The sequence below is a fragment of the Eptatretus burgeri genome, chromosome 4 (genome assembly GCF_056783735.1).
Source record: "Eptatretus burgeri isolate ZD-2024b chromosome 4, Ebu_testis_v1, whole genome shotgun sequence".
Classification (NCBI taxonomy): domain Eukaryota; kingdom Metazoa; phylum Chordata; class Myxini; order Myxiniformes; family Myxinidae; genus Eptatretus; species Eptatretus burgeri.
The window spans coordinates 131755867-131884820 of record NC_140964.1 but is presented as its reverse complement, the minus strand read 5'-3'; the positions used below and the strand labels follow the sequence as shown (position 1 = coordinate 131884820).

General features: G+C 42.4%; 1 protein-coding gene and 1 long non-coding RNA gene across 4 annotated transcripts; one reads left to right on the top strand and one right to left on the bottom strand.

Annotated features, from left to right (window-relative positions):
* Positions 1-19808: 19808 nt before the first annotated feature.
* On the bottom strand, positions 19809-49371 carry LOC147029137 (uncharacterized). Of its 2 annotated transcripts, none has more exons than XR_015057843.1 (3): positions 49195-49371; positions 48893-49090; positions 19809-22301 (listed from the first exon to the last, which is right to left on the bottom strand). It is a non-coding gene; the product is annotated as an uncharacterized LOC147029137 (long non-coding RNA). The 2 variants fall into 2 exon arrangements; XR_015057844.1 differs by having other exon boundaries at positions 49230-49371.
* Positions 49372-49406: 35 nt separating this feature from the next.
* LOC147029136 (uncharacterized) lies at positions 49407-127154 on the top strand. 2 transcript variants are annotated; one of them, XM_085880086.1, is made up of 5 exons: positions 49407-49565; positions 108766-109198; positions 111071-111205; positions 121680-121793; positions 121909-127154. In XM_085880086.1, exons 2-5 carry the CDS (start codon positions 108778-108780, stop codon positions 122481-122483), a joined length of 1245 nt encoding a protein of 414 aa, XP_085736212.1. In that variant the 5' UTR covers positions 49407-49565; positions 108766-108777; the 3' UTR covers positions 122484-127154. The 2 variants fall into 2 exon arrangements, with proteins under 2 accessions (XP_085736212.1, XP_085736213.1); XM_085880087.1 differs by having other exon boundaries at positions 49411-49565; positions 121680-121763.
* The last annotated feature ends 1800 nt before the right edge of the window (positions 127155-128954 follow it).

Here is a 128954-nt window from a genome sequence, read left to right as displayed (position 1 = left end):
GGGTTTGAATATTATGCAACTGAAAATCGTGAGATTTTTTTTTGTGTGTGTGTGCATTGTCAAGGTGCGAACACACAGAATGTACAAGAATGGGAACAAGAGAGGAGAGGACAAAAGAGTGGGGAACAGAGATATTAGATCTGTGGAAGTGAGAAGGATGGGGCGGGAAACACGGGGTAAACAAGATGGACACGACAGGGACTTTCAGGACCTTACATGACGGGGAACTTTTGGGAAAAAAGCAGGGAATTTGAAGGAGGTGGGTTTGGGGTGGATTAACGGGGGTAGATAATTATCATGGTTTTGGATGGGGGAAGATAAGAGGTGGTGGTGAACAGTTGTTTTGGAGACCTCGAGGGAAGAGTGTGATTGAAGAGTGTGTGTGAGTTTATTCTAAAGGTGGGAAAAAACACAGGAATGATCGAAGGAAGGTGAGCAACGATTCGTGATTTTGGTAATTTTACGAGAAGGGAATGACTGGCAAACCTTGAGCGCCCTGTGCCAATATGGGTGGGGACGGACGGGGGGGGGGGGATATCGCAGGCAGAGCAGGGGAGGCAAAACCAGAGAGTAGATGGTAGAAGAAAGAAAGACCACCAGCATGTCTGCAGTAAAAGAGAGAAACCTGTGCTAAAATATATTTCAATTCAACTCACAATGAGGTAAAATGCTAATTAGCCTTTGCGAATGTATTCAAATTTAATAAATATACACTGAGAAAAGCAAGGAGGGAGGTTTGTTCATGGTGTGCACATTCTTCCCGACTAAATGCCTTTTGCAGACCTCATCTCTGCTCATCATCCGATCGAGTGTAATCGGGCATTTTGCCTCTCGATGGCAGAAATAATCTCCAGTGGTTGCCAGTCCTATTGTAGATCGCGTTGTTCGCTTGAACCGGTCTCACCCCGAAGGCGGAGTGCACTTCATACCGTTCTGCAAGTATATTAGCAGTCGCTAATTCATGCCTCATCTACCCGCTGCCATAGATGATTTTCTGACCTCGAATGGCTCAAATATCCCAGCAAGCTGGTACTCAATTTGCCGACTTCAGAAGGATGACAGGCTGAGTCAACCCCCTGGTGTGTATTAATTCAGTGGCCAAAGGGGCTTGAACTCAGAACCCTTGGATCCCAAGCCGCTACCCGAACCACTGAGCCAACACCAGACTTTTACTTACTTGCAGCATATATACCAATATTATCAATCATATCCTCATATACATCACTTGTCTTAATTTCTAATATAAAACTATCTGGATCCACATATAACAATGACACATTATCCTTATACTTTGATTTTAAATTATTATAGTAACAGTCATACATTAAAGACTTTGGCAAGTCAAGAATTGTTGTTCCTGTATAAATAGGTTTATCCATTTCAATACTCTCTTTTTTTCAAATGAATAGCACAAAAGTTCTCTGAAAACACCTCCGCTTGCTCAAAACTTGGTCTATTAATTAACTTTGAAGCCTGTTTCTAAGATGTCGCAAGTCTTCTGTTTTGTCAATTTCTGACATTTTCCATCGTCTTTCCAAATGCAGCATTAGTCATGAATTTATAAAAGTCCTTCTCAAAATCTGTTTTTGCTTCTGTTCTCCTTTTTTGTATTCAAATCAATATACTTCTTTAACCAATGACTGTTTAAATTTGAAAATCCTATGAATTCTCCTTACTCTCAACCCAGCAGGTAAATATTGTCTCAAGTTCCTTTGATACAAAACATAACTTTCTTTATCATTTAATGAAGTAAGTAATTTTCTGTCGATTTACCTTTTATATTAAATGACTGTTGGTAATCACTTAACCATTCTTTTCTTTGACTTTCTTTATTAGGGGAAAAAGGTAAGTCTTTATGTTTGTGATGAAGTTCTTCTGGATATTTTAAATCAACCTCAAAATAATATTCAACTTCAGCTTCATCCAATTCTTTTTGAGAGGAGATAACAATGTCAAGTAAAACTTTTTCATAATGTTTTTCTTTAACCCATTTTAGTTTTCCACAAGGTAAAGATTGAGACATAGCCCACCCATACAAATTTAGCATCATATTACATCAGGTAAGAGTTGTCTTCATTCTTATTATAATCAGGAAGATATTTGTTATTTGCTTTATCATATCTCTTGCAACATACTTGAGATATTCCTCCTCGTTTAGCCTTCTCTATCATTAAAAGCATGTCTATCCATCCATCCATTCGGACCATACTCTGTGCAGAGCGTTGGTGCCGCCGAAGCAGTCTCCTTGGCTATTGGGAACAATCCTGGACGGGTCGCCACTCCGACACAGTATACCAGCATGCTGGCACTCATTTTGCCGACCTCGGAAGGATGACAGGCAGAGTCAACCCCACCTGGTGTTAATTCAACAGCTGAGCGGGATTTGAACTCAGGACACTAGGATCCCAAGCCCACTACCCTAACCATTAAGCCAACACCAGGCATCACTGATTAATTCCAAATTCTGTTTTGTCATTTTTAACAAAGCACTCCAAGCCAAAACCGGGGCTGTGTAATCGTGAGTGGGGTCTAATCCATAAGAATTTATACGATGAAAGACTTCTTAAAGTTTCAAACACATCAGCCAATAACAATACATCAATTTTAAGATACAAATCATGATATTCTCCAAGATTATTTTCATTAAACTTCTCCCAAACATTTTTAGCTTGTGTATGATCTCTATTGGAAATATGAGTTTTATTCAACTTGCAATAGAAACTTTCCCTTGAATGAAGTTGTGTTTCTTTAAACTTCTCAAATGAATCCATACAGTCATACGGATATATTCCCTTTTGTGAGAAGAGATCAATCTCTTCTTGATTTGAGAAATGTGATTTAAGATTCGGAAAGTTTTTTTTTCATATTTTATGCCAAGTTAGATAATGGACTTGCATAAACTTGTATGTGTCAAGAAATCTGATATGGGTTATGGGGGATGTATGAATTGTTTTTGTGAATGAGATGTATTTTTGATCTGTGTTTGGTACGTGGGCACATGCATACATGGTGCGGACGATGAGCTTAAGGTAGGAATTGAATTTTATGTTAATGAAGAGACTGTCCGATTGGGTGCACGTTTGCATGACCCCTGAATGTGTGTGTGGAGTGCCTGTGAATGAATGCTGTGAGCCCACAGTCCAGACTGCAGCACCGGTGTGTGCTGCCGAGGCTAAAGCGTGTGTGGGTACTCACGTGGCGGTCGGGAATGTAGCCCTGGAGTGCGAGGCGGTTGGTCAGTGCGTAGGCAAGTTCGAAGGTGTGGAATGTCAACACATAACCTTGGAATGTGTGCAGCCTGCTGTGTGTGGGAGTCCTGAGCGTGGCATGAGTGATGACGTAGGGAATAGGTTTGAGGTGCAAGGGGAAATAGAAATGCCACCAGGACAGAACTTGACACAGGGGACAAAAACCATAATGGACAACTCCGCATGGGTTCTTGCAGAGTTGGAGGTGCTGCATCCAGGAGCAGGCTTTAGAAATTGGATGTTAATTTCTCTCTCAGCCTCACAGGAACTTCGAGGTAGATCACTTTGTGCACGGTATCCATTTGAATGAAAAGTACCGAAAATGTGGTTTGAAATCGGAAATCCCCAAAGTTCGAGGGGGTGCTGTGGGTGAACAAAGATCTAAATCGAAAATCCGGCTTGATCGTTTGTGCACAATGTATTCCAGATGATTAATGTGAATTTTCATGACCATCCGACCATAACCCTAGGAGGAGTAGCATTTGGCGCGAAGGCACCTCCATCCAGCTCTCGCATATTATCGATTTTTGTACTAATTGACCTTTGACCCCTGACCTAAGCGAAATCGGTCAATATGTCCTGAGGCAAAATTGTACTCATTGAGTACCATGAACCTGCAAACTTTCATTCGTATCGATGCATTCACCTGGTCGCTAGGGGGCCTTCAATTTTCGCCAATTTTCGCACATACCCTAAATGTCGGGGGCGCTGCGGGTAAAGTATTCCATACATCACAAAAACCGGAATATATTTGATAGAGCATCACCTGTAGATGATTCGTGCCAAATTTCATAACCCCACATGGGATAATGGCTTTCGGAATTGATTTCGCGTAAACGGTACTGATTTTGAAGGTTTTTCGGTTGTTGCTGGGGAACCAAAGTGTCCCTCGCAACCATCACAATTTCCAAAGCACGAGGTCATAAGATGCACCTACCTCCCGAGTTTGGTCAAAATCGGCCCACGTTTACTACCAATTATGCTGATGACAAACGAACAAACATCCCAACAAACATCCCAACAAACATCCAAACAAACAGACAGAATTACTGACAATAAGGGTCACCTATTTCGGCGAACCAATACATACACACACACACACACACACACACACACACACACACACACACACACACACACACACACACACACACACACACACACACACACACACACACACACACACACACACACACACACACACACACACACACACACACTGTTGTAGAATTTTGTAGTTTACGTTTTAACCGACTCGATGTAAATCCTGTTACTCAAATGAAAGCCACAATTAATTCATTGTCCACAACGGAAAGTACATTACATCAGATAATTTTACTTGGTACCAAGGAGTACAACCCACTGAGATGGTATACATCCACAATGATTGCACTAAAACAAGATTACATTTTGTGGCATTTCTATGCTTTTGGGAGAGTGGAGGGGGCTAATAAGCCTTAGGCAAAGAACTCCAACTGCAATACGTGTCTTCAAGGTGAAAAGCGAATGATGTAATCATGGCAAAAGTTGGTGTTATCAACCAGGTCACTTTGTTCCATAGCAAGACATTCCTTTTTATCAACATTTCGGTTAAAAGACTCTTGGGTAAAAGGAAGCACAACTGACATCCAATTTGACTCAGCATAAAAATTAAATTTATAAAACACCAGCAACAATTATAATTGAGAGTACATTAATATAATTATTTTCACACACACACACACACACACACACACACACACACACACACACACACACACACACACACACACACACACGCACACTGTTGATTCAGCGGTGGCGGGATTCTGACGATGGCGTCAATCACTGTCCGTAACCAATTTGGGTTTTCGCACCCTACTCTTGACAGCCAAATGTTACAGATTCGGCACCACCCTAACCACCGCCGTCTCCGGGGTTGTAATGCCGGCTGGTTCGGCACAGGCCTTGGGTCACACGTCTCGAATTGCGATACCAACGTACCCCTGGACCTTACCAGCTGGGAAAATAGACCCCGGTTACAGACTGGTTTTGTCAGATACCGAGCGAATTCTGCCAGTCTGTAACCATTTTCGTTTTTATATCCAAATCAAGTGGATCGATCGTTCCTCGGCATGGCACGAATTAATTCAAAGTGGCAACTTCATACAAATCAGCCAGATTTATTGGGGACATTGGGGAATATGACACAAGCAAAGCATTCACGACAATAATTATGGATTTGAACAGGAGGGAATTCAATTTTACTTTTAACACCAACATTTGCATTGGAGCAGAACATTCAGAGGTTCAAAGTTCTTTCACGTGTTCGCTCCTTCATGCCCCCTCCCGGCAGTATTGTCCATTCACCCCTGAGGGTTTCCTCACTTCGTGGCCTATTGGCCTCTCACCAGGTGAGTTCAGTCGGCCCGGTGGCCTAATCTCACAAAGAGTTTTTCGGCCCACTGAGCCCACAAAATGGCATGAATCTTCGGCCGCAACAGCCCACAAAAGCACTTTGGCCTCAATGGCGCACAAAAATGCTTTGGCCCATATGGCCTACTCATAAGCAGCAGTAGGCAACAAGCCCTGCATTGGACAGCAGGTGACACCGCAATGGTGGCACGGTGATATTGATGGTAAGCAAATGCAGTTTGGAGGCGTTCTCGAGGACGCAAGTGGGTGTGATGACATCAGACCAGGTTAGATGGAGTGTACCCTTAACCTTCCTTGCCTGCCTTGTTTTTTTATGGACTTGTTTTGGTCAAGTTCTCTTTTTTTTTTCTTTCTTTCTTTGTCTTTTTTTTCTTTTACAGACAGGATTATGTGTTTCTTACGCAACATTATCTTCGTGGGTGTGTGCTCATGACATACTGGTGGCCTCTCTGGCACTTGGAGAGGGTGACCTAGCCTGGCCCTTATTAACAAATTTTCCCATCAACATTACTCGTACCAGGTGTCACGCATGAATGGTGCAGAATAGAGTCCATCGAACCTAACGATTCACTTTTAGCTCTCGACAATGCAACAAACCCTGCGATAGCTAGAATGATCCTAATGACCCATTTTTCCTGACCTGACACACTGTTCCATTCTTTTAAACCTGGGCAAGGCCCTTATTTGTCTTTTTCCATTTGGTGGTGCTCAGCATAACTCGCTGGCTGGGGAGTATGACTACTACTAGGCCTCTTTGCCTGCTTCCAATCGGGGGTGGAGGACACCCAGCGACCTCGGGGTTCACCTGAGCGTGCTTCTGGCACTCCTAACTAAGGGGTGGCTCTCTCTAGCCCCCACACTGTGGTCTCATAGCACCTATACCGTGCTCTCCTGGCACTGAACCTACCGTGCTCTCCTGGCACTAAACCCTATCATGGCACATGACCCCGCCACCTTTCCGCCACGGCTCAAAGGAGACGTGTCTCAATTGGGGTTGTGGTCCACCCCCTCCTTTTCTCCAGGGTTCGCGGAAGTCAGGTAAACCCCAATCAGGGGAACGGCCTCCCCCTCTTCTCCAGGGTTCACGGAAATCAGGTAAACCTCAATCGGTGGAATGGCCTCCCCCTCTTCTCCAGGGTTCACAGAAATCATAAACCCCATTCAGCTAGCCAAACCCCTCGTGTGCTCAGAAAGGTTTGAAGACCAAGTGACACACACCAGTGCCACTTGCTACTCATCTGCACTCTACCCCAAAGTTCCTGTGAGGCTGAAAGAGAAATTAAAATCCAATTTCTAAAGCCTGCTCCTGGATGCAGCACCTCTAATTCTGAAAGAACCCATGCAGAGTTGTCAATTATGGTTTTTGTCCCCCGTGTCAAGTTCTGTCCTGGTGGCATTTATATTTCCCCTTGCACCTCAAACCTATTTCCTATGTCACTACTCATTCCACGCTCAGGACTCACACACAGCAGGCTGCACACATTCCAAGGTTATGTGTTGACCTTCCACACATTCAACCTTGCCTGCGTACTGACCAACCGCCTCGCACTCCAGGGCCACATTCCCGAATGCCACGTGAGTACCCACACACGTTTCGACCATGGCAGCACACACCAGTGCTGTAATCTGGAGTGTGGACTCACCGCATTCATTCAAAGGCATTCCACACACACATTCAGGGGTCACGCATATGTGCACCCCATCGGACAGAGTCTCTTCATTAACATAAAATTCAATTTCTACCTTAAGCTCCTCGTCCGCACCATGTATGCATGTGCCCACGTACCTGCTTCTTTCCAGAGTCACCTCTGTCCGGTCGCTTCTCTCCGGCAGGTTGCTCATCATTGGTCTGCCACACTCCTCTGGGGCTGTCAGCTCCACATGCTGGACCTGCTCAAAATGTCTTTCATTCGTCAACAACCCCGTATGCTCCCTCAATGTCTCCATCACCAGGGTTTGCTCGAATTGTGGTTTCATGGGGTGAGTGATGTCAATCAAGTTCCACACCACTAACATTACTCCCTGTGGTGATGTCACACATCCCACATTATTGTGCTGTTCTACTTCCTGCCTCCATTTTCCTTTCCATTTGAGTCGTTCTTCCTCTCCGAGCCTTTTTAGTTGTTCGTTATCTTTCCGGAGTTTTTCCATCTCCGCATATTCCAACCTTGCTCACTCCTTTAGTTGGTCAATTTCAAATTCATGCTCTTTTTGTTTCCTCTCCCACTGTCTCTCTTGTTCCTCATTCTCCAATCTCGTTGTTTCCTTCAATTTATTGATTTCCCTTTCCTGCTTCATTCGTTGTTCTTCCAACATCTCCGCGTACTCCAACCTTGTTCTCTCCTTTAGTTGGTCAATTTCAAATTCATGTAATTTTTGTTTCCTATCCCACTGTCGCTCTTGTTCTTCCTTCTCCAATCGCGTCGTTTCCTTCAATTGATTGATTTCTCTTTCCTGCTTCATTCCTTGTTCTTTCACCATCTTCGCGTACTCCAACCTTGCTCTTTCCTTTAGTCTGTCAATTTCAAACTCATACTCTTTTTGTTTCCTCTCCCACTGTCTCTCATGTTCCTCATTCTCCAATCTCGTCGTTTCCTTCAATTTATTGATCTCCCTTTCCTGCTTCATTCCTTGTTCTTTCACTACTCTTTCTTCCATTTCATTCTTTAATCCTGCCTTGGCTTCGAACTGTTCGATCTGCACAGTGTGGTTCCCTAACATTGCAGTCTCCATTCTCTTTATTTCCTCTCTTAACATCCTCAGCTCGTTTTGTAATTCCCCCTCTGCTTTGATGTTTCTGTAACTCAGAAGCTTTTTTTTCTAATTCCTTTCTCATCTCCACACCTCTTTCGCATTCTTCCTTCCTCGTTTCATCCATTCTCTTGCTCATCTCCTTTAGTTGGTCAATTTCCAATTCGTGTTCTTTTAGTTTCCTTTCCGCTTCTTCCCATAATTCCTCTCTTATCTCCGCACCTCTTTTGCAGTCTTCCTTCCTCATTTCGTCCATTGTCTGACCGTATTCCTTGCTAATTTCTAGTTGAAGTGCCAGTTCATTTCCCCTGCGCTCCGATTTCCAAAGCTGTTCTGACTTTTCCAACAATTCTTCCTTCCTTTCATCCAGATGTTCCTCTCCTCTTTTTATCTTCCATTCTCGGCTTTCTCTTATCCGATTACCTGATCTTACCTCTTACTTCAGTTGTTCCGATTCTGCATCGTGTTCCCGTTTTTCCTCTTCCAACTTTGTTTTTTCCCGTTTGTCCTTTTCCAGCTTTGTTTTCCATTCTTCTTCCAAGTTCTTCCTATCCCGAGAATTACTAATTTGCTCTCCCTCTATTCTTTTGTTCAGTTTGCTCTTTTCTTGTTCCAACTCATGGGTACTCCACTCTACTTCCCTCATTTCTCCCTGTAGTTCTTCAAACTGTCTTGACTTTTACAACAATTCTTCCTTCCTTTGCTCCAGATATTTCTCTCCTCTTTTTATCTTCTGTTCTCGGCTTTCTCTTATCTGATTGCCTGATCTTACCTCTTTCTTCAGATGTTTCAATTCCAAATCGTGTTCACATTTTTCCTTTTCTAGCTTTTTTTCCATTCTTTTTCCAAGTTCTCCCTATCCTGGGAGTTACTAGTTTGCTCTTCCTCTATTATTTTGTTCAGTTTGCTCTACTCGTATTCCAACTGACGGGTAAACAATACTACTTTATTCTTTTCTCCACATAATTCGTCGACTCTGTTGGCGAAGTCCTTTTTCAGCCACCGAATTCATTCCTGTTCATCGGCCAATTGTTGTAACCCCACCGTACATATAATTTTTCTGAACCTCGTCTGTGTGCCATTGTGCCTCGTCTAATTTAATTTGTACCTCCTTTATATAATTCTCATAACGCTTCACCTGATCCAAGGCATCCCCCAGTTGTATCTGAAGCTTGCCAATGTACACATAATCGTCCTGCTTCATCCGCCATGGCGCATGCCGTGACCACGTGGTTTGAACCGGTGGGTGGGAGCCCCCGCCTCGTGTTGTGCCGTTCGTTGCGCTATTAATAGCCCACTCCCGCTTCGTGTCGTGCTGAGGTGGAGCCGCGCCACCATCCCACGACTCCATTTTTCTTTATAATTTCGAAGTTTTACACCCAATTCGCTCAAAATAAAATCAAAGCAAATTTGGACCGTTTTTTTTTCTTCGTGCCTCTCGTAACGAATGTTCGAGGTGCGAAGGACACCAGATGTTGCTGAATCGGTGTCCTGCAAATCTATTGAGGTGGAGGGATTCTCATCCCAATCCTGACTACCAGTGTTGACGGATCGGCGACGGAGGGATTCTCAACCCACTCCAGACACCAATTGTTAATAGCTTTCGCGGTGTCGGGATTCGAAATCCGTCACCAGTTTTTTTTTTTGTTTTTTGTTTTTTTTACGAATCGGGCGGATCTATTGGTGCGACACGAACTAATTCAAAGCGGAAACTTCATGCGAATCAGCCAGATTTTTTGGGTACATCTGGGAACACGACACAAGCAAAGCATTCACGACAATGTTGTAATTAATCTATAACGAGGGAGCTACGGATTATGGGTAGATATATGTATTGAGGGGGAAGGTTGTTTGGGAATATATGTATATATATATATATATATATATATATATATATATATATATATATATATATATATATATATATATATATATATATATATATATATATATATATATATATATGTTGGGGGGAAGAAGTGTGAGTGTCGTATATATATATATATATGTACACATACACACACACACACACACACACACACGCATATACATATATATTGTTGAGGTTTCAGCGGTGGCGGGGCTTCGCACCCGACTCTTGATTGCCAAACGTTACAGATTCGGCACCACCCCCACCACCGCCGTCTCCAGGGTTTATAATGCCGCCTGGCTTGGCACAGGCCTCGGGTCGCGCGTCTTCAATCCCGATACCAACATACCCCTGGACCTTACCAGTTTGGGAAATAGACCCCGGTTATAGACTGGTTTTGTCAGATGCCGAGCGTTTTTTGCCAGTCTGTAACCATTTTCGTTTTATATACCAATCAAATTGATCATTTGATTCACGTTTGATTCAAACAAAACATTCACGACAATGTTTTAATTAATCTATAACCCATTCTTAACTAGGGAACTACGGATTACGGGTTTTGAGGGGGTCCCTACCGAGATATACCTTAAGCAACATGCAGACAAGACATAGACAGCATGCAGACAAGACAGAGTACTTGGTGATGTTTCATGGACGAGAGGAAAGTGTCAAAAGCACGAATGTCGCTCATAACAAGCGGATGTCCACAAATTCGAGCCCCCAAGCTCGAGCACACCGCGTGGCAAAATGGAGCTCGTCCTCCTTTTGACGCAGACCTCACGCACGCACTCTCGCGTGTTCAGACCCCACGAAGACGACTGCACCAGAGCGAAAGATCCACCATGGTATGCTCCAGCTGGCTTTTCACAAGGTCCAGCATACAAGTCCAGGCCTGGCCTGTTCACCAGATAAGGCCAAATCGAAGTGCCAGGCTCCGGCAAGCTGGGTCCATGGGATTCCAAAACGTCGTCGAGCCGTGAGGTGAGTAGGAACACTCAGAGGCTCCGTCGTTTCTCTCTTGCCTTCCCGGCGCACGCTCGCCTCAAAGCCCGACTGCTCAACCAGCAGATCGCGCCTCGACACCCTTCGTTTCTCTCTTGCCTTCCCGGCGCACGCTCGCCTCGAAGACCAAGCACGCCTCAAAACCGACTGCAGACTCACACAGCAGCCAGATCCTCTCGAAGCAGATTGCTGCCTAAACCTCAGGTTCCGTTTTCTCTCCCTGCAGAATCACCACTGGCTTTTCTTTTTCTGCTCGCCTCGAAGCCCGACTGCTGAACTCCGTCCTCTCAGTTTCTTTCCACTTTTTCTTTTCGGGCGCGCCCATTTACGAAGCCGACAAACTCCTCCCCTTAGTTTCACTTCCTCTTTTTGGCCACTCCCCCTCTCAGCGCTGGGCGGGGAATATTGTCCGGAGAGAGGGAGGAAGAAGAAGAAGCTCTCCATCCACCACCATTGCACAAACAAATAACAGCCTGTGACACCTCCCGACACACATGTAACGTCCAATTACCGAACAACCTGGCTAAACATGCATTTAATGGGGGATCTGAGCTAATCCTATATTTAGTAGCATACGAAGGGCCATTTCCAAAACAATATATATATATATATATATATATATATACACACACACACACACATATAAACACATATACACACACAGAGACAGAGGGATAATTTCTCACATTTGACTCGACTCATTCAAGATCAGAGGACGTGAGAGAACTTCTTGCAAGCCGAGAAAAATGCCATTCAATTATTTTCTAAACGAATGAATATCTTCAAGGAAGTCATTCATTTTTAGCCACTCGTGTCATTCAAATAACTCATTTTCAAGATCAGTTTTCAATGATGTTCTTATTGGGGACAACCTGTTAGAAAAAGACAGACAATAATTATTGGTTGTATGGTGATTTAATTCTGTATAAAACAACAAATAATGAATGGGTTCAAGGACCTCACCTCTCATCTTGTGAAAACGATTGATCTGCAAGGTTACAGAAATAATCTGAACGCTCCATATTCGAAATAAAACATATGAAGCCCGAGCACACAAAGCAATAAATATCCTCCTGTTGATGACGTAATGGGAGATTGCACAACAATGGGTTTTTCAGGGTGTGTCCCACATAGGAAATGACCGGAATTTTTTTGACTTGGTTTAGGCAAGGCAGCTTGGCTGACTCCAGACTTACTTATTTTAACACGAAAATGAAACTGCTTGCTTTGAATGATTTTGAGAAAACACGTTTTAAAGCTGTTTAAACTTCCCTTTCTTTCACACTTGAAGAGATAAAGTGAATATACTCGATGGAAATGAATGTTATTCCCGAAAGTAGAACATGGGCAAATATTCGTTGGTTCGCTCTTTGAGTGGAATGAAAATATAAAAGGACTGTGATTATGTTGGGGGGAAGAAGTGCTTTCATCAGTCTCAATCTTTCATCGTCTCAATTTTACATTTGCTTGTATGGGAGGGAAGGGGATAGGTGGGGAGAAAATCAGTCTCCTATTTTGGGCTTTTCGCGCTTGAGTCAGAAAGTTTTTCCCTTTTCCCATTCATTTGAAAGGGAGTCCCAGAAACCCCATTTATCATTTCCTGTGGGTATTTCAGGACATAGTTTCTGGGAGATTGTCGAGGGGGAGCAGTGCTGGGGTCATCAGGGTAAATGGCGAGGGGGGAGGGGGACCCCTGTTCATGAGAGGGGGGCCACCAATACCAACAAGACATCAGTGTGAAAGCCACCACACTGCCTGCACGTCTCTGTTATGGCTGCTGTTCGGCCCCGTCTCCACATACTCTTCTTCATTGTGGTGAACTGGGCTCCAAGCATAATTGATTGTTCACTGGAACCATAGCCTGATGTCGTTATGTGACTTTTATGCTTCGGGTTGGAACACTCATTTGAAACCATTGGGTCAATTTGATCGCATTTATGGCAGATTATGATGGAATGTTTTCACAATTGTGTATTGTTGGCCACACTTTTGGCCATCAGGCGCTGCCAGTAGCTCGCGGGCCGTGCAATGAAGAGCAGGGATGTGGAGGGATGATTTGGGAAAAAATTGCTGCCCATTCAAATGTGAACACAATGATGAGCTTCAAAGCGACTTTCGAGTGAGGTGATAAGCTTTTAAAAGTCATACCTTTTATTCTCGAACATTTTCTGAATTACCAAGACTTAAAAACCCACCAGAATGCATCGCTAAAGTACCACAACGAGAAATCGCTAAAATGCCAATTTGTACTTCTTTTTCTGCTTCTTCTCATCTCAAAGCAATGTAAAACTGCAGCCCAACCTACGTAAATTACTGCTCAAGCTATGATGGTGATTCCAATACAAGGAAGTTACTTTGTCTCTGGGCAAGTGCACAAAACCAAAAATATATGAAAAAATAAGTTTTGAAAAGAAATCCAATGTCAATGTGGGCTCAACCAAACCAGGTCAGGATCATGGGAGGGGGAAAACTGGACAGTGGACAGAACCATTCCAAAAGTGACACACATCCAAACCATTCCGCAAATCAACTGAAAGAAGTTTTAAAATAATTTCACAACAGAGATGGATTTTATCCACATCAAAACTGGAGGGTACTCGGTGGAGCGCATACCAACACCACGTTATGCCGAATCCATGAGAGCATATCGGGCCAATTACATTTTTGAAATATCATGCCATTGAGTACCACATCGTTTTTGGCCCTCTCAGTGGTGAGGAATCACTTCAGAAATTAAATAATTATCGTATCCTGATCCGGATTCAGATCTTCACCAAAATTGAGTCAATTCGTCCTTCCGCTCCCCTCGTGCTGCCTTCGCCTTTTGCTCCCCTCTCGCTGCCTTGGCCTTCCTCTCCCCTTGCACTGCCTTCACCTTCCCTTCCCCTCCCAGAGTGCTGCCTTCGCCTTCCCCTCAGGCTGCCTCCCCATTCCCTCTCCTCACGCTGCCTCCCCATTCCCTCCCCTCACGCTGTCTTCCTTCCTCATGCTCACACTGTCCCTCCCCCACTCACGATGCCTTCCGCTCCCTTGCATTGCCATCCGCTCCACTCGAGTTGCCTTCGCCTTCTGCTCCCCTCACACTGCCTTCACCTTCCACTCCAGTCGCACTGCCTTCACCTTCCTCTCCCCTCGCACAGCCTTCACCATCCCTTCCCCTCCTAGAGTGCTGCTTTCGCCTTCCCCTCTTGTAGTGCTGCCTTTGCCACACCTCACGCTTCCTCGCCATTCCCTCCCCTCATGCTGCCACCTCATTCCCTCTCCTTACGCTGCCTCCTTATTCCCTCCCCTCTCGCTGCCTCTTTATCCCCCCCTCTCGCTGCCTCTTTATTGCCTCCCCTCACGCTGCCTCATTATTCCCTCCGCTCACGCTGCCTCCCCATTCCCTCCCTAACACTTCCTCCCCATTAGCATCCCTCATGCTGCCTCCCCATTCCCTCCCCTCACGCTGCCTCCCCATTCCCTCCCCTCACGCTTCCTCCCCATTCCCTCCCCTCATGCTGCCTCCCCATTCCCTCCCCTCACACTGCCTCCTCATTCCCTCCGCTCACGCTGCCTCCCCATTCCCTCCCCTCATGCTGCCTCCCCATTCCCTCCCCTCGTTTCCTCCCCATTCCCTCCCCTCACGCTGTCTTCCCTCCTTGTGCTCACGCTGCACTCCCCCACTCACACTGCCTTCCGCTCCCTTGCATTGCCATCCACTCCACTCGAGTTGCCTTCACCTTCTGCTCCCCTCGCACTGCCTTCGCCTTCGTCTCCCCTCGCACAGTCTTCACCGTCCCTTCCCCTCCCAGAGTGCTGCCTTCGCCTTACCCTCTTGTAGTGCTGCCTTTGCCACACCTCACGTTTCCTCGCCATTCCCTCCCCTCACGCTGCCACCTCATTCCCTCTCCTTACGCTGCCTCCTTATTCCCTCCCCTCTCGCTGCCTCTTTATTCCCCCCCTCTCGCTGCCTCTTTATTCCCCCCCCTCTCGCTGCCTCTTTATTGCCTCCCCTCACGCTTCCTCATTTTTCCCTCCGCTCATGCTGCCGACCCATTCCCTATCCTCACGCTGCCTCCCCATTCCCTCCCTAACACTTCCTCCCCATTAGCATCCCTCATGCTGCCTCCCCATTCCCTCCCCTCACGCTGCCTCCCCATTCCCTCCCCTCACGCTTCCTCCCCATTCCCTCCCCTCACGCTGCCTCCGCATTCCCTCCCCTCATGCTGCCTCCCCATTCCCTCCCCTCACACTGCCTCCTCATTCCCTCCGCTCACGCTGCCTCCCCATTCCCTCCCCTCATGCTGCCCCCCCATTCCCTCCCCTCATGCTGCCTCCCCATTCCCTCCCCTCATGTTTCCTCCCCATTCCCTCCCCTCACGCTGTCTTCCCTCCTCGTGCTCACGCTGCACTCCCCCACTCACACTGCCTTCCGCTCCCTTGCATTGCCATCCACTCCACTCGAGTTGCCTTCACCTTCTGCTCCCCTCGCACTGCCTTCGCCTTCGTCTCCCCTCGCACAGTCTTCACCGTCCCTTCCCCTCCCAGAGTGCTGCCTTTGCCTTACCCTCTTGTAGTGCTGCCTTTGCCACACCTCACGTTTCCTCGCCATTCCCTCCCCTCACGCTGCCACCTCTTTCCCTCTCCTCACGCTGCCTCCTTATTCCTTCCCCTCTCACTGCCTCTTTATGCCCTCCCCTATCGCTGCCTCTTTATTCCCTCCCCTCACGCTGCCTCATTATTCCCTCTGCTCATGCTGCCGACCCATTCCCTCCCCTCACGCTGCCTCCCCATTCCCACCACTCGCGTTTCCTCCACATTCCCTCCCCTCACACTTTTCCCCATTCCCTCCCCTCACGCTGCCTCCCCATTCCCTCCCCTCACGCTGCCTCCCCATTCCCACCACTCGCGTTTCCTCCACATTCCCTCCTCTCATGCTATCTTCCCTCCTCATGCTCATGCTGCACTCCCCCACTCGCACTGCCTTCCGCTCCCTTGCATTACCATCTTCTCCACTCAAGTTGCCTTCGCCTTCTGCTCCCCTCGCACTGCCTTCAACTTCCGCTCCCCTCGCGCTGCCTCCGCCTTCCGCTCCCCTTGCACTGCCTTTGCCTTACTCTCCACGAGCACAGCCTTCACCTTCCCTTCCCCTCCCAGAGTGTTGCCTTCGCCTTCCCCTCTTGTCGTGCTGTCTTGCCACCCATCACGCTGCCTCGCCATTCCCTCCCTCATGCTGCATCCTTATACCCTCCCCACACACTGCCTCCTTATTCCCTCCCCTCACGCTGCCTCCTTATTCCCTCCCCTCACGCTGCCTACTTATTCCCTCCCCTCACGCTGCCTATTTATTCCCTCCCCTCATGCTGCCACCTCATTTCCTCCCCTCACGATTCCTCAATATTCCCTCCCCTCACGCTGCCTCCCCATTCCCCCTCCTCACACTGCCTCCCCATTCCCTCCCCTCACGCTTCATCCCCATTCCCTCCCTCACGCTGCCGACCCATTTCCTCTCCTCGCGCTGCCTCCCCATTCCCTCCCTAACACTTCATCCCCATTCCCTCCCTCACGCTTCATCCCCATTCCCTCCCTCACGCTGCCGACCCATTTCCTCTCCTCGCACTGCCTCCCCATTCCCTCCCTCACACTGCCTCCCCATTCCCTCCCCTCACGCTGCCTCCCCATTCCCTCCCCTCACGCTGCCTCCCCATTCCCTCCCCTGACGCTGCCTCCACATTCCCTCCCCTCACGGTTTTCCCCATTCCCTCCCCTCACGCTGCCTCCCCATTCCCTCCCCTCATGCTGTCTCCACCTTCCCTCCCCTCCCGTCTCCTCCCCATTCCCTCCCCTCACGCTGTCTTCCCTCCTCATGCTCACACTGTACTCCCCCACTCACACTGCTGTCCGCCCCCTTGCATTGTCATCCACTCCACTCCAGTTGCCTTCGCCTTCTGCTCCCCTCGAACTGCTTTCAACTTCTGCTCCCCTCGCGCTGCCTCCGCCTTCCTCTCCGCTCCCCTCGCACTGCCTTTGCCTTACTCTCCACTCGCACTGCCTTCGCCTTCCTCTCCCCTCGCACAGCCTTCACCTTCCCTTCCCCACCCAGAGTGTTGCCTTCGCCTTCCCCTCTTGTAGTGCTGCATTCGCCATCCCTCACGCTGCCTCGCCATTCCCTCCGCTCATGCTGCCACCTCATTCCATCCCCTCACGCTTCCTCCTTATTTCCTCTTCTGACGCTGCCTCCTCATTCCCTCCCCTCACGCTGCCTCCTTATTCTCTCCGCTCATGCTGCTGACCCATTCCCTCCCTTCACGCTGCCAACCCATTCCTTCTCCTCATGCTCCCTCCCCATTCCCTCCACTCACACTTCATCCCCATTCCCTCCTCTCACGCTGCCTCCCCATTCCCTCCCCTCATGCTGCCTCCCCATTTCCTCGCCTCATGCTGCCTCCCTATTCCCTCCCCTAAAGCTGCCTCCCCATTCCCTCCCCTCAAGATGCCTCCCCATCCCTCCCCTGACGCTGCCTCCCCATTTCCTCCCCTCACGCTGCCTCCCCATTCCCTCCCCTCATGGTCCCTCCCCTCACGCTGCCTCCCCATTCCCTCCCCTTATGCTGCCTCCCCATTTCCTCCCCTCACGCTGCCTCTCCATTTCCTCTCTCACGCTGCCTCCCCATTCCCTCCCCTCACCGTGCCTCCCCATTCCCTCCTCTTATGCTGCCTCCCCATTCCCTCTGCTCATGCTGTCTTCCCCCCTCATGCTCACGCTGCTCCTCCCCCACCCACACTGCCTTCCGCTCCCTTGCATTGCCGTCTGCTCCACTCGCGCTGCCTTCACCTTCCCCTCCCCTCACGCTGCCTACACCCTCCGCTCCCCTCGTGCTGCCTACGCCTTCCACTCCCCTCGCACTGCCTTCACCTTCCTCTCCCCTCGCACTGCTTCCCCATTCCTTCCCCTCACGCTGGCACCCCATTCCCTCCCCTCACGGTGCCGACACATTCCCTCCCCTCATGCTGCCGACCCATTCCCTCCCCTCAAGCGGCCTCCCCATTCCCTCCCCTCATGGTTTTCCCTCCTCACGCTCACGCTGACCCTCCCCTCCTCACACTGCCTTTCGCTCCCTTGCATTGCCGTCCGCTCCACTCGAGCTGCCTTCGCCTTCCCCTTGCCTCACGCTGCCTTCGCCTGCCCCTCCACTCGTGCTGCCTTCGCCTTCCTCTCCCCTTGCCCTGCTTCCCCATTCCCTCCCCTCATGCTGCCACCCCATTCCCTCCCCTCATGCTGCCACCTCATTCCCTCCCCTCACCCTTCCTCCTTATTCCCTCCCCTCATGCTGCCACCCCATTCCCTCCCCTCATGCTGCCACCTCATTCCCTCCCCTCACCCTTCCTCCTTATTCCCTCCCCTCATGCTGCATCCTTATACCCTCCCCACAAGCTGCCTCCTTATTCCCTCTCCTGACGCTGCCACCTCATTCCCTCCCCTCACGCTTCCTCCTTATTATCTCCCCTTACGCTGCCTCCTTATTCCCTCCCCTCACCTTTTCCTCCTTTTTCCCTCCGCTCACGTTTCCTCCTTATTCCCTCCCCTCATGCTTCCTTCGTATTCCCTCCCCTCACGCTACCTCCTTAATCCCTTCCTTATGCTGCCTCCTTATTCCCTCCCTTCATGCTGCTGATCCATTCCCTCCCCTCAAGCTGCCTCCCCTTACGCTGCCTTCCTATTCCCTCCCCTCATGCTGCCTCCCCATTCCCTCCCCTCACGCTTAATCCCCATTCCCTCCGCTCACGCTGCCGACCCATTCCCTCCCCTCAAGCTGCCTCCCCATTCCCTCCCCTCAAGCTGCCTCCCCATTCCCTTCCCTCAAGCTGTCTCCCCATTCCCTCCCCTCATGGTTTTCCCTCCTCACGCTCACGCTGACCCTCCCCCCCTCACACTGCCTTTTGCTCCCTTGCATTGCCATCTGCTCCACTCGAGCTGCCTTCGCCTTCCCCTTGCCTCACGCTGCCTTCGCCTGCCCCTCCCCTCGCGCTGCCTTTGCCTTCCGCTCCCCTCACGCTGCCTTCCCCTCTCTGTAATGACAGACACAATGGGATCACCATGCCCAGACCAGCTGCCAGATTTATTGGTGCATGCGCACAACATGTGCAGGCCAGACAAATACAACCAATCAAACAAGCATACTGTGGTGAATTAACGTGAATCAAGGGACATGACGCGGGATCACATGTTGTGCGTCTCGCGTATAAGGGGAGGTCTCTCTGCGGCACGAGTGATTGTCCCCGGGGCATTGCTATTGACATCGGCTGTCCACTTGATGCTCGTTAACTGAAGGTGCTCATTGACTGGTGAGAATGGAGATTATATCGAACTCCGTGCTTACGCGGATTAGTCTGCAATGGTTAACTGCACATGTATACGTTTCTGCTTATGTACTCCTAGCTGAACCTGTATTTCCTGGTGTGTCCACAGAAGCGGCTCCAATCAAATGGAATAAAGCCTAAACTCTGAAGGTTCATCTCTCGCTCTCATTTCACATACCATTCAGAAATTTCATGATATCTCCCCTTTCCTTATGAAGAGAAAGACTGAAAATTGCAAAGCAAGTTTATGTTCAACGAAAATAGCAAAAACAAACTTCATAACCAGCTTTCAAACACTGAAATGGCATGCTCTATGGCTTGATAGAATGTCGTCCTTCAGCATTTGAGGCAAGGCCCTGTGATCTGCAGCTCGGGGGTTGAGGAAATGGGGAGTTCTTTGAACTTGAAGGTGGCATTGGTGCCATATCCACGGTGCTCTGAGTTTCCTCTTGAGGAATGTTTAATTCTCCAAGGTCTGGAAGTGTGAGAATGGTCACGGACTCAGATGGAGATTTCCGCAGGTGTCGCCTGTTGCGGCAGTAGGATCTTCCGTTGGCCATGTTAACTCGGTACGAGTCGGGTGAATATACTGATTCTGGCTCACTTTTCCGCATGTAAGTGAATGGGGGATTTTCAGTGATTTATAGATTTTTTTCCCAAAAAATAAACCCCCTTTTTATCCCAAGGTATATTTATTTGTCTCCCCTTTTAACCTTGGGGCACTCTTTTCAAATAACAATGCAATAAGATAAAGATTTGTTCAAGTAGTAAAGTAGTAATGTGATTTGATAAAGGTGATTCTCAAGAAATATCTGAAACATGTAAGCCGAGGGGCACTCTTTTTCAAATAACCAATGCATATTGTTTGGCTCACTCATTGAACCGAAAAGATTTGTTCATTCTCAAATTCCTTCGATAGTTTAATTTTCTTTGCACAATAATCCCCATCTAAAATATTTAAAAATAAAACATTTGAATCTTAATATTTTTTAAGATACCCTTTTGTGCCATTACGAAATGATAAACTTCTCTTAATGCTCTTGTTTGACCACCTCCTGAGCCTCAGATTATTTTTTTCATAAGCCACGCCCACTTTTACTAAACCCCGCACACTTTCACTCAGCCCTGCCTACTCTTACATCATTTCCAGTTCATCTCTGACTCACAAAGAAATCACGAGAAAATTCTAGAATGTTATGGTTTTGAAAAATTTCCCAACGAAGGCTTGCCTGGGCTTGCCCAGGGAATTTTCAAAGAATCCTCAATTTTGAAAAAAAATTTCTCCATTCTCACAAGGCTTGCCTGAGCTTGCCTGGGGTTGCCCAAGGAAACCATGCCCAACAGTCTTTCTCGATAAAAGCCTCAAGCCCAGGCTCCATTTTAAACATTTTTTTTTTACTGACAATGGCATGCTGTGCTGAGCTTGCTTGGAGTTTCACTACTTGTATGGAACTAAACCTTCAAGTTGATGAACTGGATTGAAACCTCTTATCTGTTGAGGTAAGATTTTATTTTCCTATTTTCAAAGTTTGATTGAAGCATACTCATTTAATAATTAAATCACTTAATTTATACATTATTATTTTCTCTCACAGGAAATTGTATCTGAAAATACTGCTTTTGCTACATCTTGGGGTGAAATTGTTGGCTTGGTTGAAGACCTTGTGAGCGACCAAGACCCACAGAACGAGCTAGACCTTGAGTGGGATGATTTTGGCGTTCCTTGGAGTTTTACGACTTGTATGGAACTAAACCTTCAAGTTGATGAACTGGATTCAAACCTCATCTCTTGAGGTTAGATTTTATTTTCCTATTTTCAGTTTGATTTCAGCATACTCATTTAATAATTAAAGAACTTAATTAATACATTATTATTTTCTCTCACAGGAAATTGTATCTGAAATACAAAATGAAAATACTGCTTTTGCTACAACTTTGGGCGAAATTGTTGGCTTGGTTGAAGACCTTGTGATTGACCAAGACCCACAGAACAAGCTCGACCTTGATGAGCCAGAATACAAGTTTTACCTTGGAGACTCACAAATTTTGAAAAAATCAGTAAATGAGTTCTGCCTTGATGGTTTCAATAACTACCTTGGAGACTCAGGAAAAGGGTTCTGCCAAGATGGTTCCAAATATGGGGCCTACCTTGGAGACTCACAAATTTTGAAGAAATGAGTTATCCTTGTTGGTTTTAAATATGAAACCTACCTCGGAGACCTCACAAATTTTGAAAAAAATCAGTTAATGAGTTCTGCCTTGATGGTTTAAATAACGACCTTGAAGACTCAGGAAAAGGGTTCTGCCAAGATGGTTCTAAATATGGGGCCAACCTTGGAGACTCACAAATTTTGAAAAAATCAGGAAATGAGTTATCCCTTAGAGACTTTGTAAGTTGGTTTTATTTTGGAGACTTGAAATGTGAGTTCTGGCTTGATAACTCACAATGTGATACATATCTTGGAAACTCAATAGGAATGCAGTTATACCTTGAAAACTTGGAAAGTTGGGTTTATTTTGGAGACTTGAAATGCTATCACTCTTTGGGATCTAAACCTATCGATGTAGTTCTTTGTTGGATGGTGCTTGATGGGAGCAAGATCAAGAAAGTTCTGGGAAGAAAGTGCAGGAAAGTTCTTACTCTCCCTTTCTACGTCATCAAACCTGAAAGCCTAAAAAGACAGAATTGGAAGAAGAGAAAAAAACATAAAAAATATATATTGTTAGTTCTGGGAAGAAAGTGCAGGCTTACTCCCCCTTTCAACATCATCAAACCTGAAAGCCTTAAAAGACAGAATTGGAAGAAGAGAAAAAAAAACGTAAAAAATATATAAAGGTGGAAATCTCATTTTTAAAAAGACATTGTGTTGGGCGAGGGTTGGGTTGGGGTTGAGATTTTGAATGTGAGGGTTGGGGTGAGGGTTGGGATTTTGAATGTAAGGGTTGGGGTTAATAGGGTGAATATACTGATTCTGGCTCACTTTTCCCCATGAAAGTGAATGGGGGATTTTCAGTGATTCATTTTTTTTTCCCTAAAAAAAACACCCCCTTTTTATCCCAAGGTATATTTATTTGTCTCCCCTTTTAACCGAGGGGCACTCTTTTCAAATAACCAATGCAATAAGATAAAGATTTGTTCATGTCGTAATGTGATTTGTTAAAGGTGATTCTGAAGAAATATCTGAAACATGTAACAGCACAAACGTGAAATATCTGAAACATGTAATAGAAAAACTTGAGGGCACTCTTTTTCAAATAACCAATGCATATTGTTTAGCTCACTCATTGAACCTATCAAGATTTGTTCATTCTCAAATTCCTTCTATAGTTTAATTTTCTTTGCACAATAATCCCCATGGAAAATATTTTAAAATAAAACATTTGAATCTTTATATTTTTTAAGATACCCCTTTTGTGCCATTACGAAATGATAAACTTCTCTTCATGCTCTTGTTTGACCACCTCCTGAGCCACATATCATTTTGAGATTACAGTAAATTGTTTTTCCATTGTTCATTTGATAACCATCAAAGTTTTCAGTCCATTCAAGGATATTTATTTTTTTTCTTTCCATCCTCCAACTTACAAGTTTTTAAATTGGTTTGCTTATTTGTTTTATTTACCTTTTGTTTTAGTTATTTTTTTTCAATAACACTTATTTGATATTTTTCACATTCATTATGTTTTCTATTCATATACCAAGACTGAGATTTTCTCCACTCTTTAGTTTGATTAATACTTGGTTTGACCATTTAAATATTGTGAAAAAACACGGCAGTAGCCCTTAAAAACTCTAACCTATCTTCCCATCGTTAAAACACAATCTATTCTCTGCACTCTATCATACAATATCCATATGGAACACAATCTATTCCATTATCTAAAATAAATCTCTTATCATCAAAGGCTCCTAATGCCTTTTTATTTACTTCTTCACTATATATCTTATGTTTATAACTTCGTATTGAATTCATTTTCCTATATTCTTCTTTCTTATTCATCAAACAATTATAATAATTTCTAAAAGTGATTGATTTCTTTATTACATATTTCTTTATTCCCTTTAACCTCTTATCAATCTGATCACCATACTTATAAGCATATGCCTTTGCTCTCAATCCAATAAACTCACTCATTACTTTTCCACCCAACTCACCCTTAAACTTACCAATAACCTTTTCATTCTTTTTGGAAAATAACTCATTCTTCTTACTAAAATTACTTGTATCATATACTCCAATATTTTTCTTCATATCTTCATAAACATCATCAGTTTTTATATCTCGGATGAAACTATCAGTGTCCATATGCAACAATGAAACATTTTCACCATACTCTTTCTTTCAGTCATTATACAAATAATCATACACCAATATCTTTGATAAATCAAGAACTGCTGTTCCAATATAAATTGGTTTATCCATTACAATACTTTCCTTTTCCATATGAACAGCAGAAAAGTTCTCTGAAAAAACCTCTTCTCTCTTAAAACTTGGTTTATTTATCAATCAAGAAGTTTCTTTCCAAGATGTTGCAAATCTAATGTTTTGCCTGTTTCTAACATTTTCCATTGTCTTTCCAAAGACAGCATTATTCATCAATTTATAGAATTCCCCTTCAAATTTTACTTTTGTATTTGTTCTCATATCTGTATTGAATTTAATATACTTTTTCATCCAAGGACTTTGTTTAAATTTTAAAACTCTGAATTTTAGCTACTCTCAATCCTTCTCTCAAAAACTGTTTCAAGCTTCTCTGATGCAAAACATATCCCTCTTTATCATAGAATGTTGTTCGTAACTTTTCTGTTGATTTGCCTTTTATATTAAAACTTTTATGATAATCACTTCATCATTCTTTCTTTGGGGTTTCTTTCTCACATGCAAAAGGAAGGTCTTTCTGCTTGTAATGAAGATCACTCGGGTACCTCAAATCAACTTCAAAATAATAACCTTCTTCTTCCACATTCAATTCCGCTTGAGAAGAAATAACAATATTCATCAAAGCCTTTTCATAGTTCTTTTCTTCCACCCACTCTAATTTACCATAAGGCAGAGATTGAGACATTGCCCATCCATACAAATTATTAGCATCAAAATACATCAAATAATTACCATCTTTTTCACTTACATAATTTGGAAGATATTTATTATTTGCTTTAGCATATCTTTTTGAACATACTTGTGATATTCCATCTCTCTTAGACTTCTCACTCATCAAAATCATCTCTACATCACTGATTAAATCTATGTCTTGTTTTGTCATTTTCAACATTGCACTCCAAGCGAAACCAGGAGCTGTGAAATAGTGGGCAGGATCTAATCCATAACAATCTTGTATATTATTTCCGAGTTTGTGGTTTCGTGTCGTGCTATCTTCGACTTTGTTCTGCGCTCAAATAATGTGATATTCCGCTTACATTATCCCAAAGACCATATGAGGTGCATGGAACAAAAAAAGTAAATAAAATCGTTCTGAAACAGTGAGATCGTATTCCACTGACTGCATTAAAGTAAAATTACGATTGATACTCTGCATCAGTTCCTTTCTCAAACACACCTACCCCAACATGTCGCGCAGAGCGCGGGTTATGCTAGTTTTTTTGATGACAGAGTGATCTGAAATCTTCAAACACATCAGCAAACAATAAAACATCTTTTTTTGGATACAAATCATGATATTCTCCAAGGTTCTTTATCTTAAATATTTTCCAAATTTCTTGTGCGTGTTTATATTCTTTATCACTTGTCTCTTCTTCATAAAGGTTATGATTGAAACTTTCTTTTGAAGGAAGTCGTGTTTCTTTAAATCTCTGAAATGAATCCATATAATCATAAGGATAAATTCCCTTACTTGTAAGAATTTTCTCTTTACTTTAAATTTCATTCCTTGTTTGAATTTCCTCTCGAGTTAGAATTCCCTCTTTAATCAGAATTTCCTCTTTAGTTAGAATTTCATTCATTGATTGAATTTTCTTAATCATTAGAATTTCATCTTCAGTTAGAATTTCTTCATTAATTTCCTCATTAATTAGAATTTCCTCTTTACTTTGAATTCTCTCTTTAATCTGAATTTCCTCTTTCGTTAGAATTTCCTCTTTTGGAAAGAATGAATTACGATTTGGAAAAGAGCCCGTGGAGCTTAGATTTGATGCTTGGTCGGCTGGTAGTGTTCCCATAAACTTGCAAGAATCTGTCAATCCTAATACGAGTTAAAGGTTTTGTGAATATCATTTTTGTAAATTAAATATATACTGAAACGCAAAAGAAACTTCCCATCTTTTAAACCTTCAAATATCAACAATAACACTGCGTGTAGTAAATGTGTGAACTTATTTGTGGACAATAGTGTCCTCACTGTCAGACAAAACGGTCACGGATGGTCACTTGAACCTTTAATGGTCACTTCATAGCATAGCTGTTGAACAGCCGTTTTGACTGTCAGTGATTAGCCAAGGGGTACAGGATGATTTTAATGAGCTGCACTTGATGTCTTGATATTGGCTTTAAAAACGCCATTGCAAAATGGGCATTTCAATCAACATGCCACGATTGTCAAGGGACCAACGGCAGTGTGCCTTGGGCATACTGCAAGGCGGATTGAGCGACCGTGAGGTGGCATGTCGCCTTGGCTGTTCACACCAGACGATATCGGCCCTGGTGGACAGAGACATCCTCCACAACTCTGTAGATGACAGACCTTGATCAGGGAGGCCAAGAATCACCATTGCAAGGCAGGACATGCAGATGGTCCTAAGTCACCTGTGGGATGAGCTTGGCAGGGCCAGGACACGGGCAGAACTGCTTCAGACATTGAGGACTGAGTGGGACAGAATCCAGCAGCAATCCATCCAAAGACTGGTAGGCAGTATGCGCCGAAGATGCACAGCCTGGATCCAAAACAATGGTGGCCACACACGCCATTGAAAGGGGACTGACATTGCACCCTGTGCTGTTCTGTACTGTTCTGTACTGTTGAACAAACTTATGAGATGGTGTATCTTGGTCAAAAACTTGACATGTCATCAATAAAATGCCAATGTTTTAATGAGCAATTGTTGGTTGGTTTTATTTTGAACTGTTACAATTTTATTACATTTCAAACAAGTGGTAAGTTTCTGTTGCATTTCAGTATACTTTTGACTTGTGTTTGTTATGGCAGAAATATTCCCTGGTGTTTTTGAAAGTTTATTTATAATAGATGTGTATCATCGTTGGCGCTGTTGTGAAGAAAGACTGGAATAAAAGAAGGAAATTTATAATGAAGATGACAACAGCAATGAGCGGGACCTCTATATTTACCAGTAAGATAACAATGATCCCGAACTTTAGACTCCTCAATTTCTTCCTCACAAATGTGACAGATATTGTTCTTTCTAAATTCTAATTTTCTTCTTCGGTTAATTTCATCGGTTCATTTGTTTCTTTCATTAATTTAGTTAGTCTTATACAATCCTTTTCTAATCGTTTTACAAACTCTTGTGAAGCTTTTTTTCCACTATAATGTTCAAGTTTATTATACTTTTCTCCAACAGATGATTTGATATAATAACAGAAACCACAAGGAATATGTTTTTGATATTTATTTGTGTGATTATTTTGGATTAGGAGAAGCAGTATTTATCTTTTTTTTAGGATACATTTGAAATCAGCGTATATCACAAATGGGTGCATGAAAGATTTATTATAATCTTCAAAAGAAATCTTTTCACCAGGTTTCGGCATTGTAATAACAGCTGATTTATGATTACTACAATATTTTGAATGTTGTTCTAATCATTCTTTTGTATGAAATGAATTCAGACATCGCTTTCAAGGATATATTTTGTTTGCTGTTCTGAATACCTGAGAAGAGATTAATCTTGATAAATTATTGATGGATGTATAATGTGAATTCTTTCCAACACTAAAATATAAAAGATCAATGTGTGTTTCTTCATTTTTATAGTTGTTTGAAATTTTTAATATTAGAACTTTGTTTGTATCCTTTAATCCATTGACATTAATAGAAAGATTACGATTTTTCTCAAATTTAGGAATATCTGTTAGTGGCATTGAGAATTTAAAATCTTTAATGTCCAAGGTATTCTCATATTTCATATATTGTTTTACTCTTTCTGAATTACAATTTGGTGGATGAAAGTGAGCAAGAACAGACCAGAGAAAACATTTATTATCATTGTTCTTCATATTAACAACTGCCTTCTTTAGTTTTATTTCTTTTGGTCATTCAATATAAGAAGAAGTTTCAAGAGGGTTTGATTTTAGAATGTGTGTCTAAAAAGATGATTTTTTAAATATTAAATCCACTTCCCACCACTGTATTATCAACCTCCTCCTCTTGTCTTGATAGTTCTTCATAAACCCCACGATTCAAAAAATCTTGAAATGATGTTATAAAATGAAGATGTGTTCTCATCTAAGGAGTTTGTTCTTCATCTTGTCTTTTCATATTCATTTTCACTCCCATATAAAACTTTAAAGTTTTCATTTCTTTTAATGTCTTTTAAATAACTTTTTCAACATCAGGTTTCACTATTTCAATTGATTCAGCTATTGTCACCAGGTTCTCAAAATTGAAAAATGCTTATTTTTAAATGCCCCGTCAGTGTTTTCAATATAATAGTCTCCCTTTACTTTAAACTCATTTTTCTTGTGTTTTTGTGATTGAAGATGTCTATTATAACTACTCTTCAAAACATCCTTTGAGCAGATATCACAATGTTTTCTTTCCAACTCAAGAGGAGATATTTGATGAAATAGATTAAATGTATGTTTGTTGGTTTGAAGGTGTTTTTTATAATATTTACATTCGTGATTACAAACATCGCAGTACGTTGTATTCACCATATTTATATAATAAAACTTTGCTTAAGCTAAAATTTTCATGATGAAAATTTTGTTTAATTTATTGGTGAATCTGTGCTAAGAACCATTTTATCCTCCAACTTTTTTCACTGAATAAATACAATGTTTCAAGACACAAAAGACAAGTTTCAATCAATCTCTTCATTTGTAAAAGAAACTGAGAAATATGTCAAGGGTGTAAAATTGAACAAAGATAAATATAACAAGTATTGGATAAAAACAATTATGGGAAATAATGAGTTCTTCAATTTCCTTCAGTGGAAGGGCTTTTAGTATACCTGGAAGAACATCAATTCAAGTATCTCAAACAAAAGTTTCTCCTCTCCTTCTGGTAATATTTTCAAAACTAGAAAAAGCAATGGAACAAGAAAAAGTATCAAAAAATAAAAACCTTATGGATGAAGCTTTAGAAAGAAAAGATAAGACCATCTGTAGTATGCAAGGAGAAATTTGTATTTTTTTCAACAACCCTAAAGATGTAAATCCTGATGAAATAAAGGATGTTAATATATCAGGTGAAATGACATTTCGTTCAATAGAAGTTAAGGATCATTTTAAAATTACCTTTAAAATAAAAAATGTTGTCGTTGAATCTGGTAATGAAAAAAAGTATATCGATATCAATGGTAATATTGTTTCTACCAAGTAAATATGAGTCAATATTCAACTGAAGATTTTGAAGATTATGAAAGTATAGATGATTCTGAAGATGAATTTTACTTTACGCAAAGTTTGACTTTATAAATATGCGAGACTTCCCTGATTCTCCATATGACAAATTTGAGAATTGTCCTGCATGTGAAAGACGGGGATGAAACACAGAGTCAAAAGCCTATAAACAATGTATATTCTGTGATTATCTTCTAATTAATGATAATAAAAAATATAAAAAGCAAAACAATTCTTTTAGATTAACACCAAAAATGAATTACTCTGCAAGATTGATTAGAGAAATGAATGTAAAGTATGAGGGTGATAACACACCTTTCCTTACAAGGGAACAAACTGAACGCATGAGAGATAGGTTCAAAGGATTGTTGTTATATATTATTCATGAATGTGATTTTCAGGGAAATATCAACACAAGATATTGCATAAATAAAATAATGGATTATCTTGAAATTAAACCTGAACTTCGGATAAAATATAGAGTTTCTAAAAAACCCAACAATAAATTAAATAACGTATTTTCCAAATATATAAATGGATGATTTTTTACCCATTTGGGAAAATAAGATATAATTTAACAACCATAAAAATCTCCCAAATTCATTAAGATGTCTCATAGTTGGTTCAAGCGGATGCGGAAAAACCTGCTTACTTTTGAAGATGCTCCTGAGTCCCAACTTTTTAGATTATGATAATTTAATAATTTTCACAAAGTCGAGTTTTCAACCAGAGTATCAACGACTCTCACAAGGTTTTAATGCTGGTCTTCAAAAAGAAGATAGAATCAGTTTATTTAAACTTCAAAAAAACAAAATGATTAGAACATTGAAGATATAATACAACTATTTTGTGATACACAGAGATGTAAAAAGAAATCAAAACCGATAACTTGTATTCTTAGTGATAATAAGGATGATATACCGTCTCCCCAAGATTTGGATAAATCAAAAAAGAACCTCGTTTTCTTTGATGATTGTGTTAATGAGAGAAACCAAACGGTAATGGACAGCTACTACACAAGAGGGAGACATTCGTCTTGTAATTGTATTTATCTTAGTCAATCATACATTCAACGTCCTCGTCGTTCCATCAGAAACAATGCTAATACTTTTATTTTATTCAAGTTAAATTCAATAGATATAAACAATTTTTGAGAGACAATTGTTCCACATTATGCAGTAAAAAAGAATTTGCGGATTACATGAAGCACACGACTGAAAAATATAACTATACTGAATTGCAAAAGAAACTGACCACTTGTTTGAAATGTAATAAAATTGTAACAGTTCAAAATAAAACAAACCAACAATTGCTAATTGAAACATTGGCATTTTGGTGAAGACATGTCAAGTTTATGACCAAGATACACCATCTCATAAGTTTGATCTTCAGTACAGAACAGCACAGGGTGCATGTCAGTCCCCTTTCAATAGCGTGTGTGGCCACCATTGTTTTGGATACAGGCAGTGCATCGTCGGCGCATACTGCCTTCCAGTCTTTGGATGGATTACTGCTGGATTCTGTCCCACTCAGTCCTCAATGTCTGAAGCCATCTGACTTCGGACCATCTGCCTGTCCTGCCTTGCAGTGGTGACTCTTGGCCTCCCTGATCGAGGTCTGTCATATGCAGAGTTGTGGAGGGTGTCTCTGTCCACCAGGGCCGATATCGTCTGGTGTGAACAGCCAAGGCGACGTGCCACCTCACGGTAGCTCAATCCGCCTTGCAGTATGCCCAAGGCACACTGCCGTTGATCCCTTGACAATCGTGGCATGTTGATTGAAATGCTCATTTTGCACTGGCCTTTTTAAAGCCAATATCAAGACATCACGTGCAGCTCATTAAAATCATCCCGTACCCCTTGGCTAATCACTGACAATGAAAATGGCTGTTCAACAGCTGTGCTATGAAGTGACCATTGAAGGTTCGATTGACCATCCGTGCTGTTTTGTCTGACAGTGAGGACAATATTGTCCACAAATAAGTTCAGACATTTACTACACGCAGTGTTATTGTTGATATTTGAAGGTTTAAAAGGTGGTAAGTTTCTTTTGCGTTTCAGTATATATTGTTGTGAAACAAGATGAGCTATGAAATATTTTCCAATAAATAAATGGATGCAAAAGAAAGAGCAAGAAGATTTAAGGTTTATCAAGAGTTGGTTTCAAAAGTTGTAAAACAACAGGAAGACATAAAGAAGAAACGCAGACAGAAACTAATGGGTGAAGAAGCATTTGAAAGAAAACGAGAGAAATTTTTTAAACCACTTTTATAAACTTCCAAAGAAAAATATTGTACATGTTTCGACAGTTCCCACAGTAGAATATACTCCTTAAAAACTTCAAATGTTAAAAGATTTTGATCAAATGATAGAGGAAGAATTAGAGCACATTGGGGAATTAGAATATGATGATGAAGGATTATTTCAACAACTGGAAGTGATTAATCATCCCCTGCTTATATTGTGAATGCTCTTCAAAACAATGAATATTCAGTGGAATCAAAAACCAAAGCAGGACTCATTCCAACAGAACAAGCAGCAATATTTCATCTTGCTCAAGAAAAGGAATTGATATTTAATGATGAATTAAGGTTCTTGGGGTCTGCTCAACAACCCCCTGTTAAACTAACCCACAGATTAATGTTTCTTCTCACAAAAGATGGAAGACAAGCTTCAACTGTGAGGAATGAATCAAAGTATTTTGATAAACCATTGGATAAGGAAAATAATGATGATAGAGTATATATTGATCTGCTGAACTCTTTTGATTAGAGGGTTAGTCTTTCTGGTAAATGTAGCAAGAATGAGAAGGAGAAACACATTATTCAGGCTTTCAGTATCCTTGGTTCAGGAATTAGTTTTCTTCCAAATGACCTATCGCAATTAGTTTATCGACTGTTATTGTTGTTAGGTAGTAAATAGGCTGGAAATAACAATTGTTTTAATGAAGCATCATCCATTTTAGACCAGTTGATGAACATGAAAATAATTAATAAATCTCAATATAAAGACATTTTATCTCATATTAAATAAGATGAGAAGCACAATCCTGAGTTTTAATTTCACAACAAGCGACCACACATCTTCATTCCCATACCCACTACAACTTGACCCAACAAAAGAATATGAGGCATCTTTATTGTTCATGGAAACTTATAATAGCTTATTTAATATAACTGATAAAAATGACAAGTTTAGTTATAATCGGGGAAGTGGATACAAAATGACAACAGTCTCACCCGGAGCATATGAGATTTCTCAAATATCTTCCAAAATTGCTCGTCTTATGAAAGAACAGGGTGAGGAACCAAAAAATATTGTTATGGACATTCAAAAACATCCTTCAAAATCAATGATTAAACTTAAAAAAATAACTCCAAGGTTGATTTCACTATAGATAATTCATTTAGAGAGTTATTGGGATTCTCCTCAAAAAAGATTGAAACTAATGGGATGTTTTACAGTGATAATGTCATTCAAATATCCTCAGGAATAAATTCGGTATTAATTCACTGTGATTTGATTGATGGTGCTTATAATGATGGAATAAATACAAACACAATATTTTCATTCAGCGCCGACTCAACCCGAATTGGTTATAAATTCAATATGGAACCCAAAAATTTGGTTTATCTCCCTGTGTCAGGAAAAAACCATACACAGAGTAAATTTTAGGATAACCGACCAAGATAATCGTATGATTTCTTTTAATGGAGAAGTTATATCCATCAGAATTCACCGATGTGAAGGTTTCCAATAAATAAATACGATGGCTATTGTGAGGAAACACCGAGTTGAGAAAATCTAAAATAATTACAGGGGATGGGATGTTCTTTTCCCCATACTGCAAAGGTGAAGGTATGTATCTTGGTCGAGGATACGATAAACCGAAGAAACAAAGGGGTGTCGGACCTCAATTTAGAGGAGATGCGATAATTGATAGTCTAATGGATATCGGTTCAACTATTCTTAAACATAAAGACCTAAATGGTTCAACTGCTTCTGCTGTGGGAAATGTAGCAGGTGCTGTAAAGAGCATAAAAGATGCCCAAAAGGAATCTCATAAATTACAAGCAATAAAAGAAATTAAGAAAGGCAAAACTCAGTTGTCTCCCCAAGAAAGACAGAAAATAATTCAAATACTTGGGTCAGGGTTTCAAAAGTTTTAACATCTTTTTTCCAAAATAAATACAAGTATGGAAGCAATTGACAGTATCTATGATTTGGATGATACGATTATCATCTCAAACTCCACTAAAAAAGAAGATTACTTCAAGGTAAATGCAACAACTGGAACAGACTGGAATATAAATGGTACAAAAAGTTTTGAAATAAATAATCAACAAACTTATTTGAATCGAGCCGAAAGTTTATCGTTGTGTAAATTTACATTCACTCAGGCTGGGAATAACACAAACGCTCCACTCGTAAATGATTTCTTCGGGAAAATGTTTGACAGTGTTCGTTTGTACATTGGAACACAATAAGTTGAAGCGGTTGATTATGTCTCTGCTGTATCTGAAATGATGAAATTTACACTATATACATTCAGTGATAGAATGGGAAAGGGGGCTGTCAAAGGTTTTATTCCTGATATGTCAACGGGAACAACCAGAGACCCTGGATATACTCAAAGGAAAGGAACGTATACTGATGATAGAAAAGCAGTAAATAGTTTAACTGTGGCAGTTCCTCTTTAAGTTATATTTGGCTTTTGTGATCATGATAAAGTTCTGTATGGTCTTAAAATTAGATTTCAACTACAAAGGAATGATAATGAAAATAGATTATTTTTTGGTGTTGCTGGTGCTTTTGGTGATCAGAATAAATTTGTCATTGATGAAATGAGTTGGTATATTCGTGAATATACTCCTCATCTTAAAACAGAAGAGATGTTGAACAGAAGACTTAACTCATAGAAACCACTCAGTGTATCATACCTCAAAAGAAGATGTCAGCATGTTAAACTAAACCAATCCACTTACACCTGGAATTTGGGTGTTCTGGAAGGAAAGCCACAATATCTGTGGATCATTTTTTTAAAACCAGATGGCGATACTGCGACTGATAAGAATAATGCATTGGGTGATAATGCTAAGGTGAAACAACTTCGTGTTTCTCAAGATGGAACATTTTATCCATGAGAGAGATTCAAAATTAATTGGGAAAAAAAATGGTTTTGCTGAAGCATACAAGTTGAACCAAATGGTTTGTGAAAGTAATGGAAATAAAGAACCTATTTTGGATATGACGGCATTTAAAAGTTTGTATACAATCTATGTGTTTGACCTGAGTGCTCAAAAGGAAACTATAAAGTCTAATCGAGTGGATACTTCCCTTTTCCATTGAAAGAGGAGAGAGTGAAGAAGTTGATACATATTGTTTGCTTTTGGAAGAAACAGAATTACAGATTAATACAGATAATGGTGTTATGATAAGTCTCACATAATTTTTTGTTAAATAAATGAGTGGCAAAGTACCTGTATATGTTAATCAAATCAATCTTCATAAACTATCATCTTGTGTTCAAAATCAAAAGCCTTGTACGATTAACGTTAATATAATTCAGAGAAAAGGAGCAGTAAGAATTGATGTTTTGCTCACAAAAGAACAGGTTAAAATCTTGAACGACACTGGCTCACTTAAAATTAAAATGACAAAACCAATGTTGAAAAAATATTCAATGAGAGAGACGAGTGGAGGATTTCTCCCATTTCTAATTCCTTTATTTGCTGGTTTTAGTGTGGTTGGAGCATTGACCGGTGGTATTCCAACAGCATTGAAAACTGCCAACGAAAGGAAGGCTCAACTCCGGGCTCAAAAGAAATTGGAAAGACATAACAAAGAGTTGGAGAAACAAATTCGTGGAAGTGGTGTAATTGTAGATTTTGCTGAAAAACTTGAAGGTCTGCCTGATGAAGCTAGTTTGTGAGTTGGAGATATGCTTTCTTCTATCGCACAAGCAGGTGTAAAATTAACTAAAAGGGGTAATGGATTGTATCTTTCTCATAAATAAATGAGCATTGATGAGTGGTTTAAAGAATTTGGAAAGAATACATCAAATTTTCAAGTTGTCATATATTGTAAGAAATTAAAAATTCATAATGTGGTTATTTGTATGAGAGATGAATTAACAAATGTGCCTAAACATACAAAGAATATTATTATGAACTTAGAAGATAATGATGGGAACGGTTCTCATTGGGTTTGTATTTTTAATAGTCAAGACAAATATTATTTTGATAGTTTTGGTCTTCCACCACCTGTTGAAGTCATAAAATTCTTACAGAATGGTGTTTATCAAACATTTCAAGTCCAAGAATTAAATTCCAAGTGTTGTGGTCAATTATGTCTATATGTTTTATTTCAACTCAACAAAAATAAAAAAATTATGACGTTATTTATAATCTAATATAAATGACTGATGGTGGTAAAGATGGTTCTATCTTTAGTGTTTCCCAAGAACTGGATATTGATTTATCAAATTATTACGCAAAGGCACAGGCTGAACGACATAAATATAATATAACCAAAAATATTAATATGAAAAATGCTTATAAATTAAAAAATTATCCAAGCCCGATTAACGCGAATGACTTAGTGAGATTAAGTGATTCATCATAATTTACATCCTTAAATAAAATGGCCGTGTATTCCAAAGATACAGAAGTGTTGATTTTATCTCCAGGTCAAACAGAATTCACAGTTTGAATTAAAATAAATTTTTAAAAAGAAGGGCGCATCGCTTGTATGAGAATAGAACAATGGGGGAATGATATGAATGATTTAGGGTATAATTGGTCATTTAGTATTGACATGGAAGACCTGGAACAATTAAATCAGTCTCGTGAGGAAGAATATTATCCATTTGGGATAGAGAATGAGTTTTGTGGAAGCACGATTCGGAAACAACAAATAAAATAATTTAATAAGGGTAAATATAATAATGGTTTTGCCCTGGTTTATATCATGAAAACAGAAAAAACAGGATTATATATAATAAGTAAGGAAATACAAAATGATTTAACTATGGGAAGATGCGGAGGTGTTTCATGTCATAATATTATTCTCACATATACAGTATTTCTAATACATAAATGATGGCAAGAAGGCTTCAAGAAAATTATCATTTCTGTGTCCAAGCATACCTTCAAGAAAAGGGTATTCGGTATTTTCATAAATATGTTCTACAACATAAGAATGAGGGATTTTCAATAAAAGATTGGCATTATGCTGATGTTGACAAACCAACAACTTTGGATTTAATTAGAATGTTAAATAATGAAAAAATTATAAAGTTAAGAAAACGTAAGGCTCTTTTAGAAATTGAAAAGAAATTTTTGTTGGTTTCCTGTTGTAAAAAAATTATTTTGGATGCAGGAATAACAAGAATTCCCGATGAATATATGTATGATATTCTATGGGGTGTAGGCGATTCAAGGATAGTGAGGGACGAGGAAGACAAGGAGGAAAGAGAGAAGGAGGAAAAAGAGAAGAGAGAGAAGGAGGAAAGGGAGAAGAGAGAGAAGGAGGATAGGGAGAAGAAAGAGAAGGAGGAGAGAGAGAAGAGAGGGAGGAGAGGGAAGGAAGAGCGAGAATGAATAAATACCAAAATAGGGAAACCAGTGAGATTAAAAAAAGATTGGAGGTATTACAGAAAATAACTCAACCCACCAAGGAGGAAAACAAAGAATTGACAAGTCTATTTGCAATATTTTCGATAAGACGATTATCAATCAAGATATTGATTTTAATTCAAGTTTTTCATTTTTTGCTTTAAGAAATGGAGGAGAGAGTGATGGCATGTCTAAGGATTCTTTATGTTTTAAAAATTAAGATTCAAATGTGCATGTTGGATACTGAAAAGGTTTTCGCATGCTGTCGGAATTTTTCTCATAAATAAATGAGTTATTGTCTTAAATGTAAAAATAAAACTCAAACTAAAAATATTTCATATTTTAAAAGTAAAAATAACAGCGTGAAACAAAAAGGTATATGTTCGATGTGTGGTTCAAAAAAAAATCAATTTATCTCCAAACACAAACTCGGAGGAGATATACTAAAGTTTTTATCAGGAAGTAAATTTACAACTTCTGGAATACCAGGGGAATTACATCTACCAGGGTATTCTTTCTGTGGTCCAGGCACAAACTTGGATAAAAGATAAGATGAGGCAAACAATCCTAAATCATGGAGTAAGCCCATCAATGGGGTTGATGAAGTGTGCATGAGACACGATATTGATTATGGGAACACCACAACTTTGGAAGAAAAGCATGAAGCCGATAGAGAAATGTTGTATCATTTGTCTCTGATGCAAAATCCAACCTTGAGAAAAAAAGTTGATAAGTTCATCGTGAAGAAGATGATCAGTGCTAAATTGAAACTTGGACTTGGAAATTCAAAAAACTTATAGGCTCTAATGGTGTCATGAAGACTGAAGAGCAATAAGCTGATGAATTACATAAATCAATATTCACAAAGTTTCGTAGAAGGAAGGTTTATTCCAAGGAAGTAGTTTATATCTGGTCCGCTGATTTGATTGAACTCAATAATGATAAGGGGTACAAGTATGCTTTAACCGTTATCGATTTGAGGATAGATACGCATGGGTTGTCCCTTTAAAAACAAAACAGGGAATACTCTTATGATAGCCTTTCAACAGATATTTAATAAAAGTAAGAGAAAACCTAAAATATTGTGGACTGATGAGGGTGGAGAGTTTTATTACAAGACATTTATGAATTTTCTTAAAAATAACAGCATTATATTATACAGTACCTTTAACGAAGGAAAGGCCGTTGTTATTGAATGTTTTAATCGTACCTTAAAAGAGAGACTATATAAAAAATTCACACAACTCGGTTCACAACAATGGTCATCTTTTATTCAGGATATTGTGGATAAGTATAATGACACGATTCACACGTCAACGAAATGAAACCATCAGAAACATTTACAAAATTAGAATATGAAAAAGAGATTAATGTCAGAAAACCTAAGTTGAAAGTTGGTGATATCTTGGTGATATCTGATGTTGAAAAAGTTATTAAAAAGAAATGAAAACTTTAAAGTTTTATATGGGAGTGAAAATGAATGTGAAAAGACAAGATGAAGAACAAACTCCTGAAATGAGAACAGATCTTCATTTTATTACATAATTTCAAGATTTTTTGAATCGTGGGGTTTATGAAGAACTATCAAGACAAGAGGAGGATGTTGATAATACAGTGGTCGGAAATGGATTTAATATTTTTTAAAAATCATCTTTTTCGATATACAGATTCTAAAATCAAACCCTCCAAAAGCTTCTTCTTATATTGAATTACCAAAAGAAATAAAACTCAAGAAGGCAGTTGTTAATATTAAGAACAATGATAATAAATGTTTTCTCTGGTCTGTTCTTGCTCACTTTCATCCACCAAATTGTAATTCAGAAAGAGCAAAACAATATGAGAATACCTTGGACATTAAAGATTTTAAATTCCCAATGCCACGAACAGATGTTCCTAAATTTAAGAAAAAGAATAATCTTTCTATTAATGTTTTTGGATTAATGGATACAAACAATGTTCAAATATTAAAAATTTCAAACAACTATAAAAATTAAGAAACACACATTGATCTTTTATATTTTATTTTTGGAAAGAATTCATATTATACATACATCAATAATTTATCAAGATCAACCTCTTCTCAGGTATTCAGAACAGCAAACAAAATATATACTTGTAAGCGATGTCTTAATTCATTTCATGCAAAAGAACGATTGGAACCACATTCAAAATATTGAAGGAATCATAAATCAGCTGTAATTCCAATGCCAAAACCTGGTGAAAAGATTTCTTTTGAAGATTATAATAAATCTATCATGCACCCATTTGTGATATACGCTGATTTCAAATTTATCCTAAAAAAGATAAATCCTGCTTCTCCGAATCCAAAAGAATCATATACAAATAAATATCAAAAACATATTCCTTGTGGTTTATGTTATTATATCAAATCATCTGTTGGAGAAAAGTATAATAAACTTGAACATTTTTGTGGAAAAAAAGCTTCACCAGAGTTTGTAAAACGATTAGAAAAGGATTGTATAAGACTAAATTAATGAAAGGAACAAATGAACCGATGAAATTAACCGAAGAAGAAAAATTAGAATATAGAAATAACAATATCTGCCATATTTGTGAGAAAGAAATTGAGGTGTCTAAAGCGAGGGATCATTGTCATCTTACTGGTAATTATAGAGGTCGCGCTCATTCCTGTTGTAATCTTTATTATAAATTTCCTTCTTGTATTCCAGTCTTTCTTCACAACAGCGCCAACGATGATACACATCTATTTATAAATGAACTTTCAAAAACGCCAGGGAATATTTCTGCCAGAACAAACACAAGTCAAAAGTATATTTCATTTAAAAAATAATATTCACAAAACCTTTAACTCGTATTTGGTTTCTCGATTCTTGCAAGTTTATGGGAACACCACAAGCCGACCCAGCATCAAATCTAAGCTCCACGGGCTCTTTTCCAAATCTTAATTCATTCTTTCCAAAAGAGGAAATTCTATCGAAAGAGGAAATTCAGATTAAAGAGAGAATTCAAAGTAAAGAGGAAATTCTAATTAATGAGGAAATTAATGAAGAAATTCTAACTGAAGATGAAATTCTAATTATTAAGAAAATTCAAACAATGAATGAAATTCTAACTAAAGAGGAAATTCTGATTAAAGATGAAATTCTGATTAAAGAGGGAATTCTAACTCGAGAGGAAATTCAAGCAAGGAATGAAATTCAAAGTAAAGAGAAAATTCTTACAAGTAAGGGAATTTATCCTTATGATTATATGGATTCATTTCAGAGATTTAAAGAAACACGATTTCCTTCAAAAGAAAGTTTCTATAATAACCTTTATGAAAAAGAGACAAGTGATAAGGAATATAAAAACTCACAAGAAATTTGGAAAATATTTAAGATAAAGAACCTTGGAGAATATCATGGTTTGTATCGAAAAACAGATGTTTTATTGTTCGCTGATGTGTTTGAAGCTTTGAGATCACTCTGTCATAATAAAAATTGTTATCGATTAGATCCTGCCCACTATTTCACAGCTCCTGGTTTAGCTTGGAGTGCAATGTTGAAAATGACAAAACAAGATATAGATTTAATCAGTGAGGTCGATATGCTTTTGATCATTGAGAAGTCTCAGAGAGGTGGAATATCACAAGTATGTTCAAAAAGATATGCTAAAGCAAATAATAAATATCTTCCAAATTATGATAGTGAAAAAGATAGGAATTATTTGATGTATTTTGATGCTAATAATTTGTATGGATGGGCAATGTCTCAATCTCTGCCTTATGGTAAATTAGAGTGGGTGGAAGAAAAGGATTATGAAAAGGCTTTGATGAATATTGTTATTTCTTCTCAAGAGGAATTGAATGAGGAAGAAGAAGGTTATTATTTTGAAGTTGATTTGAGGCACCCGAGTGATCTTCAAAATAAACATAAAGACCTTGCTTTTGCATGTGAGAAAGAAACCCCAAAGAAAGAATGGTTAAGTGATTTTCATAAAACTTTTGATATTAAAGGCAAATCAACAGAAAATTTATTAACAACATTCTTTGATAAAGAGGGATATGTTTTGCATCAGAGATGCTTGAAACAGTTTTTGAGAGAAGGATTGAAAGTAGCTAAAATTCATTGAGTTTTGAAATTTAAACAAAGTCTTTGGATGAAAAAGTATATTAAATTCAATACAGATATGAGAACAAATACAAAACTAAAATTTGAAGGGGACTTCTATAAATTGATGAATAATGCTGTCTTTGGAAAGACAATGGAGAATGTTGGAAACAGGCAAAACATTAGATTTGCAACATCATGGAAAGAAGCTTCTAGATTGATAAATAAACCAAGTTTTAAGAGAGAAGACGTTTTTTCAGAGAACTTTTCTGCTACTCATGTGGAAAAGGAAAGCATTGTAATGGATAAACCAATTTGTATTGGAACAGCAGTTCTTGATTTATCAAAGATATTGATGTATGATTATTTGTATAATGGCTTCAAAAAAAAGTATGGTGAAAATGTTTCATTGTTGTATATGGACACTGATAGTTATATCCTCGATATAAAAACTGATGATATTAATACAGATATGAAGAAAAATATTGGAGTATATGATACAAGTAATTTTGGAAAGAAGAGCGAGTTATTTTCAAAAAAGAATGAAAAGGTTATTGGGAAGTTTAAGGATGAGTTGGGTGGAAAAGTAATGAGTGAGTTTATTGGATTGAGGGCAAAGGCATATGCTTATAAGTATGGTGATGAGATTGATAAGAGGTTAAAGGGAATAAAGAAATATGTAATAAAGAAATCAATAACTTTTAGAAATTATTATAATTGTTTGATGAATAAGAAAGAAGAATATAGGAAAATGAATACAATAAGAAGTTATAAACATAAGATATATAGTGAAGAAGTAAACCAAAAAAATATATTGTGAAGAAGTAAAAATAAGAGATTTATTTTAAATAATGAAATCAATTGTGTTCCATATGGATATTGTATGATAGAGTGTATAGAATAGATTGTATTTTAACGATGGGAAGATGTGTTGGGGTTTTTAAGGGCTCACGCCATGTTTTTTCACAATATATATATGGTCAAACCAAGTATTAATCAAACTAAAGAGTGGAGAAAATCTCAGTCTTGGTATATGGATGGAAAACATAATGAATGTGAAAATATCAAATAAGTCTTATTGAAAAAATAACGAAAACAAAGGTAAATAAAACAAACAAGTGAATCAATTTAAAAACTAGTAAGTTAGAGGATGTAAAGAAAAAAATTAATATCCTTGAATGGACTGAAAACTTTGATGGTTATCAATTAAACAATGGAAAAACAATTTACTAGAATCTCAAAATGATATGTGGCTCAGGAGGTGGTCAAGCAAGAGCATTAAGAGAAGTTTATCATTTCGTAATGGCACAAAAGGGGTATCTTAAAAAATATAAAGATTCAAATATTTTATTTTTAAATATTTTCGATGGGGATCATTGTGCAAAGAAAATAAAACTATTGAAGGAATTTGAGAATGAACAAATCTTTATAGGTTCAATGAGTGAGCTAAACAATACGCATTGGTTATTTGAAAAAGAGTGTCCCGAGGCTTACATGTTTCAGATATTTCTTAAGAATCACCTAAAACAAATCACATTACTACTTTACCACTTGAACAAATCTTTATCTTATTACATTGGTTATTTGAAAAGAGTGCCCCGAGGTTAAAAGGGGAGACAAATAAATATACCTTGGCATAAAAAGGGGGTTTATTTTTAGGGGAAAAAAATATGAATCACTGAAAATCCCCCATTCATTTACATGGGGAAAAGTGAGCCAGAATCAGTATATTCACCCTACTGATACAATCTTGGTGTGGAACGTTTGCTGGATACGACTGCATGTACCCAGCCCTGTCTGGTCTTGGTCTGGACAGCATCACCAACTTGGAGCTCCATAAGAGATTTAGCCTCTCTTTCATAGAATTTGGTGTACTGCCTCTGATGGTCCCGGAGCTGCTGACAAGCATCTGATGTGATGCCTGGCTGAAGGCTTTGACTGTATGCAGGTAATTTATCCATTAGCCTCCAAAACATCAATAGTTGAGCTGGAGAGAATGTCATTCCGCGAACAGGAGAATTGCAGTCGGCAAGGATTGTGAGTTTAATGTCAGTGCCGTCATGTGCCTTTCACAGAGCCTGTTCCATTATCTCAATCGCATGCTCAGTTTGGTCGTTGAATTGCAGATATGTTGGGGTTTTTGTTGTGAACATCATTAATTTTCTGAACATTATTAATTTCTCCAAAGTCCTCAATTTCTGCGCTACCAAAGGGAACATTGTCGGTAAATACCTCTTCCGGTATGCGATGGCATGAAAAGTTCACTTTCATTGCTGAGTTGACCGCAGAAGTCATGAGCCCATTTAGCTGTGACACCTCAGGAAATTTTGAGAAGTCGTCCAGCAGAATGAGATGGTCTTTTCCACCGAAGTGAAATATATCGGCACCCAGCTTCTGCCACAGGCAGTCAGGGAAACTGTGCGGGAGGAGTGGCTCTTTCTGATTGGCAGGCCAAATTCTGGCACAGACCCCACACTCAGCAACACGTGATTCCAGTACAGGATGGGTCTTGCAGACGCCTTGCACTTTCCAGCTCAAAGATGCTATTTGTAAATTTGAGCCAGCATGTCCTGTTGCATTGCGGCTGGAACGATGATCCGCTCGCCACAGAACAGCAAACCTTCAGCCTGATGGATGTTCTCCCGAACAGGACAGAATGGTTTCACAACCAGAGACACTCTGGCTCAAAGGGCAGGCCAGCCTTGTGTGATGCTCGTGCTGAGCTGTTGAAGCGCTGGATCGAGCGATGTCTCACGTTGCAGTTCCTTCGTTCTGCCAGTGTTGATGGGAAGGTCAGTGGCCAATTGATGGACGCAAAGTTGGATGTCGTCTTCCAGCATCTGATTGTGTTGTGGCAAGCTCAATGGTGCTCTGGAGAGTGTTCAGCAGGTATGAGAGACCGAGAGGTATGAGAGACCGAGAGGCATGTGCTATCGCCATCCTGCAGCAGGCACGCGCACAACCCAGCTGAAGATGTATCAGTTTGAAGGACTGCGAGCTTTGTAGGGTCAAAGAACTTCAACACTGAGTGCTTGGCAATTGAGCATTTTAACAGCTGGTACATCGCATCATGCTCTCCATGCCATTCCCAGGCTGCATCTTCCTTTAGCAGCTGATGCAATGGTGTTGTGATGGTCGACGCGTTGGGTATGAACCGACCGAGGTAATGAACTACAGCCAGAACTCCCTGCAGCTGGAGATGTGACTGAGGAGTTGGCAGTTCCATCACAGCTTGCCCTTGTCTTCATCCAGGCGAACCCCAGCAGAGTACATGACCCATGTATTTTACCTCTGCAACATTCCACTGGATTTTGTTTTGGTTGAATTTTACGTTTTTCTGTCATACCTGGTCCAGTAACTTGCGTGCACTGGCATTGTGCTCATTCGTGATGGTTGCAGCAAGAATCATATCATCTGCAATGCAGAAGACTCCATCAATATCTCCAAATGTGCTCTTATTCCTCTCTTCGAGAACTTCACTGGCTGACATCACACCGAACGGCAGACAGTGAAAACGATGATGCCCCAGAAGAGAATTAAAAGTGCACTTGAGGGCATTCTTTTGATCCAATTGAACCTGCCAGAAAGTCCTTTTTCTCAATTGAAGACCTTTCCGGCGAGCTGACCCATGACTGTCTGTTGTCAGGATGGGGTGGTGCTCATGGTTACTGGCCTTGTTGAGATTCCTGGGGTCGAGACACAAACACAACAATTTATCTTTCTTCTCGCCGATGACAAGATTACAAGATTACGCACCCAGTCCGTTGGTCCATCCACTTTGGAAATGATACCCTGTGCCTCCATGTCAAGCAGTTTGGCCTTAAAGCACTCATGTAGGCTGAGAGGCACACGATGAGGTGGGTCACTGACTGGCTGAATAGACGGATCCAGTTCAATGTGGTGTGGTGTGTCGAACATCCGCAGGGCAGTGAACAAATCTGCATAATCAGCCTTGACTTTGTCCAATGAAAGGTCAGGCTGTGCTGAAGTTACTCACATCACAGCGTCGACAGACAGCAAGTGACTTGGGGCCCTTCTTCATGAGACTCAGGCCTGTCGACGCTTGAAGACTGAGAATAGGAGGTGCTTTAGTGTCGACCACATAGAAGTCGAAGCGCCCCGTTGGCGAAACAGCAGTGCATTGAAGCTTGGCCACTCCATGATGATGGATGGTGCCCTCACTATAGCTTTTCAATAGGATCATTAAGTTAATAGTCTTGACTGACTTTTCCATGGAATCGAATACTCTGCGAGGGAGTATTGATACAATGTGCTCCAGTCAACCTTCACCTTTACCATCTGGCCATTGATGTTGATGTTTGCAAACCAAGAGACATCTGGCTTCATGACATGCATGGTTCCTACCAGCAGTGTAGACACGTCATCAACGCACAAGTCACGAAGACCCAGCAGTTTGGACGATGCCGTGATCGTCGCCAATGCATGAACAGGCTTGGATAACCGGTCCAGACGGCATCAGCCCACGTGTCGCAAAACCTGCTCATCTCCTCTTGCTCACTCTCTCTCTCTATGTTCTATTCAGCCTCTCATTTGCTCAAGATCATCTGCCATCTGCTAGGAAATCAGCAAACATTATCGCTCTGCATGAAAAAGGTGCAAAATCAGATCCCTGCAACTACAGACCAATCAGCTTTCTCCCAATTATCAGCAAGGTTATGGAATCCATAATCGCTTCAGACATTCTATCCTTCCTCTTCTCCAATGGCATCATTTCCGATCACCAATATGGTTTCAGACCAGGTCACTCGAACCTGGATATGCTGCTTCTGCTCTCCCAACAATGGATGGAGGTACTCAATGCTGGACATGAAATCGGAGCCACATCAAGAGACATATCGCGTGCTTTTGACATGGTCTCGCACCCTGCCCTGCTCATCAAACTCTCTTCCTTTGGTATCCAAGCCCATTTCCACTCATGGCTCACAAACTTCCTTACCTGTCGCAGTCAACGTGTGGCCTTAAATTGAGTTCTTCCATCCAATCTTCCTGTCCAGGCTGGAGTTGCTCAAGGCAGCATTCTGGGCCCTGTTCTTATTCTGGTTTTCATCAATGATCTCTCGGACTCCCTGGAAAATCCTCTTTATCTTTTTGCTGATGATTCCACACTCTGCCGGACCACCTGCCATCCCTCAGAACGGCAAGCAGCAGCTTTTTCGCTCACTGCAGATCTGGGTAAAATCACAAACTGGTTCAACACGTGGAACATGTCTTTCAATCCAAACAAATCTCACACTCTCACGGTCTCTCGGAAAGGACCGTTTCAACCCCCATCCACTTTCTCAACAATCCTCTGGAAGAATTCCTTTCTTTCAAGCTTCTGGGTCTCACTATTTGCCATGACCTTTCCTGGGAAACCCACATTTCCAACCTGGCCTCAGAAGCCAATCGCCGACTGGGAATCATCCGTCGTGCAAATTCCTTCCTCGGCCCACCTGAGCTCCTGACCACACACAAAGCTTTTGTCTGCAGCGTCATGGAGTCCTGCTCTCCCCTCTGGGCTGGTGCTCTTGCCTCCCACCTTTCTCAATTTCACACTGTGGAAACCAAGGCATTTCGGATCATTGGCATCTTCCACGTTGAGGCTGAGTCTTTTGGCCTCTCACTCTCTCACCGCAGGCAGGTCAGTGGTCTTTCTGTCTTCTACCGTCTCCTCTCCGGTCTCGCCCCCTTGCTCTGTCTGCGATTTGTGCCCACCATATTTCCGCAGGGTGCTCAAGGTTCGCCAACAACGCCCTTCTGCCACAACTACCAAAATCACGAATCACTGCTCACCTTCCCTCTTTCATTCCTCTTTTTCCCCGCCTTTGGAATAAACTCCCTCACTCTATTCAATCCCATTCTTCCCTCCAGGCCTTCAAAACAGCAGTTCCCCACCAACTATTATCGTCCCCCATACAAATCCTCGATCTTTTCTACCCCCTTTAATCTGCCCCAAGCCCACATTTTTCAAATTCCCTGCTTTCCATCCTAAAAGACTCTGTAGTGTCCATCTTGTCCACCCCGTGCTCTCCTTCCCATCCTTCTCCCTTCCACAGATCTCCTCACGTCTCTGTTACCCACTGTTTTGTCCTTCCCTTTGCCGCCCCTCTTGTCTAATGCCCCCCCGCCCCCCTTTGCTGTGCGTTGTGTGTTTGCTCTCATACGAGCCTCAACAAGGTATAAAACCCAAAAAAAAGAAATTGTTGGCAGGCCTCTACAAAATGGCTCTGCAAATTACAGTTCCTGCAGCATTTCCCAACGGCAGGCCATTGGCGAGGTTGATCAATCCGCCCACAGTTCCCACAATTTTGGGTGTCCTTATTGCTCTGAGTCAACCCAGGCATGGGTGCGAAGGGACCCTTGCCAGCAGACTTGAAACTGCAGCCCCCTTGGCGGAGAATCGAGTCAATGTCTTGGGGGAGCCCGGTGGAAGCAGCCAATGTGGGAGTCGACGTCATGGCCCTGGCATGCGATCCACTCAACTCAGCAGCCAAACAGAGTTGTCGTTTTTTCAACGTCAGTCTCGGTTCACGTAAGAGACGCTCTTTTCAGGTGAGGTTGTGCGTGGAAAAAATGATTTAATCTCTGATCATGTTACAAGTCTCGGCGAATTTGCATGCCTTTGCCATGATGTGCAGGTTCTTCAAGTACGATTCGAATGACTGATCTTCAGACTCGGCGAATTCCCAGAACTGGAATCGCTCAAAGACAAGTTTCTTCCGCTGGTTGCAGTGCATGTCAAACGCCTTTGACGGTGTTGAAGATCTTCGAAGCAAATGCTGACTCAAACGGGAGCTTCTCGTGTTCGTCCACAGCATCTGGTCCAGCACAGTTCAGCAAGATGGTGACCTTTCGACTGTTGCTCGTCGACTCGAGGCCGACAGGCTCAAGATACAAGTCAAAGTCCTGACTCCAGCGTCGCCATTTCTCAGCTACATTCCCATCCAGTCGGAGATAACCAGGCGGTATAAATTCCACCACTGTTGAGGAAGAAAACACCGAATCTCTGACACCATGAAATGACGACGGACATGATGGGATCACTTTGCCCGGACCAACTGCCGGATTTATTGGCGCACAAGCACATGATTGAACAAGCACATGATTCAGCAATATCATTGCACTCCCCTCATGCTTCCTTCGCATTCTCCTTCCCTCGTGTTGCCTTCCCCTTCCCTCGTGTTGCCTTCCCCTTCCCTCGTGTTGCCTTCCCCTTCCCTCGTGTTGCCTTCCCCTTCCCTCACGTTAACTTCCTTCCAAATCTCGTCCACCCTCCACCCTTTCAACCTCTCTTGGCGGTGTGTGAACGTTCTTTAGAATGACCCGTTTGAACGTGATGTTTTAATGAACTGAATTTCCTTCAATCCTGGAGCAATGTCGGCGTAACTGGATCATCCCCTCCCTCCTTGTCTTTACCCAAGTCCTTTCACAGGCATGTCCAGATAACCCCCTCCCCCCTCTCTTTCTTTCTCCCAACCACTCCCCACCCCCCACCCCTCCATATCATGTTACCGTTATGTTTCGTTTTTTCCTCACAAACTCCATGATGTCCGATATGAAACAAATTTGGGATGATACATCAGAACAGGAAGGTCTCAGGGGGTTGTTCTCCCTCTCGGGATGCTCCCCTTACAAAAGGTTTCAAAGGGAGTTTTTCCTCAAATTCATGAAATTTATTTTAAAATCTTCTCAGAAACCGATGGCCAGATACAGAACAAACTCTTCATGAAACATTAGGACCACGTGGTTAATATAAGACTATAAATTGTGCTCTCCATGGTCGGACCCCTGCAGGATGGTGGGGGTGAATGGCCCCTTACCCCCTAAACCCTCATTTTCACCCCTCCTCTTGGGGGAAATAACCGACATTCCCCCACGGGGTTATTTTTTCATTGTAATCTCACATTTCAGCTTTATGTCGCCATGTTGTTATGTTCACCTTGTAAGTTGTAAAAGTTAAAAATAACAACCCCCCACCCCCCCCCCCCATGATGTGATGTCTGTCAATTTTATCCCCTGATTGGATATTTTACAAATCGCACCTGATCCGAGGTGAACAGGACAAGCTGATTCAGTGCTGGTTCAGGTGCGGATCCAGATCCACCCTCTCAGTCCGTTAAAAACCTGGAGTGTTCCCCTTGGTGGAGGTACGTGCTCCATCGAGTGCCGTTCTCGTTCCCTTTGCTGTTTTCAGCACCAGGAGATCGATCGATGGTGATTTAGTTCACTTTATACAAATCCTGCACGGTTTACATTTCATAATTTATATATTTATATGTTTACATCGATGTACTTGGGAAATAACACGTGAAATTAAATAAAAAATCGATGATTGAACAAACACCTGAAGGAAAGATTTTGTGAAAATGTTTCACTCACGGAACGTGAATGGGAGAATGGGCGGTCTGTGGCTTCAGTTGGTCACGTGACGTCTATTGGCCAATGAGTCCTCTTGGACGATCGTGGAAACCAACCATTTAAAGGACAATTAAAGAGATTACGAGAAGGATGGACAAGAAGAAGAAGGGTAAGAAGAAGAGGAGGCCAAACAACAAGAAGAGGAAGATGATCTTGAAGAAGAAGAATCGGTGGTTACAGGATAACGACGAAAAACTTCCGGGTGAACTTTTGAACCTTGAGAAGTGTCTGAACGCAACTGGTTGTGGTCGTGAACGTGTTGGTGGTCGTGATCGTGGTCGTTCCTGAACTGAAGAGGTATGTTCGAAATCTCATTTAATTATGAGGAAGATTTAGAAAACGTTAATTTAAAGATAAAATAATTTATTTTTGATGATTATCTGGAATGAAGAAAAGTTAAAGTAATTTTTATTCAATGTTTGTTGTTGTGTTTGTTGATTTAATGAGATGTTTGATGGAAACTTCCTTCCTGATCCCAAAAATACAAACAAAATGATCGTGTGGATCTAAAATGTTACATTCCTGGTTAACATTCCACTAACATTCCATCCTTTGTTAAACGAACGACCACGACCGGGAGTTCCCTCCTCGGCATTCGCAACACGTGGTACGTCGTATATGTGAACAACACGTGGTACTTCGTATATGTGAACAACACGTGGTACTTCGTATATGTGAACAACACGTGGTACTTCGTATATGTGAACAACACGTGGTACTTCGTATATGTGAACAACACGTGGTACTTCGTTTATATGAACAACACGTGGTACTTCGTATATGTGAACAACACGTGGTACTTCGTATATGTGAACAACACGTGGTACTTCGTTTATATGAACAACACGTGGTACTTCGTTTATATGAACAACACGTGGTACTTCGTTTAAATGAACAACACGTGGTACTTCAAATATATGAACAACACGTGGTACTTCGTTTATATGAACAACACGTGGTACTTCGTTTATATGAACAACACGTGGTACTTCGTTTAAATGAACAACACGTGGTACTTCGTTTATATGAACAACACGTGGTACTTCGTGTCTGTTTACAACACGTGGTACTTCAAATATATGAACAACACGTGGTACTTCGTTTATATGAACAACACGTGGTACTTCGTTTATATGAACAACACGTGGTACTTCGTTTATATGAACAACACGTGGTGCTCCGTGTCGATGAACAACACGTGGAACTTCGTATATTTGAACAACACGTGGTACTTCGTGTCTGTTTACAACACGTGGTACTTCGTATATATGAACAACACGTGGTACTTCGTGTCTGTGTACAACACGTGGTACTTCGTATATATGAACATCACGTGGTACTTCGTGTCTGTGTACAACACGTGGTACTTCGTATATATGAACATCACGTGGTACTTCGTATATGTGAACAACAGGTGGTGCTCCGTGTCTGTGAACAACACGTGGTGCTCCTTGTCTGTGAACAACACGTGGTGCTCCTTGTCTGTGAACAACACGTGGTGCTCCGTGTCTGTGAACAACACGTGGTGCTCCGTGTCTGTGAACAACACGTGGTGCTCCGTGTCTGTGAACAACACGTGGTGCTCCGTGTCTGTGAACAACACGTGGTGCTCCGTGTCTGTGAACAACACGTGGTGCTCCGTGTCTGTGAACAACACGTGGTGCTCCGTGTCTGTGAACAACACGTGGTGCTCCGTGTCTGTGAACAACACGTGGTGCTCCGTGTCTGTGAACAACACGTGGTGCTCCGTGTCTGTGAACAACACGTGGTGCTCCGTGTCTGTGAACAACACGTGGTGCTCCGTGTCTGTGGACAACACGTGGTGCTCCGTGTCTGTGGACAACACGTGGTGCTCCTTGTCTGTGGACAACACGTGGTGCTCCGTGTCTGTGAACAACACGTGGTGCTCCGTGTCTGTGAACAACGCGTGGTGCTCCTTGTCTGTGAACAACACGTGGTGCTCCTTGTCTGTGAACAACACGTGGTGCTCCTTGTCTGTGAACAACTGTGAACAACGCGCGGTGCTCCGTGCCTGTGAACAACGCGCGGTGCTCGGTGCCTGAGAGCAACGCGTGGTGCTCGGTGCCTGAGAGCAACGCGTGGTGCTCGGTGCCTGAGAGCAACGCGTGGTGCTCGGTGCCTGAGAGCAACGCGTGGTGCTCGGTGCCTGAGAGCAACGCGTGGTGCTCGGTGCCTGTGAGCAACGCGTGGTGCTCGGTGCCTGTGAGCAACGCGTGGTGCTCGGTGCCTGTGAGCAACGCGTGGTGCTCGGTGCCTGTGAGCAACGCGTGGTGCTCGGTGCCTGTGAGCAACGCGTGGTGCTCGGTGCCTGTGAGCAACGCGTGGTGCTCGGTGCCTGTGAGCAACGCGTGGTGCTCGGTGCCTGTGAGCAACGCGTGGTGCTCGGTGCCTGTGAGCAACGCGTGGTGCTCGGTGCCTGTGAGCAACGCGTGGTGCTCGGTGCCTGTGAGCAACGCGTGGTGCTCGGTGCCTGTGAGCAACGCGTGGTGCTCGGTGCCTGTGAGCAACGCGTGGTGCTCGGTGCCTGTGAGCAACGCGTGGTGCTCGGTGCCTGTGAGCAACGCGTGGTGCTCGGTGCCTGTGAGCAACGCGTGGTGCTCGGTGCCTGTGTGCAACGCGTGGTGCTCGGTGCCTGTGTGCAACGCGTGGTGCTCGGTGCCTGTGTGCAACGCGTGGTGCTCGGTGCCTGTGTGCAACGCGTGGTGCTCGGTGCCTGTGTGCAACGCGTGGTGCTCGGTGCCTGTGTGCAACGCGTGGTGCTCGGTGCCTGTGTGCAACGCGTGGTGCTCGGTGCCTGTGTGCAACGCGTGGTGCTCGGTGCCTGTGTGCAACGCGTGGTGCTCGGTGCCTGTGTGCAACACGTGGTGCTCCGTGTCGGTCTCTGAGACGAGAGGATGTAGAACAGCTTGAACAAGGGGCATTGAAGCCCTTTGTGAGCATCTCGATCTCTCGTGCGTTCGATTCATCAAGCTCTTCTTACCAAGAGTCCTTCGGTCAAACCTGCACTCATGTCTGCCTGATGGGACTGCGAGAGCCACCAAGGGGAGGCTTCCATGGGTCTGCGTGATACAATCTTACACTCGTCTGAGTTGGTGGGGAAGGAGCCGGACCCACGCTATGCACAAGAAATCCAACACAGGTGGAGGCCGTTCAGCCCATCATACCTGTGTGAACACGATATTAATTTATCCACACAAGATCCAAGGAAGGAAATACAAAAAAATTTTTTTTTTTAAATTCATTCATTAATTGATGAAATAATTTTTTTAATTTTATTTCATTTTCATTTTTTAAGTTTTTGGAGTTTTTGTGTGTTTTTTTTTGTGTTTGTTTCTTCGTCACCTCAGCGAAGGGAGCATGGACTTGGTTAAAAACACACATCAACCACACAACACCCCTTGACAAGACCCCCACCAACAGCACTCCATTCACATGAACACAATCACCAGTCAATACTCGAACTACCTAAAAGTCTGATTAAGATCCCCATACCCCTCCATCTCCATAACTTCCAGGTCCCTATCAAATTCCAATTTAAACTTATCAACTGTTTCTGATGCCACTACCTTTCCAGGGAGACCATTCCATGCATTAACTCCTCTCTGAGTAAAAGTCCCCTACCTTACTACCGTCTTAACTCTCCTCTTGTTTTCTCTCAGGCTATGGCCCCTTGTCCTCTCACTGTCTACTCTGAATAATTCATCTTCACTTGTTTTATTGACACCTTTCATTATCTTAAACATCTCTATCATATCTCCTCGTAACCACCTCCTTTCTCGTGTTTCAAGCCCGAACGCCTTCAGCCACTCCTAATCGCTGAGTACAGCTCGGCCTGGAATCAATCCAGTTGCCCTGTGCTGAACCCTCTCTCTGGCATTTATGTCCTTCCAGTAATTTGGTAACCAAAACTGCACACAATATTCTAGATGTGGCCCTCACTAAATTTGTGTTCCATGTTCACACCACCTCTTTTGATTTGTAAATCATCCCCCTCCTTATACAGCCAAAAACCCCATTTGCTTTACCTATAGCTGCCTGCTTACCTCCCGTATCTGTGACCACCCCCAGATCCTTCTCCTGTGTGACATGCTCCAAAATTACCCCTTGCATCCTGTAATCTCTATTTTCATTGTTCTTTCCCATCCCCAACACCTTACACTTCTTCAGGTTGAATTACATCTGCCAATCATTTGCCAAATCCATCCAAGTATCAATACTTTCATGAATCTGATCACCACCCCCTCTGCTATCCACCTGACCTCCAAGCTTTGTGTCATCTGCAAATTTGGAAAGCTTACTCTTTCCCCATTATATCCAAATCCAGTGTGACCACTCCTTGGCTTTTTTCACAAGATCTTGGCTCTTCGTTGTTCACCTTGGTGTCTTGGTTTTCTATAGGTTTTCTTGGCGTATAGGTTTTCTATTATCATCGCTTTTCCTCAACCTTGTGAATTCTTGGCTTTTTTTCATTGGCTCACCTTGGCATTTATGAAAATGAGGTGTGGTCACACTGTCCAAATCATTCATAAGTCATTCCACCTCATATCACCGGAGGCCTCCCAGTTGACCCCTTCAGATTTCCTTTAAACTTTCATAAAATAGTTCCCAGGTATTAAAATGAAGCTGAGTAAATTTTTAGGTCCATCGATGCGGTCAACTCCGAGATATTGAGGGTTGAAAATGTGGTTGTGGCCCTATTTTTATGGTTGTTGCGAGCATCACAAAATGAACAGCTACTTTTAAACTCCCACAACTTTTTAAATAGTAATGCTAGAGCCTTGAAAATTTCAGAGATTATTCTTCTATAACTACTTTGTAAGAAAGAAACATAAAACGGAGTATACCTGTTAATTTTTATGAGCTGATCAGTTGAAATCCAGAAAAAAAATGTTGGTTTTTTTTGTGAAGACCCAACTTTGAGACCCCATATATTTTTATTGACCCATCCCAGAAGCTTGAAATTTTTTCCGGTAATAACTGCATGGTAGTAGTATTCAAATACATGTTTACTTTTCTTAATCAATCATATATAATATAGTCATGATTCCTCAAAAATTGAAAATTTTCATTTTTCCCTGAAATTCAGGTGAGGATTGCAAATATATGACAAGGTATACCACTTCAAATTGTTCACCGTTGGAAAGAGCCTATTCAAGTTTACAAAAGTGTCAAATATCAAAGTGGTATAATGTTTCTTTCAATATTTTTAAAATATTTGAATAAATGATGTTCTCCCAGTGCTGTGCGTGTTGTGTGTGCTATTTAATGAACAGTCCTTTTACATGTAGTACATATGTGTAGTACATGTATATACAATGTACATACATATCATCTGCTATGAGGATACCATGAACACATTACTTTGAAATTTGAATTTGTAATTCTTTGTTTCTCATTTGTAAATAGCAAGAGCTAAACTCATTTGGCTGGGGCTAAAAATAGAACTCAGGAATAGTGGCTGATCTGCTGATGTCAGCAGTGTATATCGTTGCATTCAAGGGAGGACATTTGTTGGGTTCCTTTGGTCCATGTGATGAAAGTTATAGATGCTCCCCTAACGTCAACTGGGAGGCAGTACAAGCTCACACCTGACTTGGAAAAGCAGATCAAGGACCTATTCAAATCATTTACGTGAAATGTTTTATTACATTGTTATTGCAGTATGTGATATATTTTTGCATTATTAATTTGAATCGTACAACTAATCATTCATGATTACCATGGTGCCCACACCATGCACACACTTCATGTATTCATGACTGTTAACAACAGTTTTAAAAAAAATAGAAAATATATTTTAAAAAATATACCACTTTGATATTTGACACTTTTGTAAACTTGAATATGCTCTTTCCAATGGTGAACAATTTGAAGTGGTATACCTTGTCATATATTTGCAATCTTCACCTGAATTTCGGGGGAAAATGAAAATTTTCAATTTTTGAGGGATCATGACTGTATTATATATGACTGATTAAGAAAAGTAAACATGTATTTGAATACTACTACCATACAGTTATTACATGAAAAAAATTTCAACTTCTGGGATGGGTCAATAAAAATATATGGGGTCTCAAAGTTGGGTCTTCCTACAAAACTAACATTTTTTTTCTGGATTTCAACTGATCAGGTCATAAAATTTAATAGAGGTATACTCAATTTTATGTTTGTTTCTTACAGAGCAGTTGTAGAAGAATAATCTCTGAAAATTTCAAAGCTCTAGCATTAATATTTAAAAAGTTGTGGGAGTTTAAAAGTAGCCGTTCATTTTGTGGTGCTCGCAACGACCATAAAAATAGGGCCACAACCACATTTTCAACCCTCAATATCTCGGAGTTGACCACATCTATGGACCTAAAATTTTACGCAGCTTCATTTTGATACCTGGGAACGATTTTATGAAAGTTTAAAGTAAATCTGAGGGGGTCAACTGGGAACATTTTCTTAAATTTGGTGATTTCAGATGGAATGACTCTGATGTAAATAATGAATAGTAATGGTCCAAGTACTGATCCCTGATGTGTACCCCACTACCGATATCCTCCCAGCAAGACATCCTCCCACTCACAGCCACTCTTTGCTTCCGATCACCAATCGAGTTTGCAATCCTCTTTGCCACCTGACCAGCCACGCCACAATCCCTCAACTAGGCTCACAACCTCCGATGTGGTACCTTATCAAATGCCATCTTAAAGTCCAGATATACTTTGTCCACTGCCTTTCCATCATCCACCCAATCAGACACTGCTTCACAGAACTCCAAAAAATCTGTTTGACAGGAAAGACCTTGAGTCAAGCCTTGCTGACTACCTTTAATTCGTTTGTATTTATTTCAATGTTTCCTCATTTGGTCCTTAATTAATGTCTCCAAGACCTCCACAACTGAAGTCAAACTCACAGGTCTCTCGTTTCCCAATTCTTCTCTGGATCCTTTCTTAAATAATGGTGGTACATTTGCAACTCTCCAATCCTTCGGTACCTATCCTGACTCCAGTGCACGATTGAAAATATCCATTAACATCTCGCTTACCTGCTCAGCCACCTCCATCAATACTCTCGGTTGCATATTATTTGGACCCCGAGCCTTATCTTCTCTTCGATTTCCGAGCTGTTCCTTGACTTCCTCCACCCCAACCTGAATATTCTGTAAAAGCCCTTCCTCACCTCCTCGATAGATACTCTCAGCTATTGGCAATTCTCCTGACTATTCCTGTGTAAAAGTTGAAGAAAAATACCTGTTTAATAAGCCTGCCATCTCACTTTCATCACGAACCACTCTCCCGGTGCTATTCCTCAATGGGCCCACACTGGTCCGAACCTGTTATTTCCCCCTGATATACTTTAAGAAAGCCTTGCTATTATGTATAATATTCTTAGCCATGTCCTTCTCATACTCTCTTTTGGCTTGCCGAGATATTTTCTTAACTTGCCTCTGTTTCCTTCGATAGCGATATAGATATAACTCTCGTCCTGTTATTTTAAACCTAATAAATGTCTTCTGCTTCTCCTTAATAGCGTTCCTTGTCTCACTGCTCAACCACCCTGGTCTCTTTCTACTTCTACTTTTGCACCTCATTGGAGCATACTCACTCTGCGCTCTTCACATTTGCTCTTTGAAGGTTTCCCATTTCTCTGATGCTGATTGTCCTGTTGTTAGAGTCTCCCAATCCACATCACCCAATTCTCTCCTCATACCTTCCCATTATTCAACAGAGGAGACAGTGATATGACCAGGGGCTATAGCCTGAGAGTAAAGAAGAGGAGAGTGAAGACGGTAGTGAGGCAGGGGCCTTTTACTCAATGAGTAGTTGATGAATGGAATGGTCTCCCTGGAAAGGTAGTGGCAGCAGAAACAGTTGATAAGTTTAAATTGAAATTTGATAGGGACCTGGAAGTTATGGAGATTGAGGGGAAAAGGGATGTTGATCAGACTTTGAGGTAGTTTGAGCATTGATTGGTCATTATGTGCATGTGTACGGAGTGCTGTTGTTGGGGGTCTTGTCAATGGGTGTTGTGTGTTTTTAAGCAACCCCTTGCCCCCTTCGCTGAGGGTAAGAAAAAGAAAAGAAAAAAAAAAACTGCAAAAACTACAAAAATAGGACAAAAAAACACAAACAAATAAAAACATTTTTTTTCTTGAATCAAAAACATTGTTTTGCATTTTCTTCCTTGGATCTTTTGTAGATGGGTTGGTATGGTGTTCGCACAGGCATGATGGGCTGAATGGCCTCCACCTGTGTTGGATTTCCTTGTTTCCTTGTTTTCCCTCAAAGTTTGTCTTCCTGCAATCTAATGGCCTTCCTTACCCTGCTGTCTTGAACTCGAACCCTCAACAGAATCTTTGCACACCCAAAGTTGTAGTCACTTGCTCTGAAATGCTCCCCGACCTCCACCTCCTCCACCATATTGGATCGTTACTTAAAAGGAGGTCGAACACTGCACTTCCCCTCGTGGGCATATCTACAAACTGGGTTAAAAAGCAATCCTGGACTAAAAAAAACAAGGAAATCCTCATCTGCTCTGCCCTTTCCCTGTTCCTGGACCCAATCTATTCCTGGCAAGTTGAAATCCCCCATAATCAGTACTCTTCACTCACCACATGCCCTTTTGAATTTTTCATGTACTCCTTTTCACACCCAGAGCCTGAAAAAGCATCGTTCCAGAATCTTACTGTTTTTACAATCTCCCACCTCGACCCAAACAGAATCCTCAACATTTATTCCTTCCTTAATGTCACCCCTTTCTCTTGATGCAATGCTGTCCTTCACCCAGATTGCTACTCCTCCTCCTATTCTCTCCTTCCTACACACCGATACACATTGTAGCCTTCTAATCCTGTCCTCCAGTTACTCTCCTCCTTAAACCATGTCTCACTCATTGCAACTATATCGCAATCCTCGCCATCTACTTTTTATTTATTATTTAAACTATTTAAACATATTATTATTTAAACTTCTGGCATTGGTATAGAATATTGTTGCGAGCCGGGGGTCGTGTGAGAAGACGATCGGGGTGGGGGTAGGGGGGGGGGAGCAATTTCGGGTTCTCACCAGACTCCCCGAAATTGCAGGCCGTCGCACATGGATAATTCCGTGACGCGGCTGGTAACTGACTGTTAACCGACCGTGAACGCCAATAACTTAACCACGTGATTTAGGGTCCTCCATCTAATTTATCTGGTTACTGAAAAAATAATCAGGTGATCCAATTCCCGGGGGACCCACCCTCGGTATGCCTTGTCTGAATGGGATCACTTTACCGGATCAGATGCAGCCCAGCGACACTGCCACACATGTCCCGGTGAATAGGAACGCATCGTTGGGAATGAAGTCCCAGCTTGGCTTGGACACAGACCATGCTGGATCAATGAAAGAAAAGACAAAAACGAGCTGGGAACATTTCAACTAATAATTTATTAACAGGCAGGCAAGGAAAGATAGGTGACACAGTGAATGTTGTTTGTTGTTGGATATGAGCAGGAATAGGAAGAAAAGTATGGTGCGACAAAAACACAAGCAACTTACAAAATCAGACACAAAGCAGAATTATCCTGATGTAATTCTTGTGCACTCTTAACTTTGGTGAGGACAGGTGCCATGACACACACACACACACACACACACACACACACACACACACACACACACACACACACACACACACACACACACACACACACACACACACCGATAAAGAGGAGAGGAGATGAGGCAAACGGTCTCTCAACACCTTGCGCGACTGACCGGCCGCGCCACCAGTATGTTTTGTGGGGATGCTCCGCTGGGCGACAACTCCCTGACAGCTGGCGCGTCGTCTCCCACTTTGTGGCACTTCAAGCAGCAAAGCTTCGATCCAGGGAATGGGGCGAGACCGACAGGTGTGAAGGAAGGACTCTGGGTGGAATCGGAAGCCAGTGGGTGGAGGATGGCGGAGTCAAAATGAGTGGGTGGAAAAAGGCGAGTTCGGAGCAGTGGGCAGATTGGCAGACAGGATCAGGTGGGTGGGTGAATGGGTGGAGTCAGTGGCAAGGTGGTGAAGAAGGCCAAGTCAGCAGTTGAAGAATGCTGAGCAAGAAGGATGACGATAAACAGCCCCACCGCCCATCCTTTTATAGACCCCGTGGTGCGTGCGAGGGTGACGACCCGAAGCGATGTGTCGTCACCTGAATCGTGCACTCTGGTTGGGCCCCCGGCCAGCACATGGCCAGGCCGTGATGGCAGGAAGTGGCTCCACTTTACTTCCGGCCGGATAGTTCCAAGCTGCGGAGTCATCTCACTCCGAGCACCGTGACAGGAATCTCCTTGAACCGAATTTCCACGCAGTCACCGCCGCCTGCCCCCCCTCCCGCCCGCACCATCGCCCCCGCATACCCCTGCCCGCACTGTTACCCCCGCCTGCCCCGCCCGCTCCGGCGCCACATCCTCAGCAACCACATCCGAACTAGCTGTTATCAGAGAACCACCTCAGCACCGTCGAGTCGAGCATTTCACTCAAGCCGACTGGCAGGATCTCCAAGCTGCCATCACACTTCTCGACTGGTCTCCCATACATCCCATATATACATATATATATATATATATATATATATATATATATATATATATATATATATATATATATATATATATATTGTTACGACTGTGGAAATTCGCATTACACCATAAAGGGTCCTCAGGTGAGATATATCGGTAAGTTCATGTGTAGTTAGCCCAAACCCGTTGTATAGAGGGAATATGTGTGATTCATCCGGGCTGCGACGCTTTCGTTAGCCGTTTTTCTTTATCTATCATTATTTTGAGCCACCATTGCCACAAACCTCCACGCAAACAACAACCACTACCAAACCACGCCACCTCAACAACCACCACGTTCTGACTCGGCACTGACTGACAAGAATGGAAAAGAGGGAGGTAACAGGGACAACAAAGCAAATAGAAGGATTGCCAGAGACACGGGAGACGGGTAGGACGAGACACGGGGTGGCAGAAATAATAGTGGAGACAAGGGAGGTAATGGGTGAAGAGGTGACTGAGTTGGCAGAGACACGGGAGATAGAGGGTGAATTGGATGGGGTTAAAAACGAGCACACACACACGGAGTTAGTGGAGGATAATGGGGGGAGCGGGCAGAACGTGTGGGGACCCGGTGCAACCAGCTGGATGGCCTCCTTCAGAAATGGAGGGAGACGCTATGCTCCCTTGAAGCTGATCGCGACTAGGTGGGTTCGGTCGTGTCAGGCGAGGTAGAGGGGGCGACTGCTGCGGACGGGTGCACGAGGAGCTTGGGGGGTATAGAGGCCCCAGAACCCCTTGTGGTGGCACTAATCCCCAGCGTGATTGTTCCAGTGTGTGTGGTGAAAGGTGTGAGTGCGCCCCTGTGTGTGAGTGGTGTGGTTGCGAGTGTGCCGGGGTGCGTGCTTCCCAGCACGCCGTGTGTGGATGAGGCACCGTGTGTGAATGTCACCGCGTGTGCGAGTGAACGGCCGAGTGCAAGAAAGACCGTGTGTGTGAGAGAGCGGTATGTGAGGGAGATGACGGTCGGCATGCGGGAGCACTCAGCCGCATCTCCAATAGTGAGTGTAATGGTGAGGTGTGTGAGTCTCGTGACACGCGGGAGTTTGAGCGCGTGGAGGGAATGGAGACGACGGCGACATGTGAGGGACAAGGGCCGAGTAGCGGCTGTAGTTGGATTGGGGACCTCGCAGAGTTTACCCAGCAGCGAGCGCGAGGTCCGTGCTGTGGTACGCACGAGGCCGCCACGTGCACGCTTGCGGGAGTGAAACCCAGTCCTGAAACTCACACGGTGGATTTGCCGATCCCGCGGACGGACAAAGGTTCGGCAGGATAACGGATTTGGACCGAATGGGTTCTCCACGCGAGCGTGTGTGAAGCTCCAACGGGCAGAGCACATGTGTTTGCGTGGGGAACCCCTCGAAACGCGAGGCTTGTTTTTTTTATGCGCACAGTGACGTCATGGCTACACGTGTGCTTGGAATCCGGCAGGAGGGTGAATCCCTGCCGGATGGTGCCGTCCAAGAGGGACGATGGACGCGAACAGCTGTCATGACGTCACGCCAAAAGTGTGCGGCTGTGAATTGCCGTGCTGGTGCGCGAGCTGCGAGTTGTTGTGCTGGTGCTGCGCAGATTAGAAAAGAAAAAAAAAGCAAGCCTCGCTTTCGGGTGAACAGGATTCCCTGGGCAAGGGGTGGAAGATCCCCTTGGCCAGGGCGCAGGACACAACGAGTTTGGGGGAAGGGTTAGCTTAGCTAGACCGGTCTCATGGGGCAGGGGTAAGTCCTCATGGGGCCCGTGGAATGGATTCGGTAGAGGGATGCAGTGAGATTTAGGATGGGAAATAATATATGGGATTGTTTGAGGACAGAGACAGACTGTGGATGTGTAGAGGGGACTAGCTTAGCTACGTAGTGTTAAAAGGATGTGCTACGAGTGTAAGGGATGACATGGGAACACGAGGTAGTTCGGGGATTTAGTGAGCAGAATGGCAGGATTCAGTGGTATGTGTGGAAAATGGAAACATGTAGAGTGAGTGAGGCCAGCGGGTCTGTGTGAATGGAGCGAATGTGGAATGCATGGTGCGATGAGTGATTTGGGGGAGGAGTGACTCCCGCCCAAGGGACCTCTGGGTCAGAGTAGAGTGAGTTAGCTGGGTTAGACAAATTGAAATATGGAGGTTGTTTTGTTGTTGGTGGGAAAGTAGGCTCGATACCCATTTGGAGGGGTGCAGGAGCCCTGTTGACTGGCTGGGAGCGTGGCTGCGAAAGGTGAGTATCGCTGAGTGGGTACCCCGAGCACCGGGCTAGTCGGCCTTGGTCGGCCAAGGGCCCATGGGGGTCGGGATAGCGTAGTGGGCACGGGTGCGCCCGCATGATGCGGGGGCCCGGGGCACCATTAGCCGCGTGGGCAGTGCATTGGCACGGGCACCCAGGGAAGGGGCCCGGGGCACCAGCCTGCCACATGACCGTTTCAGGGGAGTCCCCAGGGAGGGCACTCCCCAGTGTTTAGGGAGCTGGTAGGCTCGGAGGCAGTGTAGTGCCCGGAGGTGCCATAGCTGGAGAATCGGCAGAGGGTAGTGCCTGCCAAGGTAGCCATGCATCCCAGCCACGAAACCGTGTGAGGGCACGGGAAGAAAATTGGGGGGCAAGGCCCAAAATTGTGAGGACACCAACACAGGCGACGGGAATCTTGGTTGTTCGAACCGATAGTTTAAGCGAGAGGCGCTTGTTGAAAGCCCCGGGGTAGTTCAAAAGCTAAATTGATAGGAAGTGTACCCCTCCGCACCATCCATCCCTTCGCTCTCGTTGTGGGCCGCTGGACCTACTTTGGGTAAAGATCGCTGAAGTCTGGGGAGGCCATCCTGAGGCTTGAGTTGGGCCTCGACGCAGGACGCTGGCCCTCCCTCATTCCCCTCCTGGAAGGGAACTTAGGGGTTGGGAGTAGGCTAGGTGACGAGATAGGTTAGCCGAACAATGACGATAAAGGGGGTCGGGGGATGAATTATAGTGGGGAGGTAGGAAGAGCAAAATAATAAAAATCACAAAAAAAATAAGTTGGGGCTAAATTCGGTTTTACAAATTAAGGGAGTGGGTATGGACAGTAACAGGCAAAGGCGAGAGGTGTGAGGGAGACCATAGGTAGGTCCGAGCCCGCCTTTGGAGTGGCCAGCACCACCGCACTCCCTCCACCAACCTGCACTCCACGGCGGGAGGCCGGCCAACTTCATCGGCAGCTGTTGTTTTGCTGTGAGGCCTGTACCGGCAGGATCGTCTGCAGCTGTTGCTTCAAGGCCTGTGCCGGTCGGATCGTCCGCCGGCTGTGTTTGCCTGCAGCGGCCTGGTTCTGCCGGCTTTGTTTGCCTGCAACCACCTTTGCCATGCCATGCCCACTGCCCATGTTCAGCAGCCCCCGTTCTGTTTTAATTTTCCCCCACCCCTTGTTCATTGCCATGTGCGCCAGGATCGTCGTGCAGTTTGCAAGGACTGTCCTGTTGGCAGCTACAACACGGGCCTGCAGTGGCGGCCCGTGCGCCGGTTGACTTTTACCTTTTTTCTGCAGAGTTCATTGATCCTGGGCCATGGTTTAGTGTAAAATTTATAAGGTTAAGATGTACTGAAAATATGAGTGCGCCCCCATCATGTGTCTTTGCGCCGGCAATTTATTTAAGTCGTCCGTATGAGTGGGTTTGTTTCGTTAGTTCCTCAGCCCGTAGGTTATTTATTTTGGGGACACGAATAACATGAATGTCGCACTCAGGGATCCGAAGGTAAAGTGTACTAGGGGAAACTCCACATGATGGCACTCGACAATTTGACGACTCGGGACGAGTCTGTAAAAAGGGGAGGGGGTAGTGTTACAGCTGTGGAAATTCGCATTACACCATAAAGGGTCCTCAGGTGAGATATATCGGTAAGTTCGTGTGTAGTTAGCCCAAACCCGTTGTGTAGAGGGAATCTGTGTGATTCATCTGGGCTGCGACACTTTAGTTAGCCGTTTTTCTTTATCTATCGTTATTTTGAGCCACCATTGCCACAAACCTCCACGCAAACAACAACCACCACCAAACCACGCCACGTCAACACCGCGTTCTGACTCGGCATACGGTTGCCAGAGGCCTGGCCTTCAAGAAGGGGAAGCAGGCGGCCCCCGTTCCCCCCCCCCCGAACGAATGGCGCCGCTGCGGTGAATTTCATCCTTTCGAGGGAAGAGGAAGAATGCCAAGGTGGTGTGTGCATCGCCGATTGGGTGGAAGACCCCTCCTTCCGGAAGTTTCCAGCATGTTCTGGAAGGAGGGGCAGGAGTTGAGAGGGGGCGGGGCTTTGTGAAAAAGGGGGCAGAACGCGAGCGCAAGGGGCGGGGCTTGCTGAAGAAAAAGGCGCGGAACGAAAACGCGAAGGACAGTGAAGTTGAGTTTTAAGCTGAAGCGAGCGAGTGAGGAGAGCTTGGCGGGAAAAGGCCGAAAACGAAAGCGAGCGAGTGAGGAGAGCTCGGCGGGAAAGGCTGAATGCGCGCGAGTGAGGAGAGCTCGGCGGGAAAAGGCCGAACGTGAAAGAGAGCGAGTGAGGAGAGCTCGGCAGAAAAGGCGAACGCGAGCGAGTGAGGAGAGCTCGGCAGAAAAGGCGAACGCGAGCGAGTGAGGAGAGCTCAGCGGGAAAGGTTGAACGCGAGCGAGTGAGGAGAGCTCGGCGGAAAAGGCTGAACACGAGCGCGGAGAGCTGAGTGGAGTTCCTGAGGAGAAGCGCGAGCGGACGCGGAGGCTCACGGACTAGACCTCGCTCGCCGGACCGTGCTGGTTGGGTCGCTCCGGACCGAGGGCACCTTGAGGAGATCGGCAGTGCTGGCAGAGCCGGATCACGGTAGACACCAGCTCGGTGAGCTCCCTACGGTCACGCTCTTTCAATCATTCCTTTTGGGTTTTTGTATGAATGGTGTGGCACCGTGTCCTGTAAAGTAGAATAGTGTAAGTGACTGCGCTGTGAATAATTGCTTATTCGGTTTTAACTCTTTCCCTGTAAATACGTGCTTCCGTGTGTCGCGCATTAAATGTGCTTGTCCAATTGTTCCCCCGTTTCGCTTCGTCCTTTCCTCCGTTGAAAGTTCCATCTTGCATCACGCAAGGGATTGGTAGTGGGTGTCGACAACCAATAAATAATCTGAACCGTCGAGGTCGACGATAACTCCGCTCGGTTATCCCTGCAGCACGGAACGAGCCGCTGAAGCGGTTCATGTCCGAGAAGTGGACCTGCGGCGTGGTACAACTCCTCGGTACGCTACCCGCACAGGTACTTAGGTATATCGACATTCGGCGATTCACCCTATTTCGCGCGGGTAGAATGCGGACTGCGTTGTGGTGAGGTTAAACCCCCACCCGTGACTGGCTCCTGGCGGTCGTTCCAGGAGGGTCACGACTGAATTGTCCGTTCCGGTGGGCGACGCGGTCGCCATTCGAGTCAAGCGGCCGATCGCACGCCGGGTGGCCCAGAATTCGTAACAATATATATATATATATATATATATATATATATATATATATATATATATATATATTTATATATATATATATATATATATATATATATATATATATATATATATATATATATATATATATATATATATATATATATATATATATATATATATATATATATATACCACAAGGGGAAAACCAGAGATGTCAGGATAAGACAATTTTGAAGGAACTGAAAAACAAAGTTTCAAGACTTTGGTGAACTGTTTAATAACTCATATCAATTTCTTTTCCAGTAAAAGGAAGAGTGATCATTGGCCGATCAAATTAAGCATGTAGCATTTGCCAAGCTTCTGTGTTATTTAATTTAAGAGCAAAGAACGAATCAATGTCGCAAACTGACATCACTGGTTATTCCCTTGTTTAATAATTGCCATGCAATTTTAACCCAGGATGTGTCGCAAATTCATGCTTGTTGGTTATTGGCATACATTACATGACTTTGGTGATCACAGATTATTTTTTTCAACATTAAACGGTCATTGTTTTTTTGTTTGATTGGTGTTCAATGCCATACTCAAGGGTATTTCACTTGTATGACGACGGATTCTCCATTTCTTACTCCGTACTACTTAATATGATGGAAAACCGGGAGGAAACCAAGGATAAACCACCCCCGCGATAGCCGAAGTCACCTCATGTGACTCCCTCATATACCAAAGCAGGTTGATTGGGCGGTGGGTACATCGAATGAGGATGGGTACTCAGACGTGCTAACCATTAAGCCACGGCGTGGGTCCCATAAAAGTCACAATAAGGTTTGACCAGGCTTGAACCACGATATGCACCAACTACGGAGCCCATGATATTACCAAATAGGCTATTGTATTGCTCAGAGTTTATGCTGTGAAAGTTTTACAACCTTTCATTTTTTAGTTTCTCAACTCTGAGTATTATGGTGGAACAGTTAACATGAATGAAAGGGAGATAACCAGGAGTAAAGTACTGACAACTCTGGGTTTCTACTTGTTCAGCTTTGACAACACTTGTTTTTTCATTGCACGGCTAAACTTTATCCCATATAAATTATGTGACACCCCTCGTTATTTGTTAAAGTAATATTGTGAGAGGAAACCTTATGTTGCCAACTATTGGCAGGTGCAATAACCCTGAAATTTTATTAAAAAAGTGACATCTCTGGTTTTCCACTTGTGGTCTTCATATATATATATATATATATATATATATATATATATATATATATATATATATATATATATATATATATATATATATATATATATGCATTGATCACCCTTTACTGAGGCATGAAGACATCAATGTACTTAAGAGAAATTTGTTTGTTATCTATCAATACGTGTGCATGGAAAACACACCCTGGGCACAACAATTTGCATTTGAGGAACCCGGAGAGTGCTCTGCCAAATCGCCGAGTTACTCTTATATACTATGTGGTTTTTGTCTCCAACAAATTCCACTACACAAGTCCTTTTCATCCCAAGACAAGCTGGATTACCAGCTGGCTTATTTCCTGGCAATACATATCAAACAGATAAGCAAGATCAAAGGTCTTCCTCCCAGATTCTGCTGCACAATGCTCCCTTGAATCACTCAAGGATGACCTTACTTCTCTCACACACAATGTTCCTGTGGAACAGCAAGCAGGAATATATTTTAATTAACTGCAAGTGAGTGAATTGAGTTGGAAAAACAAAAAGCTTTGAAGGAAAAGGAACAAATCCCAACATTCCCTCCTGTTCTTACTTTTAAAAAACAATGTTTATTAATTCACAATCAAGCATCTTCTTAATTCAGGCCGGCAGATGACCCTGCTTCGTGGTGCAGACAGACCACTCCATGGGAGGAGTTCCATCCTTCTGGGCAGCTCCAGATGGTCTCCATGGCGGTCTAAAGACTCCCCCTGCACCCTTCAAACTCAGGGAGAGACCTACCTGCCCCACTAAAGATGGGATCACATGCCAATCCCTCTGAATAACAAATCACTTCGTAAAATCTTCGTAAAAAACACATCCCGTAAAATCTTCGTAAAAAACACAAAAACACATCAAAAAAAAAAAAAAACATTTTTACGTAAAAAACGTAAAAAAAAACATCTCATCAATGATCTCTCGGACTCTCTGGAAAATCCTCTATTTCTCTTTGCCGACGACTCCACCCTCTGCCGTACCATCTGTCATCCCTCAGACCGGCAAGCAGCAGCTTCTTCGCTCACTGCAGATCTGGATAAAATCACAAACTGGTCCAACACGTGGAACATGTCTTTCAATCCACACAAATCTCACACTCTCACGATGTCTCTTCGAAAGGACCGTTTACAAAACCCCCCCATCCACTTTCTCAACAATCCTCTGGAAGAAGTCTTTTCTTTCAAGCTTCTGGGTCTCACTATCTGCCATGACCTTTCCTGGGAAAGTCACATTTCCAACCTTGCCTCAAAAGCCAGTCGCCGACTGGGAATCCTCCGTCGTGCAAAGTCCTTCCTCGGCCCTCTTGAGCTCCTGACTACTTACAAAGCTTTTGTCCGTAGCCTGATGGAGTACTGCTCTCCCTTCTGGGCTGGTGCTCCTGCCTCCCACCTTTCTCGACTTCACGCTGTCGAAACCAGGGCTTTTAAGATCATTGGCATCTCCCGCAATGAAGCTGAGTCTTTGGGCCTCTCACTCAATCACCGCAGGTTGGTCGGTGGTCTTTCTGTCTTCTACCGACTCCTCTCCAGCCTTGCCCCCTGCTCTCTCTGCGATTTGTCCCAACCACATTTCCACAGGGCGCTCAAGGTCCGCCAACAACCCCTTCTGGTAAAACTACCAAAATCACGAATCACTGCTCATCTTCACTCTTTCATTCCTCTTTTTCCCGCCTTTGGAATAAACTTCCTCACTCTATTCTTTCCCATTCTTCCCTCCAGGCTTTCAAAACAGCTGTTCACCACCACCTCTTATCTTCCCCCATCCAAATCCTCGATCTTTTCTACCCCGATAATCCACCCAAGCCCACTTCCTTCAATTCTCCTGCTTTCCTTCCTGAAAGTCCCTGTAATGTCCATCTTCTCTTCGCCATGTTCCCCGTCCCATCCCCATCCCTCTCCCTTCCACAGTTCACCTGTGTCTGTTCCCCAATGTTTTGTCCCTTCCACTCCCACCCCTCTTGTCTCATGCCTCCTTGCTGTGAGTTGTGTGTTAGCTCTCATACGAGCCTCGACCAAGGTATACAAAAAAAAAAAAAAAAAAAAAAAAAAAAAAATCCCAGGCACAACAATTTACATTTGAGAAACCTGGAAAGTGCTCTGCAGAATAGCTGAGTTACTCTCTCATGTATGTGGTTTTTATCTCCAACAAATTCCACTACACAAGTCCTTTGCATCCCAAGACCTGCTGGATTACCAGCTGGCTTATGTCCTGGCAATATATTGTTGTGGTTGACGAAATTCGCAAACCACCATTCAGGTCCCTTAGGTGAGATATCTCGGTAAGTATATGTGTAGTTAGACCCAAACCCGTTGTTTAGAGGGAATAAATGTCATTGTCGGGCTGCGACTCTTCAGGATAGCCGTTTTTCTTTTACTATCTTTATTTTGGGCCAGCCGCCATTACTACCACCACCAACCACGTCTCAACAGCCATCACACAACAACCACCAACCACAACGCCGCTTCACCACAACCGCCACGACCTTTACCGTCACAACTCGCCACCATCGCATCCCCACCATTCTCGCGCCACTTGTGGGCACCGATACTGGACTCGTGTGGGGCGCGCACCGAGCAGCGTGTTCAGAAACATCACAGACTTTCCGAGAAAAACGGATCAAAAACGACTCACGCCCACTTCTGTTCTGTCCTATCGGCGAGCTGGGGCGAATTGGCCCCGCCTCCAGGGCGTTGGAGTGAGGACACTATATGCAAATTCATGGATCAAAAAGCATTCACGCCCACTTTTCCTCGGTCCAATGGGGAGCCAGTTCGAGAGGTGAAGGGTCGGAGGCAGAGGGTCAAAGGTGAAGGAGCGAAGCCACGGGGGATATAAACGGCCGCGCTCGCCAAACAGGGGGCAGTGGTGAGTTCGGAGGGGAGAAGTCAAGAGTGAAGAGTTGGGACGAGCCAAGAGAGGAGAAGGAGAGGGCGATTAGACGGAGCTGTGGAGAGGTGGCGGCAGCGAAGGCGGACGAGGGGGTGCTTGCGTCGTTGCCGGGAGCTGCAGAGGGAGAGGCCAGCAACGCGACCGAGGTCAAGGAGGAGACGCTCGTCGCGGGACCCGAGACAGGGTGATATCCTCCTCCCCCCGAGCATCAACAACCCCCTCCTGTTTCCCCCCGCGCTGAGATAGTGCGACAAGGGGGCCCCTTTCCCACCCCCTACCAGACACTGTCCGCGAGGCCCGCGGAGTTGGGGCGCCACCGCCACTCTACGTCTCATCATCAGACGGGTAGGCCCGACACGGTCTCGGCCCCAGGCCCGCCTACCCCCCTCATCCTGGAGGGTGGTTCTCTTTTCTTTTGCTTTGGGAATCTGTGTTGTCGGCGCCGTCTGTGAAGTAAAATTGTATAAGTGTTGCCGTGTGCTCGGTAGTCGGATAGCTCTGCATTGTGTTTCTCTTTTATATTTGCTTTTTGTGTAATATTGTGTTTCTTCTCCTTTTTACATGTGCTTTTGGTGTAATTGTATATGTGTGCTTCCCGTTCATCGCGAAATAAATGTGAGTTATGTTGAACTGTTTTCCCGCTTCGCTTCGTCTTTTCTTTCATTGAATCTCCATCTTGCTTCACGTAAAGGGTTGGTCGTGGGCTAAAACGCCCGATAATTAATCGAACAGTCGAGGCCGACGAATAACACCGCTCGGTTATCCCGATAGTACGGAACGGGTCGCTTAAAGTGGCCCGTGTCCGAAGTCGACCTGCGGCGAGGTGCGATCGCCCGGTCTACCCTCCGTGTGGGTACTTAGGTAGGTCGAATTTGGCGAGCAACCCTATCCCACGCGGGGGCCGATTGGCACGATCGTGGTGAGACCGAAAGGTCCACCCGTGACTAGTTCCCGGCGTTAGTCCGAGAGGGTCACGACTGGATTGTCCGTCCGGTGGGCGACGTGCCGCGATTCGAGTTACGTGGCCGTTCGCACGCCGGCGGGCGCGAATCCGCAACAATATATATATATATATATATATATATATATATATATATATATATATATATATATATATATATATATATATATATATATATATATATATATATATATATATACATATATATACATATACATATATATACATATACATATATATACATATATATATATATATATATATATATATATATATATATATATATATATATATATATATATATATATATATATATATTGTTGCGGTTCTCGGAACCACATGCATCCAACATACAGTGGTCACAACACTGTTATTCCATTAATATACGTGTAGACAGTCCCTTCCCTTTTGTCTTGCAGGACAACAGGGGCATGCGTGACGATGATCTCATAGCTCAGTTTTCTTACATCATTTCTTCTTCATTTCATTTCTAACGTCATTTCTACTACTCTTTTCTGATTATTCCTGAGGTAAATCCGACCCACGTACGCCATACGCTATGAGATGGGTCCTCAGCAAAGGCCAAGCAGGCACCACACCCACAACCCTCCAAAAGAAAAAAACACAGCCTGCCAAACGCACTCGCTGTGGTAATTTCCACAACACAGGAAACGCACCCAGCATGACGCCCACACTGCACGGAACGCGTCGCAAGGCCGATAATTAATAGAAAGGCAACCCCATGCCACGTTGCGCGGGATGCGAGTGTGCCAGGCGCAAGCGGCGCGTTCCATTCAACCCATTTATGGACCAGTTATATCGATCGAGTTTCGTCCCACGCACATGAAAGCAGAATTAGGCGAGCGCTGGCCACGTGCGTAATGGTGGATCAGAACGGAAGATGTTGTACGGAACATGCTCCCGAAGGCAGACCCATGCACCGCTCGCGACACTTTGTTATTGTTCAGAGCCGGGCACGAATGGACACATCTTACTGTCTGTGCATGGGTTCGCCATAACATCTTACCTTCTCCCCTCCATGGCCAGCAAAGCTGCAATCGGGCGGAGGCATGTTGTATAGCTCAGGCCACGTGGCGCACATGGACCGGGCGTGTTGGCCAGTGCTGGTCGGGGGCACCCGAGCGGGCGTGCAAGACTGACGCTGCCCTTGGCCAGTCATCAGGGCACGGCCTGGGGATTCTTGCAAGGCGATTCATGGCGCGGAGTTTGGTGTGAGCAATTCATATCATGTAGTGAGGTCGGAACGGGACATCTTTGCAGCATAGGGTCATCTTGCCGGAAATGGAGTGCTGCGGTTTCCGGCCATCGCGGCCGGGCCATGCAAGGGGTCGGAGCCAGAGCGCCCAATTTGGGTGACGTCACCGAGTTTCGGCTGCCCCCCCCCCCCCGCTTTGTGGGGCCTTTTAAGGTCCAAGCGGACCTCTCTCTCTCTCTCTCTCTCTCTCTCTCTCTCTCTCTCTCTCTCTCTCTCTCTCTCTCTCTCTCTCTCTCTCTCTCTCTTTCTCTCTTTCTCTCTTTCTCTCTTTCTCTCTTTCTCTCTTTCTCTCTTTCTCTCTTTCTCTCTTTCTCTCTTTCTCTCTTTCTCTCTTTCTCTCTTTCTCTCTTTCTCTCTTTCTCTCTTTCTCTCTTTCTCTCTTTCTCTCTTTCTCTCTTTCTCTCTCTCTTTCTCTCTTTCTCTCTTTCTCTCTTTCTCTCTTTCTCTCTTTCTCTCTTTCTCTCTTTCTCTCTTTCTCTCTTTCTCTCTTTCTCTCTTTCTCTCTTTCTCTCTTTCTCTCTTTCTCTCTTTCTCTCTTTCTCTCTTTCTCTCTTTCTCTCTTTCTCTCTTTCTCTCTTTCTCTCTTTCTCTCTTTCTCTCTTTCTCTCTTTCTCTCTTTCTCTCTTTCTCTCTTTCTCTCTTTCTCTCTTTCTCTCTTTCTCTCTTTCTCTCTTTCTCTCTTTCTCTCTTTCTCTCTTTCTCTCTTTCTCTCTTTCTCTCTTTCTCTCTTTCTCTCTTTCTCTCTTTCTCTCTTTCTCTCTTTCTCTCTTTCTCTCTTTCTCTCTTTCTCTCTTTCTCTCTTTCTCTCTTTCTCTCTTTCTCTCTTTCTCTCTTTCTCTCTTTCTCTCTTTCTCTCTTTCTCTCTTTCTCTCTTTCTCTCTTTCTCTCTTTCTCTCTTTCTCTCTTTCTCTCTTTCTCTCTTTCTCTCTTTCTCTCTTTCTCTCTTTCTCTCTTTCTCTCTTTCTCTCTTTCTCTCTTTCTCTCTTTCTCTCTTTCTCTCTTTCTCTCTTTCTCTCTTTCTCTCTTTCTCTCTTTCTCTCTTTCTCTCTTTCTCTCTTTCTCTCTTTCTCTCTTTCTCTCTTTCTCTCTTTCTCTCTTTCTCTCTTTCTCTCTTTCTCTCTTTCTCTCTTTCTCTCTTTCTCTCTTTCTCTCTTTCTCTCTTTCTCTCTTTCTCTCTTTCTCTCTTTCTCTTTCTCTTTCTCTCTTTCTCTCTTTCTCTCTTTCTTTCTCTCTTTCTCTCTTTGTCTCTTTCTCTCTTTCTCTCTTTCTCTCTTTCTCTCTTTCTCTCTTTCTCTCTTTCTCTCTCTCTTTCTCTCTTTCTCTCTTTCTCTCTTTCTCTCTTTCTCTCTTTCTCTCTTTCTCTCTTTCTCTCTTTCTCTCTTTCTCTCTTTCTCTCTTTCTCTCTTTCTCTCTTTCTCTCTTTCTCTCTTTCTCTCTTTCTCTCTTTCTCTCTTTCTCTCTTTCTCTCTTTCTCTCTTTCTCTCTTTCTCTCTTTCTCTCTTTCTCTCTTTCTCTCTTTCTCTCTTTCTCTCTTTCTCTCTTTCTCTCTTTCTCTCTTTTTTTTTTTTTTTTTGCCTTGCTTTGCCTTGCCTTGCCTTGCCTTTCGCTCAGACTGCACCTCGACTCTGCCTTCTGTCATCATCGCTAGGTTCCTCCTCCTCTTGTCCGCCCACATGATGCTGACTCCACCCTCCTAACTAAAGCCCCTCCTTCACGCCCACAGTCTCGATGCGAGCTGCCCCAAGCGAGAGACGATTCTCCGGTGGGGGGGGGGGTAACCATGCCACGGAGCACTCTCCCCAAACGTATTGATGGCGCGTTCGCGTACTGCGTATCAGTGAAATAAAGGTACCGAGAAACCTTAGCCTCAGCTCCTCTCCTGTCTTGCTTCAATCCCTCTTCATCGGGTTTTCTGTGTCTGTGTGTGTGTCCTGGCGCTTGTCTGTGTCAGTAAGCCTGCAGAAGATCGTTATTATTTTCTGTTTAGGTCTGCTCTGTGTCCGCGTTTATAAGTTGTTTGTTACTTGCTGCACCACACCTCTCTCCCCTATCTCTGCACAACACACCCAATAATTCTCTTGATCGGATCACATCCCTTTCCTCACCCATTGTAAATAAATTATTATTAGAAATGTTCCCTGCCTGTTTTTGTCTTTTCTTCCATTGATCCAGCATGGTCCGAATCCGAGGTTAGCTGGGACTTTATTCCCAACAATCCGTTCCTTTTAGCCAGTACGTCCTTGGCAGTGTCGCTCAGCTGCATGCGGTCCGGTAGAGTGATCCGGTTTGGACAAGGCGTACCGAGGGCATGTTCCCCGGAAATTAAATCACGTGGTTATTTGTAGGTAACCGGATTAACGAGACGGAGGACCCCAAGTCACATGGTTGAGTTATTGGCGTCCACGGTCGGTTAAGCGACCCGCCATGTCACGGACTTATCCTTGTGCGACGGCCAACAATTCCGGGGAGTTTGGTGGGAGACGACGCAAACCTCCCCCACCTAGTGGTCTTCCCAACCGACCCCTGGCCAGCAACAATATTGTTGCAGGCCGGGGGTCGGTTGGGAAGACCACGAAGTGGGGGAGGTTTGCGTCGTCTCCCACCAAACTCCCTGGAATTGTAGGCCGTCTCAGATAAATCCGCGAGCTGGCGGGTCGTCACCAATATTTCAACCATGTAGCGTCTGGTCTATTTGTCTATAACCGATTTACCTAATCAACGAAGCGATTTCGACGACTGGGGAAACCACACTCTCGGCACATCTTTCTCTATCCGGATAACTCTACCGACTGCGGTAGAATTCCAAATACCGACTACCAACTCTGGTTCAGGTGTAGCCGAACGGAAACTGCCAACGCCGTGCCGGTTGGCATGAATGGATTAATTATCGGGTATAAAACCCGCCTCAACTCAGATCCGAACCATGCTGGCCCAATGCAAGAAAGGACGGAAATGAACGGGGACATTTCCAACAAGTTTTATTCACAGTAAATTAAGACACAAAGCAAGACTTAACGCGAATATGCAAGAAGTATTTACAATGATCCAAAAACACTTATTCAGTTCTACTTAAAGACTGGCCCACACGCACACACGCACACAAAATGAAAAGAAACCCAGTCTTTATTGGACCCTCGCAACCATGGAGAGAGATAAGCTGGGGACCAGAGTTCGGTGGTGCACCTGACTGTTGGAGGAAGGGCGTGCTCCGTGATGTGGCACCTGACAATGGTCGCTGGTTTGGTCCCCAGTCGCACGTGTGGGACTCGGTTTGTGGTGGAGCTCGGGTGGTGAATGGCCGGGGTCCACGGAGGGGGGTCAGGGTCGCTCTTTCCTTCCTCATAAAGGGCCAGCAGGGACAAGTTCGTCACCTCGACGCCCACCAAAAACTCTTCAAAAGAACTTTTAAAAGACTCTCCAAGACCTCAAAAAGACCAACTCCTCAGAGAGTGCTCGGGAATTTATGGACCTCCCTCAGCGGGGAGGGGCCTTGGTGAACACACCTCGCTGTCCACCTCTGATTGGACAGGTCCAACGGCCCACCTTTCCGGGGCGGGGCCTTGGCCCCCACGGGAAACCCCAGCCACTCCTCCATGTGGGCCCACACTCGACGAGTAACAGTGTCAACGCTGCAACGGCCCCTGCCGGGAAATCCCAGCCAGTCTTCCATGTGAGTTCATACTTGACGAGTAACAGTATCAATGTTGCACAGGCCGTCGTGCAAGAGTTACAACATTTGTAGAAGCGGCAAGGAACGGCTGCAAGGCCCTACCTTAGCAAGTCAGAGTGCTTGTTGACAGCGAGTTGGTAGTGGATCGTGATGGGGAATGGAATGGTTGTTGGTTGTTGGTTGGATGTAAAGATTTAAGAACCAAACTAAAAAGAAATCACAACGCGTGCCCACTTGACAAAAGGAAAGGGATCTGACTACACACATACTTAACGACATACTGTAACTGACTTTTGGGACATCTGTATGTTTCATGCAAATGGTTTCCAGATCTGTGCACATGTGAGTTGCTGTTGCTGACTGCCATTTCAGGACATGCACAACAGAGACCAACCTGGGGCCTGTGTGTGTGTGTGTGTGTGTGTGTGTGTGTGTGTGTGTGTGTGTGTGTGTGTGTGTGTGTGTGTGTGTGTGTGTGTGTGTGTGTGTCATTGTCACTCAGCGTTGTGATTGACATTGCACACCACGTGACACTTGTGGTGAATTAAACTCTGAAGGTTCTTCTCTCGCTCTCACTTCAACACTAAAGGATAAGTGGGGTTTCTAAGGCATCCATGCAAATGAATGGGGAAAAAGGGGAAAACTCTCTGAATCAACCCCAAAAATGCCCAAAACAGGAGACTGATTTTCTCCCCCTCCCATACAAACAAATGTAAAATTGAGACTGTCTCAAGGCCCAAAAACCCAAGAAGAGACTGATTTTCTTCCCCCCCCCCCCCGACTCTGACTCAAGGCCCATAAGGTCAATCGACGACATTGATCTCTGTCCCATTGAGCAAATTTTAAACTGAGACTCACTAATTAAAGCACTTCTTTCCTTTTATATTTTCATTCCATTCAAAGAGTGATCCAATGAATATTTATTCATGTTCCACTCGAGGTAATAAATTAATTTTCCTTTTACATTCATCACCATCGAGTATATTCACAAAGATTATTTTCGAACTTAGTTCTTGGTTGATGTGTCTTTGTTGAGCAGAAATAAAATGATAAACTTCTCTCAATGCCCTTGTTTGACCACCTCCTGATCCACATATCATTTTGAGATTGCAGTAAATTGTTTTTCCATTGTTCAATTGATAACCATCAAAGTTTTCAGTCCATTGAAGGATTTTTTTTTTTTTTAACATCCTCCAACTTATTTGGAATTAAATTTATCCACGTATTTGTTTTATCTACTTTTACCCTGGTTATTTCTTCAATTAGGCTTATTTGATATTTCTCACATTCTTTTATGTTTTCTCACTTTATGTTTCCCATTTAATTTCCCATTTTGTTTCCCATTTAGTTTCCCATTTAATGTTTCCCATTTAATGTTTCCCATTTAATGTTTCCCATTATATTTCTCACTTTATGTTTCCCATTTAAATACCAATTCTGATTACATCTCCACTCTTTGGTTTGGTTATTGCTTGGTTCTGTCATTCATAAATCAGTAAAAAGACGGCAGTCGCCTCTGAACACTTAAACTTATAACCATAAGGGATACTCTTGATTCCATCCTCAAAAATATATCTTTTATCATCAAAAGCTCCTCATGCTTTCTTATTTATCTCTTCTGTAAATAATTGATGTTTAGAACTTGTTATTGTATTCATTTTTCTGTACTCTTCCTTCTTTAAGGTTAAACAGTTGTAACTTGAGGGGTAGCACTTGGGAGAGTGCAAAACCTCCGCCGCCAATACTGCTGGGTCACTCAAGTGGACCTTGTATCTTATTCATTTAATATGATGTCAACAGTGCTGACAGTTATAGTTCTTTTCTCCATTTTTTTTTTGGGGGGGGGGGGTGGTTGGAAATCACTTAAAACATGTAGAAATGCAAAAAAAAGAAATCGAAATTTTGTTGAAAAAAAAAAGTTGCGAAAAAAATTTTTTTTCTCTAACAATTATTTTTTGGGGGTGTTGGAAATCACTTAAAACATGTAGAAATGCAAAAAAAAAAATTTCTCCAACAATTTTTTTTTTGGGGGGGGGGGTTGGAAATCACTTAAAACATGTAGAAATGCAAAAAAAAACTTTTTTTGATCAAAGGGCGGAGGAGCTCCTTGTGAGCCAACGGCCATCCATATCTAGTGCCCAACTGTGTCTGCAGACGTCCTCCTGCAGTTGGGTTACTTCTTATTAGGAGGTTGGTGACAGGATTTGCACTCCAGCCACCGTAAAACCCTTCATTCCGCAAAACGTAAAAACGCAAAAAAATCTGAAAACCCACTCCGTGGGAGTACCTCCTGTGCAGCTTCCCTTCGCAGGGCAGCTCACCGGATGACGGGATTGGGGCAAAGCCTTCGGGACCCCCAATCTTTGATGATAGGAGGGAAACCACGGGGTAACATCCCTGGGTCAGATTGCGGGAGAGTGTGTCAGAGTGGTGCTGAGGTGTCGTCCACCAGACGGCGGTCTCCTTGGGTTAACCTGAGGTGGTCCCTTCGGGTGGGTGCCTGGAATGTCCTATCCCTAAGAGAGGATGATCACCTGTCTCTGTTATCATCTGAGCTCAAGCGTTTGGACATCGGGATTGCAGCTCTCTCTGAGGTTCGGAGACCGGATTGCGGCGAGATAATGGTGGGTGGTTACACCTACTATTGGTCTGGTCGCTCTGATGGTTACCATACCCAAGGAGTTGCTGCAGCTGTGTCCAATAAGCCGACCCCAATGATAATTGAGGTAACACCGGTCAACGAGCGTATTATGAGATTAAGGATTCGTCACTCCTCAGGTGTCATTTCCCTGGTCTCTGTTTATGCTCCGACTGAGGCGAGTGATCTCACCGTGAAGGATGCATTCTACGCCATACTCGAGTCTGTGGTTGATCAATGCCCCAGACGAGATACACTTCTAGTCTTGGGGGATTTCAATGCATCGACTGGAACTGATAGGGATGGTTATGAGGTGTGTGTTGGTCCCCATGTGTCAGGAACTATGAACCAGAATAGCACTAAGTTCCTTGACTTTGCAAGAAGTCATGGACTTAGGGTGGCTGGTTCATGGTTTCAGCGCCCACACCTCATCGCTGGACTTGGTATTCCAACGCTGGCAGTGTGGCAAAGGAGATTGACCATGTCCTCATTGACGGTCGTTGGAGGATGATCCAGAACTGCAGGGTCTACCGGAGTGCTCAGTTCCTCAATACTGACCACAGGCTTGTTGTAGCAACTCTAAAGCTGCACCTTAAATCCTGGAGAATGGTACCATCCCAGCCTTGGCTGGATGTTGCTAAGCTCAGGGATGAGAGAGTAGCTGAGGAGTTTGCGAACAGGCTGAGTGGACACTTGGGGGGTCTGGGTGCTTTGGAGGTCCTGAAGAGTTGTGGAGCGCCTTCAAGACCACCGTCCTTGATGTTGCCGGTGGATGTCTTGGAACTCACCGCAGGGCAAAGAAGAATTTTGTCTCTCGAGGGACACTGGATACCATTGATCAGAGTCGCAGGGCCAGGCTGAATGGCAGAGCTGAGCTGTTCAGGGAGCTGAGGCGTAAAACTGTAGGTGCACTGAGGGTGGACAAGGAGGCCTATGTGCGAGGAATCTGTGAGGGGGTAGAGCATCACCTGTGGACAGGTGATTCTCGTCCCGCTTACAGGGGAATTCGCGCATTACGTTCATCCAAGCCCATCCCTCGGAGCACTGCAGTTCGAGCAGAGAGTGGTAGGCTCTTGACAGAGGAGTCTGAAGTGAAGGCCCGCTGGGCCGGTTACTTTGAGTGGTTGTACCAGGCTGATCCCCCAGCTGTCGAGTTGGACGTCAAGGGTGTTCCAATCCCTGTTGCTGACCCTCAAATCAACTGTGGTCCACCTTCGCTTGTGGAAACACAGGCTGCGGTGAACCAGTTGAAATGGGGCAAAGCTCCAGGGATCTGTGGCATCCATGCTGAACTTCTCAAGGCTGGTGGAAATGCTGCACTTGTGTCATTGCATGCAGTTTTGTGCTCTGCCTGGAACACAGGCATCATCCCAACTGACTGGAAGAGGGGCCTTGTTGTCCCTCTCTGGAAAGGGAAGGGTGATCGCCAAGACTGCAACAACTACCGAGGGGTGACGCTGCTCTCAGTGCCGGGCAAGGTCTTTGCTCGGATAATTCTTGATAGGGTTCGCCACCATCTGCTTGAGCACCAGCGTCCAGAGCAGTCAGGCTTTACACCAAAGAGGTCAACGATTGACCGTATCCTTGCACTTCATGTCCTCACCGAACGCAGACGAGAGTTTCGGCAGGGGCTGCTTGCAGCCTATGTTGATCTCTGTAAAGCGTTCGATTCAGTGAATCGGGATGTCCTCTGGAGGATTCTTGGTCTTCGTGGGGTGCCACCAAAACTGATCGATCTGATGTCTGAACTCTACTCTGGTACTGAGAGTGCTGTGAAGTGTGGTGGTACCACCTCTGACTTATTTCCAGTTGTTACTGGAGTTCGTCAGGGATGTGTACTTGCCCCCACACTTTTCAGCACTTGTATGGACTGGATTTTAGGGAGGATGTCAGAGAGATCAAGTTGCGGTGCATCGTTTGGGAATGTCAAGATCTCAGACCTTGATTTTGCAGACGATGCAGTCATCTTTGCGGAGACTTTAGACATCTTTTTGGGGCCCTCGAGGTGCTGAATGAGGAGTCTGAGCCGCTGGGATTACGGGTTTCTTGGGTCAAAACTAAGATCCAGGCTTTCGGTGACATCTTGGATGCTGCTGTCCTGTCTGTGTCTGTTTGTGGTGAGGATGTTGAGGTCGTGGAGAGATTCACTTACCTTGGCAGTGATATTCATTTCTCTGCTGGCTGCGAGTCAGAGGTCAATAGACGTCTGGGTCGGGCCTGGGGAGTCATGGATTCACTGGATCATGGGGTGTGGCGCTGCCGGTACCTGTGCGGGAGGACGAAAGTCCGAGTCTTCAGGTCCTTGGTACTTCCAGTCTTGCTCTATGGGTGCGAGACTTGGACTGTGACCAAGGATCTGAGACGGAGACTTAATTCCTTTGGTACCAGGTCTCTTCGGAGAATCCTTGGCTATCGCTGGTCGGATTTTGTATCCAATGAGCGGTTGCTGAGAGAGACTCAGATGAGATTTGTTACCTGCATAGTCCGTGAGCGTCAGTTGCGGCTGTATGGACATGTGGCTCGTTTTCCTGACGCTGATCCTGCTTACCAGATTCTCTCAGCGAGGGAGTCTCATGAGTGGAGGAGGCCAGTGGGCTGACCACGTGCCTCATGGTTGCAGCAGGTTGACCATCATCTCAAGGAGATGGGGATGGGCCTGGCATCTGCCTGGGGGATGGCCAGACGGAGGCCCCTGGAGTACCGGCTGAAAGTGGACGCAGCGACGCGCTGTTCTGGCACATGCTCCCATACCTGACCTGACCTGAAATGCAAAAAAAAACTTTTTTCTCTTTTTTGGGGGGGGTAACAATTTTTTGGGGGGGTTGGAAATCACTTAAAACGTGTAGAAATGCAAAAAAAAAATTCTCAAACAATTTTGGGGGGGTTGGAAATCACTTAAAACATGGAGAAATGCAAAAAAATTCTCTATTTTTTTGGGGGGGTAACAATTTTTTTGGGGGGGGTTGGAAATCACTTAAAACATGTAGAAATGCAAAAAAAAAATTCTCTACATTTTTTTTGGGGGGTGGGACAAAGTCCAAAATTTAATGGAATGATCCTTGGACCATACCTAACCCCCCCACCAAGTTTCTTCGAAATCCGTCAGAGTTTTTTCCATAATACTGTTCACAAACAAACAAACAGAAGGGTGAAAACAGTAACCTCCATCCATCTTCGAAGATGGCGGAGGTTAATAATGTTAAAAGTTTATTGTTTCCTTCATTATATTTTTCTTTATTCCCTTGAGCTTCTTATCACACCTTTCAATGTTATTAATATCAACATACGTAAAAGCATAAGACTGATCTCATGACCTTTCCACCCAACTCATCCTGAAACTTACCAATAACCTTTTTATTCTTTAATGAAAACAACATACTATCGGACTTATAATTACTTGTATCATATAAATCAATATTATCAATCATATCCTCATATACATCACTTCTCTTGATTTCTAATATAAAACTATCTGTATCCATATATAACAATGACACATTATCCTTGCACATTGATTTTAAATTATTATAGTCATTGTCATCCATTACTGGCTTTGAAAAGTCAAGAATTGATGTTCCTATATAAATATGTTTATCCATTTCAATACTCTCTTTTTTTCAAATGAATAGCACAAAAGTTCTCTGAAAACACCTCCGCTCATTCTAAACTTGGTCTATTAATTGACTTTGAAGCCTGTTTCCAAGATGGAGCAAGTCTTATGTTTTCTCGATTCCTAACATTTTTCCATCGTCTTTCCAAATACAGCATTATTCATTAATTTATAAAAGTCCTTCTCAAAATCTGTTTTTGCTTCTGTTCTCCTTTTTTGTATTAAAATCAATATATTTCTTGAACCAAAGACTGTTTAAATTTGAAAATTTGATGAATTTTTCTCACTCTCAACCCAGCAGATAAAATTAATATTGTCTCAAGTTCCTTTGATGTAAAACATAACTTTCTTTATCATTTAAAGTAGTTTTTCTGGAGATTTACCTTTTATATTTAATGACTGTAATCACTTAACCATTCTTTTCTTGGACTTTCTTTATCAGGGGCATAAGGTAGGTCTTTATGTTTGTTATGAAGTTCTTCTGGATATTTTAAATCGACCTCAAAATAAAATCCAACTTCAGCTTCATCCAATTCTTTTTGAGAGGAGATAACGATGTCAAGTAAAACTTTTCCATAGTGTTTTTCTTTTACCCATTTAAGTTTTCCTTTAGGTAAAGATTGAGACATAGCCCACCCATACAAATTGTTAGCATCACAATGCATCATGTAAGAGTTGTCCTCATTCTTATTATAATCAGGGGATATTTGTTATTTGCTTCAGCATATCTCTTGGAACATACTTGAGATATTCTTCCTCTTTTAGCCTTCTCTATCATTAAAAGCATATCTATATCACTGATTAATTCCAAATTTTGTTTTGTCATTTTTAACATAGAACTCCAAGCCAAGACCGGGGCCGTGTAATAGTGAACGGGGTCTAATCCACAAGAATTTTTGTTATGACAGACTGTTCTGAAAGTTTCAAACACATTAGCCAACAACAATACATCAGTTTTAAGATACAAATCCTGATATTCTCCAAGATTCTTTATATTAAACTTCTCCCAAACCTTTTTAACTTGTGTATGGGACATTTTCACAAAAGCGGGTCAGGTAACGGTAAAGACTTTCCGAGAATTTTTATCAAGCATATATTGCCCAGTCAGTGCAGAGGCCTTATGGTGATCCTGCGTTGCTGACATCATTTGAACATTTTTCGAGGCCTTATATGGGATTCAAGCACTATTTCGAGAATATCAAAGAAAGTTGATTTTTCAGTTTGTTCTTTACCGTTACCTGACCCGCTTTTGTGAAAATGTCCCATATAATCTCTATCGGAAATATGAGTTTTATTGAACTTTCCATAGAAACTTTCCCTTGAAGGTAATTGTGTTTCTTTAAACTTCTCAAATTAATCCATATAGTCATATGGATATATTCCCTTTTGTGATAAGAGATCAATCTCTTCTTGATTTGAAAAAATGTGATTTAAGATTCGGTAAGTTTTTAATATTTGATACTAAGTTAGATAATGAACTTGACACAAAACTTGTATGTGTCAAGAAATATGATATGGGTTATGGGGGATGTGTGAATTGTTTTTGTGAATGAGATGTATTTTTGATCTGTGTTTGGAATGGCAGAAATATCTCCAGATGTTTTTGAAAGTTCATTTATAAATAGATGTGTGTCATGGTGAGCATTGTTGTGAAGAAAGACAGGAATAAAGTTTGAAGGCTTGTAATTAAGATTACAACGGGAATGAGCTGGAACTCTATATTTACCAGTCAGATGACGGTGATTCCTCACCTTGACCTCGCCCTCAATTTTCTCCTCACAAATATGACATCCTCTTCTTTCTAAATTCCTTTTTCGCTCCCTTTGTTAATGACATTGGTTTATAGGTTTTAACCATTATTTCTCTTAGTCTTATAGTCTTTTTCCAATCATCTTACAAACTCCTCTGAGGCATCTTCTCCTCTATAAAGTTCGAAATTGTATTCATCACCAACAAATGATTTGATATAATAACAGAAACCACAAGGAGTATGTTTTTGATATTTATTTGGATTTGGAGAAACAGCATCTGTCTTTTCAAGGATACTTTCAAAATCAGCATATATCACAAACGGATGTTTTATAGATTTGTTAAAATCTTTGAATGATATGTTTGAACCTGCTTTTGGTAAATTGATTACGGTTGATTTATGATTACTACAATATTTTGAATGTTGATTTAATCGTTCTTTTGTGTGAAAGGAGTTGAGACATCTCTGAAATTTTACATTTTACGTTGATACGTTTTACATTTTCTCTTATATAGTTGTGACTTGGTTAATCTTGAGAAATTTTTGATGAAAGCTTAATGTGATTTTTTTCCTTTAAAGTAAAGTGGAGAAGGTCAATGTGTTTCATCATTTTTATCGTTGTTTTAAATTTTTAATATCTGAACTTTATTTGCATCCGTTAATCCATATACATTAACAGACAGACAAGCTGGTAGGCGACATGGGTGGTCGCTATATAATTACATACTTGTCTTACAGTTTTTGACGGATCGGGCTGAAACTTTTTGACAGAGGTTCATTATAGAGCGCATAATAGTGCGGAAGCCGTTTTTTGATTTTTCGAAAAGAGAATATTTTTCAGATTTTTTCAAACATTTCAAAGTCGCGTTGCGAGGCAACGGTGGTGTCCATAGCAACGGTGCTCAAAAGCATACAACGAGATCCTGCTATGAACCTACCAGTCAAGTTTCATCAAAATCAGTTTACTCCTCTGGCTTCCAGAGCTGTTCATAACATACAAACAGACAGACATACAGACAGATGGAAAACCTGAGAAAAACGGTAATCTAGCGACCACCCAATTATTCATTTTCTCAAATTTAGGAATATCTCTCAATGAGATTGGAAACTTTAAATCTTTAACATTTAATGTATTCTCGTATTTCTTAATATGTTCAACCCTTTCAGGATTCCATTGTGGAGGATGTAAGTGAGCAAGAACAGACCATAGAAAACATTTATTATCTTTGTTTTGAATATTAACAACCGCTTTCTTGAGTTTTATCTCTTTTGGTACATCAATATAAGAAGAAGCTTGAAGGAGAGCTGATTTTAAGATGTGTATATCTCAAAAGATTATTTTTGTAAGAGTAAATCCACTACCTACTACAGTGTTATCAACATCTTGTTCTTGTCTCTGGAGTTCATCGTAAACATCACACTTTACAAAATCTTGAAATGATGAGATAAAGTGAGGGTTTGTTCTCATGTAGGGAGTAGTTTCATTGTCTTGTCTTACCATATTCAATTTTACTCCCATATAAAGCCTAAAAGTTTTCATTTCCCTTGATGTTTTTAATTATAGTTTCAATACTGTGTTTCACCATATCAACAGCTTCCATGATTGATGATGGTCCAGTGTCTTGAAAACGAAACAATATTATTTTTAAATGCCCCATCAGTGTTTTCAATGGAGAATTTAGCTTCCCTTTCTTCATTGTTCTTGTGTTTGCGTGATTGAAGGTGTTTATTAAAAATAAAAAAAATTAAGAATATCATTATCACATGCATCACAATGTTTTGTTTCTTGGTCAAGTGGAGATATTTGACTGAAAAGATTGAATGTGTGTTTGTTGGTTGAAAGGTGTTTTTTATAACATTTATATTCATGATTACAAACATCGCAGTATGTTGTACTCACCATATTTTTATAATAAAACTTTGCTTAAAATAAAATTTTCTTGATGAAAATTTCATTTAATTTATAGGTGAATCTGTGCTTAAAACCATTTTATCCTCCAACTTTTTTCACTTTATAAATACAATGTTTCAAGACACAAAAGACAAGTTTCAATCAATCTCTTCATTTGTTAAAGATACTGAGAAATATGTCAAGGATGTAAAATTAAACAAAGATAAATATAACAACTATTGGATAAAAGCAATTATGGTGAATAATGAGTTCTTCAATTTCCTTCAGTGGAAGGGCTTTTCGTATATCTGGAAGAACATCAATTAAAGTATCTCTCACAAAAGTTTCTCTTCTCCTTCTGGTAATATATTCAAAACTAGAAAAAGCAATGAAACAAGAAAAAGTATCAAAAAATAAAAACCTTATGGATGAAGCTTCAGAAAGAAAAGATAAGACCATCTGTAATATGCAAGGAAATATTTGTATTTTTTTCAACCTCCCAAAATATATAAATCCTGATGAAATAAAGGATGTTAATCGCTCAGGTGAAATGATATTTCATTCAATAGTAGTTAAGGATCATTTTAAAATTACCTTTAATGTAAAAAAATGTAGTAGTTGAATCTGTTATTGAAAAAGAGTATATAGAAAAGGGTGGTATTGTTTTTTTCTACAAATTAAATATGAGTCATTATTCAATTGAAGATTTTGAAGATTATGAGAGTGATGACAATTATGATACCAAGAATTTGTGTTCAAATGATGGTTATGAAAGTAGTTTTATAGCTGATTGAGAAAGTACCAAAGATGAATTTTGGTTTAAAGTTTTACTTTATAAATAAGAATAGTTTACTAGATTTTGAGCCTCTTTAATTCCCTGATTCTCCATATGACAAACTTGAGAATTGTCCTGCATGTGAAAGACGGGGTTTGAACAGTCAAAAGCCTATAAACAATGTATATTCTGTGATTATCTTCAAATTAATGATAATAAAAAATATATAAAGGAATATAATTCTTTTAGATTTACACCAAAAATGAATTACTTTACAAGATTGATTAGAGAAATGAATGTAAAGTATGAGGGTGATAACACACCTTTCCTTACAATGGAAGAAACTAAACGTATTCGAGAAATGTTCAAAGGATTGTTGTTATATATTATTCACGATTGTCATATTCAGGGACATATTAATACGAGATATTGTATAAATATAATAATGGATTATCTTGAAATTAAACCCGAACTTAGGATAAAATATAGAGTTTCTAAAAAAGCCAAGAATAATTAAATAACCAGTTTTCCAAATATAAATTAACGATTTTTTTACCCATTTGGGAACTTAAGATAAAATTTAACAACCATAAAAATCTTCCAAATTCATTAACATGTCTCGTAGTTGGTTCAAGCGGATGTGGAAAAACCTGCTGACTTTTAAAGATGCTCCTTACTCCCAACTTTTTAGATTATGATAATTTAATAATTTCACAAAGTCGAGTTTTCAACCTGAGTATCAACTACTCTCACAAGGTTTCAATGCTGGTCTTCAAAAAGAAGATATAATCGGTTTATTTAAACTTCAAAACAATCTAAATGATTACAACATTGAAGATATAATACAACTATTTTGTGATACACAGAGATATCAAAAGAAATCAAAACCAATAACTTGTATTCTTTGTGATAATATGGATGATATACCTTCTCCCCAAGATTTGGATAAATCAAAAAAGAACCTTGTTATCTTTGATGATTGTGTTAAGGAGAGAAAACAAACGGTAATGGACAGCTTCTACACATGAGGGAGACATTCTTCTTGTAATTGTCTTTATCTTCGTCAATCATACTTTCAACTCCCTCATCGTTCCATAAGAAACAATGCTAATACTTTCATTTTACTCAAGTTAAATTCAATAGATATAAACAATTTTTGGAGAGACAATTGTTCCACATTATGTAGTAAAAAGGAATTTGTGGATAAAATGAAGCACATAACTGAAAAATATAAATATATTGTTGTGGAACAAGATGAGATATTAAGGGATATATTTACTTAAATAAATGACAACTACTTTATAAATCTTGTGGGTGAATCTGCTTCTGGAAAAAAAAACTTTCATCAATCAAGGTTCTTGAATCTATCTATAATTCCAGCAATGTGTGTGTGTGTGTGTGTGTGTGTGTGTGTGTGTGTGTGTGTGTGTGTGCGTGCGTGCGTGCGTGCGTGCGTGCGTGCGTGCGTGCGTGCGTGCGTGCGTCTGTGTGTGTGTCTGCTACCACCGTTTCTCGACAACCACCGGTCCGATCTGATTGAAACTTGCCAGGAATATTGCTGGCGATCTGAGGATGTGCCTTTTCGAGGATTGATATTCATCGGATGAGCAGTTCCCAAGTTATGGCCATTTATTTATCAACTAATGACAGGACACGTTGCTCTGACATCACTATTGACGTCACAATTCCTCTTCTTTTTTTTTTTTTGCACGATTGACGTCAATTCTTCTTCTTCGTTTGATATGACGTCACAATTGACGCTGGGGACCCGAGTATGTGCCTTTTCAAGGTTTGATATCGTCCTTTTCATCCGTTTCAGCTGTTTCCCAAGTGTTTCCCAAGGTTTGAATTAATTGTTCAAATTATTACTTAATCCCAAGGGTTGAATTTTCACAAGGGAAACAGCTGTTTCCCAAGGTTTGAATTGTTTTTTTTGGTTTTTTTTGCACGTCCAGCCACGCACGTAGGGGAACGCACGTACGCGAGAGCGAAGGAATGACGGTGTGGTTGTTGTTTCTGGCACACGGTCTGAAAGTTTTTTTATTTTTTTTTATTTTTTATTTTTTTTGCACGTACGGGCATTTGTCATCATTCAGATCACGTAGGTTTGTCATCATTCAGATCCTTCAAAAGCTGTTGGTTGCAAAATCTCAGATGGGTTTTCGGTCATGCACTACAAAAGCCACCTTCAAAATCTGTGAAGGGTGTACGGGATTACGCACGTACGGGCACGCATGAACTGACACGCACCTACGGGCCCGCACGTACAGCTACGCATGTACGGGCACGCATGTACGGGCACGCACCGACGGGCACGCACCGACGGGCCCACACTAGCAGTACAAATGAGAATATTTCAAAGCTGCTGAAAAAAACACCCCGTGATACGCATTGTATCTACACCAACGAGAGCAATAAGACCTGGAGAAGTAGAAGGTGAAGATTATTACTATATTTCAGTGGAGGAACATATGCGAGTGAGGAATGAAGGTCAAATATTTGAGGAGGTTTCTCTTGGTACAACAAAATATTCACATTGTAAGAGTGAGTAAAAGAAACTAAAATCTGGTGGTCTTGGGATATTAGAAACTAATCCAGAAGGAATGAGACAAATTATTAAACATCTGAGTGGTAATTGGGTTAAGATTTTATCATTCGGTTTTGATGTTTACGAAGAAACTCAACGTAAACGTATGAAAAGCAGAGATACAAGTATTAGTGAAGAAGAAATTGCAACTCGTATTAATGTTAATAAAGAATATGATGAAATATTTAAAGAAAAGGATTTATTTGAACACATCTACTTTAATGATGAAGAAAAGGAAAATTTCCCTGTTGATCTTTATAATTCAGTGAATGATATTTTCTAACAAATAAGTGGATGCGAATGAAAGAGGAAGAAGATTTAAGGAGCATCAAGAGTTGGTTTCAAAAGTTGTAAAACAACAGGAAGACATAAAGAAGAAATGCAGACAAAAACTAATGGGTGAAGAAGCATTTGAAAGAAAACAAGAGAAAATTTTTAAACCACTTAAAAAAACTTCCCAAGAAAAAATTACAGATGTTTCCACAGTTCCCACATTACAATATACTCCTTAAAAACTTCAAATGTTAAAACATTTCCGTCAAATGACGGAGGAAGAATTTGGGCATATAGGAGAATGAATTAGATGATGATGAAGGATTATTTAATCAACACCCTGATTATGTTGTGAATGCTCTTCAAAGCAATGAATATTCAGTGGATTTAAAAACCAAAGCAGGACTCATTCCAACAGAGCAAGCAGCAATATTTCATCTTGTTTAAGAAAAGATATTGATATTTAATGATGAATTTAGTTTCTTGAGTTCTGCTGTTACCCCCCTGTTAAATTAATGCCCAGATTAATGTTTCTTCTCACAAAAGATGCAAGACAAGGTTCAACTGTGAGGGATGAATCAAAGTATTTTGATCAGCCACTGGATATGGAAAATAAGGATTATGGAGCATATATATTGAACTGCTGGACTCTCTGAGTTATAGGGTTAGTCTTTCTGGTATAAGTAGGAAGGATGAGGAGAAACACATTATTCAGGCTTTAAGTATCCTTGGTTCAGGTGTTAGTTTTCTTCCAAATGACCCATCACAATTTGTTAATAGACTGTTATTGTTGTTTGGTAGTAAGAAGGCTGGAAATAACAGTTGTTTTAATGAAGCATCAGCCATTTTAGACCAGTTGATGAACATGAAAATAATTAATAAATATCAATACAAAGACATTTTATCTCATTAAATAAGATGAGAAGCACAATCCTAAGTTTTAATTTCACAAGTGACCACACGTCTTCATTCCCATACCCACTACAACTTGACGCAACAAAAGAATACGAGTCGTCTTTATTGTCCGTGGAAACTTATAATACCTTATTAATATCACCGAAAAAATGACAAGTTTAGTTATAATCCGGGAAGTGGATACAAAATGATAATAGTCTCACCCGGAGCATATGAGATAACTCAAATATCTTCCGAATTTGCTCGTCTTATGAAAGAACAGGGTGATGAACCAAAAAATATTGTTTTCGATATTCAAAAGCATACTTCAACATCAACGATTAATCTTAAAAATAATGACAAGGTTGATTTCACAATATATAATTAATTTCGAGAGTTATTGGGTTTCTCCTCAAAAAATATTGAAACGAATGGGACGTTTTACAGTGATAATGTCATCCAAATATCCTCAGGCATAAATTCGGTATTAATTCACTGTGATTTGATTGATGGTGCTTATAATGATGGAAGAAGAACAAATACAATATTTTCATTCAGCACATACTCAACCCCAATTGGTTATCATTTCAATAGGGAACCCAAAAATCTGGTTTATCTATCTGTGTCTGGAACAACCATACACAGAGTAAATTTTAGGATAACCGACCAAGATAATCGCATGATTTCTTTTAATGGAGAAATTATATCCATCAGAATTCACCTTCGTGAAGTTTCCCAATAAATATATACGATGGTTATTGTGAGGAAACACCAGTTGGGAAAATGTAAAATAATTACAGGGGATGGGATGTTCCTTTCCCCATACTACAAGGGTGAAGGTATGTATCTTGGTTGAGGATACGAAAACCTAAGAGACAAAGGGGTGCAGAACATCAATTTAGAGCAGATGGTATAATTGATAATCGAATGGGTGAAGGGTCAACTATTCTTAAACATAAAGACCAAATTGGTTCAACTGCTTCTGCTGTGGGAAATGTATCGGGTGCTATTATGGGTATAACAGATGCCCAAAAGGAATCTCAAATTACAAGCAATAAAATAAATTAAGAAAGGCAAACTCAGTTGTCTCCCCAAGAATGACAGAAAATAATTCCAATACTTGGGCCAGGGTTTCAAATGTTTTAACATCTTTTTTCCCAAATAAATACAAGTATGGAAGCAATTGATAGTATCTGTCATCTTGATGATACCATTGTCATCTCAAACTCCACTAAAAAAGAAGATTACTTCAAGGTAAATGCAATAACTGGAACAGACTGGAATGCAAATGGAACAAAAAGTATTGAAATAAATAATCAACAAACTTATTTGAATCTATCGGAAAGTTTCTTGTTGTGTAAATCGACATTCATTGAGACTGCGAAGAACATAAATGCTGCACTCGTAAATGATTTATTCTGGAAAATGTTTGATTGTGTTCATTTGTACATTGTAACACAAGAAGTTGAAGTGGTTTATTATGTCTCTGCATCATCTGAAATGATGAAATTTACACTCTATTCATTTGGTGATAGAATGGGGAAGGGGGCTGTCGAAGGTTTTATTCCTGATATGTCAACGGGAACAAACACAGACCCTGGATATAGTCAAAGGAAAGGAATGTATAATTATGATACAAAAGCAGATAATAGTTTTACTGTGGCAGTTCCTCTTGAAGGTATATTTGGATTTTGTGATCATGATAAAGTTCTGTATGGTCTTAAAATTGGATTTCAACTGCAAAGGAATGATAATGAAAATAGATTACTTTTTGGTGTTGGTAATGTTTTTGGTGATCAGAATAAATTTGTAATTGATGAAATGAGTTGGTATATTAGTGAATATACTCCTAATCTTAAAACAGAAGAGATGTTGAATGGAAGACTTGATTCAAAGAAACTACTCAATGTATCATACCTTCAAAGAAGATGCCAACATGTTAAACTGAAACAAACCACTAACACGTGGAATATGGGTGTTCTGGAAGGAAAGCCATAATAGTCCGGGAGCCAACCTGTGTACGAGGCTGTTTTAGGGTTGGACCTTACAGCCTCTGCTATAAAATTTTGCACCCCCAGGATGTTTAGATATATGTTTGCAGTTCATGAAAACCAATGTTGGAAATTCATAAGCTCTTGCGAAAAATTTTGGCGGACGTTTTTGTTTGAGGAAGATTTGAAAAATTTGATAAAACAGCAATTGTCAAAATTTCTAAAAAAATTAAAAAATCACATTCATGAAAAATAAATGTGAACTAAATGTAAGAATTCAATCAGTGCATTGTAAAATGACAAAAAAAAATTGCCTTTGTGGAAGTAAACCTCGTAAAAGTACATAATTTTGTGAAAAATGCCTTAAAAATAACGTTTTTTGAAGATGGCCTTAAGAACTTTTCTTATCATAGGCAGATGCTGCATTAGAATACTAATTTCTCTTAATGTGATATGAACATGGTATCCATGACCAATTAAAACAGCAAATTTGAGTGAGTTCTATCAATTTTTAAAGAGAAAATTAACATTTTTGTCAACCAAAGTTACCCCTACCCCCAAAATCCTCTTACTCTATTGAACACAGTTCGGTTAAGGTTTGCTGGATCCAGGTTGGGTACTTCACAGTTCACTCTTCCAAAGGAAAATTCAATGGTGTTTGGAGTGACATGGCCCTGGAGCAGACATACAACAATGAAGGGAAGACATCGCTGTTCAAAGGCATATCTCAGGCACCAGCTGCTCGAGATAAATATGTGAAGACAGCACCATTTCTCACAGCTGTATCAGAGAACATAAAGTCTATGGCTAATCTAGGCCAACAGGAATCTACTCATCATGGAGAAACACATAAGCAGGCAACAGAAGAACATATGCATGTTGAGGAGATCAAGAAAGTGATCTGCCAGCAGATGATAAACCCATTCCAGTGTAACAACCAAGTGGATCTGCTCAATAGAGCAACTGGTGAGAAGGATGCTTCAAAAGACTTGGTCCATGCTCAAGCTAAGGGCATGGAAGCCATTATGAAAGCAGAAGAGGTGGTCTCTATTAAGATTGAACCACTGAAGCTGGTAACTTTCTCCTCACAGAAGAAATCAAACCCATCAAGGAAACAGAGTTTAATCAGGATCTATCAAGATGAGACTGCAACTACACGTGTGTTGTGTTTCTATCGAGTGCCGGGCCCAGTCACAAGACAGATTGCATTTTCCCATGAATGGACAGACTATCCATCATCCCTGTTTGAGGTTGATCCACGCTTAGCACAGGGGTTTGTAATGCGCAAAGGCAACAAGTCTGATTTCGTGGCAGTGCTAATTGCTGAAGCTGAGCAGGATGTTGTTTTACAGCTGCCATCATTACCACAGAGTGACCTATACACAGTTTATCTGGTAGACACAATGGCATTTTTAAATAAATACCAAAAAAATGGGTGCAAAAACATTTGGTGAACTTCCCCAGCTGTATCTTCGCAAGCTCCTGCAGTTGAAACCTGAAATGTGCAACTGTGTCAACATCATTGGTGATCAGTATGATTTTGATGATAGCCATACTTTGAAGGGTGATGAGCAGCAGAGGAGAAACCAGACAGACCAGGCAAGACAATTCTCACCATCCAAGAGTCTAGAAATTCCGGACTGGAATTTACTCATGAAGAATCCAAGAAATAAAGGAAATCTTCAGAACTTCATTGGCACTTCCCTTTGTGAGAGTCCTGAAGCTATTCCAGATGGAGTGACCATCATTATTGGTGGTATGATGGAAAACAAAGGTCACACTCTTTCCATCACATCAGCATCAAGTTCAGTTCTGGACTTACCTTGTGAAGAACATGAAGAGGCAGACACAAGGATTATTGCTCATCTTGCATATTGTGTGGAATATCTTGATCACCATCGAGCTGTTGTGCATGCAACAGATACAGACATAATTATGCTGTGTATATATCACTTCTGCTGCTTGAACACATTGCAAGAACTCTGGATACAACGGCAGAATCAATACCTACCTATTCATGAGCTGGTAGAAGTGTTGAGCAGGAAGTACCAGAAAATCCTCTTGATGTCACAGCTACACTTCTGTGCACATATGTGTTGTGTGGATGTGACACAGTGAGCTACCCATTCAGAAGGGAAAAGAAGAGGTCAGGTCAGGTATGGGAGCATGTGCCAGAACAGCGCGTCGCTGCGTCCACTTTCCGCCCCGGTACTCCAGGGCCTCCGTCTGGCCATCCCCCAGGCAGATGCCAGGCCCATCCCCATCTCCTTGGAGATGATGGTCAACCTGCTGCAACCATGAGGCACGTGGTCAGCCCACTGGCCTCCTCCACTCATGAGACTCCCTCGCTGAGAGAATCTGGTGAGCAGGATCAGCGTCAGAAGAAAACGAGCCACATGTCCATACAGCCGCAGCTGACGCTCACGGACTATGCAGGTAACAAATCTCATCCGAGTCTCTCTCAGCAACCGCTCGTTGGACACAAAATCCGACCAGCGATAGCCAAGGATTCTTCAAAGAGACCTGGTACCAAAGGAATTAAGTCTCCGTCTCAGATCCTTGGTCAAAGTCCAAGTCTCGCACCCATAGAGCAAGACTGGAAGTACCAAGGACCTGAAGACTCGGACTTTCGTCCTCCCGCACAGGTACCGACAGCGCCACACACCCCATGATCCAGTGAATCCATGACTCCCCAGGCCCGACCCAGACGTCTATTGACCTCCGGCTCACAACCTGCGGAGACATGAATATCACTGCCAAGGTAAGTGAATCTATCCACGACCTCAACATCCTCACCACAAACAGACACAGACAGGACAGCAGCATCCAAGATGTCACCGAAAGCCTGGATCTTAGTTTTGACCCAAGAAATCCGTAATCCCAACGGCTCTGACTCCTCATTCAGCACCTCGAGGGCCCCCAAGAGGATGTCTAAAGTCTCCGCAAAGATGACTGCATCATCTGCAAAATCAAGGTCCGAGATCTTGACATTGCTAAACGATGCACCGCAACTTGATCTCTCCGACATCCTCCCTAAAATCCAGTCCATACAAGTGCTGGAAAGTGTGGGGCAAGTACACATCCCTGACGAACTCCAGTAACAACTGGAAATAAGTCAGAGATGGTACCACCACACTTCACAGCACTCTCAGTACCAGAGTAGAGTTCAGACATCAGATCGATCAGTTTCGGTGGCACCCCACGAAGACCAAGAATCCTCCAGAGGACATCCCGATTCACTGAATCGAACGCTTTTCAGAGATCAACATAGGCTGCAAGCAGCCCCTGCCAAAACTCTCGTCTGCGTTCGGCGAGGACACGAAGTGCAAGGATACGGTCAATCGTTGACCTCTTTGGTGTAAAGCCTGACTGCTCTGGACGCTGGTGCTCAAGCAGATGGTGGCGAACCCTATCAAGAATTATCCGAGCAAAGACCTTGCCCGGCACTGAGAGCAGCGTCACCCCTCGGTAGTTGTTGCAGTCTTGGCGATCACCCTTCCCTTTCCAGAGAGGGACAACAAGGCCCTCTTCCAGTCAGTTGGGATGATGCCTGTGTTCCTGTGAAAAGAAGAGCGGCACAGGTTTCTCTGGGACTGATAGGAAACCTTCCCCACCTTGTTGATTTTGGAAGAGATAGTGAAATGGCAGCAACAGAATGTGTCATTGATGAGGCCAGAGTATACTGGACTGCTCTGCATGGCCAAAAAGGGTTCAGCTGTTTGGATACCCTCAGGCAGCATATGTTTGTCTCTTCAAAATTAGACCTTAGGTCACTGCCAGCAACAGAAGATGCGTTTTACTTCCTTGTTTTAAGAGCATTGTATCAATTGCTTCTGTATAGACGTGCACATCTCAGTGACCGAGCACTTCCCCCAGCCACAACATTTGGCAGAACCCTTATCAATGGAAAACTGGTCCCAATTCTCATGTCTAAGCCAGCAAAGCCAAACATAGACAAAACGGTGTCTTGCATGTGCAAATTATCCAAATGTCTGAAACGATGTTCATGCAAAAAGGCTGCTGTGCCTTGCTGAGTGACATGCATATGCCTTGGTCAGAGAGGTTCATGTGGTGGAGTTGTTTCAGAGAGTGACTCTTCCTCTGAAGAGGATGTTTCATGTCACAATATTGTGTTAATCCATTTCAAATTTTATCTTCCTTAAAACCATGGCATGTAAAAGTATGTTCTTGTTCCTGACCCCATTGATAGTCAAGCATTTCTGAGTTGCATAAATCTTTTGTTGTTTGACATATAACCTTGTCAATTGTAGGTAGGTTAAATCTACACCAATTGTGATATAGGAAATGAACTCCTCTTTAATATGAGGGGTCATTTGTGTATATAGGTTTAGTGGTTATGATTTTAGGACAATATGAATTACCCCTACCCCCATCCTACATCTTCGCTTTTGCCAACATTTTGTTATCAGAGGGGGCTCGCAAAAGTGTTGACTGTGTTGTTGCGCAAGAGTTTCACCATTGCCAACATTGGTTTTCATATACTCAAAGGGTGTCTCTTTATGAAAATCAACACAAAAATTTTATAGCAGACCGGGCAATTTTTTTTTAATTTTGATCGGTTGGCTCCCGGACTATAATATCTGTGGCTCATTTTTTAAAACCAGATGGTGATACTGCTACTGACAAGAATAATACATTGAGTGATAATGCTAAGGTGAAACATCTTCACGTTTTTCTTGATGGAACATTTTATCCACGAGTTAGATTGGAAATTAATTTGGGAAAAAATGATTATACTGAAGCATACAAGTCATACCAAAAGGTTTGTGAAAGTAATGGAAATAAAGAACCAATTTTGGATATGACAGCATTTAAAAGTTTGTATTCAATCTATACGATTGACCTGAGTGCTCAAAAGGAAACTATAAAGTCTAATCGAGTGGATACTTCCCTCTACATTGAAAGATGAGAAAATGAAGAAGTTGATGCATATTGTTTGCTTTTGGAAGAAACAGATTTACAGATTAATACAGATACTGGTGTTATGATTGGTCTCACATTTTTTTGCAAAATAAATGAGTGGTTAAGTTCCAACTGGGGTATATGTTAATCAAATCAATCTTCATAAACTATCATCTTGTATTCAAAATTAAAAGCCTTGTACGATCAACGTTAATACAATTCAGAGAAACGGAGCAGTAAGAATTGATGTTTTGCTCACAAGAGAACAGGTGAAAATCTTGAACGACACTGGCTCACTTAAAATTTAAATGTCAAAACCAATGTTGAAGAAATATTCAATAAGAGAGACGAGTGGAGGATTTCTCCCATTTCTAATTCCTTTATTTGCTGGTTTAAGTGCGGCTGGCGCATTGACGAGTGGTATTTCAGCAGCGGTGAAAACTTCCAACGAAAGGAAGGCTCAACTCCGGGCTCAAAAATACTTGGAAAGATATTACAAAGAGTTGGAGAAACAAATTAGTGGAAGTGGTGTAATTGTAGATTTTGCTGAAAAACTTGAAAGTCTGCCTCATGAAACGAGATTGTTAGTTGGTGATGTGCTTTCTTCTATCTCACAAGCAGGCGTAAATTAACTAAAATGGGTAATGGATTATATATTTCTAATAAATAAATGAACATTGATGAGTGGTTTAAAGAATTTCGAAAGAATAAATCATCAAATTTAGAACTTGTCAAATATTGTAAGAAATTAAAAATTCATAATGTGGTGATTTGAATGAGAGATGAATTAACAAATGTGTCGAAACATACAAAGAATATTATTATGAACTTAGAAGATAATAATGGGAAAGGTTCTCATTGGGTTTGTATTTTTAATAGTCAAGACAAATATTATTTTGATAGTTTTGGTCTTCCACCACCTGTTGAAGTCATAAAATTCTTACAGAATGGTGTTTATCAAATATTTCAAGTCCAAGAATTGAATTCCAAGTGTTGTGGTCAATTATTTCTATATGTGTTATTTCAACTCAACAAAAATATATTTTTTAATGACATTATTTTTAATCTAATATAAATGACATGTTGGGAAAGATGGTTCTATCTTTGGTGTATCCCAAGAACTGGATATTGATTTATCAAATTATTACACAAAGGCACAGGCTGAACGGCAGAAATATAGTATAACAAAAAATATTAATTATCCATGCCCGACTGACGCAAATGACTTGATGAGATTAAGTGATTTATCACAATACATATCCTTAAGTAAAACGGCACGTTTTGTTAAAGGAGTAGAATTTACAACCACAACACCCTTTTCAACAAACCACACACCTTTTCTTTTTAAATTCAATTTTCTGCTTCGTATTAAATTTTTTAACGAAGGAACAATAGCTAATGTGAGAATCGAGAAATGGAGGTAATAATACGTGTGATTTTGGATATAATTGGTCTTTTTGATTCAACCTCGAAGACCTACACGATTTTTATTCGTCTCTTAAAGAAGAATATTATCCTCTTGGTAAGAATCAGGAGATATGTGGAAGCACGATTTGTCAACAACAAATACACGATTTCAGGAATAGAAATTTATATGATGGTGACGCAATAGTTTGTATGACAAAGAAGGAAGGAAATTGGATAATTATACAAAGTCGAGGAATACAAACTGATTTAACAACAGGAAGATGGGGTGGTATTCCGTGTCATCATATTAATCTGTCATATATTTCTGATACATAAATGACAACAAGAAGACTTCAAGAAAATTATAATTTTTGCATTCAAGGATACCGACAAGTAAAGAGTGTTCAATTTTACATTCCTTATGAATTGGAACACAGACACGGTCAATTTTCAATTAAAAACTTGCCTTATACTGATGTTAAAAAATGCCACAAATAGAGATTTGATGAAAATATTAAATAAAAATGAACTTCTTAAGGTGTTGAAATATAAAACTCTTTTGGAAAACATCAACAAATCTTCTTGGTTTCCTATTCTGAGAAAAATAATTGTGGATTCAAGAGTATCGCAGAATCCACAGGAATATATGTGTGATATTCTATGGGGTGAAAGTGGTTCAAGGATAGTAAGGGATGAGGAAGGAGTTGAAGAAACTGAGACAAAGGAGGAAAAGGAGAAGAGAGAGAAGGAGGCAAGAGAGAGAAGGAGGAAAGGGAGAAGAGAGAGAAGGAGGAGAGGGAGAAGAGAGAGAAGGAGGAAAGGGAGAAGAGAGAGAAGGAGGAAAGGGAGAAGAGAGAGAAGGAGGAGAGGGAGAAGAGAGAGAAGGAGGAGAGGGAGAAGAGAGAGAAGGAGGAAAGGGAGGAAAGAGAGAAGAGAGAGAAGGAGGAAAGAGAGGAAAGAGAGAAGGAGGAAAGAGAGGAAAGAGAGAAAGAGAGAGAGAGAGAGAGAGAATGAGAATAAATCAATATAAAAATTACGAAACCAGTGAGATTAGAAAAAGATTGGGGGTATTACAGAAAATAAATAAATCTCAACGCACCGAGGAGGAAAACAAAGAATTGACAAGTATATTAGAAATATTTGCGTCAAAACTATTAACATTGGTTTCAGGGAGAAGAGATAAAGATTATATTATTGATGATGTTGGTGTGATTGACTTTAATTAAAATTTTTCATTTTTTTTCTTAAATAAATGGAGGAGAGTGTAAAGACATTTCTGAGGATTCTTTATGTTTTAAAAATTAAGATTCAAATGTGCATGTTGGAAACTAAAAATGTTTTCGCACTCTGAAGGAATTTTTCTCATAAATAAATGAGTTATTGTCTCAAATGTAAAAAGAAAACTAATATGAAAAATATCTCATTTTAAAAGTAAAAATAACAGGGTTATACAAAAGGCATTCGGTGTGTTCGGTTCGATGTGTGGCTCTAAAAAGACTAAATGTATCTCCAAACAAACATGGAGGAGATATACAAAAGTTTTTATCAGGAAGTAAATTTACAACTTCTGGAATACCAGGGGAATTACATTTTCCAGTGTATTTTTTCTGTGGTCTGGGCACAAACTGGATAAAAGATTAGATGAGGCAGACAATCCTAAACCATGGAGTAAACCTATCAATAGGGTTGATGCAGTGTACTTGATGTACGATATTGATTATGGGAATTGCACAACGTTGGAAGAAAAACGTGAAGCCGATAGAGAAATGTTGTGTAATTTGTCTCTGATACAAAATCCAACCTTGAGAGAAAAAGTTGACAGGTTCATCGTGAAGAAGATGATCAGTACTAAATTGAAACTTGGGCTTGGAAATTCAAAAAACTTATCGGCTCTAATAATGTCATTATGACTGAAGAACAATTCGCTGATGAATTACATAAACCAATAATCACAAAGTTTCATGGAAGTAAGGTTTATTACAAAGAAGTTGATTATATCTTATCCGCTGATTTGATTGAACTCAATAATGATAAGGGGTACAAGTATGCTTTAACCGTTATTGATTTGAGGAGTAGATATGCGTGGGTTGTCCCTTTAAAAAACAAAACGGGTAATACTCTAATGTTAGCCTTTCAACAGATATTTAATAAAAGTAAGAGAAAACCTTAAAAATTGTGGACTGATGAGGGTACAGAGTTCTTTTACAAGACATTTATGAATTTCCTAAAAAATAACAGCATTCCATTATACAGTACCTTTTAATGAAGGAAAAGTAGTTGTTATTGAGCACTTCAATCGCACTTTAAAAGAGAGACTATATAAAAAAAAAGTCACTCAACTCGGTTCTCAACAATGGTCATCTTTAATTCAGGATATTGTAGATAAGTATAATGATACGATTCACACCTCAACAAAGACGAAGCCATCAGAAACATTTACAAAATTAGAATATGAAAAAGAGATTAATGTCAGAAAGCCTAAGTTCAAAGTTGGTGATATCGTAAGAATATACAGGTGGAAATCTCATTTTGAAAAAGTTTATACCAAGCGATGGACAAATGAACTTTTTTAAATTGTTGATGTCATCGGTACAGTTCCTTGGACTTGTAAATTATGTGATTTGAAGGGGGAAGAGATTTTAGGTTTATTTTATTCACAGGAATTACAAAAGACAAAGATATATTGAATTTTTTTTGACTCTGCCCACACAAACCCCACCCACAGTAGCCCCACCCACAAAATCCACATTCACACAAGCTCCACACACACAAACCCTACCCCACACAAGCTCCACCTACGCAACCCCCCCCCATCCACACATAAACCCCACCCCACACAAGCTCCACCCACATAAGCCCCACCCATCCACACATAAACCCCTCCCCACACAAGCTCCACCCACAAAAACCACATTCATCATATTCACATAATTAGTGATTAGTTAATTAGTTCCCCACACACAACATGTTTATTTAATTTAAAAAATTCTCCACCCATCCACACAAGCTACACACACACACACACACACACACACACACACACACACACACACACACACACACACACAGGGGAGGGGTGGGATGAGGGGGGTGGTGTTGGGGGAGCGCACCTACCCCCCCCACCCCTCCTTTACATCTTTATTCTTTTCTTGTAATTACGAATTAAATAATTGAAAGCAAAGCAAATATAATTCACCAAGATTGAAAATATTAAACATTATTCTTTGGATAAATATTGAGTTGTAAAAATAGATGATATTTCCCAGCAGTTTGCGCCAGATATCTTGAGTGTCATGTCAGATTCCTCCACACGATGAAGTTGTGTGTTTGATTCATCCAGACGTGTTTAAACTGAAAAAGAAAAAATATATTTATGAGTCAGAGACAGAGAGAGAGACACACACAAAGACAGACACAAAGACAGACAGACACAAAGAAAGACAGACAGACACAAAGAAATACAGGCAGACACAAAGAAAGATGGATAGACAGAAACAAAGAAAGGCAGATAGACAGACACATAGACGCAAAGACAGACAGATACAAAGAAAGACAGATAGACAGACATACAGAGAGATAGACAGAGACAAAGAGATAGAGATAGAGAGACAGACACACACACTCACACTCACATAAATACACACATGCACATGTGTGTTTCTCACCTTGAATTCGGAATAAAAGGGCATGAGAGTAATTCTTTCCAGTCAACAATAATATCGTTCAGTTCATTCCTGAAGGATTTAGTATCTTGAAGAAAGTCATTCATTTGTATCCATTCGTCATGCAAGTCAGATAATTCGTTCTCCACATTTGAAATGAACGATGCCTTTATTGGCGACAACCTGTTAGAAATAGACATACAATAATTATTGGTCGTTTAGTGATTGAATTAATAATCAGTTGCTTTACTGTCATTCTCAGAGGATGTATTATTATTATTATTATTCACAATATTAATATTGTGATGTATTATCTTCTTCATCAGATGAAAGATAGTTCATCTCTCAGTCTTTTACCATTGGGACAAGATGAGAAAAATGAAAAAGCCATCAGACAAGATTTTCGATCAACAAAGCTGACTTTTAAAGCTGCTTCGAGGAAGTACGATTACGTAATCTTGGAAAATATCCCGGGCTTGAACACAATGGGGCAGCTTCCTGTTTTTAAAACAGCTCAGTAATTCTGGAAAATTTATCAAGCTTCCTGTTTTCAGCTGCACTCAGCTTACAGAATGTGTGGAAAGTATTTTATAACATATCAGACTCTCTATATAATTTTAATGTACATGAGTAAAACAAAATATAAATTTAATTACAAATAAGTTGGAGGATGTAAAGAAAAAAAATATCCTTGAATGGACTGAAAACTTTGGTTATCAATTGAACAATGGAAAAACAATTTACTATAATCTCAAAATGATATGTGGATCAGGAGGTGGTCAAACAAGAGCATTGAGAGAAGTTTATCATTTTATTTCTGCTCAAAAAAGACACATAAACCAAGAACTAAGTTCCAAAATAATCTTTGTGAACACACTCGATGGTGATGAATGTAAAAAAAAATTAATTTATTGCCTCGAGTAGAACGTGAACAAATATTCATTGGATCACTCTTTGAATGGAATGAAAATATAAAAGGAAAGAAGTGCTTTAATCAGTAAGTCTCAGTTTAACATTTGCTCAATGGGGCAGAGATCAGTCTCCTAGATTGACCTTATGGGCCTTGAGTCAGAGTCAGTCGGGGGGGGGGGGGGAGAAAATATGTCTCCTCTTGGGTTTTTGGGCCTTGAGACAGTCTCAATTTTACATTTCTTTGTATGGGAGGGGGAGGAATCGTTCTCCTTTTTTGGGGTTGATTCAGAGAGTTTTCCCCCTTTTTTCCCCATTCATTTGCATGGATGCCTGAGCAACCCCATTTATCCTCCACTCGTGACACGTGGATTTTTTTTAATGCGGATTTTTCCACGACTTCCTTCTCGTCTATTTGTGATGGAGAGAAAGTATGTGTGTACCATCTACTTCTCTGAGAGAATTTGACTTGGGATGCAAAATCTTTCTGTGTTCCCCAGCCCACCCCCCCCCCACTCCACATTCCCCACCCCCATCCCACACCCCCACCTCCCACACCCTCTCTCCACAATACCCACCACCATCCCATCCCATCCCCCTTTCACAGTACCCACAACCATCCCATCCCCCTTCCACAATACCCACCTCCATCCCATCCAACCTCCACAATACCCACCTCCATCCCATCCCCCTTCCACAATATCTACCACCATCCCATCCCCCTCTACAACACACCACCATCCCATCCCCCTCAACGACACACACCACCATCCCATCCCCCTCCGCAATACCAACCTCCATCCCATCCCCCCTCCGCAATACCCACCACCATCCCATCCCTTTCCACAATACACACCACAATCCCATCCTCCCTCCACAGTACCTACCACCATCCCAAACTACCCCCTTGTAAATAACCACCCACCATCACTCCCACACCACCCTGTCAACAATTCCCACCACCATCCAATAAACCTCCTCTCCCCCCTCAACAATACCTTCCACTATCCCACTTGCCTGTTGATGGTGTGTGTGTGTGTGTGTGTGTGTGTGTGTGTGTGTGTGTGTGTGTGTGTGTGTGTGTGTGTGTGTGTGTGTGTGTGTGTGTGTGTGTGTGTGTGTGTGTGTGTGTGTGTGTGTGTGTCAGTCATTTTGATAGCTTTGAGGAATGTATCTGGTGTGGTGGGATGTGGAGGGTCAGGGAAGAGAGAGAGAGAGAGAGGGTGAGGGTAAGGAGAGGATGAGCGTGAGGAGAGGGAAAGAGCATTTTGACTGCTCTGGTGCAATGTGAGAGGGAGGAGGAGAGAAGGGTTTTGAGAAGAGTTTCTTTACGTCATGTTGTTGAAGTCACATGTCACATTGAGTGGATAATCCCCGGGTTCCAGCTCGTCCATATGGTAAAGCAGGAGTTTGCTCCACCTGCCAGCTCAAACTCCATCTGCTGGTGACTCAACCTGCATGTCCAGCTTGCCACTCAGCCTTTTCCTGTCACTCATGCCAGTTTGCCACTGTCCATGTCATGCCACCAGTTACTGCCAACTGCCATTTGCCACATACCGACTGTGTAACTCTGTTGGGCTGTTGAGGCTGAAGACTCTGAAGACTGCCAAAGGCCGCGTTGGCCGAGTTTCCCTTCCTTGCAACAGGAGTGCAGGGTTTTATTTGATGTATTTTTTGTTGTTTTTAAACACACTTCAGGTCTGGTTTCCAATTATCTTCCCCATCCTCTCGTTCTTGGTACTCTGAATCCTGTGGTGAAGCAGTTGCTTTAAAAGCACTTACATTCTCCTCCTAGAAGGAAAATCCATCCAAAGTAAGGCAACTTCAGATCATTCCACAAAGCCCGCAACAAGTGTGTGTCTACTCGAAGGAGAGCCAGAAAACAACATCTGTCCAATATCAAGAATGAACGTTGAAGCTTGTCTCCCTCCTCTAAAACCTGGTGGTGCATTGTCAATTCCTTCACTGGTGTATGGCTCTCCTTCCATCCCTTCAAATGGCACCACGTGCAGGATGCCCAGTCGGCGTCTGGCTTTGGATGCCAAAATGTGACTTGCCCAAAAGAGATCATGGCTGAAAGTGACACAGAGTTTTCATGTCTGAACCTCTTTGAGGGTGTTTGTGGTAAAGTTGATGGCAGGATTTGTGGTGCAGTCCTGAGACAGACAGAGACGGACAGATTTTTCAGGATTGAAAGACATCGAAGGATGTCCATCAGAAGGATGAGAGATGTCACGGCAGAGTGTTGGGTCATCAGAGAAGAGATAATGAGGATTTATCCAAAGATTTGGAGAGATCGTTCAGAAATATTAGGAATAAGACAGGGCCCAGAACAATGCCTTGGAGTACTCCAGGCTTTCCAGGAGAGGAGATGAAAGGCTTCTGTTGAGATCCACACGTTTGCTACGATCGTGAAGGAAGTCGGTTATCCACGAGTGGAGTTGGCCTTGGATTCCATTGGCAGACAGTTTGTTTAACAAACCAGACTGTATCAAAAGCTTGAGAAACTATCATAGCCAAAAATATTGGCACCCTCACATTTCTTGGAAATCAGCCTCATTTTGAGAAAAAAAAGTATTTTTGGTGGGGGTGCGGGGTGGGGGTGGGCGGAGTTGAATTTTTTTTTTTCAATTCTCTCTACTAAGAAGTTGAAATTGATAAAAGTATTTGGTGTCCACAATTATTTATTTCACTGTTAATATTGCACAACCTTGGTTTTTGATTCAGAACTTAATATTGTTATGAATTTGGAAGCCTTGTGCACACAGACAGACAGCCGTCCCGTATAGCTGTTATATCGGTAAGTGTGTGTTTCTCATTAGGGTCCCGTTCCTAGTCGAATGGGAATTGGATGTTCATGCGCTGCGGAGTTATTTTGATCGTTAAGATTTTTATATCAACAATAACTACAACGACACCTGCCTTCGCTTCCTCCCACCGTCCTCCACCGGCACCATAGCACACGTGCGTGTCAGCACGTACGTGGGCGGAGTTCACGAGAACCTGACGTCTCTCTCGCCCAATCCGGAGGATGCAAGCGAGGTTGCCCACGGTCGACCAATAGGCGAAGGCCACGCATGAGCGAACCGCACCCGAGAAGACAACGAAGAAACAGAGAACAAACAATTTGCGCCCCGTCTGCTCACTGGTGTGTTCTGGTTCTCTGTTCGATCTTGGCGCTGGTCTCATCTCATCTCATCGCTGGCTCTGGTCTCGTCGCATGCCGGAGGAGCGTGCGGAAGCCCGATGCTGTCCACCGTACCCGGCGCTCACAACACCATCGAGTTGCGGGTTCGAGTCCCGCCGACCCAGGACGTCGAAGACCTCGAGGTCCATCTTTCTGTGTGTGTGTGTGTGTGTGTGTGCGTGTGTGTGTGTGTATGTGTGTGTGTGTGTGTGTGTGTGTGCGTGTGTGCGTGCGTGCGTGCGTGCGTGCGCGCGTGCGCGTGTGCGCGTGTGCGCGTGTGTGCGCGCGTGCGCGCGTGCGTGCGTGCGCGCACGTCTGTGGGCCCGTCTTTAAGTAGCAATTGTTAAGTGCTCTTTTTGCCTTGTACATACTTGCATTTCTATTAGTTGTCATAACTCTGCCCTTGCGTGCTTCCCTCGTTCCCCCGATTGCTGTTAATAAATACCCCTATTGTTGAATGTTTCAGCTCGTCCTCGTCCTGTCCTTCATTGGTTTAGAGCGGCGCGTGTTGGGGAATTAAAAAGGCCGTTGCTGCTGTAGATGTACGTTTGGACCGACGGACCTCGGTAACCATCCACTCGGGTTACGCACGGGTCGATCACGGTTACGGCTCGTCCCGTTCGAGCTTCGTCGAGGGTGTGAATACTCGGTAGTTCGCCACGTGAGCCTCGAGGTATTTTGCAGTTTGGAAAATAACCCTGTGCCCACATGGTTGATTTATTGACGATTCACGGTCCTGGAAGGGACACATACCTTCGGAGTTATCCGAGGGTAACGATATGAATTCCGGGTGTTTGGCGGAGCCGACCCTACAGCTCCATCTAGCGGTCGTGCTCACAGCCGAGACCCGGCCCACAAAAACATATCCTTTTCAATCTGAAAATAAAAGGAAATGACTGTCAAAATTATTGACACCCTCGACTTAATATTTGGTATCACAGGCTTTGGACAAAATAACTACAGTCGAGCGTTTCCTCCAACCATGAATAAGCTTCCTGCACCTCCACTGGCAGTTTGGCCCACTCTTCTTGTGCAAACTGCTCCAGTTCTCCCAGATTTGAAGGGTGCCTTCTCTCAACTGCTGTTTTCAGGTCTTCACACAGGTGTTCAATGAGATTTAGATCTGGAATCATTGCTGGTCCCTTCAGAACAGCCCAGCATCGTGTCTTGAACCATTTCTGGGTGCTTTTGGATGTGTGTTTGGGGTTATTGTCCTGCTGCAAGGCCCATGACCTTCGACGGAGACCAAGATCTCTGACACTGGGTTGAACATTGCGCTCCAAAAATGCCTTGGTGATCTCCAGATTTCATGATGCTGTGCACACACTCAAGGCAATCAGTGCCAGAGGCAGCAGAGAAATCCAAAAACATCACTTGAACCTCCATGTTTGTTTACAGAAAAAAGATGAAGCCTTCAAAGAAAAGAAAACCTTCCCTCCAGTTAGAGATAATGTGCTTTCCCAAAAAGCTCTAATTTTTTTTCCTCATCTCTGCACAGGACATTGTCCCAGAATGATTTTGGCTTGTTCAGGTGTGTTTTGGCAAACTCCAGTCAGGCTTTCTTATGTCTCTCCCTCAGCAGTGGGGTCCTCCGAAGTCTCCGACCATCGTCTGAATCCAACATTCAAACAGAATGTTCTCTGCTCTGTTCTTCCGAATTGCAGCTTTGCTGCCAGGTAGCTATCATGTCTTGGAGTACGGCTGTGCCGCTGATACTATGCCCCTCTACCAGAACATCCATCCTTCAGAAACGCACTCTGTGCATAGCGTTGGTGCTGCCGAAGACGGACGTCCATCCGTCTATGTACACTTGCTGCGACTTCTCTGTAACTACACATACAATTTCGATGAAACTTTACCACAACTTTCATCGCCTTGAATGTACCAAAGTTTGTTCGTGGCATTAAAAAATTAGGCCCCGAAGGAGGTCGATGGGGGTTGCCCCCCAAAATACTTATTTGCTTTCTTCTCAGAAACTACACATGCAATTCTGATGAAACTTGACCACAACCTTCATTGCCAATGATGTATCAAAGCTTGTTCACTGCTTTCAAAAAAATTGGGATCTAAAGGGGTGGATGGTGGGATTGGCCCCCAAACTATGTATTTGCTTTCTTCTCAGAAACCACACAAAGGATTCTGATTAAACTTGACTGCAACCTTCATCACCCATGATGTACCAAAGTTTTTTTCATGCTCTTCAGCAAATTGGGGATGAGGGGATTTATGGGGGTTTGGGAGGGGGGTTGTTCCCCAAAATAGGTATTTGCTATCACATTGGAAGATTTTGCTGATTCTTTCCCATGTTGACTTCCTCCTCAGTGGTGTTATTTGACTAAATGACTGCCCAGGGGTATTGCCTATGTATGTATTTGTATATGTATACGAGTCAACATGGGACAGAATAATTTGAGATTTATTACATCCTGCATTGAATCTGTGTTTCCTTCCCTGTGCTTTTGCCTATTTAATTGATGATTTTAAAAATGCTTAAGATTTCACTCTGTAGTGGTTTTGATGCGTATCATTTTGTACACATTTGATGGGCAGCCATTTTTTTCCCATAACATCCCTACACATGGAGTACTGTCATACTCCATGATATAATTGGCCTCGGGGTGAATTATGGTTGTTGTGGTTCTTCTGAGTGTGATTAAAAAAGACCTTTTAAGGGATTGATTGGCCGAGGTGATTCAATCCCTCGCACATGGACCGCGTCGCACATCGGTCTCCTCAGCCTAACTTGTACATGACATGCGACGCCTAATTGGTGGAATTCTGGGTCAATTCGGACTTCCAATCCAAACGGTCTTGCAGCAGAGATGCATAATTTGGTGGGGAAGACCCCAGAACGCTCCACTTTTACTGTCATATTGAGATGAATTACCATATTCCAACAGGGACGAGGACACAACCACAACAATAGAAACACATTCATTATATATAACATAAGGCTTGTGTCCCTGGCAGGTCATCAGTGGAATGGACAGCTTCTTGGAATGGCTCCAAACACACGGTCTGAGAGCAGAAACAGCCAGAGCAGTGATCAATGTGCTTGGAATTGAGAATCACAAGGTTCTTCGAGCTTGTGCAGACTCCGATTCATTGCGAACAGAGCTCCTCTCTCTCGCCAAAGAGAAATTTAAATTTGCAATGTATGCTGACTTCTGTAAATTTGTGAAATCTTTTTTGAAGCCGCATGTTGTGCAGCTCGCTGGCTCTCCTCTGTTGGGAAGTCTGTTCGTTAACTTGGAGAATGTTGTTCGAGAACTTTCCAGTTTCTGTGAAAACTTCATTGGATTCCAAAATGTACAGCTGGAAAACGTTCCTGGCTTCATTGGAGTTGGTTTCAGTGATGTCTGCTACCTCCACCATCAGGGTGATGGATTAACACCCAAGTCTGGTATGTCACTATTTTATACTCCCTGCATGTCAATAAATACCTTGATCTTCCATCAACCTTTTTAGTTGTTGTAACTTGTACAATCTCCTTTGAAACAATTTAGTATTGTTGAACATGAATGTGGACTTGAATGTTGGTGCTGCTGAAGCAGTCTCCTTGGCTATTGGGCACAATCCTGGATGTGTCACCACTCCGATACATGATACCAGCCAGCGGGCACTCGTTTTGCCGACCTCGGAAGGATAACGGGCAGTCAACCCCTCCTGGTGTTAATTCAATAGCTGAGTGGGATTTGAACTCAGGATCCTCGGATCACAAGCCCACCACCCAAACTATGAAGCCAACACCAGACATATCAATTGACATAATTCTCAATTATCATCGAGTGGTGATGGGAATATATGTTTTAAATTTCAACCAGATCGGACGCATGGTCTGGCTGCCAGAATTTTCTTTTTTTTGAATCTGGTTTCTTTTTGGTTGTTTGTTTTTTTTCAATCTGGCTCACTTTAGCATGGATGGGTTTGAGGGTGAAGAAGTCGCAACTGAAACCGGAATCTTATTCATGTTCTTCCTGATGACTTCATCCTTGCTTTTTACTTGTTCAGGTTCCTTTTGATGACTCCGATGCATTACTGTCAATGCAGGATTTGGTCTTCCATTTGATTTGAATTGAATTTATTTTATTCCCATTCTGAATTCATTTGAATAAAAATACACGTCCTCGGTCATTGTAAAATGTCAGGTCAAAGTGGGGTTTCATCAAAGCGGGACGCCTTGACACCCGATCATCATTCCCAGGAGTTATAAAGTGGTAGTTCCAGTGATGTCTGTTATTAATGACGTAACGCACCAGCACACAAACCTAACACAAAACTTCAGAAAACAAGTCCTGGTGAGGGTCTGCAATCTCTGATTGCCCTTTTTCTTGTTCTTGCAAACCGCTGAGCTCCGTACGTGATGGAGACTGGGGCTTGAGACATTGTCCCATGAATGAGGAATTCCCAGTCGGCCTGAATCATCAGCTCACGTTGATTAAGTCTCTGCCTTTTGTACACACCGCCTGTCGCTACGACCGATCAGACGGTTTGATGAGATCCTCGGATCAGCCCCTGCATGGGCCGTCCGCAATACACATTCCACATTGTCATTTTGGGTCATGCTGGTGCACCGAAAAGATAGCGAACTTGACTGTCTCGATGAAGTAAAAGTAGTCACAATGTTGACAAGACCCCACAACCCAATAAACTCTTATACTGTGGATTAAAAAAAAAAATTTCACAACTAAATCTTTCTTCCAAAAAAAAGAATCCATTTCGATCTGAAAATGTAATTGAAATCCAAATGAAGGTCTGAGTTTTTTTTTTTTTCATTTAAAATGAAAACAATGTCAAGGCTCGTGTTCGAGCTATCACACAGAAGAAAAAACAAGTCAGCAGGAGACAGGAGGGATGGGAGAGGGAAGCAGAAAACGGTGGGGGAGATCTATGGAATGTGGTGGGATGGGGCAGGGTACACGGGGTAAACAATATGGAAGGAGAGCAGGGAATATAAAGGATATGGATAAATGGGGGTAGAAACGATTATGGTTATGGATGAGGGAAGAGATGAGATGATGGTGAACAGCTGTGTTGAAGATATGGAGGGAAGAGTGGGATTGAAGATTGTGTGGGAGTTTGTTCCAAAGGTGAGAAAATAGAGGAATGAAAGAGTGAAGATGAGCAGTGATTCGTGATTTTGGTAGTTCCACCAGAAAGGGGTTGCTGGCGGACCTTGAGCGCCCTGCGGAGTTGTAAACTAAACTTCAGGAACTGCAGTTTGAACATCTACCCTCTCAGTGCAGTAACGGGTTAAATGTCGACTTGTGTGCAGGTGAAGGTGATCTGGAAGAGGGAACTAATTTCCAAATGGGAATTCCTCAAAACCTTTTGAACTCATCTGTTCTGATTAAAGAGTCAAACGATGCATCAACGCAAGAATCCAGCAGTGCTTCTCTTGTTGATCCAGGTTTGTGTAACTTAACAGAAAGTGCTGTGTGATGTTGAGAAGTGTCTTGTTTCAGGATCTGTGTCAGGCACATCTTGAGTCATGGCAGGAAAGTTGTTCACATTTTGTGGGGAAAATAATTCCATTTTGGCTCCAGCTGGAACATTTGCTCCTCAATGTTATAAAGTTTTGTTTGCATTGCAGTCCAGATTCCTCATACATCCTCTTCTTCCTTCTCTTTAATCCTATTACTCCAAATTATCTTTCCTCCCTCCCCATTCCCTCAAACCTCCTCCTTATTTTCCCATACTCTTAAATGTATATTTCATCCCCACTTTTTATGAAAATGAAAAATGTTCAGATATCCTTTTTTAAATACAACGTGCAGTCACGATTTCCTTGCAGAATAATTTGCTTAAGGACAACAAGAAATACGAGGACAAAATTGCTTGATCTTGTTGAAGGAAATTGTTTTTCAAGCTCGAGTTCAGCACACTTCAACATTTTAACACGATATTGTTTTTATAGTTTCCCAGTTTAATTCCATGATGATGTGCGGTACCCACGACCTTTGTCCCCGATGCTTCAGCACAGTTAGCCAAGTTTAAAGGGCCAGCCAGCTTCCTTACTTTGTTTTTTTTCTCAAACTATTTTCAGAGCCAGTCAAAAATGATGGGTTGGAATTATTTTATATGAAACTCGCCAGGGACCCGTGCTTTGCTCGGGAGGGATTGGACCTTTGAACTTGGTTTGCACAGGAGGGACAACCGGTTCATGAACTAGTTGGACAAAAAAATACGATAAATGGCAAATCCACGAATGTCACGGGTGGAATTCCTGACATAATTTTTCTTGTTTGGCTTTAAACTCAAGCTCTTTATATTGTCATTCAAACAGCAACATAGTACTACACCATTAATTTAACAAAATACTGTGTTACGAAGGTAAACGCCATTCTGACATTCTATCTGGATTGAGAGAAGCTTCATACAGATTGAACCTCAAAATCATCATTGTGTTGAGATATTTATAAAAACTCCCACCGATGTTGGGACACCGGCTTGGATTCCAAAATGTTCCACAGAAGGTTCGGTGGGGCTATCCCCAAAACTGAGGGAGTAGTTCAGGGACAGACAGACAGGCACTCCGACTTAATGATGTAGATAATCAGAGACTGTAAGGTATGATGTTTTGAAGCAAGAAGCATTATTTTAAGATGCCACATGTACAAATGTGAATCGATTTGCTTTATCTTCTGGGACGTTTCATTTTGACAGTACAGCCTCGTGAGCATACCAAAGTCTGAAGCCTCGGCCTATCGCCAAGTGTGCTTTTGTCTTCTTCATTGATGAGACATCAGACAAACTTAAATTCGGTCGTTTTACGAGACAGAGTGGCTGAAAATCCTTCTTCAGCATTGAGAGATGGGGAAAAAACGACACACAGCACGATCTGAAATCACGAGGTGGATTGCTCCACCTCGTGATTGATGCAACCTCATCAAGTTGTCTATTGATTCGGAAGAAACATGGTCGACAAGTTGGGTGTGTTGTTACGAATTAGGCAGCCATTTGCACTCACAGACAGCAGTCCCGAAGCTTAGTTATTTTGATAAGTATGTGTTTATAGTTAGGAACCCTCCTTCTGTCTAATGGGAATTTTGTGTGTGCGCTACGAGTTATTTTTCGTCAGGTTTTTATACATCAACTACAACAACAACATCACTGCTTCCCTCCTGCCACCATCGGACTTAATCACGTGCATGCGTGCCGAGCACAGACGTGGCTGGGGCTTCCATCTCCTCAGATCTTAGCCCCGCTCCAAAAAAGGGCATGGAGTGTTTCCTCTGTCCAATGAGCCAAGGGCGAGCATCGCATGCGCGCCACAGCCAAATGGGAGGCCAGCGTGCTGAAAGCTACTACGGAGCCTCTTGGGGGGGGGGAGGGGACGGGCCTCCGAGACACCTCGGCACACCCCCCGAGACGCACCGTCCAATCAGGAGGCGAGTGTCGAAAGAAGAAATCACTCGGACCTCAAGAGAGTGGTCGTAAAAACGAGAGGACGGCAGACAGTGGTGGTCGTGGTTTGAGTGGTCTGTGGTACTTTGCGTTTGCTCACCGTGGTGGTGGTGACCGAACAGTGGTGGTCGTGGTTTGAGCAGTCTGCGGTCGTGGTGGCTTGATTTCGATCACGGGCCGTGGACTTCGGGACATGGGTTCGAGGCCCACCGTGGTGGTTTGGAGTCGGTGCGGCCGCATGAGGGGGGAAGGTACCTCGGCCAGGCTCTCGTCCCTCAGCTTGCCTTTCTCTCCTGGGCTGAGGACCGAAAATAGACCCACAGGGTCCATTTCTTTCGTGTGTGTGTGTGTGTGTGTGTGTGTGTGTGTGTGTGTGTGTGTGTGTGTGTGTGTGTGTGTGTGTGTGTGTGTGTGTGTGTGTGTCGCCGTCCTGTAAGAAGAAACTGTTAAGTGCTTTTTAGTTCCTTGTAAATTGTATTTCTTTTATTCGGATAACTCTGCTCTTTGTGTGCTCCCCTCCCCGATTATTGTTTATAAATAAACCCCCATGTTAAATGTTTCAGTTCGTCGTTCGTGTTTTCTTTCATTGGCCTAGCATGGTTTGGGCTTGAGAAAATAGTAAGGCCGTTGGTGCCGTAAGTTGTCATTGGGACCTGCGCGGCTCTGGTAACTCTGCTCGGTTACGCCGGATCTGAGTCGGTACCTGCGACTCGGTTCGGACAGAGTCGGCCGAGGGTGTGATTTCCCCAGTAATTTGACGACGTGAGTACTTGGGTATATTGACATTTGGCGATTGACCCTACCCCACGCCATCAGAGAATCAGCGATCACGGTCCTTTAAGTTGTCCGTCGACTCCGGGGTTATCCGGGGTGACGACCTTTTAATTCCGGGTGTTCGGTGGGAGACTGCTCGACTGCTCCACCTCGTGGTCGTTTATCGCCATCGAACCCCGGCCCACAACAGTGTGACTGTGACAATTTGGTTCGATTTTGTGAAAATACAAATCTGCATTTCGACGAAAAGTTTTTTTTCCAGCAATTTGATTTAATTATTCTGGCACAGCCACAGAGTTATACTGTTATTGCAATTTACTCTTGCAGACGAGGCAAACTCAAAATTGGCAAGACAAGACAACATACATACATATTTCGCAACACACAGGTCATCGGCAAAAGGTGAAGGAACAATTTTAGAATTACTTGATAAAGACAACCCAGATTAGGAGGGATGGAGAAGAGCCAATAAGGGTTCACTGAAAAAGTGTGCACAATATGCCTGAGTGGACAGCCGTGATTGATGCATTTCTGAAATAGTACAGACAAAATGTCGGATGACCTCACACAAATTGCAACAAAAGCAAACAACAGATTTTGATTCCTGGATATGTCCTCAGTGACAGAAAAAAAGTCCTAAGGGATCCTCCAGGGGAAAGTCCTGAAATCATGGAAATCCAATATGGCCGCCACCCGGCTTCGGGGAAAATGAGAAAATTGTAAAGATTGATATTTTAATATGTAAATATATGTTTTTCTGCATTCTCATTGTTTCTAGTTATGGTCAGTATAATGTTAAACAAGAATAATTATAAAAAAGTGAAATGTATTCAGGATAAAATAAAAAATTATCGCTTTTTTGTCCAAAAATGTCAATTATTTGTCCCGAAAAATAATATTTACCTGATACTGATTTTGGCGCCTGGACAAAAAAAAAAAAAAGAAACGTTGAAGACACAAGATGAAATCAAGTCTATGGCAATGCAATATAATTATGTATAAATCATTGAAACATGATAAAATTCACAATTCCACTCAGGGCAATCACATCTGCCTGACGAAGGTTTCGAAATGAAAATGAGAATTCGCATTAAACTCAGAAACTACATCCATTATAAACTTACGATACATGTTGAGAAAAATCAAGCGTATTGAAGTTAGAACTCGTAGCAGACAGTAGCAGAATGCAGGGCCTTCAGTACAATCAGGAGATCAGCATCCCCTGAGACAGAGTGTGTCTCACAGTTCTTCTTCTGAAGCTCTTCACTCAACATAAAAATGAATCGTTGTTTATTCTGCCTATTGGCAAGAAACTGTTCGTTCTTCATTGTGAGACGCATGTCAGCTGTAAATGTCACAGTCGTGCCAGCATTCCCTTTAGACCGTCGCTGGTGTGTTATGTCCTTCGTGTTGGTACTCTCATAACCATCAAACACGACTATGGCATCTCCGTACTTCTTCGTTACATAATCAGTGTACTGGTGGCATATGTCTCTGTATGTAGATCCACGAGACCATGGAATGCGTTGAACAAGTGCCCCGCCATCCAAAACGTACTATTGCCCATCATTGGGGATATCGGCTGGGACATCGGATCCAAGAAGATCCCAGATGGCATTAGCAAAGACTGGCTTGTGTGCTTCTTGGAGCTGAAGAGAGGAATCAAAGAGGGCTGGTGGATAGCTGCACAGTTCATATTTGAAGGCCAACTCCAGTTCTTCTACTGTCTGTGCAACAGTGATCAGTCTCTGGAAGAGGAGTTGTGGGTCAACCTGGACTTGCTCTCCATCAATCTTGACAGATGACTTCATGCCGAGGATGACAACTTGGTCTTTCCTCTTAAATGTGTACTTGGCAGGTGTTTTCCCATCCATAGATTTCAATATTTTGGCTCCTACAGCATGTGCTGTATCGACGTTGACGGTGGGGTGTGCATGAACTCCAGTGGCAATGTTCCTCAGATGTGGATCACTACTGAACGGATTCCGTTCCTGTAAATACTGAAGAGCTGATCGTGTGTCCTTCCAGTCACGAGATTGTCTTGTCATGGTCATGTCCTTCTTCTGCTTTCCAGTGTTGTAGTTCACACCTGTGAGCTCCTACATTGCCTGGTTTATTTCTGCACAGGCAGGCATTGATCGTAGCCATACCAGCCGTTGTTTTTCTGTCATTCCTCGCCCTCGTGTGAGCCCCCCGCTGGTCTTCAAACTTCTCATCAGAACTTGTTCGATGATCAGGTCAGATGAAAGACCTGCCCACAGGCGATCACTTCGTCGAACCACATGGAACCCCTCATCAAAACGTTGTTGGACATTGGGATGTTGAGTTTTGAGGTTGGACATCTGCTGCTGATATACCCTCGCAGATTTGGCATACAGGTTGTGGCCCGAGGCTGCCAGGTAAAGCAGCATTTCCTGGATGGCCTGTAGATGTAGTGCCCAGTTCCCAGTGCGCTCTGCCTAGATGTATTTGCGTAGAATGTCTAGCATGTCCATATACTGAACCCAGAGCGCTGAAGTTCTAGAAGATATCTTTGCAGACTCGACATGCTTCTGAAGGTGGTCTTTGATTCGTTTCAAGACGTCAGACTTGCCTACTTCTTCCACAGACAGTGTCCCAGCCATCAAGCAGTACCAGCAGAGTATCTGGTAAGTATTTAATGCCAGCCTCTTGCGATTGCAGGTCATCACCACATAGGTAGACTTCATGGGATGTTTCAATGGTTTTAATGTCTTCTTTGATGAGTTTGGCGCGGCCTGTACAAGCTTGATTTTCTCTTCAGTAGTGTCTTTTTCCTGCTGCTGGTTGTTGTAATATTCCTGAAGCACTGCCCTGGCTGTTGTCCTGAAGGTGACCATATTCAGCTTGCCGTTGATCACAGTTTGGATTATCCTGTCACCAAAGTGTTCCCACAGCCTCGCCTTCATGTGGGTGTAGCTGTATGCTTCGTGGTTAGTGCCTGCCAGTTTCTGTGTCATGAGGTCAATGAGATCATTGATGGTGATCTGCTCATCATCATTTTCCTCAAGATATCTTGCCACTTGCAAGAATGCTGCTGTCTTCTCATCGCCTCGAGGCCGTCCAAGCTTTGGCCTCTTGGATTCTTCGGTGTCCGTCATCTGAGCTATTGGTATCTGTTTATTTGTGCGAAAGTTAACACTGCATGTCTGGTGGTAACTGCATCTGCTGCGTGCAAGTCATGCACATGCAGAATCCGTGCCTTCACAGCATCTGACCAAACATCGGCTCGTTCGCGGCATATTGCCAGGAGCGTGTCCTTCAATTCAATTGTCTTTACTTGAAGCACATCCTGCGTCTTCCCCTTCCTCCCAAACTTGGCTGGTCTACCACAGAAAAGGCAATCAGTGTTGAAAGAAAACCCCTCCTCAGATGACCTAAGTACATGTCTATCACTGCTTGTACTGGCCTTTGACTCTTCTTTCCTGGTATCCTTGGCTATCTGATGTGGGTTGCAATATATATGCCGGCAGTCTTTGTGCACCCTTTCCCCAGGTACAGAGTGAATGCTGTCTTTCCCTGTGCTGCTGGCCTGGTTGATGGCTGAACACCCATTTTCTGTTAGAGTTGAAGCTGATGGGCCTCCTCCATCCTGTTTGCAGATGGTACACCGTTCAGGTCCCTCCATGCCTGAAAATAAAAATCCAGAATTAGTATAATTTTTTTAAAGTTTGAACTGACGATGTTATGTTCACAAATAAACATAGCTATGGTATTTAAAATCAGAATTTGTCTTTATCCTATTAAAGTATTAGCTATAGCCAGGTGTTTATCCTTTGTTTGGACCGAATACGCACAAAGTGCACATATTTCAAATTAAGGGGGTATGGGTAGGCAAATGGAAATAAGTTCAATAAAAATTAATATTGTGTGTTAATTCTTTCACCAGAGGATAGTACTAATGTCCCTGCATCAGTGTATCTGGAAATATATAGTATGTATGCCTGGGGATATATATGTTCTTGTATAAACAAACTTTCTCAAGTCAAAATATTTTTTAGGGAAAAAATATTGACATTTTTGGATAAAAAAGCTATAATTTTTTATTTTTCCTCAATACATTTCACTTTTTAGACCCCGCCGCGTGGCGGAAGGGGGATATTGTTGTCACCTGGGTCGTCCGTCCGTCCGGCTGTCCGGCAGGCTCGGCGTCAACATTTATAGCTGTGAGTGCGATAACTCAAACTGTTCGCCATATCGATTTGAAATTTGGGTCACACATGTACCACCTCGAAAGGAAGAACCCTATTGATTTTGGGTGTGGCCGGATCCAAGATGACCGACTAGGGCGGCCATCTTGAAAAAAGGTTTTTTGTAATAAATGGAAAACCGCTTATCTGATTTCAATTATTTTTGGTTACGACGTTCCTCACCCCTGGGGAACTTTTTTGAGATGATGACCAAATGGTGTCTTGTTTCCAATTCACCTCCCTCATTATCTGGAATATGTACGACATTTTTCATTCAATGGCGGAGGGTTCCCCATCTCTGATGGTATATTTAATAATTATTCTTGTATATCAATATACTGACCATAACTAGAAACAATGAGAATGCAGAAAAACATATATTTACATATTAAAATATAAATCTTTACAATTTTCTCATTTTCCCCGAAGCCGGGTGGCGGTCATATTGGATTTCCATGATTTCAGGATTTTCCCCCCGGAGGATCCCTTTGGACTTTTTTTCTGTCACTGAGGACATATTCAGGAACCAAAATCTGTTGAGTTTGCTTTTGTTGCAATTTGTGTGAGATTGACCAAATATTTCTGCTAAAATGCCTGCACGAAAAGGGGAAGGGATGACACAGGCTATTATTTACTTTTTGCAGGCACGATGCATTAATTTATTTATTTGTTTGTTTGTTTTTTTTATAATTTTTTGAAAGAAAAATAAAATTTTCTGAAAATCTTGCTTTGGTATGAGCTCCACACAAGAAGGAATGACACACTGTGAAATGATTTTTCCTGATTTAGGAATAGCAACCCAAAACGATATGATGCAGTTTGACCAATGGTAGTTAAGTCTCACCAAAAATATACGATCACAAACGTATCTCTCAGGAATGCGAAACGTTTGGGCATTTACAATTAATGGAGAGATTACTTTTTATTTTTTATTTAGATGCATTGTGAGCACTTTTAACATGATTTTATAGTCGGTGTTAATAAGATGTAATGCTCGTTGCATTTAAGCAATATTGATGGCAGAAAGTATGAATTGGTCAAATATTTAAAGAGAAAACCTGTTTGTGTAATTTTTGCCAAATCAGTTTGAAGGCGTTTTTTAAAATGTACATCTTGTAAATGTTTGACATTGACAGTTCAATACACACTTTTACAGATATGAAAGGGCAACAAACAAACCGTTGCAATCGCGTTTCCTGCATGGTGATTAGAAAAGATACATGGACAGATGCATGTTCCATTCAAGGGGAACCCAAATGCTCAGACCACCTCGATGCTCATCTATCCCTTGATACTCCACAAAAGAGAAATGTCTTTTTCTGATTTCCGAATTATAAAGTGGGTAAATTTGCAATTAAAGGACAAAATCTTCTTAATCAGTTTTGCCATGTTCGCACTGTCACCAAGTTACATCTCGGGATGATTTCACTCAAACGGCAAATAATTTTCAATTTTACACAAGTTTTAGGCATTCAGACTTTTCACGTGAGGTGTAAAATTGAAAAATATTTCCATTTCACACTGCACGTGAAAAGGCTGCATGCCTAAACTGCGTGTTTGCTTCGAAATATTGTGTCCCAAATCAATCGCTTTCAGTAACCTAACTTACCCATTCGCACCGAGCTGTTCCTTGATCCTGTCCTTTTCTCTTGACAAGGTGGAGAGCTTGCTGTCAAACATCGACACAGATTCTCCAAGCAGTCCAGACGGCATCAGCCCACGTGTTTTAAAAACCTGCTTTGCTGCTCTTTCTCACCCTCTCATTTGTTCAAGGTCATCTGACATTTGCTTGGAAATCAGCAAACATTACTGCCTTGCATAAGAAAGGTACAAAAACAGATCCCTGCAACTACAGACCAATCAGCCTTCTCCTAATCATCATCAAGGTTATGTAATCCATTTTCACTTCAGACATTAAATCCTTCCTCTTCTCCAATGGCTTGATTTCCAAAAATCAATTTTGATTCAGACCATGTCACTCTACCCTGGATATGCTCCTGCTATCCCTACAATGGATGGAGATGATCAATGCCAGACGTGAAATCAGAGCCATCTCCCAAGACATATCACATACTTTAGATATGGTCAGGCACCCTGCCCTGCTCATCAAACTCTCTTCCGATGGTATCCACAGCCATCTCCACTCATGGCTTGCAAGACTTCCTGTCCTGTCACAGCCAGCGTGTGGCCTGAAATGTTCTTCTCTCATCCCCTCTTCCTGTCCAGGCTGGAGTTCCTCAAGGCAGTGTTCTGGGCCCTGTTCTTTTTCTGGTTTTCATCAATGATCTCTCTGACTCTGGGAAACCATCTTTGTCTCTTTGATGAGTGATGACTCTACCTTCTGCCGTGCCATCTTTCATCCCTCAGATAGGCAAGTAGCAGCCTCCTCATACTCTGCAGATCTGGATAAAATCATCAGCTGGTCCAACATGTAGAACATGTCTTTCAATCCTGACAATCCCCATCTACTTTCTCAACAAATCTCTTGAATAAGTCTGTTCACTCAAGCTTCTGGGTCTCACTATCTGCCATGATCTTTCCTGTGAAAGCCACATTTCCAAGCTGGCCTCCAAAGCAAGTCACTGAGCTGCGATCTGGGCATCCTCAATCGTTCATGCTGTGAAAACCAAGGCTCTTAGGATCACTGGTATATCCCATGATGAGGCTGAGTCTTTGGATCTCTCACTGTCTCACCGCAGGCAGGTCGATAGTCTTTGTCTTCTTCCGTCTTCTCTCTGCCCCCCCCCACCTCCACTTTCTCTGCGATATGTCCCCCCCCTCCCCCCACATTTCCGCAGAGTGCTCAAGGTCCGTCAGCAATTTCTGTCTGGTAAAACGACCAAAATTAAGAATAAAGAATCGCTGCACACCTTCACTTCAAATTCCCTGCTTTCCTTCCTGAAGGTCCGTCATTTAAGGACCTGAAAGTCCCTGTCATGTCCATCTTGTTTATACTGTGCACCCCGCCCCGTCCCTCTCCCTTCCGCAGATCACATGTCTCTATTCCCCACCGTTTTGTCCTTCCCTCTCCCACCCCTCTTGTCTCCTGCTCCCCTTGTTGTACAGTCTTTGTGCTGACTCTCATGCAAGCCTCGACATTGCACACAAAGAAAAATGTTTGCTTTTGTGTTCAGAACTAATAATGTTGGAATCGGTATCAGAATCCGAGCTCGACATGCACCGTTTCTCGAAGTGAAGCCGCCATTTGGATGAAGGCGGTGTACAGATGTGACGTCACTGTGAAAATTGAAAATCGACACTCTCAGGCTTTTTCACACTTTGTGATTGACAAAAAAGATTCAAATTTTTTAAAGTGAGAGGGGAAAGAACGATAATGATGATCCCAACAGGAATAATATGCTTCCAGCTAGTATGACTTTGACCCTCATAATATTGGGAGTGAGTGAGTGTGGTTAATAAAATTTTACAAATGGTGTGTTATATTTTGACAACGAAAACTGCACAATGACTTGTTCTTTGTTTTTGTTTTTGCAGAACAATCAACAGGTCGAATTGGACAAATTACCTCCAGGTGCAGCTTGGCATTGAAGAATTCTTTTTTGAAGAAACAATTGCAAGGTGAAGACTCACCACCCTTAAAATACAAGTGTACGTCTGGTTTTCGCAACACAGCTTAAAATGAAATTGAACAAACAAAAACATATTCACAAAAGGAGAATACATCACAAGTATAATGTGTGCATGATGAATTTTGCTCCAACAGGTGACCTCAAAAAACCCACAAATGGAGACAACAACCAACGAGAGCGTCCTTTCAAATGCTACATTTGTGATGAGGATTTCATTTCTCAAGAGAACTTGAATGGCCATCGGACCACCCACACAGGAGAACACCCACACAAATGTTCTGTCTTTAGTTATGGTTTACTTCATGAATATCATTTAAAAACACATATGAGGATCCATACAGGAGAGCATCCTTACAAATGCTCCACATGTGATAAAGGTTTCCCTCGAAAAGTGAGCATGAATCGCCACATGAGGGTTCATACAGCAGAGTGTCTTTACAAATGCTTCACGTGTGATGTAGGTTTCTCTCAAAATAACAGCTTGAATCGCCATATGAAGAGACACACAGGAGAGCGTCCTTACAAATGCTCCACATGTGATAAAGGTTTCTTTGAAAAATACGGCTTGAATTGCCATATGAGGATCCATACAGGAGAGCATCCTTACAAATGCTCCACATGTGATAAAGGTTTCTCTCGAAAAAGCAGATTGCATCATCATATGAGGATCCATATAGGACAGCTTCCCTTAAAAATGCTCCAGATGTGATAAAGGTTTCTCTCAAAGTTGGTTTAAAACGGCATATGAGGATCCATCCAGGAACATCCTCATGGATGCTCAAAATGTGATAAAAGTTTCTCTCAAAATTACCATTTTAAAAAGCATTTGAGGAAACGCACAGAAATATGACAAAAGAAACAAGAAAGGTGACACACCGACTGTGCAGGGATGATTGAAAACTCTTCACACCAAATGATAAGAAATTTGCACATCAACTGAAATGAGTTAAGTAGAACTCAGAAGATATCTGAATGGAGTTTGGTCTTGACAGTTGTGCCAAGTGCGCATTTGCACAAGGAAAAACAATAAGAACAGACAACATCTCAATCGATTAAAGCACAAAAATACTGGAACGAGAAAATGAAGCATCCTCCAAATACCTTGGAATAGAAGAAGGCCCCCTGATACAACACTAAAAAAATGCATAAAATAAACAGGCAAGAGTAAGAATAAGATAAATTCTGAAGTCATCCCTCTCTCCAATGAACATAACCAAAGCTATAAACAAACTTGCAGTGCTGGTATTCCGATATAGCTGTGCAATTTTAAACTGGCCACAATTGGAGATCAACAACTTGGACACTAAAACAAGAAAACATCTCACGATTCACAAGATGTTCCACAAAAACCAATGCACACCGAGGTTGTACTTACAAAGGCAAGGAGGAGGTGGTGGTTTGATGGAGGTTAACTAAGTGCACAGATCAGCATGTGTCGGACGAGTGGAGTATGTGAAATGCTCAACAGACATTCATGTGAGATTTGTACACAAGCAAGAAAACAAACCAGAAAAGGGATTCTTAATCAATTTTGCAACAAATTTACAAAGACAGGTGCAAATTATGGATATAACACCGGAAAACGAAACGGGAATAAACACAGCCACAATGATTGCAAAGAAAAGAAAAGGAAAAGTACAAAATTATGTATCAGCAGATTCTGACAAATGGGAGAATGACAAAAGAACAGGAAGATTTAAAAAGGGGCTTGACAACAGGGATTGACAATGATGGCTCATGAGAATGGCTAAGAAGATGTCATATCTATTGGGATGGAGAATGAGTCATCGTCAATGCTCATGACCAAGGACACAACACTTATGCCTTAAAGAAAATGGTGGGATTGAGCCAATCAGACAAATGCAGGTTTTGTGCGGAAGAAACAGAAAGTACCAGTCTCCTCCTTTCATGAACTACAAAAACTCATGTTGGAACAGCTGCACACAGAATGACATGGCAGTATCTGCATAGTAATCCACTGGCACATCTGCAAACATTTCAACATCCTGGTCCCAGAACAATCATGGAAACGCAAACCAGAGCCGATCCTCAAAAATGAACAAGTAATGCTCATTTCTGACGAGATGATCCCAACAAGTGTGGATATTGCAAAGGACGATATTGCAATGGCCTTGGATGCTGGACATTGTGCTCAAACACAAAAAGGAAAAGTTGGCATTGTTGATCGAGGTTTCATTTCCCAATGATGGAGGACGAAATCAACAGAAATCAGCAAAATAACCAAATTCCAGGAACAGAAAAATGAGGCCAAGATGATGAGGAAATTGACGAAAGTTGAAATTGTTCCAGCGATGGTTGGAGCTCCAGCAATGAGAAAGAAAATCCTCACTGAGTGCTCAAAAATCATTCCAGGAATATCACTCCAAACGAGCTGCAAGTGGAGACTCGGAGGTTCACTGATTATTTTGAGCGAGGCTATGAGAACAAAGTTTCACAGTTTGGTTCATGAATCATGATCCTTTACCAAAAAGGAAGTGTAGATTTTGAGTTCTCGGAAAACTTCCTCCCACTTTCTGAAACCCAAATGGCATTAACAATCAATGAGAGTCATCTTGCACAAGAAAATCCAATCAGCGGCTTACTTCGAGAAACAGTACATGTCGAGCTTGGATTTTGATACTGATTCCACCGTCATTCGTAACTTTGAAGGTTCTCAGTTTGTTGAAACTGATCATTGGGATTTTGAGGGAACGTTTGGAGACAAAATTCAGAATGTAAACTCTTTCGGGGGAATTTTGGATTCATATCATTTTGAGCCTTGGGCAAGCAATTTAGAGGAAGAAGCAGTCGGTGTTTGAAGGTGAAAATGTCGTTTGGGTATGAACTCCAGATTGGTAGGGTTTGATTTTTTTTTCCAATTGATGGTTTATAATGGAGGGATTTTGTATTGATTGATAAATCGGTTTATACACTCAGTGTACAAAGCATAAGGGACACCTGCTCCTTCCATGAAAGAGACTGCTCAGGTTAAAGCTATGATCCCTTATTGATTGCACCTGTTAAATCCACTTCAATCAGTACAGATGAAGGGGAGGAAACAAGTTAAAGAATAATTTTTAAGCCTTCAAACATGGATTGTGTATCTGTGACATTCAGAGGGTGAATGGGCAAGTTAAAAGATTTAATTGCCTTTGAACAGGGTATGATCATTGGTGGCAGGTGGCACCGGTTTGAACGTGTCAAGAACTGGTGCCGAAATACCTGTAAAATAATGCTCAACTCGTCATACCTTGACATAAATGGGGTGTGGCAGCCGACGACTGCACAGAGTTTCACTTCTTTCGGCAAAAAATACAAGAACCTGCGGTTCCAGTGGTCGAAGGAACAAAAACACTGGACACTGGAGGATTGGAAAAACAGTCAGGTCTGATGAATCCCAGTGCCCACTTTTTAATGCTGATGGAAGAATAGTGTGGAGAAAAACCACATGAGAACTTGCATCATGCCATGGGTCAACATTTTCGGCTGGTGGTGGTGGTGTGGGGTGTGTTTTTATGGCACACATCAGGCCCCCTGATAAAATTGGAGCAACATTTGAATGCCGCAGGATATCTGAACATCATTGCCAATCAGGTGCATCCCTTCATGGCAGCAGTTTATCAATCTGCGAATGGATTTCTTCAGCAGGATAATGGCCCATGTCACATGAATGGCATTGCCCAGGAATGGTTCCATGAACATGACAGTGAAATAAGCTTTCTGCAGTGGCTCGCCCAGTTGCCAGATCTCAATCCAATTGAGCCTCTGTGGAAAGAGAGGGAACGAGCCATTCAGAGTGGAGATCCACGACCAGCCAACTTGACACTGTGGGAAGCAAAGGAGTCAACATGGGCTAACATCCCCATGGAACGCTTTTGACACCTTGTGGAGTCCTCACCCCCATATATTGATGCTGTTCTGGGGGGAAAAGCGAGTACAACTCGAAATTAGGAAGGTGTTCCTCATGTTTTGTAAACTGAATATCTCACTCGAGCAGAGATACCCATCATCGCTCGACAGCTGGCACTGCCCAGGCACACTCAGACACCGCAGACAAAATAGGTGACGAATACTTTGTCCCATCTTTGCAGGCTGACAATGTGTCTTGTATGTTGCGGGATCGTCCCATTTCATACTTTCCCCGGACACCATTTGTGTCCATGCTGTGATCCACCATCATGTTCCTCCTCAATGTGTGGGGGATTGTGGAGGGAGGGTGGAGGTGTTGTGGGGGTGATTTTTGATGAGAGATTATGGGGGTATGGAGGATTGGTCACGGCATCAGGACAGAGTCTGACAACACGCCATGTTCCACTGGATATTTTACAAACCGCACCTGATCCGAGGTGAACAGGACAAGCTGATTCCATGTTGGTTCAGGTGCGGATCCAGATCCACCCTCTCAGTCCGATACAAAACGTGGAGTGTTCACCTTGGTGGAGGTACGTGCTCCATCAAGGGCCGTTCTCGTTCCCTTTGTTGTTCTCAGCACCAGGAGATCGATCGATGGTGATTTAATTCACTTTATACAAATCCTGCACGGTTTACATTTCATAATTTATATATTTATATGTTTACATCGATGTACTTGTGAAATAACACGTGAAATTAAATAAAAAGTCGATCATTGAACAACACCTGAAGGAAAGGTTTTGTGAAAGTGTTTCACTCATGGACCGTGAATGGGAGTGGGAGAATGGGCGATCTGTGGCTTCAGTTGGTCACGTGACGTCAATTGGCCAATGAGTCCTCTTCGACTATCGTGGAAACCAACCATTTAAAGGACAATGAAAGAGATTATGAGAAGGATGGACAAGAAGAAGGGTAAGAGGAGGAGGAGGAACAAGAAAGAATCACCAGAAAAAGAAGAGGAAGATTGTCAGGTCTGAATGTCAGGTATGACTATTGATTGGCCACATATTGTCCATATTGAAACATTTAACTCATTTAACCATTCAGTAATTGCATTAACCAGGTGTCTGGATTCAAACCATTGGGCTGGCTGCTTCAAATTGTGTCTCCAAACCTTTTGCCTTCACTTTACAGTTTGCTTTACGATGTGTTAAAATGTATTTCAAGATGTCCTTGCCAGAGCGCTTCTGCAGGCTATTGTTTATTCCAGTGCAGAGTGGCAACAAATGGCTGGAGAACTCTGTTATGGCTGATTCAACCGAGGGCCGTAGGGAGGGGTGGAAAGCCCACTTGCCAAATTGTATCTTCTTTGTCATGCTTTTCTCTGCCAAGGAATAGGTTTTATATATGAAACTTTTGGAGTGTAACCTTTAGTGTGGTACAGGGTCTGACTGCTGTGGTTGGTCCCTGTGCCACCTCCGCTTGCAAGTGCTGTGCAACTTCAATAAACCGTATATTCGAGAATCTTCTGTTGACTCCCCTCAATTCTTGGCCAGGATTGGTGAGGGTCTTCATCACAGCTAGCGACCCAGATGAGACACTGTCAGGTCCTGAACGCCGCGACCCGGAGGGATCTCCGTTGAGCGCAGCCTCGGGGTCTGCACGGATTACGAACTGGTAACGGTAAACGAAGAAAGTCGAATGCGGTTTGTTGGAGGAGCATAGGGGCTATTAGGCCGGATTGAGGAGACTGGTTTGGGTCAGAGGACAAGGAACGTCCGAGTGAAACAGGTGGAACAGGTTCGAGTCCTGTAAGTGCAGGTTAGAGTCCTGGGATAGTTGGGAGGGTCCAAAGTCCCTCAGAGGAAAGAAAAGCTTTATGGCAATTGAGAAGAGCAGGACTTTGATCCTGCACGATAAAAGGAGACAAGACTAAAGCTTTAGGCTTGTGACAAGTTAAGAACATAAAATGGGGAATAACTCTCCAAGGAACATAGAGTTACCCAAAGGAACAAAGATAAAGGGAGTACAGGGCTGGATAACATGGACAGGGGAAGACAGGATCCCTTCTTGCTGACTGGGTCCTTAGATCCAAAGATATCACACACCGTCAGCTCTGTGTTGGCGGAGGGCAATTAGAATGCTCGAGACAGAATGAAACACCCTGGAGGGCGTTAGCAGCTTGGCTAACGGGGTCTCAAGCTGAGACAGGACGTACACAAGGTGAACGAGCGAGGAGTCGAATACAATGTGAGTGGGAAGGTTGAGTTTGTGTTAGACGCAAGTTGAGTGTTCCAACCTGGAACTTGTATGTGTGGAGCAACTTGTATGTTTGTATAGAGATAATGATTGGTCGTCATCGTAAATGTGAAGACTTTGGAGGAGGTGAATTGCGCACACCAAATCCGGAGGAAGGACGATGATGACCGATTCTCCACGTGTTGCTGATTCGTAGTGATGGGCGAATGTCATTGAGAGTGTTTTTACCGGTGTGTGTGTGTGTGTGTGTGTGTGTGTGTGTGTGTGTGTGTGTGTGAAATTAAATAATTAAAACCACTTCAGCAGATAGTTTGGAGATTATGTGTGAGAATTCCCTACAGTTCTTGTGCTGTGGTAGTCAAATGGACCAAGGCTCGGATTTTCTCATTGTTTGATAAACTCTGTATGCTGTTTTGGCTTTGAACACTGTACGTTGCATACGTGATAAATGGATGGTCTCTTCAGAGCATCATTTTGATTTTAAATTGAAAGTCAATTCTGTTTCCACCTTGCATGTGTCATAAGGCTGATCGACGTTACGGGTTCGTTTTAAAGTCAGTTTCAATTCTGTTTTCATTTTTTGTGCTCATTAAGCATGTTCAATACTTGATTTTCGTAAATCTGGAAGAAAAAAACTGAGATTTTTGGGGTTTTTGAGAGTCACGTGACGCGCCATAGGATTTAACAGGTGCGATGAAAGCACGGAATTGTCCTGACAAAGATTATCATGAAGAAGAAGACTGTGTGGTAACAGGACAACGACGCATTAAAAGAAGAAGAAGGGAAGGAAGAAGACGGTGTCCCGAAAGGGGGAGCGGTAGGACGCCATTACAGGACGGTTTTGAGTGGTGAGGGTGCATCGGCTTTTTTCTGGTATTCTGTATCCTATTAAGGTTTTATTATGATCGAGTCTTCACTTAAGACCCTCCGGGGTCTTAAGTCTTCACTTCACCCTCCGGGGTGCTGGGAGGTGGTGATTAAGGATAATTAACATGACTCATGACGATGATGAGGGTTCATCATGGAGGGTTCATCAAACTCGAAAGAGGGACAGACTCGGAGGGAGAGT

Coding starts and splice junctions, on each gene's coding strand:
- LOC147029136 (XM_085880086.1), top strand. CDS start 108,778: ATGGACAGCTTCTTGGAATGGCTCCAAACACACGGTCTGAGAGCAGAA. Junction 109,199..111,070: donor TGGATTAACACCCAAGTCTG/GTATGTCACTAT, acceptor ACTTGTGTGCAG/GTGAAGGTGATCTGGAAGAG. Junction 111,206..121,679: donor TGCTTCTCTTGTTGATCCAG/GTTTGTGTAACT, acceptor TTGTTTTTGCAG/AACAATCAACAGGTCGAATT.